The 113,753-nt window shown below is 51.8% G+C and overlaps 6 protein-coding genes and 2 long non-coding RNA genes across 9 annotated transcripts; 4 read left to right on the top strand and 4 right to left on the bottom strand.

The window, feature by feature from the left end:
- Positions 1 to 18,609: 18,609 nt before the first annotated feature.
- LOC128801700 (serine/threonine-protein kinase PAK 3-like) lies at positions 18,610 to 21,801 on the bottom strand. Its single transcript, XM_053967738.1, has 7 exons — positions 21,680 to 21,801; positions 20,821 to 20,926; positions 20,319 to 20,490; positions 19,705 to 19,901; positions 19,151 to 19,288; positions 18,955 to 19,014; positions 18,610 to 18,699 (listed from the first exon to the last, which is right to left on the bottom strand). Exons 1-7 carry the CDS (start codon positions 21,799 to 21,801, stop codon positions 18,610 to 18,612), a joined length of 885 nt encoding a protein of 294 aa, XP_053823713.1.
- Positions 21,802 to 24,149: 2,348 nt separating this feature from the next.
- On the bottom strand, positions 24,150 to 30,083 carry LOC128801805 (uncharacterized). The gene is made up of 2 exons (XR_008435251.1): positions 29,366 to 30,083; positions 24,150 to 26,142 (listed from the first exon to the last, which is right to left on the bottom strand). It is a non-coding gene; the product is annotated as an uncharacterized LOC128801805 (long non-coding RNA).
- A 365-nt stretch (positions 30,084 to 30,448) lies between these two features.
- LOC128801801 (uncharacterized) lies at positions 30,449 to 54,518 on the top strand. Its single transcript, XR_008435245.1, has 3 exons — positions 30,449 to 30,532; positions 47,952 to 48,096; positions 53,858 to 54,518. It is a non-coding gene; the product is annotated as an uncharacterized LOC128801801 (long non-coding RNA).
- Positions 36,075 to 39,860, top strand: LOC128801749 (zinc finger protein 135-like). Its single transcript, XM_053967841.1, has 2 exons — positions 36,075 to 36,214; positions 38,041 to 39,860. Exons 1-2 carry the CDS (start codon positions 36,197 to 36,199, stop codon positions 39,226 to 39,228), a joined length of 1,206 nt encoding a protein of 401 aa, XP_053823816.1. The 5' UTR covers positions 36,075 to 36,196; the 3' UTR covers positions 39,229 to 39,860.
- Positions 54,519 to 60,056: 5,538 nt separating the features above from the next.
- LOC128801697 (zinc finger protein 697-like) lies at positions 60,057 to 68,133 on the bottom strand. The gene is made up of 4 exons (XM_053967737.1): positions 68,052 to 68,133; positions 67,465 to 67,891; positions 60,848 to 61,088; positions 60,057 to 60,756 (listed from the first exon to the last, which is right to left on the bottom strand). The coding sequence occupies exons 1-4, from the start codon at positions 68,131 to 68,133 to the stop codon at positions 60,322 to 60,324; spliced, it is 1,185 nt and encodes a 394-aa protein (XP_053823712.1). The 3' UTR covers positions 60,057 to 60,321.
- An 83-nt stretch (positions 68,134 to 68,216) lies between these two features.
- On the top strand, positions 68,217 to 76,133 carry LOC128801790 (serine/threonine-protein kinase PAK 3-like). Of its 2 annotated transcripts, XM_053967919.1 has the most exons (10): positions 68,217 to 69,219; positions 69,672 to 69,709; positions 70,104 to 70,988; positions 71,820 to 71,868; positions 72,809 to 72,918; positions 73,673 to 73,790; positions 74,174 to 74,273; positions 74,692 to 74,888; positions 75,305 to 75,442; positions 75,894 to 76,133. In XM_053967919.1, exons 5-10 carry the CDS (start codon positions 72,824 to 72,826, stop codon positions 75,972 to 75,974), a joined length of 729 nt encoding a protein of 242 aa, XP_053823894.1. In that variant the 5' UTR covers positions 68,217 to 69,219; positions 69,672 to 69,709; positions 70,104 to 70,988; positions 71,820 to 71,868; positions 72,809 to 72,823; the 3' UTR covers positions 75,975 to 76,133. The 2 variants fall into 2 exon arrangements, with proteins under 2 accessions (XP_053823894.1, XP_053823895.1); XM_053967920.1 differs by lacking the exons at positions 68,217 to 69,219; positions 69,672 to 69,709 and having other exon boundaries at positions 69,728 to 70,988.
- A 10,388-nt stretch (positions 76,134 to 86,521) lies between these two features.
- Positions 86,522 to 90,306, bottom strand: LOC128801747 (zinc finger protein 135-like). Its single transcript, XM_053967840.1, has 2 exons — positions 90,167 to 90,306; positions 86,522 to 88,339 (listed from the first exon to the last, which is right to left on the bottom strand). The coding sequence occupies exons 1-2, from the start codon at positions 90,182 to 90,184 to the stop codon at positions 87,152 to 87,154; spliced, it is 1,206 nt and encodes a 401-aa protein (XP_053823815.1). The 5' UTR covers positions 90,185 to 90,306; the 3' UTR covers positions 86,522 to 87,151.
- Positions 90,307 to 92,622: 2,316 nt separating this feature from the next.
- On the top strand, positions 92,623 to 111,631 carry LOC128801696 (serine/threonine-protein kinase PAK 1-like). The gene is made up of 9 exons (XM_053967736.1): positions 92,623 to 92,656; positions 95,169 to 95,856; positions 97,145 to 97,277; positions 99,690 to 99,799; positions 100,553 to 100,670; positions 101,065 to 101,164; positions 102,111 to 102,307; positions 110,861 to 110,998; positions 111,450 to 111,631. The coding sequence occupies exons 1-9, from the start codon at positions 92,623 to 92,625 to the stop codon at positions 111,537 to 111,539; spliced, it is 1,608 nt and encodes a 535-aa protein (XP_053823711.1). The 3' UTR covers positions 111,540 to 111,631.
- Positions 111,632 to 113,753: the final 2,122 nt, after the last annotated feature.

Genomic DNA, 113,753 nt, shown 5'->3' with positions numbered 1-113,753 from the left:
CCTTCCCAAATAAATGCTGTGAGATGTTATCAGGAACAGAGCAGAGCAGGCCCAAGCTTAATAACAAAGGAAAAAAAAAACTTTATTAAACTACTACTACAGAAGACACATGAACTAAATCCAGGATGAAGACCTTTTAAAACACCCCTCCTCCTCCCAATTTCCAAAACACCCACCATGAAACATCACCTGGGATTCCTGATCAAATTACCACCCTTCAGGTAATCAATACTCAATCAATCAAGGGAGAGAGAAATCTCTCTTGCACCACAGACCTCCCAAGAAACACAGTTGCCACCTCCTGTGTTTCCCTGTCACACATGGCAACCGCCCAGAGAAAATCTGCCAGTGTGACACTCTCCCTTCCATGCCACAGTACTCTCACCACCGTGCATGGACAGACTGCTCATATGTAGGAGGAGGGGTTGGGGAAGTCAGTCTAGGGTTGCCATGGGAAACAGCAGTTGTATGAGTTCTCCACCCCCTTTTATAAGAGAATTGTACCCTCCCCCTGTCCTGTCAGTTATTGTTCAAGTCTGCCCCTTAGCCTAGAATCTTCTCTGTTCCACGTTTTCCCTTTGGTTCTTCCACCAAGAACACTCCTTTCCCTTTTCCCCACTGGTTAATGTTATATTTCCCCTCCCTTTAGCCTTCTCCCGATTGTAGCCTCGAATGCTAAACCCTCCTACCCCTACGCAGTAAAAGAATCCTCACCCCGCCCTTCGGGGCTCTTGGAATCTGCCTCCCTTCTGCTTCGTTGTCTCCCTGTTTGCCCCTTCTGCGACCCTTCAATAAACGAGCAGGATTTCAGCAGCCCGAGTGTCCCTCCCGTTCTTCTGGTGGACCCTCAGATGTACCAGCTATCCGAGCTTTGTGCCGAGTGGCTAAAAGCCCCCACGGCTCGGCAACTGGCTGCCCGAACAGGGACGGACACCAGCGGGTCCAGTCCTTGACTGTCTCCTGGAGATTGCCTGCTCTGTGACCAGCCTTCTCCAGGATTGCAAGTGGCGTTCGGGACCAGTTCCAGGGACAGTCGCCCTTTCAGTTCGGAAGGCTTCTGTCTCCTGGGTTCTGCTGATAACCGACGGACTTTCGAGCTGCGCGGCAGCGGCAACGCCCTCGGACCAGCAGAAGTTCCACCAGACCCCTCTTCGATGTCTCCGTTTTATGCCTGTGTCCTTCAGAGGTATGCTTATCTCACTTTTTCTTACGCCTGACTAGGCTTCAACTCCCTTTTTTGTTTTTTTTTTTGGTTTTTTGTGGTTTTTTTTTCCTTTTCGAAGAGGGTGATTTAGCTGTGAGACCTGATATAATGGGCAACCACCTGTCTCCAGCTCAACGGGAGTTTTATATCCAAATTAAGACCCACCTTGTTTTAGGGAACATTTCTTTTAATAAGAGAGATTTAAAGCCTTTTGTTAAATTTATTTTTGAACATTTTCCTGCTACTACACGGGAAGATGTTTTGATGCCGGATTTCTGGGGAAGAGTTGGGAGAAAGATTTACGATTTACAAGTTCAGGGGAGGATTTCAGTCGGTCATTTTTTTCCGCTTTTTCATTCCATTCTTAATTTGTTAAAAAAGAAGAGAGAGAGTTGGGTCCCCACTTCACCTACCTCGTGTTCCTCCCCCCGCAATCCTATTCCCTCTTCCCCTAAGGGCGGATCGGGAGACAGATCCTGCCATACATTGGCACAGGGCTGCTGTCGTCTCTCTGCTGCTTCCCAATCCTCCCTGTCCCATTCGTGTGTTGGGACTGGCCACCCCAACACATGTCATTCCTGTTCCCTCCATACCAGAGACCCTAATCCTAGTTTGAAACCCTGTTGCTCTTTAGAGGACTTAACTGAACGAATAGGACAAAATGGCGCCTGCCTCATGGCAAAAAAAGACCAGCCCCAAGATGGTGCCCCTCCTTCTCCTTCACTCCAGAAAATTCCTGCCGTCTTGCCCCCGCCTCCTCCCCCCTCTCCATCGAGTGCCGCCCCTGTGTCGGGACCCGTCCCCTCCTTCCCTCTGACCACACCCCTGGGTGGGCCCCCTGTGGCTGGGACCAGCCCCCAAGTGGGCCCAGCCCCCGTGGGTGGGAACCCCCCACCAGAAAGTCACGCCCCAGTGGGTGGGTCGGGACACGCCTCCTCCTCTCCTGCCACTGCCGGTTCCCACACTACCGGAACCAGGAAGAAGCCTGGCTGGAAGCAGGCCATTCTGGCCTGTTGGACGCACGGTCTCCAGGACCCACCGGCCAGGGGGAGGCACCGTGCCCTAACCCAGCCTGCTTCATCCTCGGAAGAAGATGAGGAGAGTGGCAGCCCCCGGCATTCCAACAAGTTGGGGGGGGGTTGGGCAAAGATCAGAGAGGAGGCAATTAAGGATGGGGATTTGGAATTGGCACGGGACTTGGGCAGTTTTGTGGCACCGGTCATCCTCCGGTGGGGGAGGGAGCCAAAGTGGGAGCAAATTCCATACGCTGAGGTGAAGGAGTTAAGGAAGGCTGCCAAAGATTATGGCAGAAACTCGCCTTTCTTTAAAAATGTGCTGGACTTAACATTTGCTGGACGTTTGCTAGTCCCCCATGATTTAAGGTATATTGCTAAGGCACTGTTTTCTCCCACCGAATGCGACCTCTGGGAGATTCATTGGAAAAAACTGTTGAAACCACTCCTGCGCAAGTATGATCTCGCAGAGGTGGTGGGAGAGGGGGACGAGGTAATGGAAGCCCTTGCTGGAGAAGGGGAGTTCAGCAGTCCGGAGGACCAAATTCTACTAGCACAGGAGCTGCTTCAGGACATAGCAGCAGCAGGAAAGGAGGCACTCCTGAAGATACCGGATGGTAAGACCCCCCTCCAAAACTTTTCTTCTATCATGCAAGAGCCTGAGGAGACTTTTATTACTTTTGTTGATAGACTGAAAGAGGCCATTGAGAGACAAATAGACAATGCAGAAGCTCGTGCAGAGCTTCTACAAAAGATGGCCATTTCTAATTCTAATTCGGAAACAAAAAAGATTCTCCGTGCACTACCTCAGGACCCCGAGCCCACCATCTCTCAGATGGTGGAGGCTTGCACAAAGGCAATGTCAATGGAGCACACGGTGGCCCTGGCTGTCAGCAAAGGGGTGGGAGAGGCCATGATAAACTTACAAAATACGCGCTGTTTTAACTGTGGTCAGCTGGGTCACATCCAGGTGAACTGTCCCCACTGGCCACAGATTCAACAACCTATCTTGCCCCACCCAAGACCATATCCTAGGAACCCATTTTATCAAGATCACCAGTTTCATCTACAGCGACAAGGGTACCAGCCAGCGGGAAACTGGCAGCGAAGCGCGAGGAAGGGCCGCGCGACGACACCAAGTGGCCCTTCTCAGCATCCCAGCCTCCCGACCATCAAGGAGGACGAGTGGCCGCGCGGCCAAGTCCAGCAGTTCAGCGCAGCCACGAGGACGGACTCCGCCTCTTCCGCCAGACAGGTACCCTAAATCAGGGCAATCGTCGGGTCCTCCGCAGCAGCGTCACCACCTCTCCAGGATGAGGACCTGATGAGAGTTCCTGCTGGGTTCCTGGGCCCCCTCCACAACTGTCGGGACACCACCGTGCTCATCTTAGAAGACTCCTTCAACACGCCAAATGAAATCACCATCTTACCTGAGGTAGTGTGTTTTCCACCAGGAGAGGAGATCACCGTCTCCGTCATTTGTAACCACCCGCCATTTACTTTAAGGAAAGGCGATCCTTTTGCTTTGCTTTACGTACTGGACACCCACGATGACCCGGACACAGAGAGACATGTTTTCTTCACCCAAAATGTATGTAAAGAAAGACCATTAATTGATGCCAAACTTTCTTTCCAGGGAAAGTCGGTGCAGATGCGGCTTATGGCAGACACAGGAGCTGACGTGACCATCATCCCCCAGGCGAGGTAGCCCAGCGATTGGGAGCTTGTGCCCCCTTGCGGCAGGATCTCCAGTGTGGGCGGAGCGGTCCACTCTCTGAGGAGTAGGCATCTTGTGTGCGTGGAAGGTCCGGAAGGACAATTGGCAACGGTGAGACCTTTTGTTGTCTCTTCAAACATACTATTATTAGGAAGGGATGTTTTATCCCAATGGGGAGCCCGCCTCGACATCCCTAGCCTTTCGTGGGATTTTTAGTGTGGGCCACTGCAGAGCGCACTTCCCCACCCCTGACCTGGAAAACCAACACAGCGGTCTGGGTGGATCAGTGGCCCCTTCCATCGGAAAAATTGAGTGCGCTTCATAAATTAGTAGAGGAGCAGGTGAAACTTGAGCATTTAACACCTTCTACCAGCCCTTGGAATAGCCCTGTCTTTGTAATTAGAAAACCTGGCACAGACAGGTGGCACCTGCTCCAAGACCTGCGAAGGGTTAATGATGTGATAGAAGATATGGGTCCCATTCAACCAGGCCTTCTGTCACCTTCTATGCTCCCCAGAGACTGGCAGCTAGCAGTGATAGACATCAAAGACTGCTTTTTTAACATTCTGCTCTACCCCGGGGATGCTCCCAGATTCGCCTTTTCTGTACCATCATTGAATAGGGCTGAACCTTTTAAAAGATATCATTGGACATCCCTGCCTCAGGGGATGAAAAATTCCCCTGTGCTCTGTCAGACTTTTGTAGCGCAGATTTTATCACCTGTGCGCCGGCTTTTCCCTGAGGCCATCATCCTGCATGACATGGATGATGTGCTAGTTTGTGCTTCCGACTCAACATACCTAAAGGCAACACTGGACAAGACTATTAAGGCTATCAAAGCTGCAGGGCTCCAGATAGCGGAAGAGAAGATCCAATTCTCAGCACCATGGAGGTACCTCGGATTCCTCATCACGGGAAGGACAGTGACGCCACAGACACTGACCATCAACAAGGATCCGAAGACTCTGCGAGACCTTCAGCATCTGTGCGGAACGATCACCTGGATCCGCCCCCTCCTGGGACTGACGACTGAGGAGCTGTCACCTCTCTTTTGTCTGCTTCGAGGCAACGGAGACCTCACCTCACCGCGCGAGCTGACACCTGCCGCGCGGGAAGCCCTGCAACGGGTTGCTGTTGCTTTGAAGTCTTGCCAGGCACACCGCGTGGTCCGGACCCTTCCCGTGAACTTCGCGGTGTTGGGTAAGTGCCCCCACCTCCATGGACTTCTCTTCCAGTGGGATAACAGAGCATCTGATCCCCTGGTCATCTTAGAGTGGCTCTTCCTACCACACCAGCCCTCTAGGATGATCACGACCCCTGCAGAATTGCTAGCCACTTTAATAATGAAGGCACAACACCGCCTCTGAACCCTCGCAGGGTGTGACCCTGAGTGCATTTACTTACCTGTTACATTAGATCAATTGGACTCGTTGTTGCAAACTAATGAAAATTTGCTCATTGCTTTGGACAGCTTCCCTGGACAAATTTCGGTTCACTATCCTAAGCATAAATTGTTTAAGGATACATTGCATTTGGCCCCAAGAATGTTTAGAAGTAAAACACCAATTCCAGGTGCTCTCACGGTGTTCACCGATGGGTCGGGCAGATCCCACAAATCGGTGATCACTTGGAAGGACCCGGACAGTCAGAAGTGGGAGTCTGACGTCCAACTGGTCGAGGGTTCCCCCCAGATGGCGGAACTTGCCACAGTCGTGAGAGCATTCAAAAAATTTCAACAGCCTCTGAATGTGGTCACTGATTCGGCCTATGTCGCTGGGGTAGCAGAAAGGGCCGAAGGTGCCCTCCTCAAAGAAGTTTCAAACAAAAATTTATACAGTTTACTCTCTGATCTCATTTGGCTACTTTCCCATAGAGAGCAACCTTATCATATCATGCACGTAAGGGCACACACCGATTTACCCGGAGAGATCACTGAGGGTAATCGGAAAGCAGACCTCCTAGCCATGTCAACACAAATATCTGCAACCGCTTCAACCACCTTACCAGACATACTCCGGCAAGCACGGCTCAGCCATTTATTTTACCATCAGAATGCCCCGGCTCTTGTACGACAATTTAAGATCTCGATAGCACAGGCAAGAGCCATTGTTTCTACCTGCCCGAGCTGCCAATCTTTTGCTCTCCCTTCCCTCATTACAGGGACAAATCCCCGAGGGTTTGGAGCGCTAGAGATATGGCAGACAGATGTAACACACTTCGAGCCGTTTGGTCGGATGAAATACATACATGTCTCTATTGACACGTCTTCCGGCGCAGTGTTTGCCTCCGTCCATGCAGGCGAAAAAACCAGGGATGCCATTAAACATCTTTTCATGGCATTCTCTACGTTGGGAGTCCCATCTCACATAAAAACTGATAATGGCCCATGCTATGCGTCAAAGTGCTTCGCTGAATTTGCGCAACAGTGGGGAATTTCCCATACCACCGGAATTCCCCACAATCCTACAGGACAGGCAATAATAGAGAGGGCCCATAGAAATCTAAAAAGGCTCCTTGAACAACAACATAACCCAGACATTACAGTGAGCCCAGCCGAAAGGTTATGTAAGGCCCTGTATGTCCTGAATTTTTTAAACTGCTCAGAAAGGGAGCCTGACCCTCCTATTATCCGCCATTTTCACAATAACACCAGAGCGCAACTCGCCGAGAGGCCACGAGTCTTGATAAAGGACCCAGAATCCAAAGCTATCCAGGGCCCTTTCCCTCTAATAACCTGGGGGAGAGGGTATGCCTGTGTTTCTACAGATAAAGGACCAAGATGGATTCCGGGGAAATATGTCAAGCCCTTCGTAGAGGTGCCAGCTCAGCAAGACAACGTGTCCTTGGTGCAAAGCACCGAGAACACCTCATCGCTGGACGGAGTTTCCACTGCCTGGAAGAGGAGGAGAAGAAAGACCGTTCCTCCCAATATCGTCACACGTGTCATGATTACCCGAAGATATTTTCCCCCGCTGAACTCTACGTACCCAATTACCCCATCGCCCCCTGTGCCCTTTCCTTTCCCCTAACCTCCCCTTTCCCTCAATCCTTATCCCTTTTCTCTAATTTTATTTAGTGCTTATTTAATAAATAAAAATGGGGGAGGTTGGGGAGGGACCACTGAGGAAAATTTATCATTCAAGTTATGCTTTCTTTTATCACAAGACGCTGAGGATGACTGCCGCCTTGAGGACACCTCTGAAACATCTGATGCTCCTGATTGCCATCATCTGGCTGTCACCAGTCAGGAGCTGGATAGTCCCACAGCTGAGAGAAAACATATGGGTCACACTGGCAAAGTCCTTGAAGCAGGACAACTTCTGCATGGCCATGGGAAGTGTGGACAATCCGTTATCCACGTGCCTGGTAGGAGTCCCCCTGTCGCCAAACGACTATCCATATGCAGGAAAAAAACCTAATCCTGTGGACACCTGGGATGAGTGGACGAGGATTCTGCCACATGCACCACAGGAGCCCCAAGAATTGGACCTATTGGGCTCCTCTCAGGCAACATATTGTGTCAGGTTTAGGTACCAGCTCTCCCAGAAAGACTGGGATCAAATGGCTAAACTCCACCCCGCTGGTACCCAAGAAGTAAAAAGACACGATGTATCTCCCCACGATCGGAGATACCATGCAGCAAATTGGTGCAATTACACCTCGAACATCGTATCTAGGTCCTCCTCAGTTCCCAGGGTGCTCCCCAGGGGGGTTTTTCTCATCTGTGGGGACAGGGTGTGGGCAGGGATTCCCTCCCAAATCCAGGGAGGCCCCTGCAGCCTTGGGCAGCTTACCACACTGACACTGAACAAAACCCAAATTTTAAATTGGAAAAACGAAAATAAATTGGCTCGCAAAAAGAGATCCTATAACCAATTCGACAAAAATTGTGATTCAAAAATTTACAATTGGGGAAAGACGAAGAGAGTTGTGGTATCCATATTTTTACCATGGTATGCCGCAGCAAAGGCCCTCGGTGAGCTTTCTCACCTCGAGTGTTGGCTCAGTAAGCAGGCCAACGCCACGTCCGCTGCCCTTTCCGACTTGCTAGCGGACGAAGAAGTCACCCAGCACGCCACACTGCAAAATAGGGCTGCTATTGACTTCTTACTGCTCGCCCATGGCCACGGCTGTGAGGACTTTGAAGGAATGTGCTGCTTCAATCTGGCATCAAAGAGCACATCCATCCAAGCTAATATCCAGCGGATCCAAGAGCAAGTTGACGACCTCAAGACTGAGACCTCAACTGTAGATCCTGTGAATAAACTGCTATCTCAATGGGGTGTCTCAGGGTGGGTTGCTATCATCCTCAGGGGACTCTTTTGGATCTTTCTGATAATGTTCATTATCTCGGTTGCTTTATTTTTGTTTAGACGTATGTTGCTTAAAACATTGGGAAGTGCTTATTTAATAAATAAAAACGGGGGAGATGTAGGAGGAGGGGTTGGGGAAGTCAGTCTAGGGTTGCCATGGGAAACAGCAGTTGTATGAGTTCTCCACCCCCTTTTGTAAGAGAATTGTACCCTCCCCCTGTCCTGTCAGTTATTGTTCAAGTCTGCCCCTTAGCCTAGAATCTTCTCTGTTCCACGTTTTCCCTTTGGTTCTTCCACCAAGAACACTCCTTTCCCTTTTCCCCACTGGTTAATGTTATATTTCCCCTCCCTTTAGCCTTCTCCCGATTGTAGCCTCGAATGCTAAACCCTCCTACCCCTACGCAGTAAAAGAATCCTCACCCCACTCTTCGGGGCTCTTGGAATCTGCCTCCCTTCTGCTTCGTTGTCTCCCTGTTTGCCCCTTCTGCGACCCTTCAATAAACGAGCAGGATTTCAGCAGCCCGAGTGTCCCTCCCGTTCTTCTGGTGGACCCTCAGATGTACCAGCTATCCGAGCTTTGTGCCGAGTGGCTAAAAGCCCCCATGGCTTGGCACTCATAGGGCTCCTTTAAGGGTGCTTTGCCACAGACCCAAAGATACAACAGTTCAGCTTCTCATCCTGGGACTACAGTCCCCCCATTTTCCCCTGGGGCCAAGGGTCCAAGAACAGAGATCATCTTCTTCCTGAAGACAGAGGGCATCATCACACCCTCCTCAGCTTTTCTCTGTTCTTGCCATTCCTGTGCTGGTGGTTGCTGAAGCAGGTCTCCTTGGGTCACCACTGCATCCCCCTAAAATGCAGTCTCTATTGCAGGAGAATTTGGTTCAGTCTATGGCTAACAAGAAAAGTCCAGCCAAAAGCTACTCCATCATCTCCTCCCGCCTAAAAATTTCTTCTTCTAACATCTTAGGTCCCGGACTGTCTCTCTTCCACTACAAATCGAGGAGGAGTAATATTTTACAAAGCCCTCATTTCCCGGAAAGGGTTAAAAGTTCAGACTCCCTGGACGGCTGATATCTCGGTCCAGCGTTCCGTCTCCCACGCTGGACATCATCCCCCCCCCCTTTCTCCTTCTCCTCTGCCGGCAAATTTCCAGGTGCCGTCAGGCTCTCTGTCACTTTCCCTCTGTGGAAGGGACAGAGGTGGGGGAACAAAGGCATCTCCGTTTCTCTCCACCCTTCTGTCCACAGGAGCTGGCTTGGTTCCAGACCTTCAGCCCCTCGGCCTACCTGGACAAGGCTGGGTGGCTTCTCCTCCCCCACCCAGCCCATGGCTGGGCAGGGGAGAGTCTGCACTCTCTGAAGACCGGAACCAAAGAGACAGTTCTCCTGGGAGTTCTTGCTTTTAACCCCCTGTGTTCTCAGAGGAGTGTCCATATTTTCAGTGGTCACTCCAGGTGCCAATATCCAAACCTGACCACTGATTGGTTTGACCCAACTTCCTGGAAAAAAATTCACTTCCATGTCAAACCACGAAGCCTAACAGATTAACTACATCACACTGCCCCAAACACGCCAAAGCAAGCGCTACGTGCTCACAATAGTAGAAGCCACCACAAAATAATTAAAAACCTACCCTGTGCCTCATGCTACAGCCCGTAACACCATTCTAGGCCTTAAAAAACAAGTCCTTTAAAAGCATAGTACCCCTAAAAAGATTAAGTCAGGCAATAAGACTCATTTCAAGAACAACTTTACCAACACCTAAGCTAGAAAACATAGCATTAAGTGACTGTACCATATTCCCTACCGTACACCAGCTGCAAGCAAAGTAGAAAAGTACAATGGACTGTTAAAAACCACCTTAAAAACATTAAGTAAGAGATCTTTTAAAAACTAAGAGCAACATCCGGCAAAAGCCACCTAGTTAGTTAACACCCAAAGCTCTACCAATCGAGTAAGCCCTACCCAATCTAAACCTTTACATATAGTAGATAGAAACAAAGTCCCAGTAGTACATATCAGAAGTTTGTTAAAGAAAACAGTATAGATCAATTCTGCCTTGAATACAGACAAACCCATTAGTGAAGTTGTCTTTGCTCAGAGACCAAATTACACATAGTAGATAATGCAGAAAAATAGAAGAACATGATGTGTACCTCAAAAAGATTTAATTGTTGAGTAAGAACTATGTGTAAATATCACTGTTTGCTGAATGTTACTACCATTGTCTTTATATAGCTGTATATTAGATGTGTTTGTAGAGTTAGAATATATATATTTGTTTTAGTAGTAAGCTAACGATATAGGGATAAGGAGTAGAATGTCATAGGTTGACTGTATGATGCTTTTATCCCCAATCGTCTGTTCTGTTTATGGTGAATAATAAGTTTTGCACCTTTAAGACTTGTTCCAAGAGTAAAAAGAGAGAAAAGAAGTGCAGAGTTTGTTTTCAGAAACTACACTCACTCCTTCACATTCCTTCTCCCAGACTGTGTTGTCTGCAGACAGACAGTGAGACAGAGCTCTCCTTTGCTTTTTAATTAGTTTTAGCTAACTGAAGCAAAGAAGTTCCCTAGACTGTAGTTTTTTCCTTTTCTTTAGACCTGCTGAAACCTGCTCTGGACTGAACAACCAGAAGAGCACCAGCAGCTCACACCTGTGGCCCAGTGGGCCAGGCCTGGGCCACAGCATTTCCAGCACCAGAGGGACTGATAAGAGACTGAGTGAGCCAAGCTGCAACCCAGGCAAGAGAGGAATTTTTCTGAGTTTGTCTCTCTTTTAAAGCGGCAAGAAATTTCATTGTTTAATATTGTTTAAGTTTTCTTGTTTAATGAACAGTTTTTTCCACTCTTCTCCAGGGAAGTATTTTTCCCCGAACCAGTTAGAGAGAAGGGCCAATTGAATCTGCCTTCTAGAGGAAACCTTTTGGAGATTGTCTCCCAAATTTACCCTAAACCAAAACAAATACACACCTCTTCCTGTATGATCAAAGCTGCTGTTGCCTGCACCCAAAACTGTGCTTGTATAAAACTGAAAGCTAAAGACACGTTATCTTGAACCATACCAAGCGCTCCTACTATTAACTTGTGATCTTGGACCCCAAGTTATCTTTTAGGGATAACTGTAGGGGTTGTTCTAAGTTTGACTTAAGTTCTAAGTCTGCTGCAGTGGCCAGCTCTCTTATCGATCCAGTGTACTGATTAGAACCTGGGACCAAAGCCATTCAGCATTGTTTTGGATAGAGTTATTCCAGGATTTCAATTACAATTATACACAAAGCAATTCTATAAATAAACCTACAAACTACCCCCCCCACGCAATACACTCATTTTGCCTGAATAAGTTTTAGTCTCAGTTCATTGTCTCTTGGTGTCAATTTTCAAGGGGCTTCTGGTGCCTGCTTCATTCAAGCATGGTGGATCCAGTCATTCTGCTTCTTAATCTTGATTGTGGTGTGGGTGGTGAGAAGCATCTGGAATGGTCCTTCCCACTGTGGTTCCAAAGTCTTTTCTGTAAGAGACTTAACGTATACTTAATTCCCAGGCTGTATGTTATGTTCTGGTTCACTTAGCTCCCTGCTTGGAGTTCCAGCCACATGTCTTTTCATTTTCTTTGACTTGTCTACTTAAAGCCACCATATAGGTTTCTTGCACTATTCTGGAAATAAAATGTGATCCTTTGTCTGGGAATATTGTGACTGGAACTCTGAAAGCGGTATTATTTACTCTGGTCACCTTGACAGTTCTGGTGGGGAATGCTTCTGGCCACCCCGAAAATGTGTTTGTCAATACTCATAAATACTGACACCCCCCTTTCCATGAGGGTTTTGAACAGCCAATTTACCACAGCTGTCCAGATCCATGGCCCCTCCCAGTGTGACCAAGTTTTATCTGGGGGTATTCTTGGGTTTAGTCTGGAGGCAAGGATCACACTGTCAGTTGACCTGAGTGATAGTGGCATATAAATTCCTGGCAATGATCCTTTCAATCAAATATGTGTTCTAAAAAGCCTGTGGAAGCTACCACTTAAAAAGTCAACACTTCATTTCGATGCACTGTGTAACACTGGCAGTCTTGGTCAATCTGGGAAAGGAGCCACACTTTATAAAATCTTTTAAATAGTTAGGCCCCAGTGTGTTTTCTTGTACTGCTCTCTTACTAGTGACTACACAAATGGGGAGGGAGTACCAGCTCCCTTTCAATGGTAGCCCACCCCTGTTGGTTATATGTCCCTTTTGATTAGTATTATTATATTCTGGCTTACCTTTAAGGGAAATCTGTCCATAATTACCTCACCTTTTGCTGCTTTCTTTGCCTTTCCATCCACCAGCTCATTTATTTTTCCCAATTCTGAGCTCACTCTCTGGTGTGCTTTAATATGCATACTTCCAGCAGCCGGATTATCTCTTGTGCATGTTTGATGTTCTCTCCTTGTGAGGTCAGCAGTCCCCTCTCTCTCTCTCTAGACAGCTCCATGTGCCTGCACAACTCCGAATGCATGTCTAGAGTCTGTCTAAATGTTTATTCTCTTTCCTTTTGCCGTTTCCAAGGCACGGGGCAGTGCAATAATCTTGGCCTTCTGCACAGAGGTGCCTGCTGGTAAGGGTGCAGATTCTATTACCTCTCTGCAGGTAGTGACTGCATATCCAGCAGGTCGCTTTCCACTGGCAACATAGCTACTCTTGTCAGTGAACCAGGTCTCTGCATCGTCCAAAGGAGTGTCCTTTAAGTCTGGGTGGCTGGAGTAAGTAACTTCAGTAGTCTCCAAGCAGTTGTGGTGTACTGCTTCTCCTTGATTTCCACTGAGAAAAGAAGCTGGACTGACAATGTTAGTTACCACTCTCTCTATATCATCTTGTTCTACCATGATGGCCTGGTACTTCAGGAACCTCTGTGGTGAGAGCCGGTGGCCGCCCTTTACTTCCAGTACTGCGGGCACTGTGTGGGACACTAGTGGAGTCAATTTCTGTCCCAGGGTAAACTTGCGTGCTTCTTGTACATTCAGCACGACTGCTGCTGCAGCTCTGAGGCAACCTGGCCATCCTTTGGCATTGCACCTAGTTGCTTGGAAAAGTAAGCAACTGCCCTCCAGTATGAATTCAAGTCCTGAGCCACATGGGAGAATAGAAAGAATCTGGAAGTCCTAAAGCTGGAGCTGACATGAGGGCACTCTTTAGCTGGTGAAAGGCCCGAGTGGCTTCCTTTGTCCACTGGAGATCTCTATCTGACAAACAGTCTGTAATTATAAACCCACAGCCAGCACCACCCTGCCATGCCCCTGCCTTTTTCTTTAATACTTTGTATCCTTGGAGTTCTAGGAAGTTTGAAAGGCTTCTTCCTTCTTCCTGTGGAGTTTCCCAGAACTCTGGTTCTTTGCAAGTTGTTCTCCAAACAGAGTGGGGCATTTTGAAGCCTTGAGGCACATGGACCGTGTGAGCTAGGTTTTGTGCCTGCTTTTTGGGTTTTTCTATTCAAGTGCAAAAAAATTTCTGGCTGGCTTCATGGATAGGGAGGCAAAAGAAAGCATCTTTCAGATCTAAAACAGAAAATCAGGTTAGTTCAGGTGTTAAATTAGTAAGGTATATGGATTTACTACCATAGGATATAAATCCTTTGTTATCTTATTGACAGCCCTCAGTCATGTCACTATCAATGATTGGGCTGATTTCTTCCCTATCTTCTTTTTCAGGGGGTGCTGCTTAATTTTCACTGGTTGTGTCCCTTCCTTAAGCTTGATCACTATGAGGGGTGTTCTTCGCACTCCCTGGTACATCAGAGGCCCATAGCCCTGAAAATACTTGTCCTAATATCTCTTCACTAATTTCCTCCTTATTTTCAATGGCTGTTAATGTTAAACTTAACACCTCTATGTACCTTTGATCATTTACCTCCAGAGTAACCTCCTCATTCTAGAATGTTTAGCAAGTTGGGCATATACAAAAACTTGTAAATACCCCATTGTTACTTTAAAGGTTTGCAAAAGTATGCCTTCTCAGACTGGCCAGTTGTTCCCCACACTACAACATAATAATTCTCCACAGGTACTAAAGCTTTATTTAAAACTGAATATATGGCCCCTGTATCAACCAAAATTCCACCCTTTCCTTTTTCCTGGTCCCACTGCCTCTCGCAGAGGGGTCTGTTACCTCCTAGTTCTGGATGAGATTGGACTGCCAGGAGAGGGATGGGTTCGAGTGGGAATACCTTCAGAGCCTGAGTCCTCTTCCCTTTTGGGGAGGTCCTCCTCATCCTCCCTTACCTTAGGAGGAGCCTTTTACAAATCATGCATTTCGTTTTTGTGTTTCAGGATGATAAGCTTTGTCTGATTTCATACATCGCTGCCTTATATGGCATGTGAACAACAATGTCTGATTTGCCTTCTCTTTGCTCTGGGGTCATGGTTTGACACTGGCACAATGCCAGCGCCCCCATGAAAATGCAGCTTCCCAATAGAAATGCTGTGAGATGTTGTCAGGAACAGAGCAGAGCAGGCCCAAACTTAGTAACAAAGAACAAAACTTTACTACTACTATAAAAGACACATACACTAAATCCAGGATGAAGACCCTCTAAAACACTCCTCCTCCCACCCAATTCCAACAAAAACCACAGTGAGACATCACCCGGGATTCCTGATCAAGTTGCCATCCTTCAGATAATCAATACTCAGTCCATCAAGGGAAAGAGGAGTCTCTCATGCGCCATAGACCCCTCCCCCCAGGAAACACTGTTGCCACCTCCTGTGTTTCCATGTCACACATGGCAGCCACCCGGAGAAAAATTTGCCAGCATGACACGCTCCTTTCCATGTCACAGTGCTCTCACCACCGTGCATGGACAGACTGCCCATAGGGCTCCTTTAAGGGTGCTTTGCCACGGACCCAAAGAGACAACAGTTCAGCTTCTCATCTTGGAACTACAGTCCCCCCCATTTTCCCCTGGGGCCAAGGGTCCAAGAAGAACAGAGATCATCATCTTCCTGAAGACAGAGGGCATCACCATTCCCTCCTCTGCTTTTCTCTGTTCTTGCCATTCCTGTGCTGGTGGTTGCTGAAGCAGGTCTCCTTGGGTCACCACTGCATCCCCCTAAAATGCAGTCTCTATTGCAGGAGAATTTGGTTCAGTCTATGGCTAACAAGAAAAGTCCAGCCAAAAGCTACTCTATCATCTCCTCCCACCTAAAAATTTCTTCTTCTAACATCTTAGATCCCAGACTGTCTCTCTTCTACTTCAAATCGAGGAGGAGTAATATTTTACAAAGCCTTCATTTTCCAGGATAGGGTTAAAAGTTCAGACTCCCTGGACAGTTGAACTCTCTGCCCAGAACTCTAAACTCCCACACTGGGCATCATCCCTGCCCCCCCCCCCCCCTTCTCTGCCGGCAAATTTCCAGGTGCTGTCAGGCCCTCTGCCTCTTTCCCTTTGTGGGGGGGGGGAGGGGGACAGACAAAGGCATCTCCGCTTCTCTCCACCCTTCCATCCACAGGAGCTGGCTCGGTTCCAGACCTTCAGCGCCCTCCACCTCCCTGGACAAGGCCGCGTGGCTTCCCCTCCCCCACCCAGCCTGTGGCTGGGCAGGGGAGAGTCTGCACTCTTCTGCTGACCAGAACCAAAGAGACCATTCCCCTGGGAGTCCTTGCTTTTAACCCCCTGTGTGCTCAGAGGCGTGTCCATGCCTTCTGTGGTCACTCCAGGTGCCAATATCCAAACCTGACCACTTATTGGTTTGACTCCACTTCCTGAAAAAATTCACTTCCACGTCAAACCATGACACTCTGTTTTCTTTTTCAAGACCTAACCCCAGTGGATCAGAGGGAACTCTGACCCACAGTTACTCTGCCATTCTGGGTGATTCTTTAAGGTGAAAAACATATCAGCATACAAAACCTCACCTTATTTGCTTTCCCGTCTTAAAATAGCATTGATTGCAATAAAGTATTGTAAATCTTTTTATTTTCCAAGCCGCCCCTACTGGTGGCTTTCTCCCAGTGAGCCCCCCACCAAAGGGGCTAGTTCGGGAACCTCTTTGCTCTGGTTAGTTCTCATTCCTTATACTATTTTGTTTCCACCCAAGCCTCACAGTCTTTTCTCAGTTTTTCTCACACACAGACCCCCAGCTGGCAGGTATCAGATGTGATCCTCCACATACAAGCTTTAAGATCTCAGGTTCTGAATTGGCTTGATCAGGAACCTTCAATTTATACTTGGGGCATAGGATAGCAATACCAGCCCCTCTCACAAACTCTGTATTGCAGTCGTACTCACGCAAGATGCCAGCCTCTCAGTGCATCAAAAACTTCCAGGAATTGCCTGCAGGCTATTCCATTTATCATTCGGCATTTCTCCTTTATTTAACCTCTCTTTTACAAAATCTCTATCTTTTCCAGTTCTCTTCCCGCACAATCTAATTAAAGCATTGTTTCTGCTGACACTCACTTTGCTGCCCTGCAAAAGGCTGTGCCTGTTACAGAAAAAACTCTGATATGTCCATAAACACAGACCCCCCTCCTTATCTCAAATTCATGAGAGTCAAGGCTTAAGTTGCTGTGGGGGAGGAATTCTTGGAATTCCTCTAATTTGTTTTACCACAGTTAAACATAAATCACCATACTGTAGCTCTTCTGCATAAAATGCTACACTTGTTGCAAACAAATTTCTAAAATCTCCAGAAACACAACCCTACAATCCTGAGAATCAAATTACTACAATGTGGGGGAAGAACCACACCAACTCACTGGGAAAGGTGGTGTCTCTTAAAGTGCCCACTTTTCTCAACACAACACAGCATACAACACTTCAGCACCTCTCCACATCAGCTTCCTCTGATGGTCCCCACACACTCTGGGCACAATCAGAATAACAGCACACAGTAAAATTCCAGGAATCAAGTCCGAACCACTGGGGCAGAGGAACCCCCCAGGTTCGTCTAGCCATGGTTAAAATGTGCACAGTCTACACAAATCACCACCTTTAAACACAGTAAACGTCCTCACCCACGTTTCCCCACTTGTTCCACTTCTCCGCGGGGCACTCCCTGCCCCCACAGCTTATCCCAGCCGGCGCCTCAGGCCTCACTCGGCCGCTTCAGACATGGGTAGAACTTCCCCCTGCACCACGGGTACACTCACTGGCTCGCTCGTTCACTCTCTTTATACACCAGGCACTCACACGATTAAGAACACATTAACCACACAATGTCCACGCACAAGCACACAAACTTCAGTCTCACTCGACTTCACCCCCAGAGTCGCTAGCGGTCACTCTATTGAACAATGAACCTGTCTCCAGCCCAGCTGCCCTATCGGCTGGGTGCCTGCAGGCACAGGAACAAGGCTGGGCACTCAAACATCTTTGAGTGTCTTATGAACAGTCCTGTCTCTCTCCCCCAGGGCCCTTTCGATACATACCGTTTATCCGCACACCAGCAGGTCATTGTCTGTCTCTGCAGGTGACAAGCCGAAGCGTAGCAGATCCCCCTCCAGGGAAATTCCCCGGGGTGTGCTACGGAAGTCCATTCTTCCCCCTTTCTGTGAGGACAGAAACCCTCCTGCCTGGCTTGCCAAATGAATTGCGGTGAAAAATCAAGACCCCACAATTCCAATAAAGATTTGTAGGGACGGTATGTTTATTACAGCGCTGGCTGCATGTGAGGGCTCTTTCCCCTTCAAAGGACATGTGCGCCCCTGAGGACTCCCAATCCTTGTTTAATACTCCTAACTAATTTACATCTTCATAGAATTTCACAACAGGTTCAAGCATATTCATTCTGCCGATTTCCCGTTACACTTACAGCTACCTACACTTGTACTCAGTTTTTGTCAGAAAGTACAGAAAGAACTCCTGGGTCACTCTGCACTGTCTGTTTCAAGGTCCGAGGAGTCTTTCTTGTCTCTTATCTCTTTAGCTTGGAAATTTGCATTCTTTCTCCACAGCTGGGGCAGTTTTGTTAGTGAGGCAGTTACCAGACTAAATAGCATGCTTTACTTATGCTAGCAAACTCAGAGCGGCACATTTCACCTAAATCCAAATGGATTTTTATCCTGTTAAATTTTCACTCTGTCTTACTGACTCTGCAGATGCCAAGGCTGCTCTGCTGGGACTCAGCTCTGGGCTCTGCTGGGCCCGCTCTCCCCTCACACTGCTCCGGGCAGCTGAGTCACAGAGGGAGAAGGAAGGGACACCTCAAGGGAGTTGAGGTTTAAGAGAGTTTTTATTCAAAAAACTGCCATACCAAACAGGCTGTCATAAGAACCGTAACAAACAGGCTGTCCTAACTACCATAACCAACTAGCAGTGCTAACTACCATAACTAACTAGTTGTCCTTACTAACTACTGTAACTAAAAGCTGTCTTCCAGTGCTTCATCTCCTCCACTGCTCCCTCAGTTGCTTTGCGGCGGTGATCAGAGGGGTCAGGGTGGAGAGAGGCTTGGCTGATGATAAAAATGGGTGCTGCCCAAAGGATAAGAAAGAAAGAAATGAACTGTTACTTTCCAGAGTCAACTTCCTCACAGGCTCTGTGGCAACAGGACAAAGGGAAACGGTCTGAAACTCAGGAGAGGGAAGCGGGCTCAGATTAGCTCTAAGGCAGAATTTTTTTACCAGGAGAGTGGGGAAGCACTGACAGAAGGTGCCCAGAGATGTGGGAGGTGCCTCCTCCCTGGAAACATCCAAGCTCAGGTCAGGCAGGGCTCTGAGCCACCTGACCTGCTTGAAGATGGCCCTGCTTGTTGTGGGGCACCAGGTGAAGATGACCTCAAAAGGACCCTGCCAAGACAAACCGGGCAAGGATTCTGCTTGCTTTGCGTGTGGAAAGCAGCGAGACTGGAGACTCTCAGAGGGGGCCCCACAAGAAAACCCCTCCCGGGCGTGGCTGCTTCCCCTGCAGCTGCTTGGCATTCACCTGCAGCAGCTCCTGGGCAGACCAGCGCCGCTCCTCGTCCGGCTCCAGGCTGCACTCAAGGAAGTCCCGCAGCAGAGCCGACAGGCGCCTGGGCTCCTGCAGCTGCGGGGTCCCGTTCTGCTGGATCAGAGCACGAGCCTGCAGGAAAAGCAAACTCAGCGCTCTGCCAGCTTCCTTCACACCCACAAGTGCTCACATCGAGCCTGGGTTCCCAGCCCCAGCTCCAGGGGCACGCTCCTCCCTGGCAGAGATGCTGCTCAGAGCTCATTTTTCTATGCCAACCAAAAAACCAAACCCTGGTGCTGCCACAGCCATTGTAAAGAGCTGGTGCACTTGCTTTACATTTTCAGGTCATCCTCACAGCCAGAAGAGTGGCAACGACATAAATCCCAAAGCAAATTGTTGCTGGACACTGCAGAACATTCGTCTGTGCTGAGAGTCGAGTCCTCTGGGAATTCCCTTCCCCATGGGCAGAAGCCTCCAGCTGCTGCTCCCAGTGCAGGGTCACCCTGTGCTCACAGGCCTCTGCAACCACTGCAGAATTTGCCTCTTACCATGGCCCTCGTTTCCTTGAAGTAAGGAGGTTTTCCTTCCACCATCTCGATGGTCACAATGCCAAAGGACCAGATGTCCACCTTGGGGCCATAAGGAGAACTGGTGACAACTTCTGGGGCCATCCAGTGAGCAGTGCCCACCATGGAGCTGCACTGGTCCTGCTCAGGGCTGAGCTGAGCGCAGAGGCCAAAATCAGCTGAGGACAGAAACAAACACTGTCAAAGGCAGCTGGAATGAGGAAACCAAGCACAAAGACTCCCCACTCTCAGTCTGAGAATGCAGTAGTGAAGTCAGCTGGAAAAGTCCTCAGGGCTGTAGCCAAGGACAGATGGAACTGGACCCTTAAAGAAGCCCTCAGTTTTCGTGCAGAAGCATTTACTGATTTACTGAAGCTTTAGATTCCAACTCCTGCCCCTCTGGAAGGGCCATACCCAGAGCAAAGGCACTCCTGACAGCCTGCTCCTCTCCTGAGCTCTCTGCAGGGGCAGCCGCTCTCAGCTGGCAGCAGGGGCCGGGCAGTGCCCCCAGCAGCCCTTGTGGGGCTCTGGCCATCACTGGGAAGCAGCCCCACAGCCGCAGCCCGGGAGCGCCGTGCCTGGCCAGGAACACCCACCCAGCTTGACAGAGCCGTCCATTCCCAGAAGGATGTTGGAGCTCTTCAGATCTCTGTGGATCACCCGGTTCGCATGGAGGAAATCCAGGCCCTGCAGACACTGAGAGAGAACAAGAAAGACGAGGGTAAAAACCAATGGCCGGAATATATCACACAAGAAAGGACACGAATTCTGCCAGCAGCAACATTGCTGTGACAGGCCAGGAGTGCAGTGCAGACAAGCTCCAGGCAAACGGTTCAAGGCAAAGCTGAGAACAGCACATCAAATCCAAAACAAACAGAGAGGACCACAACAGCAGGAAAGAGAACAAGAACAGAGTAGAAGTGCAGTGATGCTGGCAGGCCGTTCACTGCAGGGGGCTCTTTGTTCTCCAGCTCATAAAAACAACAGAGAAACAAAGCCCTGAGCATGGAGCCACTCCTGTTCTCACGCCCTATTGGGAAGGACCATTGTGTCCAAGGCATGGCAGTCACAAGCAGGATCCCTCTCCTCCCGACTGACAGCTGCCATCTCTCCATCAGCCATGCTTGTCTGTGTGACAACGTCCTGAAAAGTTCCTCCATTCATGTATTCCGTCACCAGCCAGAGATCTCCATCAACAAGGAAGCTGGAAGAGGAAAACAATGGCATGGAGACCAATGTGCAGTGCTCAATTTCCCCCATGGAAAAGCTTGGAGTGGAGCATTGTTTCCAGGTCTCATGCCAATGAGGACAGGATCAGATGGAGAGCCATTCCTGCCAGGCTGCACAGCCCTTGGAATCTGCACAGTCTAAAGGAGGAGATACCTGTGAGAAAGGAGAGGCCTTAGATGGCAAGCGGGTGAAAAATGCAGTTTAGCAACAGCCCAGATCAATGTGGAACCACAACACTGGCCCCCCAGCTGGTTCAGGTTCTGAACTCATCAGTTCCACCATTCCCTCCAGAACAAGGCAACACAACTCCCAGGGCTATCCAGGGGAGGAGGACGTGCAGCACTTGGGACAAAAGGGGTCAGAAACCTTTCAGAAAGTCCCTTCAGAAACAGGCAAGGCCGTGAAAATTGGCAAATGAGGCATTTCTGGAAACAAGAACCTGGTCTTCCTGGCATCCTGCAGCAATGGAAAAGGGCTGGGAAGAAGAAGCAAGGGAAATAATTTCTGCTGTGGTTTATCAGCACTTGTTGTAAGACACAGAAAACAGGGTCAACTTGAAGGAAAAACCAAACCAAAGCAACAAAAGCACAAGGAGGGAACAAACTGCCAGGCTGTTGCTTTGGGAAGATATGGTTGGGTCAGGCATGTTCAAAACAGGCTACAGACTCCGGATGCCAGGAAAGGTTAAGGCAGGGCCCGTGCACGGGATAAGGCCTGAAGCACTCACCTGTCCAAAGAGTTGACAATGTTGGGGTTCTTCTTGTCCTTCAGGAGCAGGAGCTCATTCACCGCTCGTTCCCTGTTCTGCACTCTGAGACTCATTTTCTTTATGGCCACCTGAAGGGACATTGCAGACCTTTAACTGGAGGAGTCTGTGGCAGGAGGCCGCAGCAAATACTGAGCGAGTCTTTTTGGAGCGACGGAGCCGGGCTGTGCCAAACTGCCTTGGGATGGGACACCAGAGCTCAGCAAGTGCCATTCCCACAGCCCATTGCTCTGCTAGCTGGGGGCTGCTGACAGGACACATGGCCAGAGACATTTGGCCTTGCAAGCTCTGCAGAAACGGCCCCTCAGCTGTCAGCCTCCAAGCTCTAACAACATTCTCTGCACCTACAGTCTTCTCAAATGGCCTCAACACTCTCATTATTATTCAAACACATTTTGCAAGCAGGAGGTAATTCTGGTTCTGTGAAAACAGAGAAAAACAGCTGGGAACCCTTTAGCAATTCTGTGGGATTTGGTCATGATTTCAGATGCAACTGCTCTGGTTGGGATTGCACAACAAAGCAAACACACACATCCATTGCACAGGTGATCCCTGTCACAGGCTGTCACTGACCCCAGAGCCAAACACAACTGCAAGGTTTAGGAGAGAGCTTTGCTCTGGACATCCATCTTCTCATTTCTCTCCCTCTCTCTCTGTGAACAGCTGAAGTGGAACTAAAACCCCAAATTGAGCCCAAGCAGGATCTCTTCCTAATTAGGGATGATAAATTTGGCCTCAGTCTGCAGCAGCTGATGCATTCACACTTTTAGATATGAAGACCAAGCCAGCATGTCCTGCTCTGACAGACACCGCTGCCCTCCTTGCATTCCTTTGGGCACTTCAGAAGGACCAAGTCTGTCCCAGCTGTGCTCTGCAGGCTGACACTGCTCTGCCTTCAGAGGAGCAGCCTGTGCAGGAAAGCTCTGCTGGCCCCCAAAGCTGCAGCCACAGCTCCCAGCAGAGGGGAAAGCCCTGGAGAGCTGCCAGACGTGCTGGGCGCGTTGACACCGACCTCTCCTCCTGTGGCCCTGTTGAGTCCTTTAGAAACGGTTCCGAAAGCCCTGGAGACAAAACAGCAGAGAAGAAAGAGGCAGCGCTTTAGGCCCTGGCAGTGAAAGCCAGCCCAGACAGGAGATCTCTGCTGCCTGCAGCGTTCACAAACACCTGGGTGCATCGACCCTTCCAACAACAGCGCAGCAGCCACCAGCCCTCTGCCATGCAAGGTGTGCAAGAGAAAACTGAGACCCAACACAAAGAAATTGGGCTGGAGCAAATCCCAAATGTCCACGCTGAACTGCTTTAGTTCAAAGCCTAGGGTGAGCAATGGGTGTCTAAAGAACAGGAAAAGAATGCATTTCATCCTTTTCCATTTCCTGCCTAAGACCTGCAGGATCCACAGGGGCCCTGCCATCAGGCAGGTGATGCATTTTCCCCCAGAGTACACAGCCTATGGCCCAAAGGATCCAAGAGGAACTCTGAAAATGTAGCAAACAAGGACACCCCATAGCCCACCCAGCCTGAACACTGAGGAGGAACAAGGACGGGACCAGAGCAAAGGAGACATAACCTTTAGGCACTGATACCTCTGACTAAAACCAGCAACCCATGTTCCATCTGGATCTTTGTTCTAGTTCTAAAAACAAGTAAGGTTCACCACTCTAAATACACAGAAGGCAGGAACTGGGGAGGAGGTGGGGTTAGGAAGGAGAAGGAGGAGAGAGAGAGGAAAAGGAGGAGCAGGAAAAGCAGGAGCAGGAGCAGGAAAAGAAGGAGAAACAGACGGTGTTTGATAAGGGATCTTTCCTGGTCCTTAGCTCAACTCCTGAACCCTGGTTAAATTTTATCTGCTCTGTCCAGGCTTGGAGGGCAGTGAGAGAGCGGCTTTGGTGGGTGCCTGGCATTGGGCCAGCATCACCCCACTACAATGGGACATGCCTCGTGTGGCCTCGTGTTTCTGTTGCTTTTGCCTTTCCTACGATTTTCTCTTTTGCATTAAATGTTTGTGAAGTGCCCCCGGTGTCCCTCGTGTTCCCTTGGCGCCGGCAGCCCCGTCCCTTCCCCTGCTCCCCCTGCCACGTTCCATCCCGGCTGGAGGAGCCTTGGAGCTGCCGTGGGGGCCGTGGGGCTGCCCCGGGGGCTGTGCCGCGAGCCGGGGCCCATTCCCAGGCTCCCAGTGTGCCCATGGAGCCTGGAGCAGCCAGCGAGGGCTTCAGCTGGGGCGGCAGAGAGGCGCTGCTGGGGGGTGCCACCACAGTTCGGTTTGGTTGGTTCTTACCAGCCCGGGGAAAAAAACATTTTTGTCATTTTCTGCCAGAAATCTCTCCACTCCTGCACTCAGCCGAAGGGGTTTGGGCCGTTTTTCCCTTTTTAGGGGAAATCCAAGCGATGCACTGATGCTCCTGTTATGGACAAATTCAATTGGGGAGGCTAATTATAGATAAATCAATTAACAAGAATTTATTAAGCAAGCAGTATTAAGCAAAAATACAGTGCTGGGCGGCCGGGGAGTCTCCACTCTGCCACGGCACACCTTCCCCCTTTGACCTTTTTGTTTTTATAGTCCCCCCTTTTTTTTCGGTTGACGTATTTTCTCTCGATGTACTCTGCGCCGGTGCAATTGGTTGCTAGGGGGTCCTTTTTCTCTCTGCCCTTGGTGGTCATGGGGATGAAGGCTCCTTATCTTCTTTGCCGGTTGTCCTTGGCCTAAAAGTTAGCTTGTATATAGTTAGTTACACAGTCTTCTGTGCTAGCTGCATTTGCACAATTCTTAAGCAGAATACTTGTTGTTTATCAAGCCCCCCCCCTTTCTTCTCCTCTTTCTCTTCTCACAGTCTGAAATTCTCTATTCAGTTTAAATTCTTATCTTCTTTCAATGTTCGTTTTGATGAACAAAGACCTTTTTATTACAATCCCTCCTCTTTCTCTTTACCAATTTGTTCATTAAAACGCTTTAACTCTTGGTGGCTTAAGACCAGGGTTTCATCTACTTCTGAGTCCCTGGGCAATGCTTCGTATCTCTCCCTAATAAGCATTAGATGAGCTGCCTCTAGTCTTCCTTTTACAATGTCTATGATTTTATTAAAAATGCAAGGTCCGAAAGTCAAACCTAGTAACAACAATATCACAGGACCTGCAATTCCCCATATACAGAATTTCTCCTTGAGTGCCATACCATGGAACTTTGCATCCTTTAGGATACCATGAGACCTGTAAAAATTTATCTGGATGGGTAACAGCCCAGGCAGTTGCTATGGTTTCACAGCCCCAATATCCACACAGATATTCCCCAGGGTAATTACAATATCCCCTCCCAGGATTGGAACTAGGACACCAATAGATAGCGTGGAAGTCAGGTTTACTCCATCCCCACACAGAGTTCACCAAGTCCTCATTAGTAACTAAAAAAGTAGGAGCTACAGTGGTGGCATTTTGCTTAACAACTTTCCCTTGGTCTATTTTGGTCAGAGTCCAGTTAAATGGCTGGTGTGCATAGTCCCCTTGTACAGGCCAGGTACAACATATAACTAATATGTACAGAATTTGCCAGCAAGGGTGGAGTCCAAACCGCCCCAGAACTTGATTATCATTATTTCCCCCTTCCCACTGTTTGGTTTGACATGTTATTGCTGGGCTCACCTTTACCCTTGGGAGATCAGTATCCTTGAGGCAGTTCTTGAAATACCTTTGAATTGTCCCAGTTTTTCCTCCACTGCTTCTTATCCCTCTGCCTCGCTCGCCGACCCGGTTGCTTCGAGCCGCGAGGTGTACCATCTTCTCGGCAGCAAGGATATTCTTCAGGAGGACCCTTACTCTGTTTTTGCTGCCTCTTTTTGAATGATTCCCAATTCTTATCCTTCACTTGCGGTGAATTACACTGAATTCCAGGTAAAGTCTTCCGGCAATTCCCTTTTATAATTTGAACAATTAGGGGAATTGGTTCATTAGAGTGGTAACAACAATTTTCAGGCCTAGCCCCCTTAGTAAACACCTCCCACCACTCTTGGGATTCCCTTGGTAGGGTCCCGTTCTCTTCTCCAATCTTTAGGACTGACTTTGTCAGTTCTCTTTCTAATTGATAACACCCTTTACAAATACCCCTAGGAGGGGTACCTCTATAACTATGGACCCACCACCGTTCCTGGCAAATTTTACAAATATAGCATACAAAAGGGTAACAATCACAATCCTTATTTGTACAATAGACTCTAAAATCATCAGTTATAGGATATCCATAATCCAATATCTCACTATACCAGCTGGTTTGTACAATTTTTACTGAGTCCATTAAGTCCATTTAAATGTGACCTTAAGATCTCCGGGTTGGCTGGTTATTCTCCAGGGGTCTTCGGCAGCAGCAGCAGTAATCGGTCCCTTTATTCGGCTCGCATGTGTCCATCCCTTCTCGGCGGTTCTGACTGCAGTTTCTGTAGTAAGTAAAACAACATAGGGGCCTTCCCAGTTTGGGATTAGTGAGGTTTCTTTCCAGGTTTTTATTAACACCTTATCACCTGGTTTTATATTATAAAAGGGCCTTTTTAAATCAGGAAGACTGAGAACCGGTGCATTTACTAATTCTGCCTTGAGGTCCTGTAGTTTTTCCTCATCTTCCCGAGTCCACTTAAGCAAGCCTTCTTTTGTTAGTTTCTCATATAGGAATTTTACTTTCCCGCTAAATCCCTCTATCCATTGTCTACAGTACCCAAACAATCCTAACAGCTGTCTAACCTCCCGCTTTGTCCTTGGCCCTGGCATAGCTAAGATTCCCTTAACCCTTTCTGGGTCTAGTTTCTTTCGTTCCTTGACTCAGTCTATGTCCGAGATACTTCACCTCTTTTTCCACAAATTGTAATTTGGATTTTGACACTTTGAGTCCTTTCAGGCTTAGAAAATTGAGTAATCTTATACTCTCTTCCCTGACAATTTCCTCTTCTTTCCCAGCTACTAACAAGTCATCTACATACTGAATCAGGACAGCCCCTTCTCTCAACTGAAAATCTGTAAGCAGCTGCTCCAGTGCCTGGCCAAATAAATTAGGGGACTCTGTAAACCCTTGTGGAAGTACTGTCCAACGGAGTTGTTGTTTTCTGTGGGTGTCTGGGTCTTCCCATTCAAAGGCAAAATAGTCCCTACAACTTTCTTTAAGGGGACATGCCCAAAATGCATCCTTTAAATCTATAACACTATACCACTGATTTTCGGGGCCTAACTGACTTAATAAAGTATGAGGGTTAGTTACTACAGGGAATCTTTCTACAGTCCTTTTGTTAATTTCTCGTAAATCATGTACCAAACGGTATTTCCCATCGGGTTTTTTTTAACAGGAAGGATAGGAGTATTAAAAGGGGACATGCAGGGTTCTAATAACCCTTGTGCTTTTAATCTTTCAATTTCAGGTTTGACCCCTTTCCTTCCTTCATTTGGAATTGGGTACTGCTTAACTCTAACTGGGACTTCAGGATTTCTTAATATTATCTCAAAAGGTTTAATGTCCAATCAGCCTGCTTTTTCTGGGGTATACCACACTTCGGGTAGAGGACGAACAGAAAATTAACCCTGAAGAGGACATAATCTAATATTTAGCTACTTGTCATTTATGTCGATTCCAATTCCTAATTCAATCATCAAATCTCGTCCCAGTAAGTTATAGTCAGCCTCTGGAATGAACAACAGTGACCCTATACCTATTTTGGAGCTGGTTTCAAAAATCACGTCTTTGATTACAGGCACTTTAAAGGCTTCCCCTTTTGCCCCGACTACCTGTATTGTTTCTCTTGATAATTTACACCCTGAGGGACGGGTTTGAACCGTTGATCTCTCAGCTCCTGAGTCCACAAGAAACTCATATTCTTGCTGCTGGGGACCAATTTTTAGTTTTACCAGGGGCTCTGTTTTTTTCTGGGTCCCCAGCAAATAGAGTCCCTGACCCCCTCAATCTTCCTTGAATTGCTTTTCATCTGCTAACCTTTTTCTGCATTCCCGCCGAAAATGCCCTCTCCTACCACAATAAAAGCAGCTTCCTTGTCCACTCTCCTTTTCTCTTCTCCCTTCTTCTACCTTCTGGCCCTTCGGCTTACTTCCCTGGAACTGACTAAGCGTTCCCCTCTGCCCTTCACCACAGCTATCATCACTCTTGCTTGTTTCCTCTGTCCTTCTTCTTCTCTCCGGACATACACTTTCTGAGCTTCCCGCAACAATTCATCCAGGCCCCTACCATGCCAATCCTCAATCTTTTCCAATTTTCCCAATTTTCTCCTAATATCAGGCCAGGCTCTGGCCACAAACTGGGTCTTTAATAACATCTGTCCTTCCGGAGTGTCAGGATTTACTCCGGAGTACAGCTGAAAAGATCTCCGGAGCCGTCCTAACCATTCCGTGGGGTCCTCATCTTTCTTTTGACTCTCACAAAAAGCTTTATTCACATTCTGCCCCTTAGGGACTGATTCTCTGATCCCCTGGATAAGAATTGTTCTTAAGTCTGCCATATGTGTCCTATGCAGGGGATCCTGCTTATCCCAATTAGGATGCTGTAAAGGCCATTTAGTATCTGCTTGGGGTCCTGCCTGATGGTCTCTATCCCAAATTCTCATACCGGCTGTCCTGATCATCCCTTGCTCCTCAGATGTGAATAAAATCCCCAGTATTGACTGCATTTTGTCCCACGTATACACGTTGGGCCCCAGAAACTGATCCATCCGTTCTGCAACTCCGAGGGGGTCTTCCAATAGATGTCCCATTTCTTTCTTGAACTCCCTCACATCTCCTGAATTAAGAGGTACCTCCACATAACCTATTCCCGGAATTTGGGCTGGTTGTCCCTGCTGACCAGCATTAGGATTAGGGATCATTCCCAAAGCTACTTCCCTTAAAGGATATAGAGCTTGCCTTTCCCTCTCGCTTTTCCCCCTTGTTAGGCTACGAGTAACACGACAATTTTCCTCAGGGACCGGTTCCAGGATTTCTACTTCCTGGTTTTCAAAATCCCCCCCTTGATCTAAATTGGGGTAGACTACTGGTGGTGCTGGTGGAGGTGGAGGAGGGGGAGGTATGTATGGTAGAGGGGGTGCAGTTGGAACCTCCTCAGGCTTTTTATTTTTCTTTTTTTTCTCCCTAGGTGCTTAAGGCAAAAAGTTTTGTTCTTGTTTCCCCCACTATCCAGAGAGCAGCGTACTTGCTCTCATCCATATCAAAAGGTTCTTTAGAATTTACATAAATGTTTAATGCCTGGCAAATCCAGTCCTCGAAGCTTCTAAACACTGGCCAAAATAAATTATCACCACGGATTTGTTTCCCTCCCCATACTTGCATACAATAATGTATCATTTTTGCCCTATCCTTCCCTTTTCTTGAAGGGTATTAATCCCAAGATTTTATTATTAAACCTAACGGACTGTCAGGTGGTATCTGGGGAAACTTTACCGGGGTCCCCGTCCCCATGGAATCAGAGGGCTTGCTTTTCCTCTGTCCCATCTTCCAGGACACCTTCACACACACACACACTCGTGGCCCCCTGTTCGTGGCCCAGCCCCTCTCGGGGTCTGGAAACCGCACTACTTAGAGGTCCACACTTGCCTCGTCCTAAAAAGACGTCTCGTACATTATGTCCTGGGATCCCAACCCCAACCGAGCGGATCCCACTTTTATACTCACGCTGTCCTGCGTCTTCGCCCGGGCTTCGTGCACAAAGATTACGGGGTTACCGGTATCCCTTTTGCTTAATACCGAATTTAGGTTCGTCGGTAAGGGCCCGAGAAGGAAAAGCCTGCACCAGGGCTGCTGAAAAGGCAGCGGGGCGCCTCCCTAATTAGGAATTCCTGCCCGTTTGCCCTTATCCGAGTCACGGCACCAAATTTGTTATGGACAAATTCAATTGGGGAGGCTAATTACAGATAAATCAATTAACAAGAATTTATTAAGCAAGAGATATTAAGCAAAAAAACAGCGCTGGGCAGCCGGGGAGTCTCCACTCTGCCACAGCGCACCTTCCCCCTTTGACCTTTTTGTTTTTATAGTCCTCCCTTTTTTTTTCGGTTGACGTATTTTCTCTCGATGTACTCTGCGCCGGTGCAATTGGTTGCTAGGGGGTCCTTTTTCTCTCTTCCCTTGGTGGTCATGGGGATGAAGGCTCCTTATCTTCTTTGCTGGTTGTCCTTGGCCTAAAAGTTAGCTTGTATATAGTTAGTTACACAGTCTTCTGTGCTAGCTGCATTTGCACAATTCTTAAGCAGAATACTTGTTGTTTATCAAGCCCCCTGCCCTTTTTTCTCCTCTTTCTCTTCTCACAGTCTGAAATTCTCTATTCAGTTTAAATTCTTATCTTCTTTCAATGTTCGTTTTGATGAACAAAGACCTTTTTATTACACTCCTAATTAGGGGGTAGGAGAAGTGAGGCTCGTGGGCTTGCCGCAGAGGCGGAGGCAGCGAAGGCGCAGGGCAGGGAAAGCCGTGTCGGGAGGTGCGGAGAAGTTTGTTTGTGTTTGCGCTGGATGCCGGCCCGGGCCCGGGCCCGTTCCAGGGCTGTTCCTCAGCTGCGGCTTTGCCCTCGCACAGCCCGGGGGGCCCTGAGAGCGCGGGGCGAGGCGGTGCCGTGTGCAGAGCCCGCCCCTCGCTGCGATTGGCCGGCTGTGCCGTCAGTCGTGGTTGTGGCGCGCTGATTGGTGAGAGCGGGGCGAAGCACGGCCCCGCTGGCGGCCTGAGGGCGGCCCTGGCTGGGCAGCGGCGCCATTGGCGGAGCGTCTGTGCGGGCCCGGGAGCGGCGGCAGCGGCCGGAGGCCGGGGAGGCGGCATTGGCGGAGCTGGGAGGCGGCCCCGGCGCAGGTGGGAGCCGCGCTGGGTTCTGCGGGGGCTCGGGGCTCGCTGCGGGCGGAGGGGGCGGCAGGGGTCTGCGGCGGCTTGCTTGTGCCGTGTCCGGCCCGTGGTGGCCCTGGGCCGAGGGCCCTGCGGGAGCGGCTGCCCGCGCTCTCCTTCCCGCCGCTGCCTGGGCAGGAGCCGCTGCCGGAGCAGCGCTGCCTCGTCCCGCTTGCTGTGGCTAGGACAGAGGTGGCTGCCCCGTCGCCGGGAGCGTGCGGGGAAGTTCACGTCGCCGGAGGTTTCTGTGCCCAGAGGAGACCGAGGAGTCCTGTAAAAGTGACTTTATTGCTGAGCAGAGGGAGAGGCCGTGGGGCATTTGCCGTACGGTCTCTCCCATTGTTGTAGTACTCAGCCTCCTTTTTATGCTCATTTTCCCGGCCGCATCTCCCTCTGCCTTTGCCCACTGGTTGAGGAACTTGGAAGGTTGAGACTTCCCGATGCGCCTGCTGCATGTCCTCGTTAATGTGCAGCCCTCCTTGTATATAGCATCCGATATTCATGGCTCTGTTAAGTCTTAGTTCTTTTCGAAGTTCAGGAATTTAGTATGATCTTAGCTGAGCAGCAGTCTGTGTCAATAACGTTTTCTGAAACGGATCGATTTTCCTATTACTTTCTTATGTACAAGTCCCTGCCCCATCGCCTATGAAATTCACACCATCTTTTTCTAAAGACAGATTTGTCTGCTTCCTTTGAATCCCTCGTCTTCCTATTTTCTGGATAATAGCCTTTGCAAACTTTTAATTTCCATTGACTCGGTCTCTTTTCCGGGGTGTTCTTTGGTTTTGGGATTATTCTCGGTGACCTCATTCCCTGTCCTTTTGTAGCCGTTTCTGGATCAGGAGGCCTGGCTGCCACCTGCATCCCCTTGCTTACCTGCTGGATGAGCTGCACTCCCAAGGTGTGGAGCATGGTAAAAAGATGAGAGTTGCTGTAGCACATAAGAGGAGAAACAGCATTCGTTTAACCCATGGTCTGCCAGGGAACCACGAAACCGTGTCCCATTCCCACCTTTCCATGCTTGGACTGATAGATAAACTGCTCTCCTATTTCCTTTGTTATCTTTTTCACCACTTTTGTCATCATCTGGGTGGTCAGGAGCTGGAGCTGTCTGGTTCTCATTTCAAGGACAGCTTGTAATCGAATGATGCCATTTATCATTGAAATGATAAATGGGTTCTCTGTCTCCTGGTATGAATTGGTTCGGGTTCCCAGGGGCTGGATCCATGGTGTTGTAGGATTTGTTCTGGCGGCCCTTCATCTTTTCCCCATTTTTGGGCGCTCCCTCAAGCCGGGGCTGTATCAATTTGGCACTTTTTTCTAATTACATCATCAAATACTTGAATTCCAACTGATTTCCCTGAACTTGTTAGAGCAAAAACCCCAGTGCTCTGATACACCCTGTATAGCATAGAGAGTGACAGCACATGTTGGGGTGGGCACAGGGATGATCCCCCTCCTTATTTTAGTGAAGTTTTCACAACATTCTCCATTTGCTGTTTTCCTTTGCAGCTTCACCAATTTCTGTTGCAGAGTCAGAGATCCTCACCATGGGCTCTGCCTTCAGCTGTGCAAATTGCATCTGTGCAAGCAGGCAGAGCTTGGGGTGAGGGGCAGAGGGAATCAGCCCAATTCCTGCCCCAGGCAAGAAGAGCCAGGAACTTTGTCCCCACTTTGCCCCAGCAGTGTTAATTTGCATTTCGAAAGCTCCTCTGCTGGCTGTCTGGAGTGCAGCTTCTCTTCCAGGGCAGCCATCAGGTGACTCACACTGCAAAAGCCAGGGTTTGGATTTTTGGGGGTTTTTCTGACCAGTGTTCTATTAACTGTTTATCAGTTAAAAGGTCACCTTTAAAGCTCTTGTAGTTTTTCAAATTGCAGCCTATAGGTGAACACCAAAAAACCCATGCCAAAATTTTGCAATCTCCAAAGGCCACACAAACACATGCACAAAAAGAATCCAAAGCAATAAATATTTTTTGACTTCTTCTGCTAATAATAAAAATTGAGTCTCACACTCCTGGCCCAAATCTTACTGACAATATAAAAGTAGGATTATTAAGAAAAAACATTCTCATGGTGGACTCTAATCCCAGGCAGCGCAGTGTGTGTGTAACTGAGACCCAGAGTGGAATTGTGCCGTTGTGTTCCCCAGCAGCTGCGGCAGTGCAGGCACAGAAAGCACTGAAGCTGCAGCAGTGGCAGCAAGGATTGGCCCCGGTGGCTGGAGATGCCAAAGGAGGGTGGCCAGGCGGAGGATTTGAGCAGAGGATGTGTGGGCAGGCCTTGCCCCGCTGTGGAGCCCTGGGTGCTGCTGCGCTGCCTTCAGTGCAGGCTTGTAGAGAGCTTGGCAGAAGAATGGTTAAACAGCAAGGGACATGAAACTGTAAAATTGGTCAAAATATGAGGGGCTACGTGACTGCTGCAATGGTCAGCATGACCCTGGGTGTAGAAATCAGGATATGTAGAAATCAGAGTCTGCAAGGATCAGGATGCTGAAACTGCTTAGTATGTAGAAATAGATAGAGAAGAACCAAGAAGTATCAACCACAAGAACAGCAAGAGCAACCGAACAAGACAGTTGCGCCAATCACACAGCAACCAATCATGAGCTTGGGTTTTGTAATATGCATGAGCTAATTAACGAGCATATATAAACTCTGTAATCTGTTGCAATAAACTGAGACTTGATGATCATGATATCATGAGTCTTGTCTCCCGCGGCACTTCTCCAACACAGGCTCAGTGGGGGCCTCCCATCCTCCTCCTGCAGGCGGGAAGTGCAAATCTCCGGGGCTTCAGAGCCCTGGAGCCGAGGCTGAGGGGTCCCCCGTGTTCAGCTGTGCTGGCGGCTGTTTCTGGCCTCAGGGCCACTTGGCATGGGCCACGCCACTTGGCCACCAATGGTGCTGCTTTGCAGTCCTTAGGCAGGGCCCGATGTCCTGCTTGGATGTTGGGAACAGCAAAGTGCCAAGGCAGGCTCTGTGCCAGCCCAGCTTCCTGTGGCAGAGATTTCACAAGAGACAGGATTCTGGCCACAGACTGCTTTAAATGTACATCCCTTATCTCCAGCCTGCACTAGGTGGAGAATTACCAGGGTAAGGAATTCCAGACATGAATTCCAGAGGGAGATAATTGAATATCTGCCCTGGGTCTGGTTCTTACTCTTGCCAAAGCCAATGGCAAAAGCTGTACCCATGGCATCTTGGTTTCTTTCCCCAGCTTCCAAAGGTGTTTCTTTCTTTCCCCATTCATTCTTTCTACCCAACCTGAGCTCTGGGATGCCAGGGGTTATGGAGGTCCCATTGTATTCCTAAAGCTGCCATAACCCCCTGAAGGATTTTTTTACTGTAAAAGAAGTTCTACTGTCTGAGTCTGTTGCTTCCACAATCCCTTCACTTGGAATTATTTCTTTTAGAAATGCCTTTATAAGTGATCTAGTGATTGCTGAAGAAGTCAGAATTGCTTTTGCCCCCCTTTTAGCTGACATGGTGTCACCAGAAGATATTGAAGCCTTGCTGCTCAGGGCATTTCAGTGCCAGGCTCTTAAAAGCACACACAGCTCCACCAGTTTGTCCTGCGCTTTGTCTAATTCCCCTTCCTTCCTGTGAAAAACGCCATTCACCTTTGTTAAAATTTCAGATGTTTAATAGTAATGAAAATAGTCATAACAATCAGGAGAATAAGAGACAATAAAAGTAAACAATTATGGAGTCCGGGTGCCTGGCACTCTGCCAAAATAGCACACCTTGCTAACAAAGGATTACTCCTTAAAGCAATAGCCTATTGCATATTCATATAGCTCATACATGATTCAAACATTCCTTTCAAACCAGGGTGTTTCTGCTTAATTTTAGACCCACCCCCCCCCCATTGTAAGTCAACCTTCTTGGTTCCTCGAAGTCTGAGCTTTTCTGAAAAGGAGACAATAATTCTTCTCTGGGGATCTTGGTGTCTGTTGCTGTGATCTCTATCCAGAGAGTGTAATGCGAAGAATTTCTTGATTATCTTTTGCATTCCTTGAGCTAGTTACAAAAAGTATCTTGCATCACATAGTTTCTATTTTAATATTATGCTCTAGGCTAAAAACTGTATGCAGCACACTACTTAAAAGTGATTAATACAGCACTACTTAGAAGAGATTACTACAGCATAACTTTCCAACATAACACATATAGTATTCATTTTAATATTTGCAAGGAGCCAATCGTATAATACGCATTTTTCATACTTCCCTCCCTTGGATTAGGGTGTTGCTTCTAGACACCACTTGTCCTGGTTGCTTCAAAGTAATTTGGAGAGGCTCCATATCTAATTTACCCATTTCCCTGAGGCTACCCACACTTCTGGGTTCACTTCAGCATAGGCCTGGCCAGACATGTGACAAAAACGTACAAGAGAACTAGCCTCTCTATCACCTTTTAGAATATCAATTTGCATTCCCAGTTTAGCAATCAAATCCCCTCCCTGTAAACTATAATCACAACTGAGAGCAAATAAAAATTCTTGCATTTCAAACCCTTCCCCATATCTGCTAAGAGTGGTTGAATAAAGCCACTCCTCTTTCCCCCTTCTCCCCTGAAAAATCCAAGACATTTTTAGCATTTTCCCCCCTTATGTCTAAGATTCAGAGTGGATGGAGAGGCTCCTGTGTCCATCAGGAGAGGCCTCCTCTCGATGCAGAACCACCCTGAATGTTCTCCAGGGCTCCAGTGTGGTGCCCTGGTGGGATGGGAGCTGTGACACCCCTGACAATCCATGTCCATCCAGGGGTGGACTTGCTCCTCCTGAGGGTGCTGCTGTCTCTGTTTCCAGTGTTCCTGTGCCCTGCAGCTGGAGCCCTGAGTCCTTCCCAGGGGCTGTTTGGGTGGGCTCTCCCCTGCCCAGGAGGGCAATGCCTCTGCCAGGTGCTTGTGGCCGACCCTGTCCCCTGGGTGCTGGGGCCCCCTTGGGCCCTGGGGTTGACCCCGAGGGGCTGTAGGAACTGTGTCATGGCCTTTGCCTTCAGCTTGGCCTTTTGCTTATCCCTTCTTGCATTCAGCTGCTGTGCCTTTGTGTCCAAGTGCTCCAGGGCTGCCTTCTGCCACTCCTGCAGCTCCACTCACTGCCTGTGGATGCTCATCCTCTGAGAGCTGCTGAACTTTCTGCAAAATCATTCGTTTTCCAATGACCCAATCAGCATCTCGATCCTTCCTTTATAATCCCCATTTCCCAGCTGTTCCTTTGTTTTCCTCTTTGTGCTCACGGTCCCCTCCGCAGCCTGTATCCCAGAGCCAGTCCCTGTCTTGCTGCAGTGTCCAAAGGCACCCCCCCCCGGCGGGCAGCGCCGGCAGTTCCACGGGGCCGGGCAGCGGCTGGGGCGTCCCGTCTCCTGGGGCCACTGCCGACCCTGCCTGGGGATGGTGGGGTGTCATGGGTTGATAAGGAAGTGAGTTTTCTTGGGAAGTGGTGGTCAGGCCAATCAGTGGTCAGATTTGAATATTGACACCTGGTGTAACCACTGAAGACATGGATCCGCCTCTGAGAACACAGGCGTTAAAAGCAGAGAGCTCCCAGGGGAGCGCTGTCTTTTGTTCTGGTCAGTGAAGAGTCCAGACCTCCCCTGCCCAGCCACAGGCTGGGTTGGGAGGGGAAGCCATGCGGCCTATAGCTGAGGTAGGCCGGAGCCCTGGAAAGAGAAGGGGGGTGAAGGGAATGGAACGGGCCAGCCCCTGCACGACGGAAGGGTGGAGAAACACTGAGATGTCTTTGTTTCCCCCCCTGCCCCCCCCCCCCCCCCAGAGGGGGGGGGAGAGAGAGAGAGAGAGAGAGCCTGTGCCACCTGGAAATTTGGTATCATGTGCCAGTAGTGCTGAGGAGGAGGAAGAGAAGGGGGGAGGAGGTGCCCAGCTGTGGGAGTCCTGGGCAGCCAAGATTTCAGTTGTCTTGGGAGCCGGAGACTTTTAACCATTTCCTGGGCAAAGAAAGCTTTGTGAAACACTACTCCTCCTTGATTTCAAAGAGAAGAGAGGCAGTCTGGGACCTGAGATGTCAGAAGAGATGGGAGAGAAATCCTAGGTGGGAGGAGATGATGGAGTGGCATTTGGCTGGACTTTTCTTGTATTGCCATAGACTGAACCAATTCTCCCCTACACAGACAGTGCATTTAGGGGGATGCAATGACTTGAGCCAAGAGAGTGCAGGTGTGAGAGTGACCTGCTTCAGTGAGTGATGTCATGTGCAGGAGTGGAGTGAACAGAGAAAAGTTGAGGAGGGTGTGGTGGTGCCCTGCCTGGGCCTGGTGGGGTCAGGCAGTGCTCGGCGCTGAGCCCCAGCTGCCCCACAGCCCCGGCCTGGCCCCGCAGCTCCCCACAGGCCCCCAGCCCATGCTCCCAGTCCCACAGCTCTGCGCCCGGTGCTGCGGCTCCCCACCACAGAGAAACACCCTGAAATGCCGAACTCTTTGTTTTCTTGTCCTGGAAACCGGGGATAGAAAGGATCTGGATCAGCTGGCAAATTTTGAGCATAAGACCCTGCTGAAATACATCCTGATCCTCAGGATTTTTCTCTTACTTGTCTTTTCCATCATCCTTTTTCATACCATGTAGATTTTTTCCTGCTGCTTCTTGCCTTCACCATATTCCTGCACACTCCCCTTCACCCAATCCCTTCCCAGCACACCAACACCATCCATCCCCTGTTGTCCAAATCCCTTCTCCACTTCCCTTATTGCCCCCCTGGGTATCCATGTCCTTAATTACCTCTGGGGGAATGTGCAAACTACCTCAACATTCTCCCAAGGGATCCTTCAGAGATATTTTGGGATCATCATCCCTTTAGCTAGGACCCCTCTTTGGCTTTCCCTTTTCTCCCCTCCCTGGGTGCCCTGCCATGTTCACTCCCTGAAGATCCCAGTGCACTCACTGATGAGATTTTCAGTGCTCTCTCCCTGCTGACTCTTCACAGACTCCCCTGATGTGTCACTCGTCTGTCTCCTGGTGACTCCCGGGTCCCCAATCAATCCCCGGTGCCGCTGCCAGCCAAGGGAGCCGATCACCCAAAGTGGGTGAGGCACCTTCAGCTGCGCTCCCTGCCCACCGCCCCGGAGGGTGGAAGGAATTCCGGATGAGCCCCAGGGTGTGCTGAAAAATTGACATCAGGAGAGGTTTCTGTCCAGAAAGCAGAGAGAGGAGTCCTGTAAAAGTAATTTCATTCCTAAAAATGGGAGAGGCCATGGGATCTCTCCAATTTATTGGGCTAAATGTTGGTGCTTTGGTTGTTCGTGGGGGCTGAATCATTATAATCTGGAGGGAGTTTGTACTGAATTGTGATGTTTGGGGAGGTTTTGATCTGTGTCTTGAAGTTTGGAGGATTTTTGGGCTCAATCTTAATGTTTTGGAGGTTCTTACAGACACAAGATGCCCAATGACTTCCTGAGATGAAGTGGGCAAGGAGGAACTCCCAGTCCAATGCGCTCTGTTCTTGTTTTTTCCCCAACCCAGGATTTTTCATTCCCAGGGTGTGGCTGGATGGAGGAGGAGGAAAAGCCCTGGAGATCTCGCACGAGAAGTGGCTGCAAACCCAGCCCAGGGAGCTGTGGGGAGGAAAGAGCCCCCTTGAGCCAGGAAGGCGGCCGGAGATCCAGCCGGAGATCGGAGCTGGTGGAGAAGGCTCATGGCAGGGAGAAGCCCCACAAGTGCTTGGAATGTGGGAAGGGTTTCAGCCGGAGCTTGCACCTAATTGAGCACCAGGTGATCCACACTGGGGAACAGCCCTACGAGTGTGAGGAATGTGGGAAGCGTTTCAGCTGGAGCTCCAGCCTGAGACTGCACCAGAGGTTCCACACTGGGGAACGGCCCTTTGAGTGTGGAGAGTGTGGGAAGAGCTTCAGGCTTAACTCCATCCTGATCCAACACCAGAGGATCCACACTGGGGAAAAGCCCTTTGAGTGTAGGCAATGTGGGAAGAGCTTCAGCCAGAGGGGCCAACTGATGCAGCACCAGGTAATGCACACTGGGGACCGGCCTTATGAGTGCGGGGAATGTGGGATGAGCTTCAGCCAGAAGGGCCACCTGATGCAACACCAGAGGATCCACACTGGGGAAAAGCCCTATGAGTGTGGGGAATGTGGGAAGAGCTTCAGCCAGAGCTCTGGCCTGAGGAAACACGAGAGGATCCACACTGGGGAAAAGCCCTACGAGTGTGGGGAGTGTGGGAAGAGCTTCAGCCTGAACTCCCAGCTTATGGAGCACCAAAAGATCCACACTGGGGAAAGGCCCTACAAGTGCGGGGAATGTGGGAAGAGCTTCAGAGACAGCTCAGCCCTGATTCGGCACCAGGTGATCCACACAGGGGAACGGCCCTACACCTGCTTGGAATGTGGGAAGAGCTATGGGTGGCACTCTGACCTGAGAAAACACCAGCGCATCCACACCGGGGAGAAGCCCTACAAGTGTCCTGAGTGTGGGAAGAGGTTTCAGATCAGCTCCAGTCTCCTCGTACATCAACGGTGTCACACAGAGGAGAGGCCCTTCCGCTGCCCCGACTGCGGGAAGGGCTTCAAGCTAAACTCCCACCTCACCGTGCACCGGCGCATCCACACCGGGGAGAGGCCCTACGAGTGTGGGGAGTGTGGGAAGAGCTTCTCCACGAGCTCAACCTTGACCAAACACCAACGGAGGCGCCACTAAGGGAAGCCCTGTGAATGCCCTGAGTGCGGGAAGAGCTTTGTACGCTCCTCCCAACTCCATTCCCCATGGGAGGATCCACTCTGGATGTTCCTTAGTGACCCTCATTGGGCAGAGCCCTGGTGATCTGTTGTCTTGGTGATCCATGTTGGGAAGTTACCTTGATGGAGTGCTCCCCATCTTCCTGGCTCCTTGTGGGCACCTGGATGAACTCAGGGGCAGGAACATCCATCGGGACACAGACCAAAAATGGGAATTCCTTGGGGAGAGTGGATTTGTTGACTTTCAACCCCATAAAATCTTTTGCATTCAATCCTGTCTTCTGGTGGCATCAAGGAATACTGAATGGACTTGGAGGTCTTTTCCAATTTCAGGGATTCCACGATTTTCATTTCCTATTGCCCAAGGGTGTCTGCTGCAGCCAAATGGTGAAAAACTTTGGAAAAAACCAAGATTTTGGAGACAGTGGGGTGGGAATTCCACCAGAAAAGATTCTTCCCTTCTACTCAAGTTCGTAGATCCTCAGCCGGCACAGACACGGAAATCCTTTCCTTTTGGCCTTGATTTGTTTTTTCATTTCTCTTCATCCCTTCAAAATATCCAATACTGTGGTAAAAATAAAGACATTAAACTAAGACATGGGTGTGGTTATGGTAGGACATGACATGGTGGGACACAGACATGGAGATTGACCTGTGAGTGTCCCGAGTGCAGGAAGAGCTTCGTGCACTGCTCCAGCTCCATCCCCCATGGGAGGGTCCAGGCTGGATGATCCCCAGTGACCCCGTTGGGCACAGCTGAGGTGATCCGTGGTCCTGGTGATCCCTGTTGGGTGGGGGGAAGGTGTTGGAGGGATTTCTTTCCCTTCTTGTGCTGCTGTGATTTGGTTGATAATAAATTCTCTCCCTGTGCCCAGGCTGGGTCTGTTGTGCCCACGCCAGGGCTCGGGGCGGGATTGCTCCTGTTCCTTCTCTCAACTCCCAGGCCTCTCCTCAGCCAATCAGAGAAGGCACTAACATAATTGATCCAATCAGAGCGCGCAGCACTGATGACGCCCCAGTTGCCAGGCAGTCCCGCAACACCCAGAGCTCCTCACCTGGACTCCACCCATGCCCACCCTCGCCCCCAGCGCCCCCCGCCAGGGGAATGTGGGGAGGGGGGAGGTGTCAGCCCCTGCCCGGCGCTGGCCATGGGGCGTGTGGAGGCAGCTGGGGCCCTTCTGGTGGTACTGGAGCCCCCCTGGCTGGGGGCACGGAGCTCCCAGGTGAGCGGGAGGGGAAGTGGTGGGACGGTGGGGAGAGAAAGGGAAATGGGGAGGTGGGACCACCAAACAGATGTTGGGGGGGGGGCGCTGGTGACTGGGGTGCTCTGGGAAAGGGAGAGGAAAATATGGAGAAGGGTGGAAAATGGGACTGTGGGAAGAAGGGTCCCTGTAGCATCCCATGAACTCTCCCACATAGGTCAATTCCCAAGTCCTCAGCCCTGGCAACAGCAGTAACTACTCACCATAGAGTTAGTCCTCCTGGGGAGAAAAACAGTCTCTCGTTTGGGCTTCTGTGCTGCAACTTTCCCAGTGTATCTTCCCCTGGTTTCTCCCTTCCCTGTCCTCTCACTGGAATGGTATCCCTGATGGCCACCCCCTTTTCCCTGGAGATCAAACCCCTCTGCCCAGCCCTTAGCTCCACCCCCCACCCCTTCCCCTCTTAAGCTATTTCCTCCACGTGATTGGGCTCTTTTTACCTCGCTGGGTTCCTTTCAGCCACATGTGATATCCTCTGCTGGAATGAAAGCCTGCAAAAAGAGCCTTTCTTGCCTCTGTCACTGAGCCAGCTGTGGTGAGTGTTGAGTGAGGGTCTGACTGCATAGCCTAAAAGTTATCTCAACTTGCTTTTCTATAGGAGAGGCCTGGGGGGGACAGATTATAGGCAGCAGCAGCCACTACTCAAACACCTGCATTTTTAATTGGTGCCCAAGGTGAGGCTCAAACCAACAACCCTCAGATTAAGCGTCTCATGCTCTACCAACTGAGCTAGCCTGGTGTCTTGGTTTGAAAAGACAGGAGTCTGTGAAAGAAGGCAAGGGCCTCCCGTGAAATGGAAAAGGTAAACCCCCTCCCTCCAAATTACCACAATTTCAAAATAAAAAGGCTCTCAGGCAAAGATATGGGAATGGGAATGACAGTTCTTTACTAGGAAAAAACTAAATAATAAATTTAAAAATGTAATTAGTATAAACAAAACTACTGATAGAGTCAGAAACCTGACATCCTGAGGAGTCAGGGTGTTGGTGATAGTCAGTTAAATGGTGGCTGCTCCTCCTGGAGTGGCAGATGAAATGCTGCTGAAGCGATGATCCCGTAGAAGGGTGTAGTTTTCTCTGAAGGTCTGGTGATAGAGTAGATGGGCCTGGTCTTCCTCTGGGAATCCAGTGAAGAGGCTGTGCTGATGTCCCAAAAAATGCTGATTTTAAGCAGGTAGGAATGCTTGGCTCTTCCCTCTGGGAGGAGCATCTCACAATGGGATGATGTAACTTTCTCAGTCATGCAGTGAGCCATTCAATGGCCCATTAACAGAAGATATCTCCCTGGAAGGAGACATTGTTCTTGGAAGAGATAAGAATATTGCCCAACTTAACAGAAGATACCTGCCCCACCTCCGACAGATGGCAAATAAAATATATGCTTCTCTTACAAGACAGGACATTATCCACCCCTTATTCTATTTCCATCTGCATCATAGTGAAATCTTACACCCAGTAGTTCTCACTTAAGACTAGGTTTCCCTGTGGTACACAACAGGTTTCCCCATCTTTCTGCATTGCCCACCAAGTGTAACCAGGTCCTTGAGCAAAAACAATCCCACGGATGGGTTTGTCTTTGCCTGAGGTGGGATTAATCCAAACAGTTTTTCCTAAACTACCTTTCATATATACTACAGGGACTTTATCTCCATCTACTGTATGCAAGGGTTCTGACTGGGCAGGACCAGCTCGATTGATGGACCCTTGGGTGTTGACCATCCAGGTTGCTTTTGCCAGGTTCATTTCCCAGTTTCTAAATGTTCCCCCACCAAGTGCCTTCAGGGTAGTCTTAAGGAGTCCATTGCACCGTTCAACTTTGCCGGCAGCTGGAGCATGATAGGGAATATGATATATCCATTTGATACCATGTTCTCTGGCCCAGGTGTTGATAAGGCTGTTCTTGAAATGGGTGCTGTTGTCAGACTCAATTCTCTCAGGTGTGCCATGTCTCCACAGGACTCGCTTTTCTAGGCCTAAGATGGTGGTCCGGGCAGTGGCATGAGGCACAGGGTAGGTCGCCAGCCATCCAGTGGTGGCTTCCATAATGGTCAGCACGTAGCACTTGCCTCGGCATGTCTGAGGCAGTGTGATGTAGTCAATCTGTCAGGCTTCCCTATACTTGTACTTGGACCACTGTCCACCATACCACAGGGGCTTCACCTGCTTGGCCTGTTTGATGGCAGCACATGTCTCACAGTCATGGATAACCTGAGAAATGCTGCCCATGGTTAGATCCACCCTTCAGTCTCGTGCCCACTTGTAGGTGGCATCTCTGCCCTGATGACCTGAGGCATCATGAGCCCATTGAGCCAGGAACAACTCCCCCTTATGGTGCCAATCTAAGTCTATCTTTGACACCTCTATTCTTGCTGCCTGATCTACCTGCTCGTTGTTTCGGTGCTCCTCATTAGCCCAACATTTGGGGACATGGGCATCTACATGACGGACTTTCACCATTAGTTTCTCCACCCGAGAGGCAATGTCTTTCCATATATCAGCAGCCCAGATTGGTTTTCCTCTACGTTGCCAGTTGGCCTTTCTCCACCTTCCCAGCCAGCCCCACAGAGCATTGGCTACCATCCACGAATCAGTATAAAGGTAGAGCTTTGGCCACTTCTCCCTTTCAACAATGTCCAGGGCCAGCTGAATGGCCTTGAGTTCAGTGAGTTGGCTCGATCCAGCTTCTCCTTCGGTAGCTTGTGCAACTTGTCATGTGGGGCTCCATATGGCTGCTTTCCACTTCCGGTTCATCCCTACGATGCGACAGAAACCGTCAGTGAAAAGAGCGTAGCGTGTTTCCTCTGCTGGTAGTTGGTTATATGGTGGAGCTTCATCAGTCCTTGTCGCTTGTACCTGCTCCTTGTCGTCAGTGAGACCAAAGTTTTCACCTTCCGGCCAGTTTGTAATTATCTCCAAAATCCCAGGGCGATTCAGGTTTCCAATACAGGCATGCTGGGTGATGAGGGCAATCTATTTGTTCCATGTGGTGTCAGTGGCATGGTGGGTAGTAGGAACCTTTCCTTTGAATATCCACCCCAGCACTGGGAGTCGGGGTGCCAGGAGGAGTTGTGCTTCCGTGCCAGTCACCTCCAAGGCGGCTTGAACTCCTTCATAGGCAGCTAAGATTTCCTTCTCTGTTGGGGTGTAGTTGGCTTCGGACCCTCTGTAACTTTGGCTCCAGAATCCCAGTGGTCGGTCTCGAGTATCACCAGGCACCTTCTGCCAAAGGCTCCAGGACAAACCATGGTTCCTGGCTGCAGAGTAGAGCATATTCTTGACTTCTGGTCCCGTCCTGACTGGGCCAAGGGCTACAGCATGAGCGATCACTTGCTTGATCTGGGTGAAGGCTTGTTGCTGCTCAGGGCCCCAGTGGAAAGTGTTCTTCTTGCGGGTGATCGGGTAGAGAGGGCTCACAATCTGCCTATACTCGGAAATGTGCATTCTCCAAAAACCTATGGCACCTAGGAAAGCTTGTGTTTCCTTTTTGCTGGTTGGTGGAGACATCGCCGTGATCTTGTTGATGACCTCAGCGGGAATCTGGCGCCATCAATCTTGCCATTACACTCCCAGGAACTGGATCTCTTGGGCAGGTCCCTTGACTTTGCTCACAACGGCCAATGGAGACACGATGGAGGCGGACATGGGGGTTCAGGGCCAGTGGGACCGCGAGAATGAGGTGAGGAGCACGGAACTACCGGGGACCGGACAGGGGAGTGGTCACAGGAGTGGCAGGGGAGAAAACCCAATAGGCAGCAGCCTGGGGCTAACTTCCATGGGGCGGGATAACCCGGAGGATGCACGAGGATACATGGAACTGGTAAGCTAACAAAGACCAGAACCCCAAATCTGAACCTAAAACCCAGGATGCAACAATTCCCTGCTTTAAAATATATAAAAAAGACAGTTGCTTTGAGTTGAATCTTCATGCAGTGGCCTCTTCTTCCAGCTTCTTCTGCTGCAGTGACTGTGGTGGCTGCTTTGCAGGTGGAGAGGGCCTGGAGCTGTTTTTTCCCTGGGTGTTTGGGGACAGGGGAACTGGGGCAACAACTTTATTACAACAAAGTGGACTGGGGACATAACTGGACTGAGGTAGTTGTATGGAGAGTGCCATTTAGGGGGATGTTGAGTCCCTTTCCTCTCTGCAGCACCAGCGATTGGATGCAACCACCTTGGTTGGTGGGATCATTGGTTGCATCCACTGGCACTGCATCGCTTTGACTCACAGACTGTTCTGGGATGTAAGGTTTGACATCCCTCCTGGGGATCCACCTGACTCCTGAAGGCGTGGATATGCAGGCATATCCCCGTCCCCAGGTCAAAAGTGGGAATGGACCCTGGATTTCTTTAGAGTCCGGATCCCTCACTAACACTGGAGGCCTCTCTTCCAGTTGGAGCTCCTGACGTTGTTTGAAATGTCTCAGGGCTGGCGGATCTGGTCTGTCAAAAGAGCAGTTTAGGAAATTGATGGGAAACAATGCCTTGCAGAGCCTCTCGTGCGGTGACAGCACTCACACATCCCTCCGCTGCTTCCGGAGGACCTGCTTCAGCATCTAGTGTGTTCTTTCTATTATGGCCTGGCCGGTGGGGGAGTGAGGAATCCCGGTCTTATGTTGGACCCCCCATTCCTGCAGGAAGCTACTGAGCTCCCTGGAAGTATAAGCTGGACCATTGTCAGTTTTAATTGTGGCTGAGACCCCTAAGGTGGCAAAGGCATGTATGAGGTGTTTTCTCATGTCTGAGGCCCTTTCCCCTATGTGGGCTGAGGCAAAAGCTGCCCCTGAGAAGGTATCCACAGTTACATGGACATTCCTGAGTTTCCCAAATCTGGGGACTTTTGTGACATCCATCTGCCATACCTCGCAACTGTGGAGACCTCTGGGATTCACACCTGCTCCCAGTGTTGGTAAAGCTGCCTCCTGACAGTTGGGGCACGAGGCCACAATTTCCCTGGCTTGGTCATGCTGCAGAAGGAACTGGCGTACCAGACCTGCGCCATTTTGATGGAACTGCTGATGGCTCAGCCTGGCCTGCTCGACTATACTTGGCTGGCCTCCCAGCTGTACTGGGGCTGCCAGGGTGTCTGCTCTGTGGTTCCCCTCAGCAATAAAGCCTGGGAGATCCGTGTGTGACCTCACAGGCACCACATAAAAGGGATGCTCACAGCTAGAAACCAGGTGTACCAATTTTGTGAGCAACCCGAAGATGACTTGATTTGGGACCTCCTTGATGACTGCATGTTCTGCTCTAGACACTGCTCCTGCTACATGCACAGAATCTGTTACCAGATTGAAAGGTTGATCAAATTTTTCAAAAGCCCTCATGACAGCATCCAACTCAGCTGCTTGTGGGGAACCTTCCACTACTTTAACATCAGATTCCCACAGCTGAGTCTCTGGGTCCCTCCAAGTCACCACTGACTTGTGGGACTTCCCTGACCCGTCAGTGAACACTGTTAGTGCTCTGAGTGGCTTTTTTTTTTGTAATTCTTTTGGTAACAATTTGAACTCTGTGTTGAACACATGATGGCCAGGATGTCCAATTTGAATTTGGCCTGAGAAGCTGTCTAGAGCAAACTGCAAATTCTCATTTTGCCTTAAAAGATGTTCGAAGGTCTCCTTGGCCATTTTCCCCATGGATGTTTTGATGGGGAGGTGGATACATGTGAAGTCACAGCCAGCTAGTACTTGCAGACGAGCCCTGGCCCGTATTATCAGCTGCGCCATCAGCTCTTGTGGCCTGGTGATACTTTTGGACTGTCTGTGGCCAAGGAACACCCACTCTATTATCAAGAGGGGGTCCCGTTGGCCCTTGTTCCACTGGAATATCATACCATATAAATGGGGTAACTCACCCAGGATGATGAAGCGGAAAGGCAGCCCTGGTTGACAGCGATCGGCTTGCCTGCTCGCTATGGCGGTCTGGACATTGTCAATGCGGCTCTGGCCTCCCGGGTCAGGACTCTCGGGGAACTTAAACCCTCATCCCCCTCCCTTTCTGCTAACAAGTCAAAAAGAGGGGATAGTTCCCTCATGGTGAGTCCCAGCCACGGCCTAATCCAATTTAATGATCTGCACAAGCGCTGGATGTCATCAGCGTCTTGGGGTTGTTGCTTATCTGAATTTGTTGAGGCCTAATTGTTTGATTATTAATTTCCAGGCCCAGGTACTTTCAGGCTGGCAGCAACTGTACCTTCTCTTTTTGCAACTCAAATCCAACCGCCGACAAGGCCCTAACAGTGTCCTCCAGAGCCGCTTGCAGGACCTCGCTGTCAGGGGTACAAATCAGCACGTCATCCATGTAGTGATAGAAAATACAGGATGTCCACTTGGCACGCATGGGGGACAGAACCCTGGAGACATACCACTAGCATATAGTGGGGGAACATTTAAGCCCCTGAGGTAGTACAGTCCAGTGGTCGCGCTTCATGGGGGCTTCTCTGTTGATGGAGGGTACAGGGAAAGCAAAACAGGGAGCATCATCTGGATGTAATGGGATTTGAAAGAAGCAATCCTTAATATCAATACGGCCAAATTATAATTTTGGGGTAGCATTGATGGAGATGGCATACCCAGTTGGAAAGAGCCCATATCATCTACTGCTTCATTAATTTTTCTTAAATCGTGGAGGAGTCACCACCTGTCCTTCCCCGTTTTTTTAATTACAAACACCGGAGAGTTCCACAGGCTGTTTGTTTCTACTATGTGACCTTTTGCCAATTCTTCCTCCACTAATTTTGTGAGCACCTGTAGTTTCTGTTTACTCAGCGGCCACTGCTCCACCCAGACGGGCTTATCTGTGAGCCATGTTAATTTCTGAGTGGGGCGCTCCTCAGTGGCTACACCTAAAAATGCTGGGGGGCTGGAAATTCCAATTTGGCTCCCCCACTGAACCATGGTGTCTCTCCCCATAATGTGAATTCGCAATTGACCACCAACGGACGTACTGAGGCCAACAGCCCATTCAGACCCTTAATTTGGACAATATTTTTGGATTGCCTTGCAGGCTGTGGCCCACCTAGTCCTGACTGGCATGGCCACACTCTGCTGCTCCCAGTGTGATGGTCACTTGTGTGGTGGGATGACCGTCACATCTGCCCCTGTGTCCAACATCCCCTGAAGATATGCAGAACGCCCCTCACACTTGAGTTTACACCCCACGAGGGGTTTTTCCTCTCCCAACTTCCCAGCATAAAAGACTGAGAGTTCCAAGTCATTGCACAGAGCATGAGGAATCGGAATTGCCTGTGCAATAACTTGGCCCTTTGGTAGGAAGCGGGGGGTTGGACACAGTGTGCTGCGAGAGAGAAGAGCCTCGGACTAAGGGTGGAAATCACTGGAGGAACCTCTATCTCTAGTGGGGTGCTTTTTGTGTCTCCAACTATGAGGTACCTGCAGTTCAGAAGGTCTTCTTTCCTCCTGGTTTCACAGTGGCAGATGTGCGATAGAAGCTCTGCCTCCGCTATGAAGAATTGCCAGCCTCGGAATGGAAGTGGACAGAATTGGTGAGTCGGAGCTGATAAGGCTCCCTGATGTCAGTGGTTGAGAGGCAGCCGCTCGCAGATGGAACTAGATGGTGAGTCATGGCTCCTCACGCGGCACCACGACTTGCCTCATTTTTATCAACACGCGAAGCAAGTGCGCGTTCATTCCCTAGTTAGTTTTTTGAAATGGTGGGGTTTCCATCCCCGCTCCCTCCTCTCACAGCCCTGGGCGGTGCAGTCTTTAGAAGTGGGCAGTGATCCTGAAAGTGTCCTTCCTGATGGCAGTGGAAGCACCAGCGTGTGGATGGAAAGCACCTTGGCACTGAGTTCCTTGGAGGAGCAGCAGCTGATGCGACCAGCTTATCTCTTTGTCTCTTTGGGGCTTCCTCCTCTGTCAGGTGTGCTTTCAGGGTGCACTCCTCGATGATCTGGTCGAGGGTTGGCAGTGGTGAGGCTGGCAGTGACAGGATGATTCTTTTGCACATTGCATTAGTGTTCATGTGCACCACTTCTAGGACCAGTCCATCTCGGTGCTCAGGTCTCTCCACCCGTCTCTCGACCGCTGCCCGGACTCTGTCTACGAAATCTACAAAAGGCTCTGCAACACCTTGTTTAATTGCAGTATAGGGCACCACCGGATCCTTGGTGGGCATGCCCAGGAATGCACGCTCTGCTGCACCCCTGGTCATGTCCAGCATGGCTGTTGGAATTCCCTGAGCCTGTAGTTGCCCCTCACTCCATTCTCCCTCACCCACGAGATGGTCTAAGGTGATTGATTCTTCCACGAAATCCAGGCTGTAAGGCCCCTCTCGGATTTCGGGAAGCAGGTCTGCTGCCAGTTTTTTCCACCTCCTCTCCCACAGGCTGTATTCCAATGGGAGAAGCAGGCAGCTGAACAGACACTTAAGGTCTGCTGGCTCTACGGTTCTGGATGTTAAAGTTGCTTTTAGAATGCCCTTAAAGAAAGGGCTTGCTCTGCCAAATTCATGCAATGTTTTGCAGACCTCTTTCACTGATTCATAGGGAAGGGGTGCCCATGTAGGGTTCTCCCCTCCCCTGGCGTAGGAGGCTGGAGTGCGGAGCGACTGCTCAACTTCATAGACTGGGCCCGTCCCCTCCCCTCCCCCGCTCCCCCCCCCGGGTATCTGAGGAGCAGGAGGACATGGGGGCAGGTACGAGGGACAGGGCGGACAGGGCAGGGAGAATCTTCTCCCTGGGACAGTGGGGCAGAGGTGAGAGAACCCTCCCTGTCGGGGGAGGGTGGGGATGATGTTGCAGTAGGAAGTACATGGAAGGAGGGAACACCCACCCGAGGGGGAACAGGGGGTGGGGTTGCAACCCGATGCCTTGAGTGGGCGGTGCCCATGCCCACAGGGAAGCAGGAGGGGGTGGGGTCAAACGTGGGGACAAAGGGGACAAAGGGATTGTGGGAAGCGGAAGCCCTGCCCTGTGGCCACTCTCCATCTTGGGAAGACAAAGACCCAAACCATGTGGCCACGGCTTCCTCAGGGGAAGAAAGAAAAGGGTTCAGGGAAACTGAACAGCGTGGGGTAGTGCCAAAATGGGGATTCTTAACTGGGAAAAAGGGATTGGGAAAGGGGTTTTGGGTCGGTTCCTCAGCGAAGCAGACAATTTTGCCGAGGCAGGGTCGCCGGGGGGCCTTGGGGGAGCCAGGAGCACGGCCCACGTTTGTGGAGCTGCCCTGCGTCTCATATCGACAGGGTACCCACCCCGCCCACCCGGGTTAGGGGAAGAAGGGATAGGAGACAAGGATGGGGAAGCAGTTTCAGGGAAAGCAACAGATTTTCTTGATGGCTTTTCTCCTTCTCCATTCACATTCCACGCGGACTCTGTTTTTACAACCTCCAATATTAATAAATAGAGCTTTGGGAAGCAGTCTTTTACGGAGGGATCTCTGTCGATTCCCTCTGCTAACCTCGCTCCCACCCACTCCTAGAATTCCATATTGTAACCATCCTCCGCAGTTACGTGGGGGAAGGAAAAGCACAGCCACCATACAAATTGTTTAACTGAACTTTTCTTGGGGTAGGGGCCCTTTACCGATAAAATCCCCTTAATTTGGGTATAGAATTCCCTTTGTTGGGTAGATAGCACGGTCCCCATGCTATTTTTACCCAACTACTTCACCCCTGGTGCAGAAAAAGTGGGAAAAAAACCCAAAAACCACGAACGACCCAAGTGGCCGCTGCTTCACACTGCGCTGTCCATACCCTTGGAAACACGGCAAAGCCCACTCAAGTGAAGGAGAGCATAGCTCCGCTACCCCCCACCGCTAAGTACTCACCAAACCGAGATTTTCGCAAATAAAACTACTACTAGGATTTTCTTTCCCAGGAAGCGTCCGTTCTTCAGGTTTCCGTGGCCGTGAATGGCTATGCTTCCAGTCCCACGCATGAAAACACGGCGTGCTTGGGTGGCGGAGACGTCACTGTCTTACTCTGGGGGGCTATTCGCTCCTGTTTTCAGTCCGGCGCGGAGCACTTTTTCCGCGGACCGCAATTCTGCGGTGGTGGCGAGTTTCTGCACAGACCACGCTTGCTCGTCTCGGCAGCATTGCTCACTGGTTGGCGGTGCGGCGCGGAATGGCTTTGCAGCGGCGGCGGCTCTCTCCACACAGCTCCTGGGTGCTTTGCGGTGACTCTCGGCCTGCGCTGGCCGTGGCCCCACTGTTGGTCGCCACTAGCGGTTGTGTGTTGCTTTTCCCAGCCCCAGTCAGCTCCTGAGCGCCCAGCTTGGCACCTCGGCTTCTCATCAGGGTCAGTGTTCACGGTTACTTCCAGGCGCTTCTGCAGCTGCGCCCCGGGGTGGGCTGGCCATGCATTGCCGTCGGCACGTGGGAAGAAACGAAGAGGCAGGAATTCGTCCAAATCCGTCCACGTGGTGGATGCTTTATTGGCTGTGGAGCCGCGATGGAGAAGATGTAGCCCGCTTCCAGCCTCGCTTGGATGAATCTGGCCCCGAGGCTGGAGGGGAGCGGGATGATATAGGGGTGGGACAGGGAGAATAGGAAACATTCCCGCCCAATGAAATCAGATGCCATGGCATTGACATATGCCACAGCGACCAAAAGGAACACAACGGGGCAGACACTGGGCTTCGGGGCCAGTGGGATCGTGGGAATGGGGTGATGAGCATGGAATTCCCAGGACCGGATGGGGAAGTGGTTACAAGGGTGACAGGGGGAAACTCCAATGGCAGGCAGCCTGGAGCTAACTACAGTGGGGGGGAAACCCGGGGGATGCACGAGGATACACAGAACTGGCTTAACTGACAAAGATCAGAACCCCAATCTGAGCCCAAACCCAGGATGCAACAGTATGGTTCAAGATAATGTGTCTTTAGCTTTCAGTTTTATACAAGCACAGTTTTGGATGCAACCAACAGCAGGTTTGATCATATGGCAGGGGGTGAAAGTAATTTTCCAGCTGAAATTCAAAGGATTGTCTGGGATAATGTGATTGATTCTGAGACAAAGTTCCAATCCTAATGGACTAGGGTAAATTTTCGGATTATATAAAGAAATCTCAGAAGCATCTGTGACCTATGATCCTGCTTCTAATGTGGCCACTGCCTATGTACTTACTGTACGTAATGCCACTGTTTATGTTATCCACCCCATCATCGCCCTAGGATTAAATAATGAAAAATGGTGCTCTACCCCCCAGAACATAGGGTGTGGGCACGAAAGGTGAATGAAAAGTGGCTAACAGTAAACTTAGAATCTTGTGCTACTACAGAACAACTAGGATACATTTGTGAAAGCAATGCTCAAGATGTGTGTCTTGACACTGAACAAAGTATCTGCCACTTCGAGATTCATCCAGTCACTGATCAGAAAACTGTGCTTGTATATACTAGTAAAGATTGTGCGTGCTTGAGAACTCCTTGTGCTATTGCAATTGTGCCTAGTAGGTCAAATGTACATAGTAAAGCATTAAGGGACACGTATTAACATAAGGATTTGCATTAAGCAAAATAATTTACTTCTCATCTTAGGGAAAGGGGGAATGAGACAGAGTGAAAATTTAACAAGGTAGAAATCCATTTGGATTTAAGTGAAATGTGCCACTTTAATCTTGCTAACATAAGTAAAAGATGCTGTTAAGTCTGGTAATTGCGGCACTAGCAAAACTGCCCCAGTTGAGGAGAAAGAATGTGAATTTCCAAGCTAAAGAGGTAAGAGATAAGAAAGACTCCTCGGACCTTGAAACAGACAGGGCAGAGTGACCCAGGAGTTCTCTCTGTACTTTCTGACAAAAACTGAGTACAAGTGTAAATAGCTGTAAGTGTAATGCAAAATCAGCAGAATTAATATGCATTAACCTATTGTGAAATTCTATGCATATGTAAATTAGTAAGAGGCATAAAAAAAGGATTGGGAGTCCTCAGGGGCGTGCATGTCCTTTGAAGGGGAAAGATCCCTCACATGCATCTAGCACTGAAATAAACATACCGTCCCTACAAATCTTTATTGGAATTGTGGGGTTTTGATTTTTTGTCCTTGTTTCACCCAATAAGTTAGAGAATCATAACGTCAAAATTACCTGAAATACAAAAGAACAAAACAATTGCATGTAAACAGGTACCAGAGTCGAGACAGGTAGTCAAAGTAACCTACAAATAATAGGACAATGGCTACATCCTTTGAGTCAACAAGACTGTCTTTGAAATAATGGCACGATAAGATATCCTATAGGATGGTCTGGGGGCATCTCAAGTAAATAGCAATGCTACTTACCACATTATAAAAAGGTTACAGAAAATGTTACAGAAACCACTGTAGTACGGAAGTGTGAGGCAAAAGATTAGAAAGGCCAAAGAGAGCCTTAGGAATGCCCGTAGTCTCTAAGTATAATACAGAAATTCCAATATATAGCAAGAACCCCTTGGTGTATTAAATAGGAAGGTTCCAAAAATAAAACAGATCCAACAGTAGTGAACACTGCCAATAGTAGTAAAATAAAGGCCGACAAAGTAAGTTAGTGGGCATGTAATAAATCTTCTGATTGCACTTCTGATAATATAGAGATAAAACAAATGCCACCACTAGCAATAGCTTTACAAATTGGTTGTGCCTGTAGAGGAATCAAACATAAACAAAGGAAATTATAAAATAATCACAGGATGTATCATGAGTACAATCTGAAGTCCAGGACAATTTGTATGGGCAACAAGTGATGGTAAGTGGACAACACATCTACGCGTAGATGGGAAAGTAAAAGAGATTACTTTAGGCCTCCCTACTTTATGTCCAATTTAGAAAAAGTCCCCATTTAAGGGAAAACACAAACTTCTGCAGATAAGAACAAGATGAGAAGTTCCAAATGATGAAAATCAAGATGACACTTGGCAAAAACCCTCTAGTGGAGTGAAATTTGGGTGGGCCCTAGAGTCTTTGCTCAGTCCCATAGCAAACTATCAGAATAGAAAAATGTTTTACAAACTTACAGGTCAGTTAGATAGACTGGCAAGAGTCACTAAGGAAGGATTTAAAGAACTAAATATACAATTACAAGCCATCACAGAAATGACTTTACAAAATCGATTGGCCTTAGACTTGTTACTTCTGAAAGAGCACAGAGTGTGTGGATTTTTAAAGGGATGGATTGATCATTGCTGTGTCCACATCCGAAATGTAACTGCAGATGTAGAATATTACATCAATCAGTTGAATAGAGCATGAACACAAGAAGAGCAAAAAGATTTGACTATGAGCTAGTTAGACAAAGTCTTCAAAGGGTTAAGGTGGAAAGTGAGTTCATAGATTAAGTCTATCATTGAGAGTGCAATAATCCTATTTATTGTGTTCTTAGTAATTTGGTTCATCTACAGTGTCCTAAAAGGAGAACTACAGAAGAGGATGTCCTGGAACTGAAAGATAATAAAGGCACTGACACGGGATCCACACCCATCATCCTCTGATCCTCCAGTTCGTGACAGCATCCATGACAACGTTTACATCAATCCTGAATTTGAAGAACATTATGTATAAACTCAGAAGCTAAAAGACTGTATCAAGTTAAAGCGTTTGCACTTATAGTGAAGTGAAAATACTTTCAGAGGGGGGAAAATAATAGTAAAAGGTTTTAAAATCATGGGGATTTGGGGAGTTAGAAGGAAAATTAAGCTTAGTAGGCCCTGGGAAAATGCCCTGGGAAAGTATAGGCCTTGTACTTGCTAGAACTGCACCTGTGTAGCTAGTATATGATAAATGGTATAATTGTTAGATGTGATGATTGGATATAATTACTGTTTAATCGTAAGAATAATCATGAGAAACTGTGGTCAGGGGCTTGAGAAAGATCATGAGAAACTCATGCTTGAATAAAGTCAATGTATACAATAGAACAATATAAGTTTAATAATTAGTATGTAAGTTATATAACAAGAGAATATAAAATACATTCAGCTCGAAAGCCATGTCGGAGTCAGATTTGCGTCTGTACACCTGATTCCCAGAGCTCTACAATAAAAGCACCTGCATAGAATCATATTCCGTGATTATGTGTGTTCCTGAACGCTAACACAAGCAAAAGCAAGGGCAAAAGCAAAAAGCAGGAGCAAGAGCAAAGCGAAGCAAGCCAGCCAGCAAGCCCTAGCCTCTCCTAGACAGAGACCATGGGGGGAGGTGAGCTGGCTGATAACGAGACAAAATAATCCTTCACTTTTCAGAGTCAGTCCTGAAGGCACAGAACATAATATCGAGCATGAACAGAACACACGACTGGGGATACAAGCACCATAACGTCACCCTAGGACAGGTTGGTGACATCACACCTGGTGGGGTGGACAGGTGAGGGGGGAGGGGACAGCTGGGCACAATGGTGACATCACGCCCAGGTGAGCCTGGAGGTCACACACTTGGATGATGTCACACCTGGCAGGGGTCACGTCACACCTGGGCAGGAGGGGGATGTGGACAGGTGATGTCATGGCCAGGTGACCTGGTGATGTCACACCTGGGTGGGGATGATGTCATGACCAGGGGATACCACACCTGAGTGGGGTGTGGTGGAGAGGTGATGTCACACCTGGGTGGGTGGGTGATGCCATAACCAGGTCCCACCCACACCTGGGCACTTGGAACCCTCACACCTGGATCCCCCCCCACACACACCTGGATCCCTCTCACACCTGGATCTGCTCAGACCTGGATCCCTTTCATACCTGGATCCCTCACACCTGGATCCCTCACACCTGGATCTGCTCACACTTGGATCCCCCACACCTGGATCCTCCCTCACACCTGGTTCCCTGAGTCCCCACCCACCCAGATGCTGGGATTCCTGCACACCTGGATCAGCAGTTCCCAGCACACTTGGGCACCTGCACCCAGCCCAGACACACCTGGATCCCTCTCAGGGCACCTGGATCTCCTCAAAACCCACCTGGAACCCCCCAAAGACACCTGGATTCCCCCAGAACCCACCTGGAGCCCTCCAAGGACACCTGGATCCCCCCAAAAAGCACCTGAACGCAAGGAGGAACACCTGGGACTGCCCCTGGGACACCTGAAACCCTCCCAGGAACACCTGGATGCCTCCTGAGCACACCTGGAGCCACCAGGAATACCTAGATCCCCCAAAAAAAACACCTGGGACACTCCCAAAAACACCTGGAAATGCCTCCGGGACACCTGGATCACCCCTGGGACACCTGAACCTCCCTCAAGGACACCTGGATCCCCCCCAAAACCACCTGGGCCCAAACAAAAACCACCTGGATCCCCCCAAAGGCCACCTGGGCCCATGCAGGATCACCTGGAACTCCCCCAGGACCACCTGGGAGCCCACCCCAAAAACTCACCTGGACCCCCCTAAAAACCACCTGAGACCCCCAAAACCCACAGGGACCCCCCCCCAAATCCATCTGGACCCACCCAGGAACACCTGGGATGCCCCAAAACTCACTTGGACTGCCTCTAAGTCCACCTGGAACCCTCCAAATTCCCACCTGGCCCCTCCCCCCATGACATCACAGGTGTGGCCGTGCCCCCCCACCTGCCCTGGGATTGTATTTTTGGGTCGATTTGTGGTGATTTTTGGTTTCCATTGATAAAAATCCAACCAGGGGCGGGGCCAAGGTTCATTTGGGGTGGGGCTTTTGGAGGGGGCAGGGCCAGAATGTAGAACTGGGAATGGGAAGGGGCGGGGTCTGAGGGGGTGGGGCACTTGGTGGGCACGTCCATCAACAAGGGGTGGGGCTAGAAATGTGGGGGGCGTGGTCAATGTCTGGGGGTTTGTCCTGCCCCCTCCCACCACCCAAATTCCCTGGGACCCCCTCTCACCACCCCTCCCCCACCCATTGGACGCCTCCAAAATCCCCTCAGCCCCTCTCCCCTCAGCCCCCCCAAGCCGTTTTCACCTGGGAATCCCCAAACCTCACCTGGGCAGCTAGGAAACCCCAAATCCTGTCCCCAAATGTCCCCCGGCCGTGTCCCCCCCCCCCTGGAGTGTCCCCAGTGGCCATGGAGCCCCACGAGGTGTGACAATCTCGGCAGGGGGGGTGGGAGGGGACAGGGGGGACACGGGGGTGGCAGAGGGGACAGAGGGGAGGCCGAGGGTGGCAACGGGGGACAGTGGGGGACGCGCGGGTGACAAAGGGACAGGGGGGACAGCAGAGCCCTCCAGGGAGGGGACAAAGGGGACTCTGAGAGGGCACAGGGGCCACCACAGGAGGCCACAAGTAGCACCAGGTCCCTGACACCTCCCCTGTCCCCTCCCCAGCTGTCCCCCCCCAGCTGCTGGAGTCGATGGTGGCCGTGGTGACCACCCTGGGCGAGCTGGTGGCCACCCTGAGAGAAATGATGGCCACCGTGGCCAGGCTGGACAGGGACGTGTTGCTGGTTGTGCCCCCAGAGTTCCTGTGGGTGGCTATGGTGAGACAAGAGTGAAATTTAACAGGGTAGAAATCCATTTGGATTTAGGTGAAATGTGCCGCTTTGAGCTTGCTAGCATAAGTAAAATATGCTGTTAAGTCTGTGTCATAGGTTGACTGTATAATGGTTTTATCCCCAATCGTCTGTTCTGTTTATGGTGAATAATAAGTTTTGCACCTTTAAGACTTGTTCCAGGAGTGAAGGGAGGGAGAAGAAGCTTGGAGTTTGTTTTCAGAAACTGCACTCACTCCTCCACATTCCTTCTCCCAGACTGTGTTGTCTGCAGACAGACAAACAGCGAGACAGAGCTCTCCTTTGCTTTTTTGTTAGTTTTAGCTAGCTGAGGCAAAGAAGTTCCCTGGACTGTGGTTTTTTCCTTTTCTTTGGACCTGCTGAAACCTGCTCTGGACTGAACAACCAGAAGAGCACCAGCAGCTCGCACCTGTGGCCCAATGGGCCAGGCCTGGGCCACGGCATTTCCAGCGCCAGAGGGACAGATAAGAGACTGAGTGAGCTGAGCTGCAGCCCGGGCGGGGGGGGATTTTTTCTGAGTTTGTCTCCCTTTTAAAGTGGCAAGAAATTTCATTGTTTAATATTGTTTAGGTTTTCTTGTTTAATGAACAGTTTTTTCCACTCTTCTCCAGGGAAGTATTTTTCCCCAAACCGGTTGGGGGGAGGGGCCAGTTGAATCTGCTTTCTAGAGGAACCCCTTTGGGGATTCTCTCCCAAATTTACCTTGAACCAGGACAGTCTGGTAACTGCAGCACTAGCAAAACTGCTCCAGCTGAGGAGAAAGAATGCAAATTTCCAAGCTAAAGAGATAAGAAAGACTCCTTGGAGCTTGAAACAGACAGCACAGAGTGACCCAGGAGTTCTTTCTGTACTTTCTGACAAAAAACTAGGTACAAGTGTAACTAGCTGTGAGTGTAACGTGAAATCAGCAGAATGAATACATGAACCTATTGTGAAATTATATGAATATGTAAATTAGTAAGGGGTAATAAACAAGGATCGGGAGTCCTCAGGGGCACACATGTCCTTTGAAGGGAAACAATCTCTACATGCGCCCAGCACTGTAATAAACATACCGTCCCTACAAATCTTTATTGGAATTGTGGGTTCTTGATTTTTTACCGCAATTCAGTGGGGACCTTGATCTTTCACCTCCAGAATGCCCTGCACCACTACCGTGTCCCCTCCCTGGGCCACTGCCCTGTCCCCTCCCTGGGCTGGACCCTGGCCAACCTCGGGGACACCCCAGGGACCACCTGAGCCTGTGTGAGAGCCCTGGCCAGCGCCTGGCGGCGTGTGCTGGACAGGCTCATGGACAGCTGGCCCCGGGTGGCCAAGGAGGCCACCAAGCTCCACGATGCCTGCAGGGATGCACCCACCAGGAGGGGACAGCTGGCAGATGCAGTCATCAGGAGGGAGCAGCAGCTGGAGCTGTACCTGGGGCTGCTGGGGGACTTGGTGGCTGCATGTGACGAAGCCACCGCGATCCCCTGGGAGCTGCAGCGCCGCCTCGGGGACATCAAGTTAGCCCTGGAGGGGACAACGCAGGTGTCCCCTGATTTCCGTGTGGCCTTGGTAGTCATGGTGGCCGAGGCTGAGCAGCTGTGGGAGGCCAGTGCCCCCCTGGCCACGTGTCACCTGACTGGGGACACTTGGGGACATCAACATCCTCTTCTTCTGTCCCTCTTCTGGCCACAGTGGCCACGCGGTGGCCAAGCAGAGCCAAAGAGCCATTGAGGACATCTCAAGGCTGCTGTGGACAGAGCAACATCACCACTGGGCCGTCATCGAGCCGGTGTCACCTCTGCAGGGACTCGGGGACATTCTGAGGACACTTTGGAGCACTTGGGGACACTTTGGGAAGGTGTGTGGAAACGCTGGTGGGGGTGGGTTGATGAACGAGCCTCCCCTCAGTGCCTTGCAGGAGACCCAGCTGTGATGTGGGGGCCGGGGGGGTCCCCAGGCAGCCCCCACTGCTGAGCACTGACCCTGCCCCAGGGTCACCCCCTTCAGTGCCCCCGACCCCACCTCGAGCACTGACCACCCTCACCGGGCACTGGGACGAGTGGAGTCCCCCCCTCGGTTTTCTGGTGGTCGAGATGACCCCGAGATTGTGAAAAGTCCTTTTCTCCCAGCCCACGCAGCCAAAGAAGCAGTCGAGATGCGCAGCTTTGCTTCTCAAGGTCATTTATTTTCTCTTCTCGATAACATGCTTTGTCCGCTCTGCTGAGCTCTGTCTAGCAGGTCAGTCTGTGGCAGTCTCCCTGCCCTCAGGGCGGTGTTTACCTTTTACACTAAAACCTACCTGTACTATATTTACAATAACATGCCAATATCTATCATTTACGTGGGACAGTGTGACTCTACCTTCAACCAATAGAAAAGTGTCACCATCACAGCAACACATGGAGGGCAAGAAGAAGGAGAAGAAGGTCAGGACATGCCCAAATCCCTCCATCTTGTCCCCTTGAACCCCTTATTTTAAAACCCTAAAATTCTAATTTTTTACCCTGTGTTTATTCACCTACCACACTACTCAAACTCTTGTGGCTTGTAATTCCTCACACAAAGCTGGCCATTTTCTCCAGGGGCTAAAATCTAAGTCATAGGTGTTCTTGACACTGTGCCAAGGTCTCCGAGCTGCCTGCCAGGAGCTCAAGCCATCCAGGGCATCCAGAAGGATGTCCTGGATTCCAACACCCCCCAGTCACAGAGCACCAGGACACCCCCCGTGCACTGACCCCCCCCATCACTGAGCACCAGGGCAGGGACCGGACGCCCCCTCGTGCACTGACCCCCCCCCAAGCACCTGGCCCGGACCCCTCTTTGTGCCCCCCATCCATCACGGGGGTTCCACCCCCTCCCCCATTTGACCCCCCAGACCTGTGAGACCCCCGGGAACAGTGCTGGGAACAGGGGGGACCGGAGGGGCCGAAGCGCTGGGGGAGCACAGCGGGTCCCCAGCACCGGGGTGTTCCCTTGGGGCTTGGTCCTGTCCCCCCCCCCACCCCCCCCCGTTATCAGCCAGGACCCCCTGTTATCACCAGGGTCCCTCCCAATTTACCAGGACCCCCCCATTCACTGCCTCCCACCCTTCACCAACCCGCACAAAGCGCTGGGACCCCCCCAATCCATGAGCCCTCGCCAGTGTACCAGGACCCCTGACTCACCTCTCCTCCCCCATCCATGGGAACCCCCCAGAATCACAGCAGCACAAGGAGAAGAAGCCAACACCTTCCCCCCACCCAATGGGAATCACCAGGACCACGGATCAGCAGGGCTTTGCCCAACGGGGGTCACTGGGGATCATCCAGCCCGGAGCCTCCCATGGGGGATAGAGCCGGAGCAGCGCACTAAGCTCTTCCCTCACTCTCTTCCCTCACTCGGGGCACTCACAGGGCTTCCCTTAGTGGTGCCTCCGTTGGTGTTGGGTCAAGTTTGAGCTCTGTGAGAAGCTCTTCCCACACTCCCCACACTCATAGGGCCTCTCCCCAGTGTGGATGCGCCAGTGCCTGGTGAGGTGGGAGTTTTGCTTGAAGCCCTTCCCGCAGTCAGGGCAGCGGAAGGGCCTCTCCTCTGTGTGAATCCGTTGATGTACAAGGAGAGTGGAGCTGGTCTGAAACCTATTCCCACACTGGGGACACTCATAGGGCCTCTCCCCCGTGTGGATGCGCTGGTGTTTTCTCAGGTCTGAGCTCCACCCAAAGCTCTTCCCACATTCCAAGCAGGTGTAGGGCTGTTCCCCAGTGTGGATCACCTGGTGCCGGATCAGTTCAGAGCTGTCTCTGAAGCTCTTCCCACACTCCCCACACTTGTAGGGCCGTTCCCCAGTGTGGATCACCTGGTGCCGGATCAGGTGAGAGCTGTGGCTGAAACCCTTCCCACACTCCCCACACTCGTAAGGCCGTTCCCCAGTGTGGATCACCTGGTACCTGATCAGATCTGAGCTCCAGCTGAAAACCTGTCCACATTCCAAGCACTTGTGGGGCTTCTCCCTGCCATGAGCCTTCTCCACCAGCTCCAAGCTCCGGCTGGATCTCCAGCAGCCTTCCTGGCTCAGGGGGGCTCTTTCCTCCCCGCAACTCCCTGGGCTGGGTTTGCAGCCCCTCTTCCTGCAGGATCTCTGGGGCTTTTCCTCCTCCTCCATCCAGCCACACCCTGGGAATGAAATTCCTGGTTTGGGGAAAAAAAAAAGAGGAGAGCACCTTGGACTGCAGGTTCCTCCTTGCCCAAGTTCATCTCAGGAAGTCACTGGGAATCTTGTGTCTCTAAGAACCTCCAAAACAACCAACATTCAGCCCACAAATCCTGCAAACTTCAAGACACAGATCAAAAACTCCCCAAACATCACAAGTCAGCAAAAACCTCCTCCAAAAGATTCAGCTGCCACATAAAACCAAAGCACCAACATTTAGCCCAAGAAAGCTCAGAAACACCAAGATTCACCCCCATGAAAATCGTGGATCCCCCTCCACAGTCACCTGCTGCACGTGGGGGGAGCAGCGCTCCTGGGGCTGGGGGGAGGCTGCAGATACAGGGAGGGGTGGAACCTCGTGGTGCCTCCCATTTCTGCCCATACTCCTCCTCCTGTGACTCTACTCTTCATCACACTCCTCTTCCTCCTTCTCCTGCACAATCCCACCTTCTCCTGCCTCATGCATCGTTTGACTATTTTGTTCCTCAACCCTGCTTCTCCTTCCCTTCTCCTCCTGCCCCCAGGCCTGGCACCCACTGCCGGCTCCCTCTTCCCCCCAAACCCACAGCATCCCAGCGCAGGGGCAGGGATGGAGCTGGGGCAGGTCGGGCTGGGGCAGCGCTGGGCTCTTGGCCACCTCCCCACTGCAGCCGCTCCCGCCAGGACAGCGCGGGGGGGCCTGGCCTTGGCGCTGCCCCACACCCACCTCCCCAAATTCCCCTCGCGGGGGGCGCTGGGGACGAGGAGGGGGCGCAGGTGGGGTCCAGGTGGGGAAGGCTGGGAGCTGCGAGTCTGCCTGGCAACTGGTGAGTCATCAGCGCCGCGCGCTCTGATTGGCTGAGCTCTGCCTGAGGGCTGGGGCTGGAGCAAAAAGGGGACACCCTGCTCCAGGGGGGATCTCCCGCAAACGGGGGACCCCCATGAAGGGAACAAGAGGAAAGTGTCTTTACAAACAGATGCTGTGAATCTGCTCGGATATAGGGCCAGGGACCTGTACATAGTGACAGGAGAAGCCATCAGTTTCAGAAAATGTTATTACTTAATGACACAGACTGCTGCTCAGCCAAGGTCCTGCTCAATTCATGAACTTCCAGAAGAACAACAAAGGCTTAACAGAGCCATGGATATCGTCTGCTATACAATAGTGGGGAGCATATTAATGGGGGTATGTAAGTCTGTAGCTCTCAAGTACTTCAGCCAGTGGGGAAAGGGAGAGGGAGATGTGGCCAGGAGAATTAGGATGAAAAGGAGGCTGTGTTCTCCCACAATGGGAGAGATGCATTGGGGAATCTCCCACTGCCTCTCCCATTTTTCGGAATGAAATTACTTTTACAGGACTCCTCTCTCTGCTTTCTGGACAGAAACCTCTGCTGATGTCAATTTATCCACACACTCTGGGGCTCATCCGGAATTCCTTCCACCGTCTGGGGTGGCAGGCAGGGAGTGCAGCTGAAGGTGCCTCACCCACTTTGGGTGATCGGCTCCCTTGGCTGGCGGCGGCACCGGGGATTGACTGGGGACCCGGCAGTGACCAGGAGACAGACGAGTGACACATCAGGGGAGTCTGTGAAGAGTCAGCAGGGAGAGAGCACTGAAAATCTCACCCATGAGTGCACTGGGATCTTTGGGGAGTGAACATGGCAGGGCACCCATGGAGGGGAGAAAAGGGAAAGCCAGGGAGAGGTCCTAGCCAAAGGGATAATGATCCCAAAATATCTCTGAAGGGTCCCTGGGGAGAATGTTGAGGTAGTTTGCACATTCTCCCATAGGTAATTAAGGACATGGACACCCAGGGGGCAATAAGGGAAGTGGAGAAGGGATTTGGACAACGGGATGGATGGTTTTGGTGTGCTGGGAAGGGATCGGGTGAAGGGGAGTGTGCAGCAATATGGTGAAGGCAAGAAGCAGCAGGAGCAATCTATGTGGCAAGAAAAAATATGATGGAAAAGAGGAGGAAGAGAAAAGTACTGAGGATTGGGATGTCTTTCACCAGGGTCTTATCCTCAAAATTTGCCAGCTGATACTTTGAATTCCCAGTTTCCAGGACAGGAAAAGAAGGAGGTCAGGATGTCAGGGGGTTTCTCTGCGGTGGGCAGCAGCAGCACCGGGCGCAGAGCTGCGGGACCGGGAGCACGGGCTGGGGGCCTGTGGGGAGCTGCGGGGCCGGGCCGGGGCTGTGGGACGGCTGGGGCTCAGCGCCAGGCGCTGCCTGACCCCACCAGCCCCGGGCAGGGCTGGCAGTGGCCCCCGGCCCCCAGGAGGCTGCGGGACGCCCCGGCCGCTGCCCGGCCCCGGGGAGCTGCCGGCCCTGCCCGCCGGGGGGGCTGCCTTTGGACACTGCGGCAGGACAGGGACCGGCTCTGCGATACGGGCTCTGGAGGGGACCCTGAGCACAAGGAGGAAAACAAAGGAACAGCTGGGAAATGCAGAGTGTACATGCAAGGATCAGGATTTTCTATCAACCATTTGGTTTGGGTCGCTGGAGAAAGGAAAGATTTTGCAGAAAGCTCAGCAGCTGTCAGAGAATGAGCATCCACAGTGTCCTGGACTGACTGTATGATGCTTTTATCCCCAGTCGTCTGTTCTGTTTATGCTGAATAATAAGATTTGCAGCTTTAAGACTTACTCCAAGAATGAAGTGGAGGCAGAAGAAGCACGGAGTTTGTTTTCAAGAACTGCACTCACTTCTCCACATTCCTGCTGCTGGACTGCGTTATCTGCGGACGGACAGACAGCGAGACAGAGCTCTCCTTTGCTTTTTAGTTTTAGCTAGCTGGGGCAAAGAAGTTCCCTGGACTGTGTCTTTTTTCCTTTTTTTTTGGACCTGCTCAAACCTGCTCTGGACTGAACACCCAGAAGAGAACAGCAGCTCGCACCTGTGACCCAGCAGGCCAGGCCTGGGCCGCGGCATTTCCAGCACCGGAGGGACTGATAAGAGACTGAGTGAGCTGAGCTGCAGCCCGTGGGAGATTTTTCTGAGTTTGTCTCTCTCTCTTGGAGTGGCAAGAAGTTTCATTGTTTAATATTGTTTAGGTTTGCTTGTTTAAAAAACAGTTTTTTTCCACTTTTCTCCAAGGAAGCATTTTTTCCCGAACCAGTTGGGGGGAGGGCCAATAGATTCTGCTTTCTAGAGGAACCCCTTTGGGGGCTCTCTCCCAAACTTGTCCTGAACCAGGACACACAGGCAGCGAGGGGGGCTGCAGGAGTGGCAGAAGGCGGCCCTGGAGCACTTGGGCAAAAAGGCACAGCAGCTGAATGCAAGAAGGGGTGAGCAAAAGGCCAAGCTGAATGCAAAGGCCATGGCACAGCCCCTACAGCCCCTCAGGGATCTACCCCAGGGCCCAAGGGGGCCCCAGGACCCAGGGGACGGGGTCAGCCACAAGCACCTGGCAGAGGCATTGCCCTCCTGGGCAGGGGAGAGTCCCTAGGAAGGACTCAGGGCTGTAAACCAAGATGCCATGGGTACGGCTTTTGCCATTGGCTTTGGCAAGAAGAAGAGCCAGACCCAGGGCTGATATTCAATTGTCTCCCCTTGGAATTCATGTCTGGAATTCCTTACCCTGGTAATTCTCCACCTAGTGCAAGCTGGAGATAAGGGATGTACGTTTAAAGCAGTCTGTGGCCAGAATCCTGTCTCTTGTGAAATCTCTGCCATAGGAAGCTGGGCTGGCACAGAGCCTGCCTTAGCACTTTTTTGTTCCCAACATCCAAGCAGGACATCGGGCCCTGCCTAAGGACTGCAAAGCAGCACCACTGGTGGCCAAGTGGCATGGCCCGTGCCAAGTGGCCCTGAGGCCAGAAACAGCCACCAGCACAGCTGAACACGGGGGACCCCTCAGCCTCGGCTCCAGGGCTCTGAAGCCCCGGAGATTTGCACTTCCTGCCTGCAGCAGGAGGATGGGAGGCCCCCACTGAGCCTGCACTGAAGGCAGCACAGCAGCAGCCAGGCCTCCACAGCGGGGCAAGGCCCTGGGCCTGCCCACACATCCTCTGCTCAAATCCTCCGCCTGACCACCCTCCTTTGGCATCTCCAGACACCGGGGCCAATCCTCGCTGCCACTGCTGCACCTTCAGTGCTTTCTGTGCCTGCACTGCCGCAGCTGCTGGGGAACACAACGGCACAATTCCACTCTGGCTCTCACTTACACACTGCGCTGCCTGCCATTGCATCGATGGAAAATACACCAGTTCATAGACTTCAACATTTTTTACATTTTATTTCTCTACTCAGGCTTGCTTTGCCTTGGCCTCTGGGAAAGAAATGTTAAAGGTTTTTTTAAGGGATGTTCCACCACTCCATGGAGATGAGTTTAACAGCTCAACACTCTGGGAATGGCCCAAAAGATACCCACAAAGATAACGACCAGCAGCAAAACAGCAACGCCCAGCAGCAAACAGCAACCAACACCTACCCCAGACACTGCCCCCGGCACAGCTGGAGACACCTGCTCTGCAAAAGGCTGAGAAGGAAATCCAGCAGTTCCCACCTAATTAACATCAGAAGCAAAGAAATCCGGGTCCAATAGGAAACCAAATACTAAAAACTGCACAACTTGAAACTGTAGAACATTAAACCAATGGGTTTAGATTGGTTCAGACTGTATCAAGTTTGGGGAAAATCTAGTAAGACCCACGTGTCACGCAACGATTTTCTCTGCACACCTGGGCTATGTGTGCATGGAATGATTTCTGTTGCACATCCTGGTCAGAATCAAGTAATGCCTTGACTCTAACACGAAACATATTGGTGGAGTTTTTCTTTTTCCTGCAGTTTCAGTGCAAAGTTTATAGCATTACAGTATTTTTTGTAATAGTCCTACTTCTATATTGCCGGTTAGGGTTGGGTCAGGGATGGGAGAATGAGTTTTTACTCCAAGGACAGTAGAAAAAACATAGTTGCCTTGGTATGTTTGTGCGTGGCTCTTAGTGATGGCAAAATTTTGGTCTGGGTTTTTCGAAGTTGACCTTTAGGCTGCATTTTGCAGAACTAGAAGAGCTTTACAGGTGACCTTTTAACTGATAAACAGTAAAGAGATGATTTGAAGGAAAGAAAAAAAAAAAGCAGCAGGTTGTCGGGGTACCACACGTGAGGCTGTTGAAGGCTGCTCTGGAAGAGAAGCTGCATTCCAGGCAGCCAGCGGAGGAGCTTTAGAAATGCAAATTAACACTGCTGGGGCAAAGTGGGGACAATGTACCCGGCTCTTCTTGCCTGGGGAAGGAATTGGGCTGATTCCCTCTGCCCCTCACCCCAAGTTCTTCCTGCTTGCACAGATGCAATTGGCACAGCTGAAGGCAGAGCCCATGGTGAGGATCTCTGACTCTGCAACAAAATTTGGTTCAGCTGCAAAGAGAAACAGCAAATGGAGAACGTTTTGAAAATTTCACTAAAATGAGGAGGGCGATAATCCCTCTGCCGACTCCAACATGTGCTGTCACTGTCGATGTTATATAGGGTGTATTAGAGCACTGGGGTTTTTGCTCTAACAAGTTCAGGGAAAGCAGTTGGAATTCAAGTATTTGATGATGTAATTAGAAAAAAAACTGTCAATTAATGCAGCCCCGGCTGGAGGGAGCGCCCAAAAATGGGGAAAAGATGAAGGGCCACCAGACCTAACCCTACAACCAAAGAGGACCCGGGAGGAACAAAGCAGAGTCAATGAGTGAATCTGCCTGGAGATAGGGCCAGGGACTTGTAGATAAGGAAGTAACGGGAGAAACCATCAGTTCCAAAGTTCCAATAAATGTTACAAATTGGCACAGACAGATGCTCAAAGTCCCGCTAAATTCCTGAACTTCGAGAAGAACAAAGACTTAACAGAGCCATGAATATCGGATGTTATACACAAGGAGGGTGCACATTAACGAGGACAGGCAGCAGGCGCATCGGGAATTCAGAACCTTCCGAGTTCCTCAGCCAGTGGGCAAAGGCAGAGGGAGGTGCGGCCGGGAAAATGAGCATAAAAAGGAGGCTGCGTACTACAACAATGGGAGAGACCGCATGGCAAATGCCCCACGGCCTCTCCCTCTGCTCAGCAATAAAGTCACTTTTACAGGACTCCTCGGTCTCCTCTGGGCACAGAAACCTCCGGCGACGTGAATTTCCCCGCACGCTCCCGGCGACGGGGCAGCCATCTCTGTCCTAGCCACAGCAAGCGGGACGAGGCAGCGCTGCTCCGGCAGCGGCTCCTGCCCAGGCAGCGGCGGGAAGGAGAGCGCGGGCAGCCGCTCCCGCAGCGCCCTCGGCCCAGGGCCACCACGGGCCGGACACGGCACAAGCAAGCCGCCGCAGCCCCCTGCCGCCCCCTCCGCCCGCAGCGAGCCCCGAGCCCCCGCAGAACCCAGCGCGGCTCCCACCTGCGCCGGGGCCGCCTCCCAGCTCCGCCAATGCCGCCTCCCCGGCCTCCGGCCGCTGCCGCCGCTCCCGGGCCCGCACAGACGCTCCGCCAATGGCGCCGCTGCCCAGCCAGGGCCGCCCTCAGGCCGCCAGCGGGGCCGTGCTTCGCCCCTCTTTCACCAATCAGCGCGCCACAACCACGACTGACGGCACAGCCGGCCAATCGCAGCGAGGGGCGGGCTCTGCACACGGCACCGCCTCGCCCCGCGCTCTCAGGGCCCCCCGGGCTGTGCGAGGGCAAAGCCGCAGCTGAGGAACAGCCCTGGAACGGGCCCGGGCCCGGGCCGGCATCCAGCGGAAACACAAACAAACTTCTCCGCACCTCCCGACACGGCTTTCCCGGCCCTGCGCCTTCGCTGCCTCCGCCTCTGCGGCAAGCCCACGAGTCTCACTTCTCCTACCCCTAATTAGGAGCATCAGTGCATCGCTTGGATTTCCCCCAAAAAGGGAAAACCGCCCCAAACCCCTTCGGCTGAGTGCGGGAGTGGAGAGATTTCTGGCAGAAAACGACAAAAATGTTTTTTTCCCCGGGCTGGGAAGAACCAACCAAACCGAACTGTGGTGGCACCCCCCAGCAGCGCCTCTCTGCCGCCCCAGCTGAAGCCCTCGCTGGCTGCTCCAGGCTCCATGGGCACACTGGGAGCTCTGGGAAGGGGCCCCGGCTCGGGGGGCAGCCCCACGGCCCCCACGGCAGCTCCAAGGCTCCTCCGGCCGGGATGCAACGTGGCAGGCCGAGCAGGGGAAGGGATGGGGCTGCCGGCGCCAAGGGAACACGAGGGACACCGGGGGCACTTCACAAACATTTAATGCAAAAGAGAAAATCCTAGGAAAGGCAAAAGCAACAGCAACACGAGGCCACACGAGGCATGTCCCATTATAGTGGGGTGACGCTGGCCCGATGCCAGGCACCCACCAAAGCCGCTCTCTCACTGCCCTCCAAGGCCGGACAGAGCAGATAAAATTTAACCAGGGGTTTTGGAGTTGAGCTAAGGACCAGGAAAGATCCCTTATCAAACACTGTCACTGTTTCTCCTTCTTTCCTTGCTCCTGCTCCTGCTCTTCCTGCTCCTCCTTTTCCTCTCTCCCTTCTCCTCTTCCTTCTTAATCCCACCTCCTCCCCAGTTCCTGCCTTCTGTATATTTAGAGTGGAGAACCTTACGTGTTCTTAGAACGAGAACAAAAATCCCAGATGGAACACTTCTTGCTGGTTGTAGTCAGAACTATCAGTGCCTAAAGGTCATGTCTCCTTTGCTCTGGTGCCGTCCTTGTTCCTCCTCAGTGTTCAGGCTGGGCTATGGGGTGTCCTTGTTTGCTGCATTTTCAGAGTTCCTCTTGGATCTTTGGGCCATAGGCTGTGCCCTGGGAGGGTTCTTTGTGCTCCTTTGTGACACAGGAGAACCTCCCAGGCGGTTTCTGCGTGAGCTGCTGCTGTGATGTCACAGGAACACTACCACGTCCCCGTGGTGTTCCCGTTGCTGTGGGACACAGAGGCCTCAGTGTCCAGAGTGGCTGTGGGCACTGCTCGTTGCCGGAGGATCCTCCTGCCCGAGGCATTCTCAGCAGCCAGCCCACCCCTGACGGGTCTCCTTCTGTGCTTGCAGGGCTACAGTCAGCAGACGTGTGCAGCGCAGCCAAAATGATCCAGCACGTGGTTGCTGCAGTTTGCACGCTGTACTCTGTGGCATATTTGGGGTATTTTTTAACCCACTTGGCACGTAAGTCAAGGTTTCCCCTCAGTGCTGTGGCTTTGGGCTTGCTGTGTGCTTTCTGTTTCTCTTCTGGAACTGAGCTGACTTTGTAACCAAATTGCCATGAAGACACCACTGGTTTGGGAGAGCTCCTGCCAGCAGCTGCAGCTGAAAAAGGGGGTGTCTGCAGCCAGTGGGGCATGCACAGCATTTGCAATGAGCCCTGGGGGGTTCTGTTCCCTCAAGCGGGGAGTCTGTGGCAGCAGAGCCTGGAACTCCCTCCGTTTGCTGGTGCAGCCAAGAACTGACCCAGCCCAGTATTTTGTGCTGTTCTCTTGCTGTGTGAAGGGACTGTGGCTCCTGCAGGGATGCTGTGAAAGCAAAATGTTCTCTCAGGGTTGCCTTGCTCCGTGGCATTTCCCTCCACAGGCACTTCTTTTCCTGACAGCATCTGGTTCATGTTCCCTCTTCCCTTGTAGGGCACCTCATGTGTGGATCCCGAGCAGCTTCTCCTTCGGTGAGTGAGGAAGGAACCTTTGGTGTTTGGAATTGTGCAGTAAGTTGTGAGCTTGGCATGTGGCAGCCAAGTGCCAGCCTGGGAGGCTGAAGGAAAGTTCCTGTCAGTGTCTCTGCAGCAGCAAAGGGATCCCTGGCAGTTTTCTCCTTTTCTGCTGAAGAGCTTTAGAAGAGCTGCAGGTCTGGTTTTGCAGGCAGAGGATTGCTTGCTGGCTTTAGCCATGGTGGAATATCGAATTCCCAACAATAAGTGGCAATGTTGACTTTAGCCCATTGTTAGTTTGAACAGCTCCAAACCCAATTTCTGCTTAGTGCAGCTGGATGTGCAGCTGAGGATAAAGAAGGTGATAACTGAGACAGAACTTCCCGTCCCTCACACTGCCGTCTGTCCACAGGGCACAAAAGCAGCACCAGCACCTCCTCTGGCTCCCTCTGCTTCCAAAGAGGAGGCCAAAGAGGAGGAAGAGAGCAGTGAGCTTCCCGCTGTTCTGGGGGACGATGGTGAACTTCCCTCAGTGCCGGGAGATGAGGGTGAACTTCCCGCTGTTCTGGGAGACGAGGGCGAACATCCCGCGGTGTGGGAATACAACGGCGAGGCTCCCGCGGTGGGGGACAAGGACAGTGGACATCTCCTGGCGTGGGACAAGGACGGTGGATGTCCCCTGGTGTGGGACGAGAATGGCCAAGCTCCTGTCATGTTGGATGAGGATGATGGACATCTCCTGGTGTGGGATGAGGACAGAGGACATCCTGTGGCTTGGGAAGAGGAGGATGAACTTCTCCCGGCATGGGAAGTGGACAGTCAATGTCCCATGGCTTGGAAAGATGATGGCGAACCTGCAGCATTTTGGGAAGAGGGTGGAGAACCTCCCTGGGCTTAGGAAGAGGACACTGAACCTCCCTCCGCAGTGGGATGCTGGGCTGAACATTCTGACAGCAGCACAGCCCTGCAGCCAGAGGGGAGAGGGGAGTGGTACCTGACGCAGCTGAGTACGTCTGCTCTGTTCCTGTGTGCCAGAGCAGGCTGCTGTGTGTGTGTCTCAGCATCAGCTGCACCCAGTGTTGCTCTGCAGCTGAATGTCCCAGGGCCATTGATTGTCCTTCCCCAGCTGAGACCAAGGGGCTGACGGCCCCAAGGAGGGGGGCTGCATTCTGGCTCTGCTGCAAGGCGGGGTCTCACTCTGGGAGGGAGCGTCTTCCACGTGGTTTCTTTCAGCGAACAGCGTGAGCCTGGTGGAGCCTGCCGAGAAATACCTCTAAGTGGAGCAGATTGGCCAAGGGTAAGTGCACGGCAGTTACTTCTGCACAAGCAGGCCCAGGTGTTGTGCTGGTGCAGGATCAAGTGAGAAGTCACGAGTTCTCCAAACACCTCCAGACACTGTTGTACCATTCTGCTGTATCTCAGTCCTGATCAGAATTGATAACTGTGCTCAGAAGGCACTGTCAAAGCCCCCTGAGGCTGGAAGTGTCCTGCCTGCAGCAAGGAGCAGGACCTGGAAGATCTTCTGTCCCTGGTATTGGGTTGCCTGATAGAGCAACTCACCATCTGGTGATTGTCAGAAAACAGTTCTCAAGGAGATTTCTTTCAAATATTTTGTTTCAAAAAATATCCATTGGTCAGGATTATCAACCTAATGCTTTAGAAACAGAAACCAGAAATGAACTAATAAGTGCTCTATTCCAGCACACATAGTAGAGCACTTACATTCAGTAACAGACACAGAGCTGATGCACTCTGGGGGAAAATGCATCACCTGCCTGATGGCAGGGCCCTTGTGGATCCTGCAGGTCTTAGGCAGGAAATGGAAAAGGATGAAATGCATTCTTTTCCAGTTCTTTAGACACCCATTGCTCACCCTAGGCTTTGAACTAAAGCAGTTCAGCGTGGACATTTGGGATTTACTCCAGCCCAATTCCTTCGTGTTGGGTCTCTGTTTTCTCTTGCGCACCTTGCATGGCAGAGGGCTGGTGACTACTGCAGTGTTGTTGGAAGGGTCAATGCACTCAGGTGTTTGTGAACGCTGCAGGCTGCAGAGATCTCCTGTCTGGGCTGGCTTTCACTGCCAGGGCCTAAAGCGCTGCTTCTTTCTTCTCTGCTGTTTTGTCTCCAGGGCTTTCGGAACCATTTCTAAAGGACTCAACAGGGCCACAGGAGGAGAGGTCAGTGTCAACGCGCCCAGCACATCTGGCAGCTCTCCAGGGAGCTGGGAGCTGGGAGCTGTGGCTGCAGCTTTGGGGGCCAGCAGAGCTTTCCTGCACAGGCTGCTCCTCTGAAGGCAGAGCAGTGTCAGCCTGCAGAGCACAGCTGGGACAGACTTGGTCCTTCTGAAGTGCCCAAAGGAATGCAAGGAGGGCAGCGGTGTCTGTCAGAGCAGGACATGCTGGCTTGGTCTTCATATCTAAAAGTGTGAATGCATTAACTGCTGCAGACTGAGGCCAAATTTATCATCCCTAATTAGAGAGAGAGATCCTGCTTGGGCTCAATTTGGGGTTTTAGTTCCACTTCAGCTGTTCACAGAGAGAGAGGGAGACAAATGAGAAGATGGATGTCCAGAGCAAAGCTCTCTCCTAAACCCTGCAGTTGTGTTTGGCTCTGGGGTCAGTGACAGCCTGTGACAGGGATCACCTGAGCAATGGATGTGTGTGTTTGCTTTGTTGTGCAATCCCAACCAGAGCAGTTGCATCTGAAATCATGACCAAATCCCATAGAATTGCTAAAGGGTTCCCAGCTGTTTTTCTCTGGTTTCACAGAACCAGAATCACCTCCTGCTTGCAAAATGTGTTTGAATAATAATGAGAGTGTTGAGGCCATTTGAGAAGACTGTAGGTGCAGAGAATGTTGTTAGAGCTTGGAGGCTGACAGCTGAGGGGCTGTTTCTGCAGAGCTTGCAAGGCCAAATGTCTCTGGCCATGTGTCCTGTCAGCAGCCCCCAGCTAGCAGAGCAATGGGCTGTGGGAATGGCACTTGCTGAGCTCTGGTGTCCCATCCCAAGGCAGTTTGGCACAGCCCGGCTCCGTCGCTCCAAAAAGACTCGCTCAGTATTTGCTGCGGCCTCCTGCCACAGACTCCTCCAGTTAAAGGTCTGCAATGTCCCTTCAGGTGGCCATAAAGAAAATGAGTCTCAGAGGGCAGAACAGGGAACGAGCGGTGAATGAGCTCCTGCTCCTGAAGGACAAGAAGAACCCCAACATTGTCAACTCTTTGGACAGGTGAGTGCTTCAGGCCTTATCCCGTGCACGGGCCCTGCCTTAACCTTTCCTGGCATCTGTAGTCTGTAGCCTGTTTTGAAAATGCCTGACCCACCCATATCTTCCCAAAGGAACAGCCTGGCAGTTCATTCCCTCCATGTGCTTTTGTTCCTTCGGTTTGGTTTTCCTTCAAGTTGACCCTGTTTTCTGTGTCTTACAACAAGTGCTGATAAACCACAGCAGAAATTATTTCCCTTGCCTTCTTCTTCCCAGCCCTTTTCCATTGCTGCAGGATGCCAGGAAGACCAGGTTCTTGTTTCCAGATATGCCTCATTTGCCAATTTTCACCGGCCTTGCCTGTTTCTGAAGGGACTTTCTGAAAGGTTTTCTGACCCCTTTTGTCCCAAGTGCTGCACGGCCTCCTCCCCTGGATAACCCTGGGAGTTGTGTTGCCTTGTTCTGGAGAGAACGGTGGAACTGATGAGTTCAGAAGCTGAACCAGCTGGGGGGCCAGTGTTGTGGTTCCACATTGATCTGGGCTGTTGCTAAACTGCATTTTTCACCTGCTTGCCATCTAAGGCCTCTCCTTTCTCACAGGTGTCTCCTCCTTTAGACTCTGCAGATTCAAAGGATTGTGCAGCCTGGCAGGAATGTCTCTCCATCTGATTCTGTCCTCACTGACAAGTGACCTGGAAACAATGCTCCACTCCAAGCTTTTCCATGGGGGAATTGAGCACTGCACATTGGTCTCCATGCCATTGTTTTCCTTTTCCAGCTTCCTTATTGATGGAGATCTCTGGCTGGTGATGGAATACATGGATGGAGGAACTTTGCAGGACGTTGTCACACAGACATGCATGGCTGAAGGAGAGATGGCAGCTGTCAGTCGGGAGGTGAGGGATCCTGCTTGTGACTGCCGTGCCTTGTACATTATGGTCCTTCCCAACAGGGCATTGGGCTCCATGCTCAGGGCTTTGTTTCTCTGTTGTTTTTATGAGCTGGAGAACAAAGAGACTCTGCAGTGAACGGCCTGCCAGCAGCACTGCACTTCTTCTCTGTTCTTGTTCTTTTCCGTGCTGTTGTGGTCCTCTCTGTCTGTTTTGGATTTGATTTGCTGTTCCCAGCTTTGCCTTGAACCGTTTGCCTGGAGCTTGTCTGCAGTGCACTCCTGGCCTGTCACAGCAAAGTTGCTGCTGGCAGAATTCGAAACTGTCCTTTCTTGTGTGATATATTCTGGCCATTGGTTTTTATGCTTGTGTTTCTTGTTCTCTCTCAGTGTCTGCAGGGCCTGGATTTCCTCCATGCGAACCGGGTGATCCACAGAGATCTGAAGAGCTCCAACATCCTTCTGGGAATGGATGGCTCTGTCAAGCTGGGTGGGTGTTCCTGGCCAGGCACGGCGCTCCCGGGCTGCGGCTGTGGGGCTGCTTCCCAGTGATGGCCAGAGCCCCACAAGGGCTGCTGGGGGCACTGCCCAGCCCCTGCTGCCAGCTGAGAGTGGCTGCCCCTGCAGAGAGCTCAGGAGAGGAGCAGGCTGTCAGGAGTGCCTTTGCTCTGGGAATGGCCCTTCCAGAGGGGCAGGAGTTGGAATCTAAAGCTTCAAGGGAATCAGTAAATGCTGCTGCACGAAAACTGAGGGCTTCTTTAAGGGTCCAGTTCCATCTGTCCTTGGCTACAGCCCTGAGGACTTTTCCAGCTGACTTCACTACTGCATTCTCAGACTGAGAGTGGGGAGTCTTTGTGCTCGGTTTCCTCATTCCAGCTGCCTTTGACAGTGTTTGTTTCTGTCCTCAGCTGATTTTGGCCTCTGCGCTCAGCTCAGCCCTGAGCAGGACCAGTGCAGCTCCATGGTGGGCACTGCTCACTGGATGGCCCCAGAAGTTGTCAGCAGTTCTCCTTATGGCCCCAAGGTGGACATCTGGTCCTTTGGCATTGTGACCATCGAGATGGTGGAAGGAAAACCTCCTTACTTCAAGGAAACGAGGGCCATGGTAAGAGGCAAATTCTGCAGTGGTTGCAGAGGCCTGTGAGCACAGGGTGACCCTGCACTGGGAGCAGCAGCTGGAGGCTTCTGCCTATGGGGAAGGGAATTCCCAGAAGACTCGACTCTCAGCACAGACGAATATTCTGCAGTGTCCAGCAAAAATTTGCTTTGGGATTTACATCGTTGCCACTCTTCTGGCTGTGAGGATGACCTGAAAATGTGAAGCAAGGGCACCAGCTCTTTACAATGGCTGTGGCAACACCAGGGTTTGGTTTTTTGGTTGGCATAGAAAAATGAGCTCTGAACAGCATCTCTGCCAGGGAAGAAAGTGCCCCTGGAGCTGGGTCTGGGAACCCAGGCTCGATGTGAGCACTTGTGGGTGTGAAAGAAGCTGGCAGAGCGCTGAGTTTGCTTTTCCTGCAGGCTCGTGCTCTGATCCGTCAGAACGGGACCCCGCAGCTACAGGAGCCCAGGTGCCTGTCAGCTCTGCTGCGGGACTTCCTTGAGTGCAGCCTGGAGCCGGACGAGGAGCGGCGCTGGTCTGCCCAGGAGCTGCTGCAGGTGAATGCCAAGCGGCTGCAGGGGAAGCAGCAGCGCCTGGGAGGTGTTTTCTTGTGGGGCCCCCTCTGGGAGTCTCGAGTCTTGCTGCTTTCCACACGCAAAGCAAGCAGAATCCTCGCCTGGTTTGACTTGGCAGGGTCCTTTCCAGGGCATCTGCACCTGGTGCCCCACAACGAGCAGGGCCATCTTTAGGCAGGTCAGGTGGCTCAGAGCCCTGCCTGACCTGAGCTTGGATGTTTCCAGGGAGGAGGCACCTCCCACATCTCTGGGCACCTTCTGTCAGTGCTTCCCCACTCTCCTGGTAAAAAAATTCTGCCTTAGAGCTAATCTGAGCCCGCTTCCCTCTCCTGAGTTTCAGACCGTTTCCCTTTGTCCTGTTGCCACAGAGCCTGTGAGGAAGTTGACTCTGGAAAGTAACAGTTCATTTCTTTCTTTCTTATCCTTTGGGCAGCACCCATTTTTATCATCAGCCAAGCCTCTCTCCAGCCTGATCACCGCAGCCAAGCAACTGAGGGAGCAGTGGAGGAGATGAAGCACTGGAAGACAGCTTTTAGTTACAGTAGTTAGTAAGGACAACTAGTTAGTCATGGTAGTTAGCAGTGCTAGTTATGGTTATGGTAGTTAGGACAGCCTGTTTGTTACGGTTCTTATGACAGCCTGTTTGGTATGGCAGTTTTTTGAATAAAAATTCTCTTAAACCTCAACTCCCTTGAGGTGTCCCTTCCTTCTCCCTCTGTGACTCAGCTGCCCAGAGCAATGTGAGGGGAGAGTGGGCCCAGCCTCCCCCAGAGCTGAGCCCCAGCAGAGCTCTGGCAGAGCCCAGAGCAGCCTCGGCATCTGCAGAGTCCGCTTGGAAGGAAGCGCTTGGAGCCTTCTCGGCTGCACCCGACTCTTGGTTACAAACTGTGTGTGGTGGAAAATGCCACCGGCTCTGCCAGAGGGCAGAAGGGGCCCGGGGAAGGCCCAATGCTCCATGCAAGGGAAAAACCTGCCCTGGGTCAGTTATAAAGAATTATGTATTTGTTGGCTTTTGCTATTATGTCTTGACTTCTGTAACTTATTCTTAATCAGAACAATTTTGATATAGCACAGTTTGTAATCACTTTTAATTGCTTTTGCTGTAATATAAATTATCAGCTTTTTGTGGCCAATGCCCTGGCCCCTGTGTAGCTCATATGCTCAGAACATCATTCATGGATGATATTTTAGTTTGTGGACAGTGTGAAAAAGATACATTATAGTTTTGGGTTTTGCAAAATATTGAAGTGGAATATGGAAGCCCCAGGGATCCTATGGCTGCATATTACTTTTCCCGCCCCGACTGGCTCCCGAGAACGCGGCTTGGCGCCTCGGCTCCTTGTCAGGGTAGATGCTGCCACTACTTCTGGGCGCTTCTGCGGCTGCGCCCTAGGATGGGATGGCTGCGCGTTTTCGTTGGCGCAAGGGAAGGAAACGAAGAGGCAGGGAATTTGTTCAAACCTGTCCATGTGGTGGCTGGATGCTTTATTGGTCGCAGGAGCCACAATGGGGAAGCCGTGGCCGCTCCCAACCTCGCATGGACGAATCTGGCCCCGAGGCTGGGGTGCCACGGAGGGATATAGTGGTGGGATAGGGGAGGATTGGAGCTCTCTGCCCAATGAACACAGACACCGTGGCTGTGACATTGCCGCAACGGCCAATGGGGACATGATGGGGGCAGACATGGGGGTTCAGGGCCAGTGGAACCGCGGGAATGAGGTGATGAGCACGGAACTGCCAGGGACTGGATGGGCGAATGGTCACAGGAGTGGCAGGGGAAAAACCCAATGGCAGGCAGCCTGGGCCTAACTTCCATCAGGGGATACACGAGGATACATGGAACCAGTAAGCTAACAAAGACCAGAACCCCAAATCTGAACCTAAAACCCAGGATGCAACAATTCCCCGCTTTAAAATATATAAAAAAGACAGTTGCTTTGACTTGGATCTTCATGCGGTGACCTCTTCTTCCAGCTTCTTCTACTGCTGTGACTGTGGTGGCTGCTTTGCAGGTGGAGAGGGCCCGGGGATGATGCTGGAGCTGTTTTTTCCCTGGGTGTTTGGGGATAGGGGAACTGGGGCAACAACTTTATTATAACAAGTGGACTGGGGACATAACTGGACTGAGGTAGATGTGAGAAGAATGCCATTTAGGGAGACGCTGAATCCCTTCTCTCTCTGCGGCACCTGTGATTGGATGCAACCCCTTGGTTGGTGGGATCACTGGTTGCATCCACTGGCACTGCATTCCTTTGACTCACAGACTGTCCTGGAATGTAAGGTTTGACATCCCTCCTGGGGATCCACCTGACTCCTGAAGGCGTGGATATGCAGGCATATCCCCGTCCCCAGGTCAAAAGTGGGAATGGACCCTGGATTTCTTTAGAGTCCGGATCCCTCACTAACACTGGAGGCCTTTCTTCCGGTTGGAGCTCCTGACGTTGTTTGAAACGTCTCAGGGCTGGCGGATCTGGTCTGTCAAAAGAGCAGTTTAGGAAATTGATGTGAAACAATGCCTTGCAGAGCCTCTTGTGTGGTGACAGCATTCACACATCCCTCCGCTGCTTCCGGAGGACCTGCTTCAGCATCTAGTGTGTTCTTTCTATTATGGCCTGGCGGGGGGGGGAGTGAGGAATCCCGGTCTTATGTTGGACCCCCCATTCCTGCAGAAAGCTACTGAGCACCCTGGAAGTATAAGCTGGACCATTGTCAGTTTTAATTGTGGCTGGGACCCCTAAGGTGGCAAAGGCATGTATGAGGTGTTTTCTCATGTCTGAGGCCCTTTCCCCTATGTGGGCTGAGGCAAAAACTGCCCCCGAGAAGGTGTCCACAGTTACATGGACATTCCTGAGTTTCCCAAATTTGGGGACTTTTGTGACATCCATCTGCCATACCTCGCAACTGTGGAGACCTCTGGGATTCACACCTGCTCCCAGTGTTGGTAAAGCTGCCTCCTGACAGTTGGGGCACGAGGCCACAATTTCCCTGGCTTGGTCATGCTGCAGAAGGAACTGGTGTACCAGACCTGGGCCATTTTGATGGAACTGCTGATGGCTCAGCCTGGCCTGCTCGACTATACTTGGCTGGCCTCCCAGCTGTACTGGAGCTGCCAGGGCGTCTGCTCTGTGGTTCCCCTCAGCAATAAAGCCTGGGAGATTCGTGTGTGACCTCACAGGCACCACATAAAAGGGATGCTCACAGCTAGAAACCAGGTGTACCAATTTTGTGAGCAACCCGAAGATGACCTGATTTGGGACCTCCTTGATGACTGCATGTTCTGCTCTAGACACTGCTCCTGCTACATACACAGAATCTGTTACCAGATTGAAAGGTTGATCAAATTTTTCAAAAGCCCTCATGACAGCATCCAACTCAGCTGCTTGTGGGGAACCTTCCACTACTTTAACATCAGATTCCCACAGCTGAGTCTCTGGGTCCCTCCAAGTCACCACTGACTTGTAGGACTACCCTGACCCGTCAGTGAACACTGTTAGTGCTCTGAGTGGCTTTTTTTTTTTGTAATTCTTTTGGTAACAATTTGAACTCTGTGTTGAACACATGATGGCCAGGATGTCCAATTTGAATTTGGCCTGAGAAGCTGTCTAGAGCAAACTGCAAATTCTCATTTTGCCTTAAAAGATGTTCGAAGGTCTCCTTGGCCATTTTCCCCGTGGATGTTTTGATGGGGAGGTGGATACATGTGAAGTCACAGCCAGCTAGTACTTGCAGACGAGCCCTGGCCCGTATTATCAGCTGCGCCATCAGCTCTTGTGGCCTGGTGATACTTTTGGACTGTCTGTGGCCAAGGAACACCCACTCTATTATCAAGAGGGGGTCCTGTTGGCCCTTGTTCCACTGGAATATCATACCATATAAATGGGGTAACTCACCCAGGATGATGAAGCAGAAAGGCAGCCCTGGTTGACAGCGATCGGCTTGCCTGCTCGCTATGGTGGTCTGGACATTGTCAATGCGGCTCTGGCCTCCCGGGTCAGGACCCTCGGGGAACTTAAACCCTCATCCCCCTCCCTTTCTGCTAACAAATCAAAAAGAGGGGATAGTTCCCTCATGGTGAGTCCCAGCCATGGCCTGATCCAATTTAATGATCTGCACAAGTGCTGGATGTCATCAGCGTCTTGGGGTTGTTGCTTATCTGAATTTGTTGAGGCCTAATTGTTTGATTATTAATTTCCAGGCCCAGGTACTTTCAGGCTGGCAGCAACTGTACCTTCTCTTTTTGCAACTCAAATCCAACCGCCGACAAGGCCCTAACAGTGTCCTCCAGAGCTGCTTGCAGGACCTCGCTGTCAGGGGTACAAATCAGCACGTCATCCATGTAGTGATAGAAAATACAGGATGTCCACTTGGCACGCATGGGGGACAGAACCCTGGAGACATACCACTAGCATATAGTGGGGGAACATTTAAGCCCCTGAGGTAGTACTATCCACTGATAGCGCTTCTTGGGGACTTCTCTGTTGATGGAGGGTACAAAGAAGGCAAAACAGGGAGCATCATCTGGATGTAATGGGATTTGAAAGAAGCAATCCTTAATATCAATATGGCCAAATTATAATTTTGAGGTAGCATTGATGGAGATGGCATACCCGGTTGGAGAGAGCCCATATCATCTACTGCTTCATTAATTTTTCTTAAATCGTTGAGGAGTCACCACCTGTCCTTCCCCATTTTTTTAATTACAAACACCAGAGAGTTCCACGGGCTGTTTGTCTCTTCTATGTCACCTTTTGCCCATTCTTCCTCCACTAATTTTGTGAGCACCTGTAGTTTCTGTTTACTCAGCGGCCACTGCTCCTCCCAGACGGGCTTATCTGTGAGCCATGTTAATTTCTGAGTGGGGCGCTCCTCAGTGGCCACACCTAAAAATGCTGGGGGTCTGGAAATTCCAATTTGGCTTCCCACTGAACCATGGTGTCTCTTCCCCATAATGTGAATTCGCAATTGACCACGAATGGACGTACTGAGGCCAGCAGCCCGTTTGGACCCTTAATTTGGACAATATTTTTGGATTGCCTCATAGGCATGTCCCGCCTAGTCCTAAGACTGGCGTGGCCACACTCTGCAGCTCCCAGTGTGACAGCCACTTGTGTGGTGGGATGACCGTCACGTCTGCCCCTGTGTCCAACATCTCCTGAAGATAGGTAGAACGCCCTTGCACATGAGTTTACACCCCACGAGGGGTTTTTCCTCTCCCAACTTCCCAGCATAAAAGACTGAGAGTTCCAAGTCATTGCACAGAGCATGAGGAATCGGAATTGCCTGTGCAATAACTTGGCCCTTTGGTAGGAAGAGGTGGGGGGGTGGACACAGCGTGCCGCAAGAGAGAAGAGCCTCGGACTAAGGGTGGAAATCACTGGAGGAACCTCTATCTCTAGTGGGGTGCTTTTTGTGTCTCCAACTATGAGGTACCTGCAGTTCAGAAGGTCTTCTTTCCTCCTGGTTTCACAGTGGCAGATGTGCGATAGAAGCTCTGCCTCCGCTATGAAGAATTGCCAGCCTCGGAATGGAAGTGGACAGAATTGGTGAGTCGGAGCCGATAAGGCTCCCTGATGTCAGTGGTTGAGAGGCAGCCGCTCGCAGATGGAACTAGATGGTGAATCACGGCTCCTCATGCAGCACCACGACTTGCCTCATTTTTATCAACACGCGAGGCAAGTGCGTGTTCATTCCCTAGTTAGTTTTTTGAAATGGTGGGGTTTCCGTCCCCGCTCCCTCCTCTCGCAGCCCCGGGCGGTGCAGTCTTTAGAAGTGGGCAGCGATCCTGAAAGTGTCCTTCCTGATGGCAGTGGAAGCACCGGCGTGTGGATGGAAAGCACCTTGGCACTGAGTTCCTTGGAGGAGCAGCAGCTGATGCGACCAGCTTATCTCTTGGTCTCTTTGGGGCTTCCTCCTCCGTCAGGTGTGCTTTCAGGGTGCACTCCTCGATGATCTGGTCGAGGGTTGGCAGTGGTGAGGCTGGCAGTGACAGGATGATTCTTTTGCACATTGCATTAGTGTTCATGTGCACCACTTCTAGGACCAGTCCGTCTCGGTGCTCAGGTCTCTCCACCCGTCTCTCGACCGCTGCCCGGACTCTTTCTACAAAATCTACAAAAGGCTCTGCAACACCTTGTTTAATTGCAGTATAGGGCACCACCGGATCCTTGGTGGGCATGCCCAGGAATGCATGCTCTGCTGCACCCCTGGTCATGTCCAGCATGGCCGTTGGAATTCCCTGAGCCTGTAGTTGCCCCTCACTCCATTCTCCCTCACCCACGAGATGGTCTAAGGTGATTGATTCTTCCGCGAAATCCAGGCTGTAAGGCCCCTCTCGGATTTCGGGAAGCAGGTCTGCTGCCAGTTTTTTCCACCTCCTCTCCCACAGGCTGTATTCCAATGGGAGAAGCAGGCAGCTGAACAGACACTTAAGGTCTGCTGGCTCTACGGTTCTGGATGTTAAAGTTGCTTTTAGAATGCCCTTAAAGAAAGGGCTTGCTCTGCCAAATTCATGCAATGTTTTGCAGACCTCTTTCACTGATTCATAGGGAAGGGGTGCCCATGTAGGGTTCTCCCCTCCCCTGGCGTAGGAGGCTGGAGTGCGGAGCGACTGCTCAACTTCATAGACTGGGCCCGTCCCCTCCCCTCCCCCGCTCCCCCCCCCGAGTATCTGAGGAGCAGGAGGACATGGGGGCAGGTACGAGGGACAGGGCGGACAGGGCAGGGAGAATCTTCTCCCTGGGACAGTGGGGCAGAGGTGAGAGAACCCTCCCTGTCGGGGGAGGGCGGGGATGATGTTGCAGCAGGCAGGACATGGAAGGAGGGAACACCCACCCGAGGGGGAACAGGGGGTGGGGTTGCAACCCGATGCCTTGAGTGGGCGGTGCTCACGCCCACAGGGAAGCAGGCGGGGGTGGGGTCAAACGTGGGGACAAAGGGGACAAAGGGATTGTGGGAAGCGGAAGCCCTGCCCTGTGGCCACCCTCCATCTTGGGAAGACAAAGACCCAAACCATGTGGCCACGGCTTCCTCAGGGGAAGAAAAAAAAGGGTTCAGGGAAACTGAACAGCGTGGGGTAGTGCCAAAATGGGGATTCTTAACTGGGAAAAAGGGATTGGGAAAGGGGTTTTGGGTCGGTTCCTCAGCGAAGCAGACAATTTCGCCGAGGCAGGGACGCCGGGGGGCCTTGGGGGAGCCAGGAGCACGGCCCACGTTTGTGGAGCTGCCCTGCGTCTCATATCGACAGGGTACCCACCCCGCCCACCCGGGTTAGGGGAAGAAGGGATAGGAGACAAGGATGGGGAAGCGGTTTCAGGGAAAGCAACAGATTTTTTTGATGGCTTTTCTCCTTCTCCGTTTGCATTCCACGCGGACTCTGTTTTTACAACCTCCGATATTAATAAATGGAGCTTGGGGAAGCAGTCTTTTACGGAGGGATCTCTGTCGATTCCCTCTGCTAGCCTGGCCCCTACACACTCCCAGAACTCTGCCTTGTGGGCATCCTCTGCAGTTAAGCGTGGGCAGGAGAAAAACAGCCATCGCACAAACTGGTTGACCGAACTTCTGGGGTAGGGGCCCTTCACTGATAAAATCCCCTTAACTTGGGTATAAAATTCCATTTGTTGGTAGATAGCACGGTCCCCATGCTATTTCTACCCACAACCTCACCCCTGGTGCAGAAAAAGAGGGGAAAAAAAAACCCCCGCAAAAGACCCCGGCGGCTGCCACTCATGCTGCATGCTGCGTGTCCGTACCCTTGGAAGCGTTGCAAAGCCCACACAAGTGATGGAGCATATAGCCCAGGTACCCTCCCACGCTGAGCACTCACCAAACTGAAATCTTCGCAAATAAAAGCTGCTACCAGGGTTTTCTTTCCTGGGAAGCGTCCGTTCTTTGGCTTTCCATGGCCGCGAATGGTTATGCTTCCAGTCCCATGCAGAAAACATGGCATGTTTCCATGTGGGTGGCAGAGACGTCACTGACTTACTTCGGGGGCTCTTTTCCCGTTTTCAGTCCAGCACAGAGCACTTTTTCTGCGGACCGTGACTCTGCGGTGGCAGTGGGTTTCCGCACGGATCGCGCTCGCTCATCTCGGCAGCGGCGTGGCTTCGTGGCTGCGGCGCTATCTCGGTGCGGCTCCTGGGTGCTTTGTGGTGGCTCTCCACCTGCGCTACAACTCTGCGCTGGCCATGGCCCTGACATTGGTCGCCACTTACTGACATGCGTCACTTTTCCCACCCCAACCTGTTGTAGTGTGTTTTGTTTAAAATTCATGTATGCCCCTGTTTTCCTCCTTAATCCCCTCCTCTCCCGAGCTGCCAATCTTCCCAAGGTCCTCCCTAACCCCCTCCATTCCAAGTTGTCAGTCCTCCCTCTCCCCACCCCTTTCTCCAGAATGTTTCTTGTCAATCCTCCCTATCGCTACCCTTTCTTCCAGAATGTTCCTTGTCTATTTTGTTATACTCGACACCCTATTTGTTACTTTGTGTTATTCCACTCCTCTACTTCTGATAGGTTTATAATAGTTTAGTCCCATCTTAGACCACTCCCCAGCTTTACCCTCATTGGTTAATGTTCCTGCACCCATCCTCCTGAGTTACTGTATAAAATTTCTGTTCACCCCCCGAGTCTTGTTTTAGGGCTCCATCTTGTCCATCCCATAAATACATTCTGGTTTACCCCAAGACCCGTGTCTTCGTTATCTGTCCCTGCACCGAACCTGCCGATAACTGGGATTGCAGAACTTGCAGGGGGACAGTCGTGCCCCTGCACTCACCGCCCAGCACGCCCCGTGCGATGGCGCGCTGCAACACCAACTGACTCCCGAGAGCGCGGCTTGGCGCCTCGGCTCCTCGTCAGGGTCGGCGCACCACTACTTCCGGGCACTTCTGTAGCTGCGCCCTGGGATGGGATGGCCATGCGTTGTCGTCGGCGTGAGGGAAGGAAACGAAGAGGCAGGGAATTGTCCAAACCCGTCCGCGTGGTGGCTGGACGCTTTATTGGTCACAGGAGCCGCAATGGAGGAGCCACGGCCGCTCCCAACCTTGCGTGGATGAATCTGGCCCCGAGGCCACCCCGGGGGTGCCGCGGAGGGATATAGGGGTGGGACAGGGCAGGACTGGAGCTCTCCGCCTGATGAACACAGATGCTGTGGCTGTGAAGTTGCCACAACGGCCAATGGGCACACGACAGGGGCGGACACGGGGGTTCAGGGCCAGTGGGACCGTGGGAATGAGGTGATGAGCACGGAACTGCCGGGGACTGGATGGGGGAGTGGTCACAGGAGTGGCATGGGAGAAGACCCAATGGCCAGCAGCCTGGGGCTAACTTCCCTGGGGGGGGGGGGGGGGGGGAAGACATGGGGGATACACGAGGATACATGGAACCGGTAAGCTAACAAAGACCAGAACCCCAAATCTGAACCCAAAACCCAGGATGCAACAACTGGACACCACCTGCAGCAAGATGCTGATGGGGATCGGGGCTCCATGCTGCGCTTTGTCTTCCTGGCGCTGGGGCTCGGCTTCTACCTGCGCAAGAAGGTGAGTGGGGGTCCCAGGGGTCATGTCCCCCTCCCCCAGAGTGTGTGTATTCCCCCCGGGGCCCCCAGCCCGGTGTCACCCCCTTTTCTCTGCCCACAGAGCTCCTGAGCCAGCAGTAGCCACAGCCCCTCCCCATGGCCTTGGGCCTGGCCAGGACCCCCCGCTCCATCCCCGCGCTGATTTTGGGGGGGGTTGTGTGTCCCCCCAGCTCCGGTGTCACTCTGCCCCTGCCCAGCTGCTCCCAGTGTTCCCAGTAAAGCTTCCCAGTTTGCCCCAGTGCCATTTACTGGGGGTGCTGGGAAGGGATTTGGGGGGCTGTGATTGGAGAGGGCAGAGCTGGCCCCGGGATGGATTGGGAATGGGGACCCCCATGTGTTCCCCCAGTGTCACCCCGCTCTGGGGACTCCTTGGGAGGCACCTGAACCCCAACACGACACCTAGTGCTGGGATCCCCCAAAGCCACCAGGGGAATTTGGGGAAAGGGCATATGGGGGATGCCCAGGCCGGGCCCAGAGCCCAGCACTGCCCAGGCTTGACCTGCCCCAGCTCCATCCCGGCTCCTCCCTTGGGATATGACAGCATTGGGAAAATGGAGGGGTGAGTTCCAAGGGTGGTTGTAAGGGGGATGGGGGTGGGAGAATGGATGGAGGAGGAGGAGGAGATGGAGGAGGGCAGAGAAGGATGTGGGGTTTGAAAGAGGAGTGGGACCCCTCCCAATGCAATGTTGGAGTCCCAGCCCCATCCCCCGCTCTTCTGGGGTCGCAGCCCCCTCTTTTCCCCTGCTCTTCCACCCCTTCCCCACTGCCCTCCAGTCCACCACTCCTGTACCCCATGCTTGGTTTTGGGGGTTCCAGGCCCCTCCTGCTCAGTCTGGGGGTGCCATCCCCCCTTTCCCTCAATTCTGGCAGCTCCTGGCTGCTTTTTCCTGGGAGGAATCCCTCAGTTTTGGGACTTTTGGGGTGTAGTTTTGGAGGGGGACAGTTCTCTCTGGTTTTCCCCTCCCTGTTGTGGCCTCTCAGCTGCCCCTGACACCCTGGGGGTGCTGGGATTTCCCTCCTGAGGACAAGGACATTCATCCCCTTGCAGGAGCCCAATGTCCAGCTGGGGCTCCAGGTCAGGGGTCCTTGAGCAGCTGCCCCAGAACCTCAGCCAGGGTCTCCGAGCACAGTTGGAGCCGCTCAACCTGGGCTCCCCAAAGACCTCAGCAAGGCCCAAGTCCCTTCCAGGAACCCTCAACTCCGTCAAACCCAGCATCCCCCACATCGCCTGCCAGTTCCCCCCATGGCACCGGCCGTGGCCATGTCCCCACATGTCACTGGCCATGCCCCACCATCTCCTCACCCATGGCTGTCTCCCCACCATATTTCCATCCCAGTCATTGTCCCCCACACCTCCATCCATGCCCGTGTCCCCCCCATGTCCCCATGAATGGCCCTGTCCCCCTCCATGTCCATGCATGCCCATGTCAATCTCCATGTCTGTGTCCCACCATGTCGTGTCCTACCATAACCACACCCATGTCTTAGTTTAATGTCTTTATTTTTACCTCAATATTGGATATTTTGAAGGGATGAAGAGAAATGAAAAACAAATCAAGGCCAAAAGAAAAGGATTTCCGTGTCTGTGCCGGCTGAGGATCTACGAACTTGAGTAGAAGGGAAGAACCTTTTCTGGTGGAATTCCCACCCCACTGTCTCCAAAATCTTGGTTTTTTCCAAAGTTTTTCACCATTTGGCTGCAGCAGACACCCTTGGGCAATAGGAAATGAAAATCGTGGAATCCCTGAAATTGGAAAAGACCTCCAAGTCCATTCAGTATTCCTTGATGCCACCAGAAGACAGGATTGAATGCAAAAGATTTTATGGGGTTGAAAGTCAACAAATCCACTCTCCCCAAGGAATTCCATTTTTGGTCTGTGTCCCAATGGATGTTCCTGCCCCTGAGTTCATCCAGGTGCCCACAAGGAGCCAGGAAGATGGGGAGCACTCCATCAAGGTATCTTCCCAACATGGACCACCAAGACAACAGATCACCAGGGCTCTGCCCAATGAGGGTCACTAAGGAACATCCAGAGTGGATCCTCCCATGGGGAATGGAGTTGGGAGGAGCGTACAAAGCTCTTCCCGCACTCAGGGCATTCACAGGGCTTCCCTTAGTGGCACCTCCGTTGGTGTTTGGTCAAGGTTGAGCTCGTGGAGAAGCTCTTCCCACACTCCCCACACTCGTAGGGCCTCTCCCCGGTGTGGATGCGCCGGTGCACGGTGAGGTGGGAGTTTAGCTTGAAGCCCTTCCCGCAGTCGGGGCAGAGGAAGGGCCTCTCCTCTGTGTGACACCGTTGATGTACGAGGAGACTGGAGCTGATCTGAAACCTCTTCCCACACTCAGGACACTTGTAGGGCTTCTCCCCGGTGTGGATGCGCTGGTGTTTTCTCAGGTCAGAGTGCCACCCATAGCTCTTCCCACATTCCAAGCAGGTGTAGGGCCGTTCCCCTGTGTGGATCACCTGGTGCCGAATCAGGGCTGAGCTGTCTCTGAAGCTCTTCCCACATTCCCCGCACTTGTAGGGCCTTTCCCCAGTGTGGATCTTTTGGTGCTCCATAAGCTGGGAGTTCAGGCTGAAGCTCTTCCCACACTCCCCACACTCGTAGGGCTTTTCCCCAGTGTGGATCCTCTCGTGTTTCCTCAGGCCAGAGCTCTGGCTGAAGCTCTTCCCACATTCCCCACACTCATAGGGCTTTTCCCCAGTGTGGATCCTCTGGTGTTGCATCAGGTGGCCCTTCTGGCTGAAGCTCATCCCACATTCCCCGCACTCATAAGGCCGGTCCCCAGTGTGCATTACCTGGTGCTGCATCAGTTGGCCCCTCTGGCTGAAGCTCTTCCCACATTGCCTACACTCAAAGGGCTTTTCCCCAGTGTGGATCCTCTGGTGTTGGATCAGGATGGAGTTAAGCCTGAAGCTCTTCCCACACTCTCCACACTCAAAGGGCCGTTCCCCAGTGTGGAACCTCTGGTGCAGTCTCAGGCTGGAGCTCCAGCTGAAACGCTTCCCACATTCCTCACACTCGTAGGGCTGTTCCCCAGTGTGGATCACCTGGTGCTCAATTAGGTGCAAGCTCCGGCTGAAACCCTTCCCACATTCCAAGCACTTGTGGGGCTTCTCCCTGCCATGAGCCTTCTCCACCAGCTCCGATCTCCGGCTGGATCTCCGGCCGCCTTCCTGGCTCAAGGGGGCTCTTTCCTCCCCACAGCTCCCTGGGCTGGGTTTGCAGCCACTTCTCGTGCGAGATCTCCAGGGCTTTTCCTCCTCCTCCATCCAGCCACACCCTGGGAATGAAAAATCCTGGGTTGGGGAAAAAACAAGAACAGAGCGCATTGGACTGGGAGTTCCTCCTTGCCCACTTCATCTCAGGAAGTCATTGGGCATCTTGTGTCTGTAAGAACCTCCAAAACATTAAGATTGAGCCCAAAAATCCTCCAAACTTCAAGACACAGATCAAAACCTCCCCAAACATCACAATTCAGTACAAACTCCCTCCAGATTATAATGATTCAGCCCCCACGAACAACCAAAGCACCAACATTTAGCCCAATAAATTGGAGAGATCCCATGGCCTCTCCCATTTTTAGGAATGAATTTACTTTTACAGGACTCCTCTGTCTGCTTTCTGGACAGAAACCTCTCCTGATGTCAATTTTTCAGCACACCCTGGGGCTCATCCGGAATTCCTTCCACCCTCCAGGGCGGCGGGCAGGGAGCGCAGCTGAAGGTGCCTCACCCACTTTGGGTGATCGGCTCCCTTGGCTGGCGGCGGCACCGGGGATTGATTGGGGACCCGGGAGTCACCAGGAGAGACGAGTGACACATCAGGGGAGTCTGTGAAGAGTCAGCAGGGAGAGAGCACTGAAAATCTCATCAGTGAGTGCACTGGGATCTTCAGGGAGTGAACATGGCAGGGCACCCAGGGAGGGGAGAAAAGGGAAAGCCAAAGAGGGGTCCTAGCTAAAGGGATGATGATCCCAAAATATCTCTGAAGGATCCCTTGGGAGAATGTTGAGGTAGTTTGCACATTCCCCCAGAGGTAATTAAGGACATGGATACCCAGGGGGGCAATAAGGGAAGTGGAGAAGGGATTTGGACAACAGGGGATGGATGGTGTTGGTGTGCTGGGAAGGGATTGGGTGAAGGGGAGTGTGCAGGAATATGGTGAAGGCAAGAAGCAGCAGGAAAAAATCTACATGGTATGAAAAAGGATGATGGAAAAGACAAGTAAGAGAAAAATCCTGAGGATCAGGATGTATTTCAGCAGGGTCTTATGCTCAAAATTTGCCAGCTGATCCAGATCCTTTCTATCCCCGGTTTCCAGGACAAGAAAACAAAGAGTTCGGCATTTCAGGGTGTTTCTCTGTGGTGGGGAGCCGCAGCACCGGGCGCAGAGCTGTGGGACTGGGAGCATGGGCTGGGGGCCTGTGGGGAGCTGCGGGGCCGGGCCAGGGCTGTGGGGCAGCTGGGGCTCAGCGCCGAGCACTGCCTGACCCCACCAGGCCCAGGCAGGGCACCACCACACCCTCCTCAACTTTTCTCTGTTCACTCCACTCCTGCACATGACATCACTCACTGAAGCAGGTCACTCTCACACCTGCACTCTCTTGGCTCAAGTCATTGCATCCCCCTAAATGCACTGTCTGTGTAGGGGAGAATTGGTTCAGTCTATGGCAATACAAGAAAAGTCCAGCCAAATGCCACTCCATCATCTCCTCCCACCTAGGATTTCTCTCCCATCTCTTCTGACATCTCAGGTCCCAGACTGCCTCTCTTCTCTTTGAAATCAAGGAGGAGTAGTGTTTCACAAAGCTTTCTTTGCCCAGGAAATGGTTAAAAGTCTCCGGCTCCCAAGACAACTGAAATCTTGGCTGCCCAGGACTCCCACAGCTGGGCACCTCCTCCCCCCTTCTCTTCCTCCTCCTCAGCACTACTGGCACATGATACCAAATTTCCAGGTGGCACAGGCTCTCTCTCTCTCTCTCTCTCTCTCCCCCCCTCTGGGGGGGGGGGGGGGGGCAGGGGGGGAAACAAAGACATCTCAGTGTTTCTCCACCCTTCCGTCGTGCAGGGGCTGGCCCGTTCCATTCCCTTCACCCCCCTTCTCTTTCCAGGGCTCCGGCCTACCTCAGCTATAGGCCGCATGGCTTCCCCTCCCAACCCAGCCTGTGGCTGGGCAGGGGAGGTCTGGACTCTTCACTGACCAGAACAAAAGACAGCGCTCCCCTGGGAGCTCTCTGCTTTTAACGCCTGTGTTCTCAGAGGCGGATCCATGTCTTCAGTGGTTACACCAGGTGTCAATATTCAAATCTGACCACTGATTGGCCTGACCACCACTTCCCAAGAAAACTCACTTCCTTATCAACCCATGACACCCCACCATCCCCAGGCAGGGTCGGCAGTGGCCCCAGGAGACGGGACGCCCCAGCCGCTGCCCGGCCCCGTGGAACTGCCGGCCCTGCCTGCCGGGGGGGGTTGCCTTTGGACACTGCAGCAAGACAGGGACTGGCTCTGGGATACAGGCTGCGGAGGGGACCGTGAGCACAAAGAGGAAAACAAAGGAACAGCTGGGAAATGGGGATTATAAGGGAAGGATCGAGATGCTGATTGGGTCACTGGAAAACGAATGATTTTGCAGAAAGTTCAGCAGCTGGCAGAGGATGAGCACCCACAGGCAGTGAGTGGAGCTGCAGGAGTGGCAGAAGAAGGCCCTGGAGCACTTGGGCACAAAGGCACAGCAGCTGAATGCAAGAAGGGATAAGCAAAAGGCCAAGCTGAAGGCAAAGGCCACGGCACAGTTCCTACAGCCTCTCGGGGTCAACCCCAGGGCCCAAGGGGGCCCCAGCACCCAGGGGACAGGGTTGGCCACAAGCACCTGGCAGAGGCATTGCCCTCCTGGGCAGGAGAGAGCCCACCCAAACAGCCCCTGGGAAGGACTCAGGGCTCCAGCTGCAGGGCACAGGAACACTGGAAACAGAGACAGCAGCACCCTCAGGAGGAGCAAGTCCACCCCTGGATGGACATGGATTGTCAGGGGTGTCACAGCTCCCATCCCACCAGGGCACCACACTGGAGCCCTGGAGAACATTCAGGGTGGTTCTGCATCGAGAGGAGGCCTCTCCTGATGGACACAGGAGCCTCTCCATCCACTCTGAATCTTAGACATAAGGGGGGAAAATGCTAAAAATGTCTTGGATTTTTCAGGGGAGAAGGGGGAAAGAGGAGTGGCTTTATTCAACCACTCTTAGCAGATATGGGGAAGGGTTTGAAATGCAAGAATTTTTATTTGCTCTCAGTTGTGATTATAGTTTACAGGGAGGGGATTTGATTGCTAAACTGGGAATGCAAATTGATATTCTAAAAGGTGATAGAGAGGCTAGTTCTCTTGTACGTTTTTGTCACATGTCTGGCCAGGCCTATGCTGAAGTGAACCCAGAAGTGTGGGTAGCCTCAGGGAAATGGGTAAATTAGATATGGAGCCTCTCCAAATTACTTTGAAGCAACCAGGACAAGTGGTGTCTAGAAGCAACACCCTAATCCAAGGGAGGGAAGTATGAAAAATGCGTATTATACGATTGGCTCCTTGCAAATATTAAAATGAATACTATATGTGTTATGTTGGAAAGTTATGCTGTAGTAATCTCTTCTAAGTAGTGCTGTATTAATCACTTTTAAGTAGTGTGCTGCATACAGTTTTTAGCCTAGAGCATAATATTAAAATAGAAACTATGTGATGCAAGATACTTTTTGTAACTAGCTCAAGGAATGCAAAAGATAATCAAGAAATTCTTCGCATTACACTCTCTGGATAGAGATCACAGCAACAGACACCAAGATCCCCAGAGAAGAATTATTGTCTCCTTTTCAGAAAAGCTCAGACTTCGAGGAACCAAGAAGGTTGACTTACAATGGGGGGGGGGTGGGTCTAAAATTAAGCAGAAACACCCTGGTTTGAAAGGAATGTTTGAATCATGTATGAGCTATATGAATATGCAATAGGCTATTGCTTTAAGGAGTAATCCTTTGTTAGCAAGGTGTGCTATTTTGGCAGAGTGCCAGGCACCCGGACTCCATAATTGTTTACTTTTATTGTCTCTTATTCTCCTGATTGTTATGACTATTTTCATTACTATTAAACATCTGAAATTTTAACAAAGGTGAATGGCGTTTTTCACAGGAAGGAAGGGGAATTAGACAAAGCGCAGGACAAACTGGTGGAGCTGTGTGTGCTTTTAAGAGCCTGGCACTGAAATGCCCTGAGCAGCAAGGCTTCAATATCTTCTGGTGACACCATGTCAGCTAAAAGGGGGGCAAAAGCAATTCTGACTTCTTCAGCAATCACTAGATCACTTATAAAGGCATTTCTAAAAGAAATAATTCCAAGAGAAGGGATTGTGGAAGCAAGAGAATCAGACAGTAGAACTTCTTTAACAGTAAAAAAATCCTTCAGGGGGTTATGGCAGCTTTAGGAATACAATGGGACCTCCATAACCCCTGGCACCCCAGAGCTCAGGTTGGGTAGAAAGAATGAATGGGGAAAGAAAGAAACACCTTTGGAAGCTGGGGAAAGAAACCAAGATGCCATGGGTACAGCTTTTGCCATTGGCTTTGGCAAGAGTAAGAACCAGACCCAGGGCAGATATTCAATTATCTCCCTCTGGAATTCATGTCTGGAATTCCTTACCCTGGTAATTCTCCACCTAGTGCAGGCTGGAGATAAGGGATGTACATTTAAAGCAGTCTGTGGCCAGAATCCTGTCTCTTGTGAAATCTCTGCCACAGGAAGCTGGGCTGGCACAGAGCCTGCCTTGGCACTTTGCTGTTCCCAACATCCAAGCAGGACATCGGGCCCTGCCTAAGGACTGCAAAGCAGCACCACTGGTGGCGAAGTGGCGTGGCCCGTGCCAAGTGGCCCTGAGGCCAGAAACAGCCGCCAGCACAGCTGAACACGGGGGACCCGTCAGCCTCGGCTCCAGGGCTCTGAAGCCCCGGAGATTTGCACTTCCCGCCTGCAGGAGGAGGATGGGAGGCCCCCACTGAGCCTGCACTGAAGGCAGCGCAGCAGCAGCCAGGGCTCCACAGCGGGGCAAGGCCCTGGGCCTGCCCACACATCCTCTGCTCAAATCCTCCGCCTGCCCACCCTTCTTTGGCATCTCCAGACACCGGGGCCAATCCTTGCTGCCACTGCTGCAGCTTCAGTGCTTTCTGTGCCTGCACTGCCGCAGCTGCTGGGGAACACAACGGCACAATTCCACTCTGGGTCTCAGTTACACACACACTGCGCTGCCTGGGATTAGAGTCCACCATGAGAATGTTTTTTCTTAATAATCCTACTTGCATATTGTCAGTAAGATTTGGGCCTGGGGTGTGAGACTCAATTTTTATTATTAGCAGAAGAAGTCAAAAAATATTTATTGCTTTGGATTCTTTTTGTGCATGTGTTTGTGTGGCCTTTGGAGATTGCAAAACTTTGGCATGGGTTTTTTTGGTGTTCACCTAAAGGCTGCAATTTGAAAAACTACAAGAGCTTTAAAGGTGACCTTTTAACTGATAAACAGTTAATAGAACACTGGTCAGAAAAATCCCCAAAAATCCAAACCCTGGCTTTTGCAGTGTGAGTCACCTGATGGCTGCCCTGGAAGAGAAGCTGCACTCCAGACAGCCAGCAGAGGAGCTTTAGAAATGCAAATTAACACTGCTGGGGCAAAGTGGGGACAATGTACCTGGCTCTTCTTGCCTGGGGCAGGATTTGGGCTGATTCCCTCTGCCCCTCACCCCAAGCTCTGCCTGCTTGCACAGATGCAATTTGTACAGCTGAAGGCAGAGCCCATGGCGAGGATCTCTGACTCTGCAATAGAAATTCGTGAAGCTGCAAAGGAAAACAGCAAATGGAGAATGTTGTGAAAACTTCACTAAAATAAGGAGGGGGATCATCCCTGTGCCCACCCCAACATGTGCTGTCACTCTCTATGCTATACAGGGTGTATCAAGCACTGGGGTTTTTGCTCTAACAAGTTCAGGGAAATCAGTTGGAATTCAAGTATTTGATGATGTAATTAGAAAAAAGTGCCCAATTGATACAGCCCCGGCTTGAGGGAGCGCCCAAAAATGGGGAAAAGATGAAGGGCCACCAGAACAAATCCTACAACACCATGGATCCAGCCCCTGGGAACCCAAACCAATTCATACCACGAGACAGAGAACCCATTTATCATTTCAATGGCATCATTCGATTACAAGCTGTCCTCGAAATGAGAACCAGACAGCTCCAGCTCCTGACCGCCCAGATGATGACAAAAGTGGTGAAAAAGATAACAAAGGAAATAGGAGAGCAGTTTATCTATCAGTCCAGGCATGGAAAGGATGGGAATGGGACACGGTTTCGTGGTTCCCTGGCAGACCATGGGTTAAACGAATGCTGTTTCTCCTCTTATGTGCCACAGCAACTCTCATCTTTTTACCATGCTCCACACCTTGGGAGTGCAGCTCATCCAGCAGGTAAGCGAGGGGATGCAGGTGGCAGCCAGGCCTCCTGATCCAGAAACGGCTACAAAAGGACAGGGAATGAGGTCACCGAGAATAATCCCAAAACCAAAGAACACCCCGGAAAAGAGACCGAGTCAATGGAAATTAAAAGTTTGCAAAGGCTATTATCCAGAAAATAGGAAGACGAGGGATTCAAAGGAAGCAGACAAATCTGTCTTTAGAAAAAGATGGTGTAAATTTCATAGGCGATGGGGCAGGGACTTGTACATAATAAAGTAATAGGAAAATCGATCCGTTTCAGAAAACGTTATTGACAGACACTGCTGCTCAGCTAAGATCATACTAAATTCCTGAACTTCGAAAAGAACTAAGACTTAACAGAGCCATGAATATCGGATGTTATACACAAGGAGGGCTGCACATTAACGAGGACATGCAGCAGGCGCATCGGGAAGTCTCAACCTTCCAAGTTCCTCAGCCAGTGGGCAAAGGCAGAGGGAGATGCGGCCGGGAAAATGAGCATAAAAAGGAGGCTGCGTACTACAACAGCGGGAGAGACCACATGGCAAATGCCCCACGGCCTCTCCCTCTGCTCAGCAATAAAGTCACTTTTACAGGACTCCTCGGTCTCCTCTGGGCACAGAAACCTCCGGCGACGTGAATTTCCCCGCACGCTCCCGGCGACGGGGCAGCCACCTCTGCCCTACCCACAGCAAGCGGGACGAGGCAGCGCTGCTCCGGCAGCGGCTCCTGCCCAGGCAGCGGCGGGAAGGAGAGCGCGGGCAGCCGCTCCCGCAGCGCCCTCGGCCCAGGGCCACCACGGGCCGGACACGGCACAAGCAAGCCGCCGCAGCCCCCTGCCGCCCCCTCCGCCCGCAGCGAGCCCCGAGCCCCCGCAGAACCCAGCGCGGCTCCCACCTGCGCCGGGGCCGCCTCCCAGCTCCGCCAATGCCGCCTCCCCGGCCTCCGGCCGCTGCCGCCGCTCCCGGGCCCGCACAGACGCTCCGCCAATGGCGCCGCTGCCCAGCCAGGGCCGCCCTCAGGCCGCCAGCGGGGCCGTGCTTCGCCCCTCTTTCACCAATCAGCGCGCCACAACCACGACTGACGGCACAGCCGGCCAATCGCAGCGAGGGGCGGGCTCTGCACACGGCACCGCCTCGCCCCGCGCTCTCAGGGCCCCCCGGGCTGTGCGAGGGCAAAGCCGCAGCTGAGGAACAGCCCTGGAACGGGCCCGGGCCCGGGCCGGCATCCAGCGGAAACACAAACAAACTTCTCCGCACCTCCCGACACGGCTTTCCCGGCCCTGCGCCTTCGCTGCCTCCGCCTCTGCGGCAAGCCCACGAGCCTCACTTCTCCTACCCCTAATTAGGAGCATCAGTGCATCGCTTGGATTTCCCCCAAAAAGGGAAAACCGCCCCAAACCCCTTCGGCTGAGTGCGGGAGTGGAGAGATTTCTGGCAGATAACGACAAAAATGTTTTTTTCCCCGGGCTGGGAAGAACCAACCAAACCGAACTGTGGTGGCACCCCCCAGCAGCGCCTCTCTGCCGCCCCAGCTGAAGCCCTCGCTGGCTGCTCCAGGCTCCATGGGCACACTGGGAGCTCTGGGAAGGGGCCCCGGCTCGCGGCGCAGCCCCCGGGGCAGCCCCACGGCCCCCACGGCAGCTCCAAGGCTCCTCTGGCCGGGATGCAACGTGGCAGGCCGAGCAGGGGAAGGGATGGGGCTGCCGGCGCCAAGGGAACACGAGGGACACCGGGGCACTTCACAAACATTTAATGCAAAAGAGAAAATCGTAGGAAAGGCAAAAGCAACAGAAACACGAGGCCACACGAGGCATGTCCCATTGTAGTGGGGTGACGCTGGCCCGATGCCAGGCACCCACCAAAGCTGCTCTCTCACTGCCCTCCAAGCCTGGACAGAGCAGATAAAATTTAACCAGGGTTCAGGAGTTGAGCTAAGGACCAGGAAAGATCCCTTATCAAACACCGTCTGTTTCTCCTTCTTTTCCTGCTCCTGCTCCTGCTTTTCCTGCTCCTCCTTTTCCTCTCTCCCTCCTCCTTCTCCTTCCTAACCCCACCTCCTCCCCAGTTCCTGCCTTCTGTATATTTAGAGTGGTGAACCTTACTTGTTTTTAGAGCTAGAACAAAGATCCAGATGGAACATGGGTTGCTGGTTTTAGTCAGAAGTATCAGTGCCTAAAGGTTATGTCTCCTTTGCTCTGGTCCCGTCCTTGTTCCTCCTCAGTGTTCAGGCTGGGCTATGGGGTGTCCTTGTTTGCTACATTTTCAGAGTTCCTCTTGGATCCTTTGGGCCATAGGCTGTGCACTCTGGGGGAAAATGCATCACCTGCCTGATGGCAGGGCCCCTGTGGATCCTGCAGGTCTTAGGCAGGAAATGGAAAAGGATGAAATGCATTCTTTTCCTGTTCTTTAGACACCCATTGCTCACCCTAGGCTTTGAACTAAAGCAATTCAGCGTGGACATTTGGGATTTGCTCCAGCCCAATTCCTTCGTGTTGGGTCTCTGTTTTCTCTTGCGCACCTTGCATGGCAAAGAACTGGTGACTACTGCAGTGTTGTTGGAAGGGTCAATGCACCCAGGTGTTTGTGAACGCTGCAGGCAGCTGTGGTCTCCTGTCTGGGCTGGCTTTCACTGCCAGGGCCTAAAGCGCTGCCTCTTTCTTCTCTGCTGTTTTGTCTCCAGGGCTTTCAGAACCGTTTCTGAAGGACTCGACAGGGCCACAGGAGGAGAGGTCAGTGTCAACGCACCCAGCACATCTGGCAGCTCTCCAGGGAGCTGGGAGCTGGGAGCTGTGGCTGCAGCTTTGGGGGCCAGCAGAGTTTTCCTGCACAGGCTGCTCCTCTGAAGGCAGAGCAGTGTCAGCCTGCAGAGCACAGCTGGGACAGACTTGGTCCTTCTGAAGTGCCCAAAGGAATGCAAGGAGGGCAGCGGTGTCTGTCAGAGCAGGACATGCTGGCTTGGTCTTCATATCTAAAAGTGTGAATGCATCAGCTGCTGCAGACTGAAGACAAATTTATCTTCATCCCAGCCTTGCACAAGAATAATATTTAGCAGTTTTTCCATCCTGTCTTTCATCTTCAAAGGGTACCTCAAGGCCGAATTAGGAAGAGATCCTGCTTGGGCTCAATTTGGGGTTTTAGTTCCACTTCAGCTGTTCACAGAGAGAGAGGGAGAGAAATGAGAAGATGGATGTCCAGAGCAAAGCTCTCTCCTAAATCCTGCAGTTGTGTTTGGCTCTGGGGTCAGTGACAGCTGTGACAGGGATCACCTGAGCAATGGATGTGTGTGTGTCATGGTTTGACACTGGCGCAATGCCAGCGCCCCCATGAAAATACACCTTCCCCAAATAAATGCTCTGAGATGTTATCAGGAACAGAGCAGAGCAGGCCCAAGCTTAATAAGAAAGGAAAAAAAAAAACTTTATTAAACTACTACTACACAAGACACACACAGACTAAATCCAGGATGAAGACCTTTTAAAACACACCCCTCCTCCTCCCAATTTCCAAAACACCCACCATGAAACACCACCCGGGATTCCTGATCAAATTACCACCCTTCAGATAATCAATACTCAGTCCATCAAGGGAGAGACGAGTCTCTCTTGCACCATAGACCCCCCAGGAAACACAGTTGCCACCTCCTGTGTTTCCCTGTCACACATGGCAACCGCCCGGAGAAAATCTGCCAGTGTGACACTCTCCCTTCCATGCCACAGTACTCTCACCACTGTGCATGGACAGCCCTATGACTGCTCATAGGGCTCCTTTAAGGATGCTTTGCCACAGACCCAAAGAGACAACAGTTCAGCTTCTCATCCTGGGACTACAGCCCCCCCCATTTTCCCCTGGGGCCAAGGGTCCAAGAACAGAGATCATCTTCTTCCCGAAGACAGAGGGCATCACCATTCCCTCCTCAGCTTTCTTCTGTTCTTGCCATTCCTGTGCTGTTAGAAGCTGAAGCAGGTCTCCTTGGGTCACCACTGCATCCCCCTAAAATGCAGTCTCTATTGCAGGAGATTTTGGTTCAGTCTATGGCTAACAAGAAAAGTCCAGCCAAAAGCTACTTCATCATCTCCTCCCACCTAAATATTTCTTCTTCTAACATCTCAGGTCCCGGACTGTCTCTCTTCCACTACAAATCAAGGAGGAGTAATATTTTACAACGCCCTCATTTCCTGGAAAGGGTTAAAAGTTCAGACTCCCTGGACGGCTGAAATCTCTGTCCAGCATCCTGTCTCCCACGCTGGGCATCATCCCCCCCCTTTCTCCTTCTCCTCTGCCGGCAAATTTCCAGGTGCCGTCAGGCTCTCTGTCACTTTCCCTCTGTGGAAAGGACAGAGGTGGGGGAACAAAGGCATCTCCGCTTCTCTCCACCCTTCCGTCCACAGGAGCTGGCTTGGTTCCAGACCTTCAGCCCCTCGGCCTACCTGGACAAGGCCGTGTGGCTTCCCCTCCCCCACCCAGCCCATGGCTGGGCAGGGGAGAGTCTGCACTCTTCTGCTGACCAGAACCAAAGAGACAGTTCTCCTGGGAGTTCTTGCTTTTAACCCCCTCTGTTCTCAGAGGCGTGTCCATACTTTCAGTGGTCACTCCAGGTGCCAATATCCAAACCTGACCACTGATTGTTTTGACCCAACTTCCTGGGAAAAAAAAAAAATTCACTTCCATGTCAAACCACAACAGTGTGTTTGCTTTGTTGTGCAATCCCAACCAGAGCAGTTGCATCTGAAATCATGACCAAATCTCATAGAATTGCTAAAGGGTTCCCAGCTGTTTTTCTCTGGTTTCACAGAACCAGAATCACCTCCTGCTTGCAAAATGTGTTTGAATAATAATGAGAGTATTGAGGCCATTTGAGAAGACTGTAGGTGAAGAGAATGTTGTTAGAGCTTGGAGGCTGACAGCTGAGGGGCCATTTCTGCAGAGCTTGCAAGGCCAAATGTCTCTGGCCATGTGTCCTGTAAGCAGCCCCCAGCGAGCAGAGCAATGGGCTGTGGGAATGGCACTTGCTGAGCTCTGGTGTCCCATCCCAAGGCAGTTTGGCACAGCCAGGCTTCGACTCTCCAAAAAGACTCGCTCAGTGTTTGCTGCGGCCTCCTGCCACAGACTCCTCCAGTTAAAGGTCTGCAATGTCCCTTCAGGTGGCCATAAAGAAAATGAGTCTCAGAGGGCAGAACAGGGAACGAGCGGTGAATGAGCTCCTGCTCCTGAAGGACAAGAAGAACCCCAACATTGTCAACTCTTTGGACAGGTGAGTGCTTCAGGCCTTATCCCATGCCCGGGCCCTGCCTTAACCTTTCCTGGCATCTGTAGTCTGTAGCCTGTTTTGAAAATGCCTGACCCAGCCATGTCTTCCCAAAGCAACAGCCTGGCAGTTCACTCCCTCCATGTGCTTTTGTTGCTTTGGTTTGGTTTTCCTTCAAGTTGACCCTGTTTTCTGTGTCTTACAACAAGTGCTGATAAACCACAGCAGAAATTATTTCCCTTGCCTTCTTCTTCCCAGCCCTTTTCCATTGCTGCAGGATGCCAGGAAGACCAGGTTCCTGTTTCCAGAAATGCCTCATTTGTCAATTTTCACTGGCCTTGCCTGTTTCTGAAGGGACTTTCTGAAAGGTTTTCTGACCCCTTTTGTCCCAAGTGCTGCACGGCCTCCTCCCCTGGATAACCCTGGGAGTTGTGTTGCCTTGTTCTGGAGGGAATGGTGGAACTGATGAGTTCAGAACCTGAACCAGCTGGGGGCCAGTGTTGTGGTTCCACATTGATCAGGGCTGTTGCAAAACTGCATTTTTCACCCGCTTGCCATCTAAGGCCTCTCCTTTCTCACAGGTGTCTCCTCCTTTAGACTGTGCAGATTCCAAGGGCTGTGCAGCCTGGCAGGAATGTCTCTCCATCTGATCCTGTCCTCACTGACAAGTGACCTGGAAACGATGCTCCACTCCAGGCTTTTCCATGGGGGAATTGAGCACTGCACATTGGTCTCCATGCCATTGTTTTCCTCTTCCAGCTTCCTTGTTGATGGAGATCTCTGGCTGGTGATGGAATACATGGGTGGAGGAACTTTGCAGGACGTTGTCAGACAGACATGCATGGCTGAAGGAGAGATGGCAGCTGTCAGTCGAGAGGTGAGGGATCCTGCTTGTGACTGCCATGACCTTGGACACGATGGTCCTTCCCAACAGGGCGTGAGAACAGGAGTGGCTCCATGCTCAGGGCTTTGTTTCTCTGTTGTTTTTATGAGCTGGAGAAGAAAGAGCCTCTGCAGTGAACGGCCAGCCAACAGCACTGCACTTCTACTGTGTTCTTGTTCTCTTTCCTGCTGTTGTGGTTCTCTCTGTCTGTTTTGGATTTGATTTCCTGTTCTCAGCTTTGCCTTGAACCGTTTGCCTGGAGCTTGTCTGCACTGTACTCCTGGCCTGTCACAGCCAAGTTCCTGCTGGCAGAATTCGAAACTGCCCTTTCTTGTGTGATATATTCCAGCCATTGGTTTTTACCCTCGTGTTTCTTGTTCTCTCTCAGTGTCTGCAGGGCCTGGATTTCCTCCATGCGAGCCGGGTGATCCACAGAGATCTGAAGAGCTCCAATCTCCTTCTGGGTATAGACGGCTCTGTCAAGCTGAGTGGGTGTTCCTGGCCAGGCACGGCGCTCCCGGGCTGTAAAGTGCCTGCAGATCTGGTCCAGCAGGGTGGCCCACAGCTGGCTAATCCACAAGTGCCCAGATAGTTATGGATAGCTCCATCAGAGAAACAGGGGGACGCTCAGGCTGCCATATTCCACGAGGGTTTTATTGTAGGAGAGGCAGAGGGCGAGGGAGGTGGGAGAGGGGCAGGGAGACAACCACTCAGAAGAGAGACAGGCTCTGAGAGTGCCGAGGGAAGGCGGGGCTGGGGCACACAACAGTGGAGGGGTAGGAGTGGTCAGGGTACAAACGAACCAATAGGGGAAAGGCCAAGGGGAGGAACAAGGATGGAGTGACGTACACAGAACCAATGGAGAGAGGGGAAAGGAGTGGCTTTACAGAAAGAACCAATAGGGGTAATGAGAACAATGACCTTTCTGGAACAGGGGAGTAGACCAACTGTTGACTGACATAGATCAGGGAGGGCATAACATCTGATGGATAAGTTCACTTATACTTGTGTAACCTCCAAGGGCAGCACAAGGGCCCCTCCCACACTGGGCTGCGGCTGTGGGGCTGCTTCCCAGTGATGGCCAGAGCCCCACAAGGGCTGCTGAGGGCACTGCCTGGCCCCTGCTGCCAGTTGAGAATGGCTGGCCCTGCAGAGAGCTCAGGAGAGGAGCAGGCTGTCAGGAGTGCCTTTGCTCTGGGTATGGCCCTTCCAGAGGGGCAGGAGTTGGAATCTAAAGCTTCAAGGGAATCAGTAAAAGCAACTGCATGAAAGCTGAGGGTTTCTTTAAGGGTCCAGTTCCATCTGTCCTTGGCTACAGCCCTGAGGACTTTTCCAACTGACTTCACTACTGCATTCTCAGACTGAGAGTGGGGAGTCTTTGTGCTTGGTTTCCTCATTCCAGCTGCCTTTGACAGTGTTCGTTTCTGTCCTCAGCTGATTTTGGCCTCTGCGCTCAGCTCAGCCCTGAGCAGGACCAGCACAGCTCCATGGTGGGCACTGCTCACTGGATGGCCCCAGAAGTTGTCACCAGTTCTCCTTATGGCCCCAAGGTGGACATCTGGTCCTTTGGCATTGTGACCATCGAGATGGTGGAAGGAGAACCTCCTTACTTCAAAGAAACGAGGGCCATGGTAAGAGGCAAATTCTGCAGTGGTTGCAGAAGCCTGTGAGCACAGGGTGACCCTGCACTGGGAGCAGCAGCTGGAGGCTTCTGCCCATGGGGAAGGGAATTCCCAGAGGACTCGAGCCTCAGCACAGACGATTGTTCTGCAGTGTCCAGCAACATTTTGCTTTGGGATTTACGTTGTTGCCGCTCTTCTGGCTGTGAGGATGATCTGAAAATGTGAAGCAAGTGCATCAGCTCTTTACAATGGCTGTGGCAGCACCAGGGTTTGTTTTTTTGGTTGGCATAGAAAAATGAGCTCTGAGCAGCATCTCTGCCAGGGAGGAAAGTGCCCCTGGAGCTGGGGCTGGGAACCCGGGTGTGGTAGATAGAGACAGGCGAACGGAAAATCTCGGGATGTGACGGAAAGCCGGACCCTTCCCCCCTTCTTCCTGCTATAGGTAATCAATCACCCCTGAAGCATGCAGCCCCTCCTAACCTCAGTAGTTTTCCACTCCTTACTAACCCTAGCCAGACCCACCATCCCCTTTTGACGTAGTGAAGCCCCCTTGACTATTTAACCCCACGAGATGAGATAATAAACGCCATTTGACCATCCACCACATTGGTGTCTGTGCATGTCTGTGGCCCGAGTGACCCGGGCGAGGCCGGGTCGCCGTGCTGTGTCTTGAAACCAGGTCGCCCGCCTTCTCATCAGAAGGCGACATATGGTGCCGAAACCCAGGAATTAAAGAAGAAACCCTAGGGTAGCGGGTATCTCCTGGACGAGAGACAGCGGCCAGAACAGCTGGACCGATTCTAGGTGGGGGAGACGTCCCCGGACCAGCGATCGTCATGGAGGCCATCGCGAAGGTCGTGAGTTCAGTTTATAAGCAGTGGGAAATTAAATGTAAGCTCAAGGATTTTTACCTCGCTATTGCGAGACTCCTAGAACTCGGGACGATTGAACGTCCCATGGAAATATTACACCCGGAGGTGTGGGGGAGATGCACGGCCGCGTTAGCCAAGGAAACAAAGACCTCAGGCTGCGGAAAAAGCCTCAAGGCTTGGGGAAAGGTCGAGCGGGCCCTGCGCGAGGAGCTAGAGGAGCAAGAAACATGGAGCGCAGCAAGCGCATGTTTATTAGCTGCACCCAAGCTGGGGGTAGGAGCGGCAACGCAAACCGCCCCCGATAGCGAGGTACCTGGGAGCGGGGACCTGGAGGGATCGGGCGCGTCCCCCCCCTCCCCGAGCCCGAGCCCAACCCCCCCCGCGGGACTTCCTGAAAGACCCACAGGACCTCCCGAAAAACCCGCAAACCCCCCATCCGTCCCTTCACCACGGATCGGTGACTCGGCGCCGGGGGCGCGGCAGCGCACGCAGTCCTTTTGAGAGGAACTGGCTAGGGAAGCCAGAGACGCGGAAGCGCGGGCGGCACCGCCACCATACCCATCCGAACATGGCGCTGATGACCGAGAGGATGGGCGGGGCGCGGAAACTCTCGGCGGGAAGAATCCAAAGACCCGGATTCTTGCTAGTGCGCATCCACGAGGAAAGGAGGAGGAGGGGGGCGGCGGAGAGCGCATGCCCAATCGGGAGCCGCGCTCAGCGCTGCCACCATTTAAGGGAGAGACCTCCCCCTGCGGGCGGCAGGGTAAGCCCAGGGGGCGGGAACGGCACCACCCCCGAAGGGAGGGGGAGGGACGGGGCCGGAGCCGCACGAAAAGGCACCAGGACCCGGAAATGCCCTGGCATTCGACTTCCGGCTCTGAGACCAGCTCCGCCAGCTCCGACAGCCCGGGAGAGCTGACGGATGCCGACGGGGATTCAGAAACGGAAAAAGCGGAGCTAACGCGGTTCAAAACAAAAACGAATAAAGCCTTAAGCCACATTGAAAGGCAATCACAATACGAACCAGCCCAGTTTACCGACTGGGCTAGAATAAAGATAGCCTGTGCAGAGTGGGCTCCTTCAGGGGCAGTCAAAGCTTTCCCGGTTAGAATCACCAGGCCAGAGGGGAACCAACAACGGATATATAATCTGGTAAACCCCAAAGACGTACAAGCAATTGTCAAAGCGATCTCAGAGAAAGGGATCAACTCGGCTATGGTCTCCACCCTCATGGACGGCCTCTTTGGCAATGACGACTTGCTCCCCTTTGATATCAAACAAATAAGTCGCATGATACTCGGTGGTGCGGGAATGATCGTGTTTAAGCAGGAATGGGAAGATAATTGTACAAAAGCTCTAGCCCAGGCTTCCGGGGCGGGGCAGCCACTGCACGGTTCGAGCCTATCTAGGCTGCTGGGGAAACATGACGAGATGGTTACACCTCAGCAACAAGCCGCACAGATGCGGGCTGAGGAAGTCAGGACCACCACTCGAGCTGCTAGGGAGGCTATTCGGGCTGCCTCTCTGGTTGTGGCCAAGCCGTCACCGTGGTCCACCATAAGACAGGCAGAGAGCGAAAGCTTCACGCAGTTCATAGACCGCCTGCAGGCAGCAGTAGACTCCTCTACCCTGCCTGCAGAGGCAAAGGGTCCCGTGGTGGCAGACTGCTTGCGCCAGCAATGTAACTCCGTCACCAAAGACATCCTGCGCTCCCTGCCAGCTGGGGCCAGCCTAGCCGATATGATCAGACACGTCGTAAGAGAGGAACACCTAACACCCGTCCAGGCGGCTGTTCGCACCCTAACCAGTGCCATGGCGTGCTTCAAGTGCAGTCAGGCAGGCCACATTGCAGTGAGCTGTCCCCAGCCGGCACAGCAGTCCGCGGTGGTGCCCCCATCTCAAGCACGCCCGAGAGGGCCCTGCTGGAGCTGTGGGAAGAAGGGGCATTTCGCTAAGGACTGCAGATCCCGGCCTCAGGGAAACGGGAGAGGGAGGGGGCGCACTGGCCGCACTCAGCCTCCTCCCGCTGCAAATGCAAAGCGGCTCATTTATGTCAACCCCCAGTGGGGAGGGGGCCCTCATACCCCATGCCCCCACAGGAGGCAGCCAGCTTCGCACCCCCACCAGCGGCACAATCGCAGAGCTTTGCAGCGCCGCCGGTGACACCCTCGTACCCACCACTGCCACAAGCCGCGCCTGTGCCACAGGGCCAGCAGGGGACGCCCCAGAGCGGGACCCCTGGGTGGCCTTGGCCATGAAAATAGGGAAGGAACCCCTGAAGATGTGGGGGACATGCCGCCTTTATGGCAGTCAGGATCCCCACACCATAGGGCTTCAGTTCTGGGCGGACATGGGATCAGACTGCTCAGTTTTTCCCCAAGCGCTTTGGCCCCAGCATTGGCAATGCAAAGAGGTCCCCCCAGTGAACGGAGTGGAAGGGCCATCCCGGGCGTGGAAAACCACCCAGCTGGTGGCCATAACACTCCACATGAAAAAGGGACCGGAACAGACGGTGGCAATCTACCCTTACATTCTACAAAACTCTCCACCCTTGATAGGAAGGGATGTCCTCGCTATGTTAGGAGCCAGAATCACAAATTTATCCTGAGGGCCACTGCCGTACACCCACCGCTGCCAATCAGACTGACCTGGAAATCGTCAGACCCCATATGGGTCGAGCAGTGGCCCCTGTCAAAGCCTCGAATGGCAGCCTTGCTGGAACTGGTCAGCCGCGAGCTGCAGAAGGGTCACATAGAACCCTCCATCAGCCCGTGGAACACCCCTGTATTTGTAATCCCCAAAAGGTCCGGAGACGGTCATCGCCTCATCCACGACCTGAGGGAGGTGAACAGGACAATCCAACCCATGGGTCCAGTTCAGACACTGCTGCCCACGAACTCAGCCATCCCCAAAGGGCAGCCATGCGCAGTGCTGGACATCAAGGACTGCTTCTTTTCAATACCCCTGCACGCTGAGGACAAGGAACGGTTCGCCTTTTCCATCGTGTTCCCAAACGGCAAGCGACCTAACCTCCGCTTCCAATGGAAGGTGCTGCCGCAAGGTCTCGTGGACAGCCCGACCATATGCCAGATCACCGTGGACAGAGCACTGGCGCCAGTCCGACAATCCTACCCCACTGCGACCATCATTCAATACATGGACGACATCCTCGTCGCTGCACCATCGGCGAGCCAAGTGGATCACCTGGTGACCACGATCACGGAAACTCTCCAGGCCAGTGGCTTTGAGATCGCGAACACAAAGATCAAGAGAGGACCCTGCGTGACCTTCCTGGGAGTGGGGATCACGGACTCCTACGTGACACCTCCCAAGGTGAAGGTCCGCCAAGACATCAAGACGCTCCATGACATGCAGCGCCTTGTGGGATCTCTGCAGTGGCTCCGCAACATCATCCTGATTCCACCCGAGGTCATGGAACCCCTATATGACCTCCTGAAAGGAAAGCACCCCTGGGACCCCAAGGAGCTGACGCCGCAAGCAGCGAGCTCCCTCGACTTCATTGAGCACCAGATGTCTACTGGCACGCTTGCCAGGTGGGACCCAGATGCGCCACTCGATCTGTACGTCCACTTCACACAAAAGGGAGGAGTGGGAGCACTAGCCCAAGGACCTTCCGAAAAGTCTCGGCCGATCCAATGGGTGGTCCTTGGAAGACCAACTCGTGCGTTTTCCCCGGGAGTTGAATGCGTCACCAACCTCATCATGAAAGGCAGGAGACTCGCCCTGAGACACCTGGGAACCGAGCCGACAAGAATCCACCTCCCCTTTCGCAAGCGGCCAACCACGGAGTCAACCGCGATATCGGAGCACCTGGCCCTTGCTCTCACAGGCTTCAGAGGAGAAATCTCCTACGCCACCAGACCACCTTGGACTCAGCTGCTGACCATCGTCGATATAGACATGCCACCAAAGGTCATGGACCGACCGCAGCTGGGACCGACGGTCTTCACAGACGCTTCCTCCACGACTTCTACTGCAGTGGCAGTGTGGCAAGCAGGAGAGCAATGGCATTGCGTCAAAAGAAGTGATCCCACACTGTCAGTGCAACAACTGGAAGCAGCAGCAGTGGTCTTGGCGTGCAGACTCTTCCAAGATGAACACCTCAACATCGTAACGGACTCTATATTCGTGGCAAGGCTTTGCCTGGCCATGTTGGGACCAGGTGTGTCAACATCTGCAGCGGCCTCGATGCTTGAAGAGGCGCTCTCCTCGCGACGGGGCACCGTGTCTGTCATTCACGTCAACAGCCACAACCCAGTCAAAGGCTTCTTCCAGACCGGCAACGACAAAGCGGACGCCGCAGCAAAGGGAGTGTGGACACTGCAGGAAGCTCGACAGCTGCACGAGTCGCTCCACATCGGAGCCAAAGCGCTGGCAAAGAGATGCGGGATCTCGATCGTGGACGCAAAACATGTAGTGGCCACTTGCCCTCACTGCCAGAAGTCACCCCTGTGGACCAGTGGGGTCAACCCTAGAGGTCTCAAGGCCTCAGAAATCTGGCAGTCGGACTTCACCTTATGTCTACTGCTAAAGCCCCGAGCATGGCTTGCAGTGACGGTGGACACTTACAGCGGAGCGATCGTAGCCACACAGCACCCCAAAGCTAACTCTAAGGCCACGGTACAGCACTGGCTGACAGCTATGGCATGGCTTGGTATCCCCAAGCAAATCAAAACTGACAACGGTTCCAATTTCATTTCCAAACCAGTGCAAGAATTCGCCTCGAAATGGGGCATCACCTTAGTACAAGGTATCCTGTATAACAGCACCAGGCAGGCCATAGTTAAGCGAGCAAACCAGACCCTGAAAGCTAAGCTAGAAGTATTGGCAAAGGCAGAGGGCTTTACCAATTCCGTTCCCCCAGGAGACCAAGCGCGTATACTGGCAACAGCTTTGCTGGCACTGAATCAGTTCCCTAGAGGAGATGAGGCAGACAGTCCTGTTCGAAAGCACTGGGCCGCTCGAGCCCTAGAGGAGGGCCCACAGGTTGTAATCAAAAATGAGCTGGGCGAATGGGAACGGGGCTGGAGACTGGTGCTCACGGGATGGGGGTATGCAGCGGTTAGAAAAGAGGGCAAGATCAGGTGGTGCCCACTTAAGTCAATCAAGACAGACCTTCGGAATGAGACTAACGAGAATTGCGAGTTTCTGTTTACAGGACATGCTCGTGGGTCGTCCCCGTAACGCATACATCCCAGTTCCGGAGGAAAGCGATGAACCACCAAAGCGCCAGACAGCACCAAAGAGTCCTACACCGGTGAGACCCAGACAGCAACAGTGGCTTTGTGTGATCTTGCTATTAGGGCTCATCACCGAGGGGCGAGCCAACCCAGATTATTACCCCCATCAGCCATTCAGGTGGGTCATGCAGCATCTTTCAAGTGACAAGGTGTTCAAAGAAATCACCACAGCAGGCACCCCATCCTTCGTGTTCCACATCGCTGACCTGTTTCCAGGACGACCAAAAATACGACCCCAGCACCCACACATCATGCACATGTACCTGTCCTACTGGTGTCCTGCCTCCAACCCTGGGAAGAAGTACTGTAACTACCCGGGGTGGGGATATTGCGGACACTGGGGCTGTGAAACCATTGTCACAGATGCCAGACCATCGGGAGAGGGGTGGGAACCACAGGAGCCCGATAGATTTTTACAGTTCACCTGGGCACCTACCGGCTGTAAAAAGCCCGCCTTCAAGGGAGGGGTCTATAGCAACTTTTATACACAGCCCGAATATCGGAAATGCACGGACTATAACATGACGGTCCTGCAGCCAGAACACCCTAGTTGGGCCACAGGCAGAACGTGGACTGTAGTCCTCAAGGGGCCAAAAGAGTGGGTGAATGTGCGAATTATCAGGCTCCAACCACCGGCACCCCAACCGGTAGGACCCAATAAGGTCATTAAGGACGTGCTGAAAGGGGGAAACGTTACCCATCCCAAACCACTACCCACAAAGGCCACTATATCCCGACCGGCCATGCAGATGCCTTCCAAATAGGCCGCTTAGCCAAGTCGGACTCAGACCCAATCTTCCACATGCTGGAGGCTACCTTTCTATCCTTGAACGAATCCAACCCAAACCTAACCAATTCCTGCTGGCTTTGCTACGATGTTAAACCTCCTTTTTACGAAGGAGTTGCTCTAGACACCCCCTTCAGTTACTCCACAGCCGAAGCCCCTCACCAGTGCAGATGGGACACTCCCCGCAGGGGAATCACCCTGAGTCAAGTCACAGGCCAGGGCAAATGCTTTGGCAATGCAGCCCTGGCAAAGCAGAAAGGCAACTTCTGCACCGAAGTCATCAAGCCCAACAGAAAGGTCAACAAGTGGGTGGTCCCATCCGCATCTGGGATGTGGGTTTGTCAGAGATCTGGGGTGAGTCCTTGTGTGTTTCTTGCCAAGTTCAATGACGCTATCGATTTCTGTGTCCAAGTTCTGATTGTTCCTAGGGTTCTGTACCACTCAGACGAGGAGGTGTACCACATCTTTGAGGAGCCCGGCCGACTTCACAAAAGAGAAATAATAACAGGAGTGACTATCGCAATGTTGCTCGGCCTGGGAGCAGCTGGCACAGCCACAGGTGTCTCGGCCCTCGCGACCCGACACCAAGGGCTTGCTCAGCTGCAAATGACCATCGATGAGGACCTGCAGAGGATCGAGAAATCCATCTCCTTTCTAGAGAAATCAGTTTCTTCACTTTCGGAAGTGGTCTCACAAAACAGGCGAGAACTGGACCTCTTGTTCATGCAGCAAAGAGGTCTGTGTGCCGCCTTGAAGGAGAAATGCTGCTTCTATGCGGACCACACAGGAGTCATTAAAGACTCCATGGCAGAACTCCGAGATAGACTGGCTCAAAGAAAGAAAGACAGGGAAACCCAACAGAGCTGGTTCGAGTCCTGGTTCAATCAATCGCCATGGCTCACCACTCTAATTTCCACCCTAATAGGTCCGCTAGCGATACTGCTTTTAACCTTCACATTCGGACCATGCTTGCTAAACAGGCTGGTCTCATTTGTTCAAGCTCACCTAGAACGGGCCAACATCCTGTTTATAGGCCGGCAACAAATGCTGTGAACCAAAAACCGGGGACACTGCCAGTCGCAGAGGTTCTCTAAACTTCCCTTGCGAAGATTACTCAGGTTTACCAAAAACTCCTTTTTCCCTTATCATATTATAAATTTTGTACCTCACCTTAGTGCCTATGTTTATAACTACCTCATTCATTAGTAAAAAAGGGGGGGGAGATGTGGTAGATAGGGACAGGCTAACGGAAAATCTCGGGATGTGACGGAAAGCTAGACCCTTCCCCCCTTCTTCCTGCTATAGGTAATCAATCACCCCTGAAGCATGCAGCCCCTCCTAACCTCAGTAGTTTTCCACTCCTTACTAACCCTAGTCAGACCCACCATCCCCTTTTGACGTAGTGAAGCCCCCTTGACTATTTAACCCCACGAGATGAGATAATAAACGCCATTTGACCATCCACCACATTGGTGTCTGTGCATGTCTGTGGCCCGAGTGACCCGGGCGAGGCCGGGTCACCGTGCTGTGTCTTGAAACCAGGTCGCCCGCCTTCTCATCAGAAGGCGACACCCGGGCTCAATGTGAGCACTTGTGGGTGTGAAGGAAGCTGGCAGAGCGCTGAGTTTGCTTTTTCCTGCAGGCCCGTGCTCTAATCCGGCAGAACGGGACCCTGCAGCTGCAGGAGCCCAGGCGCCTGTCAGCTCTGCTGCGGGACTTCCTCGAGTGCAGCCTGGAGCCGGACGAGGAGCGGCGCTGGTCTGCCCAGGAGCTGCTGCAGGTGAATGCCAAGCAGCTGCAGGGGAAGCAGCAGCACCAGGGAGGGGTTTTCTTGTGGGGCCCCCTCCAATAATCTCCAGTCTCGCTGCTTTCCACACGCAAAGCAAGCAGAATCCTCGCCTGGTTTGGCTTGGCAGGGTCCTTTTGAGGTCATCTGCACCAGGTGCCCCACAACAAGCAGGGCCATCTTCAAGCAGGTCAGGTGGCTCAGAGCCCTGCCTGACCTGAGCTTGGATATTTCCAGGGAGGAGGCACCTCCCACATCTCTGGGCACCTTCTCTCAGTGCTTCCCCACTCTCCTGGTTAAAAAATTCTGCTTTAGAGCTAATCTGAGCCCGCTTCCCTCCTCTGAGTTTCAGACCATTTCCCTTTGTCCTGTTGCAACAGAGCCTGTAAGAAAATTTACTCTGGAAAGTAACAGTTCATTTCTTTCTTTTTTATCCTTTGGGCAGCACCCATTTTCATCATCAGCCAAGCCTCTCTCCAGCCTGACCCCTCTGATCACCGCAGCCAAGCAACTGAGGGAGCAGCGGAGGAGATGAAGCACTGGAGGACAGCTTTTAGTTACAGTAGCTAGTTAGGACAACTAGTTAGTTATGGTAGTTAGCACTGCTAGTTGGTTATGGTAGATAGGACAGCCTGTTTGTTATAGCTCTTATGACAGCCTGTTTGGTATGGCAGTTTTTTGAATAAAAACTCTCTTAAAACTCAACTCCCTTGACATGTCCTTTCCTTTTCCCTCTGTGACTCAGCTGCCCATAGCAATGTGAGGGGAGAGCAGGCCCAGCCTCGCCCAGAGCTGAGCCCCAGCGGAGCCCTGGCAGAGCCCAGAGCAGCCTTGGCATCTGCAGAGTCAGCATGGACGGAGGCACTTGGAGCTGTTATGTGTAATAGGCATAATTCATGCCTATAGAGTGATATATGGATAGGAGTTTTTATATGACAAAAATATAGACTCAAACAAGCAAGCCAGGGAATAAGGAGATAGAAGGCTGTCTCACGTATGTCGAAACCATGACCAATATGGCTTCATTTACAAGTTAATACATGTAGCAAGCTCGGAGATGGGTCGTTTCTAGAGATGATCTAGGAACTCCCAGGCGATGATTGTCCCAACAACTACCCGGGATTAAGATCACTGGAACCACCAAAAGATACATCTCAATGTCGGGTTCCCGTAACTCCATCATCAATGTACATCGCTTCCCGGACCTCAGATTGTTCAACCCGGTGCAGAGTAAAAAGACTTTATGAATATGTGGGACTTTGAATAGAAAGAAAAGGCTGATCATTGAAATCCCAGCCTTGAGCAAAATAAACTGTATAAAACCTGCTCACACAGGACTGGTGGGGTGAAGCATAGGAGAGACCCTCTGCTAGAGTGGTTGAATCTGTGTCTCACCCAGCGCCGATCCCGGGCTCGGCTCTGTCCTTTTCTTTGTGGCTGGCTCAGATAGAATTTGATCCTTACAATAAAAATTATTGTTTTTTTTCTTTTCATTTGTCTGAGTCAGTTTTTACTTATAACATGAGCCTTCTCGGCTGCACCCGACTCTTGGTTACAAACTGTGTGTGGTGGAAAATGCCACCGGCTTTGCCAGAGGGCAGAAGGGGCCCGGGGAAGGCCCAAGTGCTCCATGCAAGGGAAAAACCTGCCCTGGGTTTGTTATAAAGAACTATGTAGTTGGTGGCTTTTGCTATTATGTCTTGACTTCTGCAACTTACTCTTAATCATAACGATTTGGATATAGCACAGTTTGTAATCACTTTTAACTGCTTTTGCTGTAGTATAATTTGTCAGCTTTTTGTGGCCAATGCCCTGGCCCCTGTGTAGTTCATATGCTCAGAACATCATTCATGGATGATAATTTAGTTTGTGTAAAACTAAATTTAGATGTGGAAAACTATGTTTTAGGGTGTGAAAAACATACATTATAGTTTTGGCTTTTGCAAAATATTGAAGTGGATTATGGAAGCCCCAGGGATCCCACATGAGGAGGGGCTGCAAACCTAGCCGGGGGAGCTGTGAGGAGGTAAAACCCTCCCTGTGCCGGGACGGGTGTGGGGCATGTGAGAAGAGCTTCAGGCAGAGCTCAGCCTATTCCTGGCGCCTCCAAAGACGGTGGTGCTGGATGCAGAGATCCGTGGGGATGCAGAGATCCCCATGCAGATCCATGGGTGTAATATATGATTTAAAATAAATTCGTGTTCAGGACTAAGAAAAATAGAATATCTTTTTAAATGGAATCAAGTGAAAGAACAATATACATGAGATGAATTCCTGTCTCAAAGGATGGTTATTCTGAAGGATTATTCCATCTAGAAGATAAGCACTGAACCGATAAGATGAATATTCATCACCAGAATAAGATGAATACGGTCTAAGGAGATTTCAGCAATCAGAGTATTCCAGGAAAAACTCTGCAGAAGAAAAGAACATGCATTAATAAATGGAAAGGATCAAGATAAATAAGAGGGAACAGGAAGACCCCCCTGTGTTGCATCCTGGGGTTCAGGTTTAGATTAGGGTTTTTAATTTATGTTAGATAAGCCAAATTCTGTAATCCCACGCACCCCCCGTGTTTCCCCTCCCTGCGGTTGTTTGCTCCTAGCTGCGTGCTATTGGAGCTTACCCCAATCACTCAGGCGGACACTCCCCATCCTTGCCAGAGTGTTCCCGGCCAATCTCCCTGATGCTGCATCCCTACTGGCCCTGGGACCCAGGAACCGCCCAAGCTCCATCTTGGTTGGTCGCT

The sequence above is a fragment of the Vidua chalybeata genome, chromosome 31 (assembly GCF_026979565.1).
Source record: "Vidua chalybeata isolate OUT-0048 chromosome 31, bVidCha1 merged haplotype, whole genome shotgun sequence".
Taxonomy (NCBI): Eukaryota; Metazoa; Chordata; class Aves; order Passeriformes; family Viduidae; genus Vidua; species Vidua chalybeata.
This window is presented reverse-complemented; position numbering and strand designations above follow the sequence as displayed.

Bases quoted from the DNA above. Each gene is read 5' to 3' on its own strand.
- LOC128801700 (XM_053967738.1), bottom strand. From the start codon at position 21,801: ATGTCCCTTCAGGTGGCCATAAAGAAAATGAGTCTCAGAGTGCAGAAC. The intron at 20,927-21,679 runs GTGAGTGCTTCA...TTCCTCTTCCAG, and splicing joins ATTGTCAACTCTTTGGACAG to CTTCCTTGTTGATGGAGATC. The intron at 19,902-20,318 runs GTGGGTGTTCCT...TTCTGTCCTCAG, and splicing joins GGACGGCTCTGTCAAGCTGG to CTGATTTTGGCCTCTGCGCT.
- LOC128801697 (XM_053967737.1), bottom strand. From the start codon at position 68,133: ATGGAGCCTGGAGCAGCCAGCGAGGGCTTCAGCTGGGGCGGCAGAGAG. The intron at 61,089-67,464 runs GTGGGAGCCGCG...TCCCCAAACCAG, and splicing joins GGGAGGCGGCCCCGGCGCAG to GAATTTCATTCCCAGGGTGT. The intron at 60,757-60,847 runs GTACCAGGTGAT...ATCCGGCACCAG, and splicing joins TGGAGCTCAGATCTGATCAG to GTGATCCACACTGGGGAACG.
- LOC128801790 (XM_053967919.1), top strand. From the start codon at position 72,824: ATGAGTCTCAGAGGGCAGAACAGGGAACGAGCGGTGAATGAGCTCCTG. The intron at 74,274-74,691 runs GTGGGTGTTCCT...TTCTGTCCTCAG, and splicing joins GGATGGCTCTGTCAAGCTGG to CTGATTTTGGCCTCTGCGCT. The intron at 74,889-75,304 runs GTAAGAGGCAAA...CTTTTCCTGCAG, and splicing joins TCAAGGAAACGAGGGCCATG to GCTCGTGCTCTGATCCGTCA.
- LOC128801696 (XM_053967736.1), top strand. From the start codon at position 92,623: ATGGGTACAGCTTTTGCCATTGGCTTTGGCAAGA. The intron at 97,278-99,689 runs GTCAGTGTCAAC...ATGTCCCTTCAG, and splicing joins ACAGGGCCACAGGAGGAGAG to GTGGCCATAAAGAAAATGAG. The intron at 101,165-102,110 runs GTGGGTGTTCCT...TTCTGTCCTCAG, and splicing joins AGACGGCTCTGTCAAGCTGA to CTGATTTTGGCCTCTGCGCT.